Here is a 143,131-nt window from a genome sequence, read left to right as displayed (position 1 = left end):
GAGCACTTTCAAACAGCCATCGCTGCATACAAAGTGCTGTACATGGAGCGATTTAACATACACAATAAACAGTAAGACGAATCGGTAATAAAGGCGGTAGAAAGCACCAAGCAGTAAAATCAAGAACAAATCTAAGTCGTGCTGAGTCGAACGCCAAAGAATACAAGTGAGTTTTGAGGAGGGCTTTAAAGATGGGCAGCGAGGAGGCTTGCCGAATGTTCAGTGGGAGGTCATTCCAGAGAGAGGGACCAGCAACAGAAAAGGCTCGATCCCCTCTGAGCCTCAGTTTAGTTCTTGGTATTTGTAACAAAGACTGGTCCACAGACCTGAGGCGCCGGGCAGGTGTCTGGTCATATTTAGTCTATGCACCTTGTTTCAAGTCAATACAAATGCATTCAAAAAGGAAAAATCAGAGGATTGTGTCTGAAAACAAATTAGAATTAACAGGAAACAGGATGCTCTTATCGTATGTGTGAGGCATTGCTCCAGATCTGAGCACTAAATACAGTACAACAATATTGATTTGTCTGAGATGTAGCCAGCTGTCAGTCTGAAACAGGAGAGTGGAGAGTTATCAACCCCATGAATAACAACAAATAAGTAATACTTCAAAACAGCATCAAAGTCACTTTGCTGGTTTTAGCCATACGATAGTGGTTAGCAAAATCCATAACACACACACCATTTTCATACTTAGTGATGATCTCCTTCTTTAAGTCCACTATGCTTCGTACCACTTTATTTTTTTTGCCCCTGGTAGTACTGTTGTATTCTTTGGGCCATGGCTAAGAAAACTGTACTGAAAAAATAAAACGAATAATCTTAGTAAGCACTTGTAAATGTGATGGGATTGTTCACACTTGAACTGCCTGACTCGAAATGGGCAGTGGCTCGTCTCGGCTACTATCCCGTGTGTGTTTGGATTACTGTAGCTCGTTTTGACGCGGCTATGTGTTTAACATGCGTTCAACTTTGCTCAGGTATTTGGGCTCCGAGAATTAAGTCCAATTCTGAGGCCTTTTATTTTTATTTATGTATTTTTACAGGTTTGTTCCGCTCTCTTACGAGGCTCAGCCCAGCATCTGTCTGTCCTCAACGTTTCAAAGAGTGTCTTTCCTCACAGGTATGAAACCAACTGTAGTGTCATACACTTTCCAACCAAGTATATCCATGCGCAGTGCTGTTTGTTTGTTTGTTTTAAGGAGATTTTTTGCACTACCCCATCCACCAGCCATGACTTCAATATTTTCTGTGTGACACCTGCTGGTGACTGAGTGTCATGTCAAACAGACTTGAGGCGTACGTTAGCACTCGTCATGTGTGCAGCAGATGGGTTAGGGGTGGGGTTTTTGATACACTGTTATCTAATCCCACTGAGTCTCGGGGGAGTCGAGATCTTCATCAAGTGTTGAATAGAGCTGATGCTGAGGGGGCCCTGAGGGTGTTGATTATATTAAGGGAAGATGAACAGCGGTAGTGTAAGGAGAGAAAAAGAAGTGGATGTTATAAAGACTGAGAACCATGTGGATCGCGAAAAAGACATGAGCTGGTGAATGCTTATTTCAAATGTAAGTCACTGGTTTTATGGCCATTGCTTAAGCTATAAAACCCCTGACCGTATGCTGAGTTCGGTTGTAACACAATCCGATATGAATCGGAATATCAGTTTTGATTTAAATGATACGAGTCTATCGAATTGAACCGATGCACTTTAAAATATATCGAAATGCATATAACATCGTCATGTATTGGAGAGAGATATATCTTTGAAGGGAAGGCTAACAACTTCATTCATATGTACTGTATGTAAAATGACAACAAGAAACTCATTGCATCATAACCTCTCAAAATGAACCATGCCATATCGAATGGAATTATGATCTATTGAATCAAATCAAATCGTTCGACTTTAACATCAAAATGTCAACTTAAATTTTTTTTTTAATTTTAAAAAATTGTATCGCAGGTCATGTATTGAATTGTTTTGGTTTTTTGGGGGGGAGTGATGCCCACCCCTGTTGCAAATCTAAGAAAATGGAAAGCTTTGAGGTCATGCAAAAGCTGGTGTCATGTTTCATTTGTGATATTTTTCTGTAGGAAAGGCAAGGAGGTCCCGCCATCATTTAAGCACTTCTTCAGCAGCGCCATGTCTCTCAGCTCCATTAACGTGTCAGGAACAAAGCTGGCGCCAGATGTCCTCAAGTGAGTGAACCGCAACAACAAAATGTCTTTTAAATCCATCAATTTCTAAATATTTAATTTTTGTTTCCATTCAATTGAATGCTATAGGGCTCTCCTGCTAGGCCTGGCTAGTAACCCCAATGTGAAAGATGTATCGCTTGACCTAAGTTGCTGCGAGGTAAGATTTGCCCCCACCCATATACAAAGCTCCCTATTTTGCCACAGGGCATTACTGCCGTTTTAACTTTGCTAGTTTGTTGTTTTCTTGCAAGATTCAGGTTTCCTTACTATTAGTGAGCTGTTTTTCTGCAAGCCAGCCAGAGCATTTCACATTATTATGTAATGATATGTCGGTCACAATTCAAATGGTGTGTGTAAGCTCTGTCAACTAACTTATTTGTTGATAGCTTCCATTCTTTAAACACTTTTTTAGGGGAAAATCTGCGTGTAAAATAGTTAGGCAGTCATTTAATATACAGCCAACCTGATAATAATGGCACATCTTTGCAAATGGACTCTTTTAAAGCCTTTGTTCATGTGCCATTTTCAGCTTACCGTAATTTCGGTGAGTGCGGCATCTAATCTTTTGGAACTGATCCTTCTTTAGTGCAATCAGCCTTTTAGCAGCCACTCCAAAACCATTTGACAGACTGGTGACATGCCAATGGGTATTATTCAGAGGCTTTATAATGAAATACTGAGTAGACAGCAGGCAGGGTAAAGGATGATAATTGTTGGCCGGTGGTGGTTGTGGTGATGGTGGAGGGAGTAGTCTGTTTAGTCTCTTAATTTTACTCTTTTTTTCACTTTTTTTTTTTACCATGACCAGTGCGCTGCTAGAAGAAGAAAAAGAGCTTTCTGCAAATTAAGTGCGATCGGCAAAGAACACATGAATATAACTCACTCGTGAAATTCAATTCCAGATACCAGTCGAAATCGTCTCTCATTGAAGCTGTGGTAATTAAATGAAGCATTTCTGCCATTATTTGATGCCCTAATGAGCCCTTTGGTAAATGCAGTGCTGTAGGCTGTACACAAAAGATGGACTGTGCAAGATGCAAATGTGTATGTCAGCGTGTGAGTGCTTAATGCAACTCCAGTATATAGTCATTAAGCATATTGTGTGTGGTGTTGCAAATTTTTGGGCTGTGTCTGACACGCTGTTCTCTCCCCTTAATGCCTCTGTAAGCTTGGCCATTGTGTAAGTACAGATAGGTGTCCGCTTACGAATTAACTTCTCATTGTTCTTCAATTGTCTTTGCGCGTCTGGTGTTGGTTTCGTCTTTTTGATGGTTAAATGGTTAACTGTTCTTACTGCTCACCTTCCTCTTTTTGAAATACTTTTTTATCCACCATCTTGTTTGTCATGAACTACATCAGGTGTTCTTCACTATCCATGTCATCCTGATGAAGATGGCCCTTAAATACACTTAGACTGAGTAAACTTTGACATCTAATAACATCCAGTACAACGGTGTCTAAACAATTCTGCCTTCACAAAATTGTAATGCTCTGTATTAATGTAGCATGCGTTCATTAATGTTGTATTAGTTTTGTTTGGCTGTACAAGGAGAACTGCATTACAAACTACAGTGCACCCCAGAAAAGTGTTCAGATCACTCTACCTTTTCCACATTTTTCTATGTTAAAGCCTTCTTGCAAAGTGGATTATAACATTTCTTGAATCTGTGAATCCTTTTCTACTGAACATGCCAGTGGTAAATTCTTAAATGTCTTAAATATGCCACAGTTGACAGTGCATGTTGGCGCACAAGCCAAGCATTAAGTCAAAAGAAATGTCTCTAGACCTCCAAGACAGGATTGTCTTAATGCACATATCTAACGAAGGGTACGAAACATTTTCTGCTTTGAAGATGCCCGTGTGTGCAGTAGCCTCCATCATTCATAAGTGGGAGAAATTCAGAACCAACAGGACCAGGCCTCTTTCTCTGTAGGCATTAGTCAAAGAGGTGTTCAAGAGTCCAATGTTTTTCTGTCAGGCCTCCAGCGTTCCTTTGTGGATAATCCTTTGTGGATAAACAAGCACTTTCTCGAAGGCAATTCAATTCAGCAGCCATCCACCATACAGGCCTGTACGATTGAGTTATCCGATAGAAGTCAGTTCTCTGTAATGGTCTCATGGCAGCCTGCCTGGAGTTTGCCCAAAGGCACCTAACTGAAGGACTCTCAAACCATTAGAAATAAAAGTATGTGGAGAGACAAAGTTTGAATTCATTGGCATGAATGTTGGATTTCTTGTTTGGAGAATAGAGTAACCGCTCATCATTTGCCAAATACCATTCCCAAAGTGAGTCATGGGGGTGGCCTCCATAACCTCATTTGGCTGTTGTGGTTTTGACAACAGCAGGAACTGGAGAGATTTTCAGAACTTGAGCAGAGATAAAAACAGCAATGTAAAAAGCCATTCAGGATGAAAACTTGGTATAGGGCACTCTTGACGTATGTACGCTTGGAATTCTTGTGTACCGTGATTTATTTTTTTGTGAGAACGGGGGGGGGGGGCTTTTAAAAAGAAGTTTGTGTTATATGTTCAATTGTCAGGAGAAAAAATATTTAATTTTGGAATAAAGCTGTGGCGAAACAAAAAGAGAAGCCCATACAAATATTTAGATGAGAACTACATTGTATCCCAGAGGTAAAGGCAGTATGCTTGACACAGCATTTATTGGATGTCATTAGTGTATGTAATGTTGTGTCTGGTGAATTATGAACTCATACCTATTCATATACACATGAATCATTTTAGTACTTCATCTTAAGGCATTTTCCATCTACTGTGTCATTGCATGTTCACCCTGAGAATTTGCGTGTATGCATCTTGATGCTATGCTAGAAGCACTTTTGAGCGACTATTTTGCAGTCTAAACGGTTGAGTATCTGGGCGTTTTCAGAAACTGTTGAGTCATGTCCAGCGGTTTCATATTTCGTGATCAACTTGTGCATTATTTGTATCTGACTGGGTGCTCTTGTTCCAACAGTTGCGTTCTGGAGGGTCCCAGATACTTGAGGGATGCATTGCGGAGATTCCAAACATCTCCAGCCTGGACATCTCTGACAATAGTGAGCCACTGCCCTCTATGCTTTTCAGTGCTCTCCTATGAAAAACAGGATTTTTATTTTTCTGACATTTAAAAAATATTTGCAGGCCTGGACTCTGATCTCTCCACTCTGCTGATATGGTTAGCAAAAAACCGATCGATAAGACACTTGTCTCTGGGCAAGAACTTCACCAACATCAAGTCCAAGTAAGACTACAAGCTCAGGTTTTACAAAGATTGACATATGAAAAATCTGCTGCTGTCACAAAGGCCGATCCATCAATATGTTGTTAATAAAACATGTAAAATATAAGATTGCTTTTTGAACTCTGCTCTTGTCCTCTCAGAAACCTCGGTCCAGTCTTGGACAGTCTGGTTCACATGATCCAGGAGGAAGAGTCAGTGAGTTTTTCATTTCCTTCTTTGTCTGGGTCTGAAAACACCATAACCTTGACAGTTAAGAAGGCCTCCCCTCACAAGATTTTGGTTACATCAGAATCTGATGCGTGTAATGTTGACTAAGACTTATCACCTTTGATTATGTCAACAGAAGTCCCCTACATTGATCATCTGAATGTTTAAATCTTAATACTTGTATCTTACTAACTCACTCTCCCTTGACCCGTTGCACCTCCAATATCTCACTACACAATGCCCTTGCACTGCGTACTTGCATGCCCTCAATTGACTCCTACATGAGCCACATCAACGGTGAAGTGGTGAGTGGGGAATTGCTTGCGTGTGGGTGTGTCATCCGTTGAAGGAGACTGATGTGTGTAGTCTGGTGATCTGAGTGGGAAGGTTTACGCAGCAGGGTAACGACAGGGGGAAGAGAAATGAAGGTTGATTGAAGGCTACTGGTCAAATGCAGCATTCATGCCTCTCAATAAAGAAGTGACCGTTGTGATAACATGCAAGGGGACAGAAAAGTTTTGTTCTTGGTCAAACACAAGGCTGTGATTCTAGGGAAGTAGTAGATAGGCAAACAGACATTATTGTCTAACATGAGCTTCCTTTTCCTTTTATAAATATAATGTGGGGGGTTTTGTGTTGATTTGTATTCTTGTCAAATATTGCCAAGCAATGATCTTGTTAGTCTATATGATGAATATAAAACTGTATCTGAACACAAAGACTGCAGCATGTACTCCAAAAAAGCTAATAGATTTGTCCTGAGGAGAAACGTTTTCAAAAGAACGTGTATATTAGCAAAAAATGTTTTTCTTTATCATTTTTAAGGATGCATTCAAGAAAAAAACCACACAAACAACATTGATAACAAGGCATTTTGTGAGATCTCCTGATGAACATTTCAAACAATTTGTCTCACTTTGACTAGGGTACAAAGACAGTTTTCCCATCTGCAATCATACATTAGCAGATACAATTGTATAGCCCACAGCGGGAAGCTACTATTGCAGATTTTGAAGAAATGGTTACACGCTCTCTAATTTGGCTATTCATTATGTTTTATACATTTTCTCATTTCCCCAGTTTAATTAAACAAGGCAAGTGTGTTAACCCTGTGTAATGATTTCTTAATTTCTGTGATTAATGAGGGAATCTGAGAGCCAATTTCTCTATGTCCAAAGGGGAGAAATGGGCCTAATGACATCATTTTGTCAACACATGCCCATCTTGTGTTTGCAGTCCACATTTCCTTTGGAATTATCTATGACACCAGATGGGGTTGCTCCTGCGACTTTCCTTGTTACCATGTTTTCATTTTGCAAAGGAGGTGACAAAGCCCACTGCTTCTTAAGTGGGTCACACTCGATGCTTTGTTGTTACACAGCATGCGGCAGGCACTGAGTCAGGCAAGCCACCTTGCTTGGCTGCCCAGCAGCCATCTGTGTGTGTGACAGAGAGGCAACATTTTGAAACGCTTTAGACACAAGTACTATAAAACGCCATCATTTACAGCACAGGAAAGCTAAGACGACTTGTTGGCGGTTACATTTGCATGCATAATGTCTGCTGTGTGCAAACACAGGCTGTAAATAATTCCCTCTGCAACTTTCAAGTCGGCATGAAATAATAATATTCTGCCTTTGTTGTTATTGAATTGAGCAAGTATTCTCAACTGGTTAAACCTCTACATTCATATTAAGAAATGAACTTTGACAAGCTCACAAGCTTCATTAAAGATGTATTATTTATAATAGAGTCTGTGTGATGGTAAACGCATTTGAGAATGGTTTGACGGCCTTAAATGCATGGATGGCGACAAAATATGAATGTCCCATGTTTAAGACAAGATTTTAAAATTGGCAGCTTTCTTTCCTCCCAGCCCCTCACCTCTTTGTCTCTGGCCGACTCCCGACTGAAGAGCGATCTGACCATTGTTCTGAATGCGCTCGGCAGCAACACGTCACTCACCAGATTGGACATCAGCGGCAACGCGATGGGCGATATGGGTGCCAAGATGCTGGGAAAGGCGCTGCAGATAAACTCTAAACTCAGGTGATTACCACGGGATAGTAAATCTGCCTACATCGGCCTATTTGTGTAACACTATGCACTTGTCTTTACAGGACAGTGATCTGGGACAAAAACAATACTGGACCTCAAGGTCTCCAGGATGTAGCAACAGCTTTGGAAAAGTATGTCACAATGTACTTCTGGCTATCTACCATCGATGTATTGTTGTCTACAGAACACAAGTCACTCTTAATTGGAAACGTATCACATTTTATCCGTTAAGTTTTCAAGTGATGCTGAAATGAGGGCATTTTTGTCAAGTGTTCAAAGAGCAGATGAAACTGTAATTTCCCAGAAACAATATTTGCAACATCATTTGATTTATGTTTTCAAAAAAACTAATTAAAATGTAATTAGGGGATTCATTGTGGTTCACTGTAGCCATGAATTTCAAACCGTCCCGGTCCGACATATTAGACATATAAGTCAAATTAATAAATTATTGATGCCAAAACATGAGGACTTGATAGCTACTGTATGTCCATTTTCCGCTCTCTGTTCATGTCATTTCAATTTTGTCTTCTGGCTGGTTGACCAACAGGAACTTCACTATCCGTTTTATGCCCATCCCCATCATTGATGCCTCTCAGGCGCTAAAGGCCAGTCCGGAGAAGACAGAGGATGCCTTGCTCAAGGTATTACTTCCATCAGTCAGAATCTGTGTCATACTTGTTTTCGTGTGATGTTTCCACGAGCTGGAAAACAAGAAGGACTGACAAACATTATTAAATACAGTATGACCACCAATATATGCTTCATTGTGTGCTCGTTTCCCCCACAGATTGAAAACTTCCTGTACAGAAACCATGAAAGCAGGAAATATCAACAAGAGCAGGCGTATCGCCTTCAACAGGGCATCGTAACCACAACGACACAGCAGGTTTGTCAACAGATAATCTGTCACATAATCACTGACTATCTCTTATCTATTTTTTTCCTTATTGTACATTACATAAATGTAACAATGTGATCAGTGTTATCTTTCTGCAGCTAAGATGTACTCATCTTTCCATGCAGAGTTACTGATCTGGGCTTTAAACTGCTGGTTTCTGTTGTGTAGATGATGGACCGGATTTGTGTGAAGGTGCAGGACCATCTCAACTCTCTGAGGAACTCTGAGACTGACGCCATCCTCGAGGATGTCAGGTCTGCTGAAAGCCTCATTAAAGATGCAAGGAACTCTAAAACAGTAAGGAAACGAGACATGTTTGATGTACCGTTGAACAGTCTTATGATTTCCAAGCTTATCTGTGGGGCATTTCAAACAGTTTTCCCTTTTCGGATTTATTATACAAATAACCAGATAGATCTCATTGCAGTTTGGGTTGAATGTATAGTTAATTGTGCCTTTGTGTTTCTTTACAGCTCCTTCCTAACCTCTACCACCTGGGCTCTGCCTCTAGAGACGAGGTGCACCGTGCTTCAGTAGGCCCCATTCAGGAGAAATTGCAGTCTATGGCAGGCGAGGTGACTTCTGTCATGGATCAACAGTTGCAGGTATATGTGATGACATTAACGAGCAAGGTAAACCTTTTTAGATGTAATTTGAGGAAACAAATTCTCACTGTAGTTGAAGGACCTTTTAGGTACATTGACAGAAGAAAACCATGACCTTGGCGCCACCTACAGACAATACTAAAAAGAAAACCATGCAATTCTTTAGTTGTGCCTGTACATTTATGACACTATGTGTATTAGTCAGCCATATCAGACCACAATTATAGGTCAAAACGTTTGAATGCAATACAAGTTGTATCTGAGAAGCGAAACCTATACAAAGATTAAAATGCTCGTTTTTGATGACCACAAAAACTCCATCCATTTTCGATAGCACTTGTCCTACTCCTCATTCGCCTCATGGGTGAACTGTAGCCTTAGAGGCAGGGTACAACCTGAACTGTTCGCCAGCTCGCCCCACAAAGCATATTGTATTGACAAACAATCATTCACACTCACGTCCACAACGTCTTCAATTAACTTAACATGTATGTTTTTGAAATGTGGGATTAAAATGGATCAACGGACAAAACCCACACAAGTGTAGGGAAGGCACCCTAACTCCCCAATGGACATATTTAACCCCTGAACCCACAGAACTGTTAGGCAGACAAACTAACAACTAGTTCACCGTATTTTGAAATGTCAGGAAGAATGACTTGATGTAGCTGTTGCATTGAATCTCACTGTAGCTAAATATGTCACCATACACATCACTTTGAATTGAGGAGTTTACCATTTTCAAATCAAATCTTCCAGAGTCTGTTGGAGTCTATGATGGACGCAGCAGAGTCTCTGTGTCCTCATGTGATGAAAAGGAGTAATTTGCGCTCAGACCTCGTGAAGGCCAGCTCAGCCAAGATGGTCGTCCCCAAGAGTTTTGTCACCAAAACTCTCCTGGATCAGTCTGGTATTGACATCATCAATAAGATCAGGCGAGTCCCTTGACTATTTGAGTAACGTAATATTGAGATATAATATGAGGTCAGACCTTGAATGTAATTTTTATTTTTTTTATTTTGTCCATTAGTGAGGTGAAACTGAGTCTTGCCTCCTTCCTGTCTGATCGTATCGTTGATGAGATCTTAGAGGCTCTTTCCACTTCACAACAAACTTTGGTGCGTAAATCAATCACCAATTGTTGACTGGTTGTAATCCCCCTTTCAACATAACTTTTGCACTCATTCTTGAACCAATTCATTTCTGATGCTTTCATCCCTGCCCTCTCTTAGGCAGACCATCTAGTGCGGAGAGGGCGCCCCTTGGTGCAGCGAGAGTCGGTAGACATGGACGCTCCAGAGGAGAGGATTCCTAAACGGGCATCCACTGAGATTTTGGAGGGCGAGCGGGTGGATGAGCTCGAGTCATGCATGGTAAGAGAAAGGAAGGCAAAGGGCTATATTTTATTTTGTTTAGGTTGCTCATGTGACTGAATGAATGGTGAAAATAAGTTGTAGTCATCGTCAGGTAGCATTTACTTCTCATTTGTTTCTCCTGACCCTTCTTCCTTGGACATCTTGAACCTTTCCCTCAACCACTGTCATCTCTCTTGTCTTGTTTTTAAAGCCCTTTCGCTAAGTTCATTGCCATTATGGCTATTACCCTCAGTCCCCCCACCCTTCCCCCCAATTTGCCTTTTTAGGCTTTATTGTCATTTTCTTCAATTTCCTTTGTTCATCCTCTTCTTGCACCTTTGCTCCATGGAGACACTGTGCTGCACCAGTGTAAGTAATCGTTGACAGTCCTTGTCATCCCTCACTCACCTGCTTGCTCAATGTTTATCTGAAGTGGAAAAAGTGTTGATGCTTGTCTTTCACCATCGATACGGTATACTGTGTTGCTGGACTGGAACCTGGATGCCTTCATTTGTGTACCACACAAATGCTATGTTGATCCATTTGTATTCTAGTAGTGCATTGATCTGCCACATAAAACACATGAGCTTATATCTGAGGCTCTCGGACTGTTCTACTTTTGGGGTCCAAAGGAAATGACCTGCTTGTGAGCAATGTAATGTTGACTGTAGCTGAAGCAGGAAATACTGGTAATCTAAATCCTTTTTATTGCCATTTTTGATCAAAACCCTAATTAGAAATCTGTTTTCCAGTCAGCACCAAGACTTTCAGACAGACATCAAATGCTGTCACCACAGCACATTACTGACACAATTTGCTTGACTCAAAGGTTGCCATTCCTGACAAAGGCATTCCATTTGTCCAGGCTTCGGACCGGCATGGGGGAGCTCAGTGGTTAGGTGTTAGGGGGATTGGCTGAGAATTAATCCCATACCCTGCTGTGTCCCACTACACTGCGAGTGTCATAACCAGTACATGATCTTGTGTACATCAAGTCGCTTCAGTTGGTGACACATAAATTCACCCACAACCTTTTTTTTGGAGGGAGACCCCACATTTGGCAATTGCGCAAGGTGAATAGATATAGAGTACTTGTACTGGCCATTTTACAGAAGTTGCATTTCATCAGATCTCCATTCAGAGCTACTACGGTACTACAGTGAAATGAGTGTATAGTAATGCAGGACGGTGGATAAAAGTTAAGAAATATGTTTTCTGTAGAGGGACTTAATCACCGACACTCTTTATATATATATATATATATATATATATATATATATATATATATGTGTATGTGTGTATGCATGGAGGGTTCCATCCCAAATCCAGCACCCTGAGACTGTACGCAAGCCGAAAGGATGGAGGCCGGGGACTAGTGAGTGTGAGAGCCACTGTCCAGGATGAAACATCCAAGCTCCATGAATACATCAAGGAGAAGGCTCCAACGGATGACGTACTCAGAGAATGTCTCAGACAATGGGGAACAGAAGATGAGGCGCTGGAAGAGGGACCATCATGGGAGGACAAGCCCCTACACGGGATGTACCACCGGACCATAACTGAAGTGGCTGATCTCAAGAAGTCCTATCAGTGGCTAGAGAGGGCTGGCCTGAAGGACAGCACAGAGGCACTCATCCTGGCTGCTCAGGAGCAGGCCTTGAGCACCAGACCCATCGAGGCCCAGATATACCACACCAGACAAGACCCAAAGTGTAGGTTGTGCAAAGAGGCACCTGAGACGATCCAACACATAACTGCAGGGTGTAAGATGCTGGCAGGGAAAGCCTACATGGAACGCCATAACCAGGTGGCTGGCATAGTCTACCGAAACATCTGTGCGGAGTATGGACTGGAAACCCCAAGGTCAAAATGGGAAACACCTCCGAAGGTGGTGGAGAATGACAGAGCGAAGATCCTGTGGGACTTCCAGATCCAGACTGACAAGATGGTAATGGCGAACCAACCAGATATCGTGATCATAGATAAAGGGCAGAGGAAAGCCGTTGTAGTGGATGTAGCGGTCCCAAGTGATGGAAACATCAGGAAGAAGGAACATGAGAAACTCGAGAAATACCAAGGGCTCAGAGAGGAGCTGGAGAGAGCATGGAAGGTAAAGGTGACAGTCGTGCCTGTGGTGGTCGGAGCACTCGGGGCAGTGACCCCCAAACTAGATGAGTGGTTGCAACAGATCCCGGGAACAACATCGGACATCTCAGTCCAGAAATGTGCAGTGCTGGGAACAGCAAGGATACTGCGCAGAACCCTCAAGCTTCCTGGCGTCTGGTAGAGAACCCGAGCTGAATGAGGGACGGACACCACCCGAAGGGTGAGATGAGGATTTTTTTTAAAAAAAAAAAATATATATATATATATATATATATATATATATATATATATATATATATATGCGCGCTATTTAACTGTATGCTATGTGTCAGCACCGTGAAATGTGTGAATGATATTTTATTTGTTTGGACTGGGTGTTTTTGGATTGGATTCCTTAACACTACATTTTTGGTCTGTAATAAGTACAGTAATCCCAAATTCCACATTTCAATCACAGTTCATATAGGTAAACTGGGGAAAAACATTATTTGGTGTTTTATTTTTTATTGTGATTTTTTTTTTTAAATAATTACCCAAATAACTGTGTGCGTGCATGCTTCTCTTCCAGATGACTCCAAAGACAAAGAGAAAAAGCATCCATAGTCGAATGCTGAGACCTGTGTCTCGTGCCTTTGGTAAGATATATGCAATATGGCAGAATTAAACTCTAATGACTTTCGGGGGGGTGATTAATGGAAGTACAAAAGTGACCTTATATTTAACAACAACAAAAAAAGGTGCATTGCACAACATCACTGCACTACAATCACATTTATATGTTGCATAGGTATTGACAAATAATCCTGTCTGACATTGGAAACACACCAGTTCTGTCTTTGTAAAACAGATGCAGATGTGGATGTGTCTCAAGTTGTGGCTACTGTGTGTGAATTGCTCCTCCCCTTTCCCCAATGCTTTCAATAGAGATGGAATTTGACCTAGACAAGGCGCTGGAGGACGTACCAGTGCATGTGGAGGACCCACCGCTTCCGTCACACACTCCTCCGGTTCCCTCTCAGCCCTTATCGAAAGGGGAGCAGCGTGTGGCGGGAGGGATGTTGGAGCTTCCGTCCGAGGAGGAGAAGAAGCTGCAGCACTTCACCAAACTAAGACCCCGCAGAAACAAGAAGACACACTCCAGCAAAATACCAGTCAGTGTTTAATTAAAGACTATTAATAGATGGCATTGTGATAACCTAATGATTTTTTTTGTGTGTATGGTTGTTTTCAAAGCAAATGAGCAGTGCCCCATCTCAGGATGGAGAGCAAAATGGCCTCATGGGAAGGGTGGATGAGGGTGTGGATGAATTCTTCTCCAAAAAAGTCACCAAGATGGATTCAAAGTAAGACACGTGGATATGCCTCTCGCATAGATTTGGCTTCTGCTCAAATGTTGGATTGTTCTGCCCTCAGACGTTCCATGAAGAGCTCCGAATCTCACGATGGAGAGAAGAAGAAGAGCAAAGGAGGCTTCCTCAACCTGATCAAACGCTCGACCAAATCAGATAAATCAGACAAGTCGGAAAAATTTGAGAAAAATCAGGTGACCCCTTCATCCTCGGCTACATCTTCGACGTCTTTAGTGTCAGCTTCAAGCATTGCAGAGGAACCCTCCTCTCCAAAGTCGACAGTAAAGAGTCCTGCGCCCGAGCCAAAGTCCAGGTACCACCCAACTCAGTGTACATTTACGTAACACCTGTGTGACGACCAAAAAGGAAAAAAATCAAAATTACCCAAATAGTTTATCTTTGATAGTTTTTTTCCCCTTCATAAATTCTCATTCATTAGTCTTTTATTGGGATTTAGTTCATTTGTTGAACAACTCTTAGGATGCAATTGCAGAATGCCCGAGATGATGCGTTGCATTTCAAATTTTTCGACCTGTCCTTTTCATCCTGCAGAGATTCATCCACCCGTTCACAGCCAACAGACTACAGCAGCGGCTCGGAACGTTCAGAGGAGCTGAGGACCCCCGACTCAATAGACGAGCCGTGGGAGGGCTCTGACGGCCGAGGGAGTCCCCAGGGAGGCCGGCGGTACCCGGGCATGCAGATGATGGGCGGTGGGCTCCTGGCGGAAATGAAGGCCAAACAGGAGAGGAGAGCACATAAGGTAAGATGTGTCATTTCAAGAAAAAGAAATGTGCGCTATGCGCATGCCAAAGCTTCAAGCTCGGACTGCCACTGTTGTCCCGTTGACGCGTGCATGCACGCTCAGTTACCACCATACTTACTGTTTTGATTTAATTGTTTATATTTATGGCCCAGGCGTGTTTTTGATACAGATAGATAGATATTATATTTATGTTCTAGAAATGTTTACATTTGCTGTAGTTATAACTTTACTGCTGTGTTATTGTGGGTTATAAAATGACAGCACCTTCCAACTTAGTTACAGATTCCGGTTCATTTGCTGCCACAGGAATTACAAATGTATTTTTTTTAGATTGCGCACTCTCGACTATTGCAGAATCTAGTGGAAAACAAAGACCATCAATGTTAGGGGGGAAAAAGTCTTTAACAATCTCAATTTTGTGTGTGTTGCAGTCCTCCAGCCCTGACAGACCTGACAGCAATGCCACAGGTGATTAAGATGCTGACTTCTACTCGTAGAATGATGTACGGTACTCAAACAACTCCGGGGTGTTTGGAAAGTCCCTCAGCCCTTACATTTTTATAAATAGACAAGTTTCGAATTTGATGACATATTTCAGTACACAAACCCCAATTCTTATCAAGTTTGTGACATCGTGTAAAATGTAAAATTAAACGAGAATGCAATAATTTTCACGACCTTTTCAATTTATGTACATCTGGTAAGGCAAAACGAATTAACAATTTTTTTCTTATCTTGAATTTGATTCCTGCAACACATTCCCAAAAACTCTTGAACAGCATCCCCTCCCCCCCAAAAAAACATTAATTCTGATTCTCACTGTCATTAACGGTTCATTTCTTAAAGAGATACTACAATTCAAAATATTACATATATACTGTAGATAGTGTTTTCTGATTAAAAAATAAAAAATTAAATAATTTGCAGACTTCTACTAGGCTACTACATAAGTTGCGATTGGATGATCAAGTATGTGCAGTTGGAACGTCGGCCTACCTATGCAATGGATTTTGCCTTCCACTGCAAAGGGATACAACTACCTGTATATATTTTCCAGTAAGTGTTTGGCACCTTATAAGCAATGATGGTTATGCAACGCTGAGAAGTAGAGGAAAGATCCATCAGCTAGTCTACGCTAATACAGTTCATACAGTATATCGAAAATATTGTGTGCATTATAAATACGACAGTGAAGACCTTGGACCGTTGAGCAATATACTGTATGTGTGCATTGTGACTGGATGAGAGCAGTACGTGCAAATATTCTATTTCGTGTTGAACATCTAGTGTTTTTGCTGACCGAGCTCTACTCAGTTCTGCAGGTTTTCATCCCTGCGGCTATCTTTCCTCTCCCAGGTTCTCCAGAGAAGACCTCAACTCGTGTCGAAACAAAGCCTGATCCCTCTCCTCGTCCTCGGGCTCCGTCCTCCTCGGGCTCTCCTGGGGGTCCAGTGAGTCCTAAACCGGCAATGGCTCTGGGAACAAAGCCCGCCCTGTCCTCCCGACCATCCCTTCCTCAGAAGCCGAGGACCACCAGCACTCGAAGCACAGGTACTAACATGGACTCTATGTTTTGTATCAAATGCCATGGGAGTGTTCCTGTGTAATGCTTGGATCTCATCTGAAATGCGATTTAGATGAGAGCTCAGATGCACCCAATGGTGGGGGGCTGTCTCCTAAGGTGACAGTTCTCCTGTCCATGAAGAAGGTGTTACCGGATAAAGACAAGGTGGGCCACAACAGTCCGCAGCCGGGAGGTTCTGCTACGAAACACACTCAGGAGGGTCAGTAAAATCGGTGTGCGCCATCGCTCACATTCCAATGCAATTGTCTCTTGTGTTTTCCCAAATAAGTAATTTAGTTTTATATAAGTTTATAAGTTTATATATAAGTCTATATATAAGTTTTTGAATAAAATAATAACAGCAATATTATGACAGAGGACATAAATAACATCTGATGAATGCTTTTAAAAAAGGATTAGAAAATACCATGCTCGCAAATCAATACAGTAATTGGGCTGAATGTAAATTTGCCGGTCTGTGACTCACCAGCGGCTGAGCCGGGAGTCCGTCAGTGACGGATGGAGAAACTCTGTTTGGTACTGACCACGATTCTGGTGACGGACAAAAGCTCGCTTCAGTTTGTGCGTAGTCGATCAATTTTTAAAGTTAAAGTTTAAAGGGGGTCGCAACTAGATGAGATTACACAATTGTTCAGCCCTAACTGGTGCAAGTATGTGTATGAACAACTTGGATAAGAAATCAATTTTAAAATACATTTGAATGAAAATATAATCAATCAAAATAGTTCATTTCAATTGGGGGAAAAATTGACCTGGCTAAAAAATGTGATTTGTTTTCTTTATCATGTTTTTTGAGCAAGTTGATCATCCTCTGTGAAACAGAAAGTCATCTAATTTCCACTGACTTTTTCAATTCTTACTTACACCTGTCCTCATCTTTCTCATTCAGGGAGGAACGCGTCCGTGTCCGAGCCCATTCAACGCTCCAGCCATCAACGCAGCAACTCTGATGACCGCGGCGCCTTCAAGGGCAAGGAGATGTCACCAAATCCAGACAAGGACAAAACAGGCCAAAAAGCTTGCAATCCTGGCGAAGAAGCCGACAAAGAAATAATTCAAATTTAAGTTGATCACATTTAACTCCCAAACATTAACCCTTTTTGAAAATGACTCAAGGGGCAATATGAGGAATGCTTTATATTGATAAATTGTACACCAAGAGTACAAATGACAGAGTACCTGTTTACAGTTCAAACTGTAACGTGTTAATATGAATCACCAGACAAGAGGGGTGTTTTTCCAGAGTAACTTTTTCGCACTCTTTCTGATGTCACCTACAAAACCAAACTTTCACTAAGATCTTCCTTCTTCCTACAGAAACAAGCATTTATGCAGTATCCGGTCATTCAAAGTGCTCCCAAGTGTTCCGACAATTATAGTGTGAGCTGAACAAATTAAAAGCACAAAAAAAAAAACGCATGAACATGTTTTCAGCGGAAAGAGTACGTAAGTGTGGACTGAAAATGGAGGCTGTGAAATGATTTGGTAATGGTCTCATGTGCTATTTCTCGCAGGGACCACACTTAAAGGAATACCACTTATCACTCTACTGTACTTGAAGTCTAATATAATACTAGACCCGATGGCATTTTTGTTAGTTGCCAACAGTTTTTTGAAATGCTTAAATCCGTTTGTGCAAGTCTTTTTCTTTTTTTTTTTTCCCTGAATCCATTATGCAACTCATCTTTTTTACAGGACAATACAGGTTGAAGCTGAGCATCTCGGCACCCACAAATCACACTAATGTAGCTTACTTGTACTGAACAATCTCCACCCTGCTGGTCCCCACTGGTGATTAACCTTTGCACACTGTGCGGTACACGTTAGCTTTGAATCAACAAAGGCTTCAGCACTGTTAACGAACAAGCATTTGCATATTTTGGATGGAACAAATTGATCATCTTGTTACCCTTTAACTTGCTGGGGGTGTCTCTCTGTCTTTGTGTAGATAGGAAATGTAGTCACGTGACTTATCGTTTCATGACGTTTGAAGCTAGAATACGAAGCTGTTGTGTTGCATGCCACTTTTTGTCCCAGTGTCCTTCTGACTTTTGAGTTCAAAACACATAGTGACACATTCTATTGACACTCGTCTGTGTCCCTCAGAAACGCTGCACAGTCAGGGCTTTGAAACTGAAGTGATTTTTGTCCAAAAAGGATCTTGTGTCCGTTTGTGTGTTTGTTTACCTTGGAGCTCTTGCACTGCTTCTGGATGCTTACTTTGACAGCACAAAACATCTTGAAGAGCAACAAGCACGAGTTGTACGCGACTTAAACAGCCTGACCACCGCGACTTGTCAACGCATGCCCTGGAAAATTCAGTGGAAGGGAAACTTGAGATCCAGTTTGGATCGCTACAGCTCGCAGACTAAAGAGTGAGACTAAACCAACAGGGGTTGAAGCACAAGTGTCAAATGATGGCCAAAATCACATTTTTGTAGAATGGCTTCTTAACTCGAATCATGCAAATAACAGTTCCTGTTGTAAATAATTCCACCAGCCTGATCCCAATTTAATTTATTATTTTTCTCTGAAAAGATGTTAGTTAGGTCACAGGTGCACAAGTTTGCTGCAGCTGGCTGTGACTTTGACATAATAACCGTTGACTCGAATGAGTTACTTTATGTGTGTGTGAGTGCATGACAAGCATTGTACTGTATATAATGTATGTCCCTCCAAGCCTACAGGTGTGAATGTGTAATACACATAATGTGTGCACTGTGACTTTTTCTTTGGTTGGTTTTTGCACATGCAGGGTTTTTTTTCTTTTTCTTTTTTTTAGGTACGCTGCATGTAACCTTTAAAATAACGTCCACAACATTCTCTCTCACGTGTACATTTTGTTTATAAATCCACTTCATGTATGCGTTTGGTATGACATGTATTAAATCTTAACATATATGTCATGATTTAAACAAACAAAACAAAACAAAATAGTAATGCAGAATTGTCACATAAATACTGAAGACATTTGCACATCTTAGGTCTGATTTTGTTTGGGGATCCAGTCATTGTGTTGTTTTCATACCATCGTTCTGCTGGTGTCTATGTGAATATTAACATTGATTAAAAAAATTACAGGCTTTGGAATGTATTGTGTTTTTCACACATGAAGGGAATTTTCAGTTGAACCTCCAAAGAATAACTTTTTCTCCCATAGGAAATAATGTAAGGAATTCATTTGTTCCTACCTCAGACCTCAAACTCAACAGCACAGGCGAATGTAACAAAAAAAAAAAAAATCTGACATGATTAAATGTTTATTGTAGATGTATCTCATTCTACCTGACCTTCAAAAGTGGTGTTACAGTCTTGATACTCTCTAATCTCGATAATGCCTCGGTTGATCTGGTCTTGACTACAACACTTCTTCAACCAGTCAGTTATCTTTTCATTATGGTTATTTTGTTAGTATGGATGACAAAGAGTAATTCAAAGCTCAATTATTAGTGAATGTTTAGTTAGCAGTTGATTGTTTTAGTCCTCCGTAACATGATTATTGCATTTGAGAGCATCAACGTGGTAAATGGGACTGTCACATGTCACACGCCTCGCTTTTCTACCTCAGGTACTCGGAAGTGCTTGAAACTCACCTCATTCACCTAACTGGTACCGCAGTATTCAGTATCATGCTCAAGGACACTTCCGCATGTGGGGCGGGAATCAAACCACCAACCACTGTGTTGGGAAATGACCACTGAGCCATGTCGCCCCAAAAGCAATGTTGTGTCTACAGTAAGACGATTGGCTGTGTAAGCTAAAAAAAAATTAAAAAAACAGAAAACGTTTAATTTATATACAGTACATTTGGACATACTGTATCCCATAACATATCAAAAAAAAATATTTGTCTGGAAAAGCATGTCATGATACATTCAATTTGCAGATCTTTCTAAAATGGAAATCAGCCATAGCCAGTCAAATGTTCTGTGTCCCCCAAATAGTTTTTACCTCTTTGTCGTGTCTGTGGAGAATTTGGCACCGGTGAAGTGGAGGAGAAGAGAAGCATAGAAAAAGAGCGGCACAATGTAGGCTACGAAAGTATACGCCAAAGCATCCATAGCTCAGATTTGAAGGCTAGGTTCGAAGGTCACATCAACATTTTGGCAAGGCACATCAGCTCTACGTTCACAAATGCAAACATGAAGCATACCAAGAACGGAACACTGTCCCTATTGGAGTCTTTGTTACATTTTTGAGCTGCTTTGCTGTGCAGAGTCCAATGATCTTGCAACAGGATAATGACACCAAACAGACTGCTGAAACCACGCAAGAATGGCTAAGGGCAAACCTTTTGGGCGACTCACAAAGTGAGTTTTCCAGAAGATCTGCTCTACGTTCTATTGGATCTGTGGAAGGAACTAAAAACATGCCATCTGGAGAAAGCAGCCTTCAAATCTGAGAACACGGAAGCAGTTTGCTTATGAAGAGTGGTCCAAATCAACTGCTGAGACATCCAGAAGTCTCAGATGCAAAGATCCATTGGTTGCTTGAAAAAGGTTGTGCTACAATTCAAAAGCATTGTCTGCTTTTCATGAGATTATTATCTCTTTATTACCTTTGTCGGATTCAAGTTATTCCTAAAACCACAGTGACTTTTTTTTTTTTTTTAGCAGATTCACCGGTTTTGTCCACGTGCTGTTGTGCTTTTCAAATGCACAACCAGCAGATGGTGTTAACAACTCATCAGAAGCGTATTCGCCTCTGTTGTCTCGGGTTCCCACATGCAGAAGGGGTGTGGTTTCTGCGCAGGACATAGATCATTCAAGCAAGAGTTTAAAAGACAAGGTGCTCTTGCCGCAGTAGTCTTTCTGGCCAAAAAGTGTCACAATGGACAGTGCCTTTGACAAGCTGGACGCTGCTGGTTTCTTGGAAATCTGGCAGCACTTTGATGCAGATGGTAAGTGGAATGAATGAGTCACATATGTTCATCTCCAAACAGCTGTTCAAAAGTGATGGATTCTAATTATGTATTTTGTGAGGAAAAGTTCCACCGTATGATTTCAAATGTTCCATGTTTTGTGTGCGCAAAATATCCAGAAAGTAATGTTTGTTTGTTTTTTGTTTGAATTAGAACAGATGACAGGTTGTTATATTGTTATTCCATGATGTACAGTGAAGTCACTGATGCAAATAGGCTGGAAAAAGTACTAATACAGTGACTTCTTAATTTAAAATAAAACAGTAAAGTGCTAATGTGTGTGTTTTTGTCAGACAACGGCTACATTGAGGGCAAGGAGCTGGATGAGTTTTTCCGTCACATGATGAAGAGACTGGGACCAAAGGTTAGTCCACTTCGTATTCGGTATTTAACCTGTGAAGACAACACTTCACCTGATTACGCACAGCATTCATCATTTCGTCACTCATCTCATTGACCGATGAATGCGCATGATGCATGACTTCGCAATGAATTTGGAAATGCACTGCAGTTTCTGCAAATGGTTACGGTCATCTTATGTCGAGATTAATAATGTCACTTTAGCTTCATACTTGGTAAATTACTAGCTGCCAGTCAGAATGAATGTATCTGTAAAGTGCGAGCTCGTTTGACATGGTCACAAATGGAATTGTATTAAACAGACCGCATGTGTCTGAGTCGTGCTTGGTTGCTTCTGCCGTAAAAGCTTCAAGGATAAGTGCACTCTTTCGTTATGTGGCTTCTAATAAACACACAAAGCTCTTTTTATTTATTTATTTTGAGTCAGTATCATTTGCACCGTGAACCATTACCTTACAGTGGTGGAGGGGTTTGTGTGTCCCAATGATCCTAGGAGCAAAGTTGTATGGGGCTTTACGCCCCTGGCAGGGTCACCCGTGGCAAACTAGGTGAGGGACCAGAGAAAGCACGGCTCACAGACCCCTTATGATGGATGACAGAATTGGGGGTGGGGCTCGCTGGCGAGCGACTGGTAGGCTGACCAACAATGGGAGGGCCCAAAGGGGTCGGGTGCGAAGTGAGCTGGGCAGAGGCCAAAGGTGGATCTCCGGCTACAGAAGCTAGCTCTGAGATTCACCCTGAGTTCCTCAAGACTCTGAATGTTGTGGGGCTGTCCCGACTGAAGAGCCTCTGCAATGTCGCAAGGCGAACGCAGAGTGATATGGACTTGTCATGGTGAAGAAGGAGATAAGCCGAAAGGCTAAGCACTCGATTTACCGATCAATCTACGTTCTTGCCCTCACCTATGTTCACAAACTATGGGTCTTGACCGAAAAAAACGAGTTCCCGGATACAAGTGGCCAAAATGAGTTTCCTCCGCGTGGTGTCCAGGCTCTCCCTTTGGGATAAGGTGAGAAACTCGGTCATAGGGACTCAGAGTGAAGCCACTTCTCCTCCACATCGAGAGGAGCCAGACGAGGTGGTTCGGACATCTGATTAGGATGCCTCCTGGACGCCTCCCTGGTGATGTTTTCCGGGCCTGTCCCACTGGCAGGAGGCCCGGGGAAGACCCATTACATGCTGGAGAGCTGGAAGAAGTGGCTGGGGGAGCTAAAGCTGTTGCCCACGCAACTTGACCCCACGCTAAAGAATGAATGGATGCATCACAGACACACACTGGACGTTTCAATAGGTACGCCTGCATTATCGAAGTCAGCGATTCCTAACTAGCTTGCCATGAGAGCTCATCATGGGTGCCAGAGGAAAATTTTATAAAAATTGTAATTACATCGTAATTAATCTTTCCGTTGATACAACAGAATGAGTCGTTCTGTGAATCTACCAGCTTTGTGTTCAACTAAAAAAGGCCCAGTTTTCACAAATCAATTTCTGAGCAAACAGAGACAATATGCTCTCTGCACTCTCCTCTTTTGCCCCCTCCACAGATTTTCAATGGGGTTTATTTCGGGGGCCTGACATGGCCATGGGAGGGACTTGATTTTGTGTCTGGTGAACCATTCCTACAATTTTCAGTCTGAGAGTATACGCCTGAAATTATAATTTTATTTGTGCAGTCTTTAAACTCTTCTGAACCCGAGGTGTCAATATTTATGGAGGGTACTGCATATAGGCTATGGTATGCTGCTATTATTATTTTTACCACATGATCCAATTTGAGTGGTATATTAATAGTTGTGAAATTTGTGCGTAGGCATAATTTCTCGTACAGGTAGTGTATCATTATTGTACAGGTGTACATATTGTTATGGCCAGTAAGTATCCATCAAAATAATTTTCCAAGGTGACGGGCTTATTTTTATCAACAAAATTGAGACCTGCAAGCTTGAGACGCGCCCCGTCTCCCATGAAGGTCCATGTTCAGTCTGAGAGGTGGAAAATGTTTGCCTAGCAACAACAAATGGTTCCGGACACAAGAATGATGCTGAAGACAAACACTGGCCTTTCGCTAATGGATCTGGCGCGGGCATGCTCTTCTGCAGTCTGCGTGTTCCCCCCTTTGAAAGTCATGTTTCCAATCATACACTTCCATTGTTACTTGCTTTAATTGTTTAAACAAACGAAAATAAGCTTTGGATCTTGGTATTTTATTTTATCTGTGGTTCCAACTGTGGCCCTTCACTGAATAAAAATGGGTGATTGATTTTACTGAGTTTTATTTTGTCAAGTGGTCACACACAATAGAATCAGTTAGATTTAGATACATTTTTGAAGTAGACATATTGTCTACTTACAAATATATAGATGAATCCAGATGAATGTATTTTGTGCAACCACTTGAAAAAATAAAATTGTCAAAACTCAACACACCCTTTTCTTGTGGTCTCCATTAGGTACAAAATGTGTCATTCTTATGTTGTGAGTCAGCCACCAATGTCACGACCATTCCCCCCACCAATGTATGTGACAGGGCGACATTGAGAAGAAAATTACACCCTTGAGACTGCAGCACAAAAAAGTACTGGTACATGTTTGTACCTTCTTGTGGTAGAATTGCTTGTCGCCATCTGAAGTAATACATTCATACATTTTATTAGGGACCATCAAAATGTTATGGGAAGCATTTCAACTTTGGATATCTGAAAAGAACGAGGAAAAATGAAGACAGTGAATATTGAACAATACAGCAAAACAAAAACAGGAAATGATGTTTAACACATAGATGCAGATTTAGAAAATGTCACCCACCGATATTAGTATGAGGTGGCACGGGAGTCCACTGGTTAGCACGTCCGCCTCACAGTGGAGATGTTGTGGGTTCGATCCTGGCTGCGGCCTTCCTGTTTGGAGTTTGCATGTTCTCCTCGTGCCTATACTTCATATCAATCATATATTTGCTCTGCATGGTTGTATTTTATTGTACTTTATCTTCAATTTACTTATACAGTATATGTTTTTTTGATTTGGAATAAGGTGAACATACATCAATATTTATCCATATCGGCTCATATGGAGTACTTACATTGTGATATATTTTTCAGCTGTATGGCCAACGACTTTCCAACTTCATAGTATCATGCTTGACCCGGTACTATTCTACATTTTGATTTATTTTGAACAAAGACGACAACTCGGGGAGTTGTCCGTTTCATTTTGCGCTTTTGTTAAATTTTTACAAATGGGACCAAAATCAAAATGAGTTGTTTGTGTTTTATTTTGAACTTTAATTCTGTATTGCTGAGTCAGTGATCTGCCTTTCATCAGAAATAAATCTTTGTTTTGAAACATGATTGACGCAAACATCAAATATTACTATTATGGCTCGCTGATGTCCACGTCTTCTCACTTAAAACACACTAAACAACAAATGAAAACTTTGAATCACATCTTCCACTCTACGAAAGCATTTTTTTACGCAGGAAGTCACGCTAGTAGTCTTCAGCCTCACTGCTAAGGATGTTCGAATGAATACTCATGTGCGTACTTGCAGGAGCATGTGACTGAAGAGCGGGTCCAGAGGCTGAAGCAGCGGTTCATGTCCGCCTACGACGTCTCTGCTGATGGCAAACTACAGATCCAGGAGGTAGTACGCCACTTTTGTTTATTTGCACTGAGCTAACCAGACGAGCACTCAACATAGCGCAAGAACCAAACGTGGTCCACCAAATATGACGTTTTGGTTTGACTGCAGTTGTACAAATGCGACTAACTCCCACCAAAGAATGAGGAAGTAAATGGCAATGAATGGCCTTCATTGTGAAGTCCCACACAAGCGAAACATGAGAGAAAGCATCATGCAAGTCATCATAAACAAGACTAAAAATGAGGAAAAAAAGAAACATTTGGATTTTCATGATTGCTTGATGCCTGCCCTCTCCATAGAGTTTCAAGGAAAGTGGCATGGGTCTTTTATGTGGCGTGTGTGGACCTGTGCTTGGTGGAGGCAATAATTAATGTTCAATAATATGGATTGGGAGATTTTCTCTCGCCACAAGTTCATCTCTTACTTCTGTGGACGCTGCACATGACCAGAAAAGCAAACATTCAGCTGTTTTTGTTTTTGTTTTCTCTCTGACCAATTAAAAGCATTGATGGCATACTTTTGTCTGACAATAATCCGCTGTTGCTCTCCTCCTCCGCTGCTGCATTTAAACTTGTGTCTTTTATTTAATTCATGTTTCCGTGACAAAGACACAGCTTTAATTCTGTTAAGTCTGCTCCAGAGGCACCAATTCCCTGTCAAGTATCGAATCAATTCTCAAAGGGAGCCTTTTTCATGTACCCAGTAATCAAATTTCCCCTTTACTGACAACTGAGATTTAAAGTCACCATTTGAAGATGTCCGTATCTCCCAGGCTCCACTTAAAGCATAACCAGTTGAGCTTGGGTCTGTCCTTTGTCCTATTTGACGCATACACGCCCTGAAATATTCCAGTTTGACTTGATTTAGTCAAAGACAGTCAAGCCTTCCCTGCTGGTTTAAAGACCAACGGAAGCATTGACCTTCAGTTACAGCCTAAATTCTCATATTTGTCCCATTAAATTGTATGAATTTATTCCCAAGAGTCTATTCTTTTCATTTTGTCTCATTGATAGATTTCGATTTTTTTTCTTCTTTTTGGTCCAATCAGATTTCAGCTTTTATTTGCTGGCATGTAAATGTGCTGGCTGACAATTACACTGTAAAAAAATGAGTCATCTTTACGTTTTCCTTCCATCCAAATATAAAAACACGCAGTTGCAACATTTACTCTCCAAAGAAAGAAAAAATAAAATGTGAGCATAAAAAGTCATGAACCTAATGTATTGACCACCCTTGTTCTTCTTCTGTCGTGTTTTTATTTTTTATTTTTTGGCAGTAGTCAAACCATCTTAATTGCACATCACTGCCACCAACTGACATTGTCCTTCCCGCTGCAAAGAAACCAATTTGAATTGACGGTGGCTGGATGCTGCAAAGTATGTCGTCGCCCTCTCGCGGTGGGGTTCAAGACCATCCATATTCTCAAAGTTTGCTCGCATTTTAAGACATAAAAACAATGCAAATACCTCGAAAAAAATGTAAATCAACAGTTAATATGGTAAAGCACCATTGTACATTCAAGAATTGGCATTTCCGGTGAGTATGATGTGGTTTTTTTTTTTTTCATTTGCTCATCTTATTTTATCAAAATGTTGACTTCAAATTGCTCCTGATGATGTTAAGCAATTAAGATGTGGATTAAGTTGAGTCAGTCTCCCGAAAGACCAAGATCTCAAAATGGGTATTTTTCTCGGCTTCAAGTGGCTCTTTTTCCAGCGAGCGTTATTTGCAGTACAAATAGAATTAGGAAGGAAATGAGCAGCTCACTCAGGGAGCTACTGCATCCTCTCTGATAGGCTATGTGTTAAAGAGTGGAGGTTTGGCACGCACAATGGTGCATTGCGTTTGTTTCCGAGTCAACCTCTAGCTGCAGTGTGGGACACAATTTCAGTAAGATCGATGTCAGCAAGCATGGTTTAATCTGCTAATGGGCGTACGGTAATGTTATTAAAGGACTGACGGAAAGACTGAGAGGGCAGTGAGCTGGTCCAAACACGCATTTGTATTCCCTTGCTGGTGTCTACACTCTTATGAATTCAATAAGCGGAGAAGGATAGGAGCGGACTCTATTTTTCCATCTTCTAATAGTTCCTGCATTGGAACGCTCTATCCGCCAGATATCTTAGGAACGAAAATCAAAATTGAACAGTGACTTTGTTTGGTCACGTAAGAAGAATCACTATTCCTCACTGCCGGCCTTCGTTTTACAGTTGGCTCACATGATCCTCCCTGAGACGGAGAACTTCCTGTTGATCTTCCACAGGGAAGCTTCCCTTGACAACAGTGTCGACTTCATGCAGGTGAAATCACTCGCTGTTATTACGGTTGTAAATTGTTTTGTACATGGTTTAATTGCGTGTTTTATAAGGCGGTGACGGAAGCCCTTGAGCAAGCAAGGAATCATAATTGGTCAACGGAAGCGGTGTTCAGTGCCTTCTCATTTAGTAAATATTTTCGTTAAAGTTGCATAAAACAACCCACTTGAATGATCTTTTTTTTTAGTTATAGTGTATTATAACGGTTAAGCTTTTTCACTCTTCTCACAAATAAACCTTGCTCCATCACCGCTGCAGACCTGGAGGAAATACGACATGGACTGCAGCGGCTACATTTCAGCTCAGGAACTGAAGGTAACAAACAAAAGCTCAAACAAAAACCGAGGCCAAGCAGAAATGGATTTCTTTGGGAAGGGGGATGTAAAAGTGTCTGGCGTTATTTCCTCTCCTTCTCCTTTCACGTCGACGTGGTGGTCCTTTGTAACCATTTGCGAATGATTTTACGAATGAATGCTTGTGAGGACTTGAAAAGTTCATTTGAAATCTCACTTTTCTCTCCCTTATGGTGAGCCTCTGTACCTAATTGCAGACATTTGTGTGTGTGTGTGTGTGTGTGTGTGTGTGTGCGTGTGTGTGTGTGTGTGTGTGTGTGTTTAGGCTTTCCTGAAAGACCTGTTCCAACAGCATGGTCGGAAAGTGTCACCTGACAAGCTGGAGGAATACACGGACACAATGGTATAATTCACAGCTCCATCAAACACAATTATTCGAGCACAGACAGCAGCTGCTTATTACCACGTCACACAAAACCACCTTAAATTCCTTTTTGTGCGGCAGATGAAAATCTTTGACAAGAACAAGGATGGCCGCTTGGATCTGAACGACTTAGCCAGGTATTTCAACGAAAAAAAAAAACAAAACCCCGCATTGACTCATGCAGTGAAGTGTTCGCTGCCATGGTAACCCAACACACAATTTTTGAATTCACCATCTTATGCGATCCAATATTAGCGCTGCATCAAACATATGTGCATTTGCAAATGTCATTAGAAACAATTCACAATGTAATCTTTCCAAGTGCTCAGTCCCCAATCACAATTTTCAAGGGGACATATTCAAATCCATCAAGTGTGAAACGACTATACAAACTAGGAAATCTTTTATTACAGAATTGTAGAATTTGGTCTCCACAAAACATGATCCACCAAACTAAAGCGAGCATCACCTCTGGGGAGCCTCAGAGTCTCTCCAAGTCTTCCACAATACCACAAAAAGTTGTTAAATAAAGAAACAAAGAGAGGGTCAGTATAGCACAATAAAAGTTGGAAAGAGTAGCGGCCCAGTTCATTGCATGCCTGAGCTCCATCCTGGTTGTCATGGGGACAAAAGCTGTGAAAAAAAGTTATTGGAGTACAGTATTGTGTGACATGTAGGCTGGCTGTAATTCCTACTTCTCTTCTATTTTTCCTTTTGTCGGATGTCAGCTATTTTATTTTTTTTTTTGTAAATTAAGATACAGGACCTGTTAGTTTGTGGAAAAAAAGATAAACTAAAGGATACATGGGCTTGCAATGTATACACAAACAACAATCCCAGTTGAAAAATTTTTTTTTTCTTTACGCAGTTTTTTTTTCATCATTATAATTCCACATATCGATGGAGTGAAAATAAATAATTATGGCTTTATTTTTATATGCTTCTTCAAGATAGAGAATTTTGAAGCAATGTAACACATTACACACTATTACTAAACAAAACATTACAATAGATCTCAATATGACTTTGTTGCTTAAAGGCCAACGTACTTGATGAGATCAACAGTATTTTTTAAATGTACTTTTTTGTGCATTTAATGTGCCTTGTTTCAATAAATGTTGGGAACACCGCTCTAGCTAACTAGCATGTGTTTTTTGCCAGATGATTAAAATCTATCTATCTATCTATCTATCTATCTATCTATCTATCTATCTATCTATCTATCTATCTATCTATCTATCTATCTATCTATCTATCTATCTATCTATCTATCTATCTATCTATCTATCTATCTATCTATCTATCTATCTATCTATCTATCTATCTATCTATCTATCTATCTATCTATCTATCTATCTATCTATCTATCTATCTATCTATCTATCTATCTATCTATCTATCTATCTATCTATCTATCTATCTATCTATCTATCTATCTATCTATCTATCTATCTATCTATCTATCTATCTATCTATCTTTATTTCAAACACAATGACTGAACAGGATGACAGCGATATGTTATGACAATTTTTTCCTCAAATAGGATCTTGGCTTTAGAAGAGAATTTTCTGCTGCAGTTCCAGTTGGACGTATGTGTCACATTTTGCCTCGTAAAAAAAAAATAATAATAAATCACATTCATTTAATTCAATTCTGTTGTTACCATTTGAAGCATTCTAAGAAATTCTGTTCTAATCTCTAGGCCGGCAGCCAAGCGGAGAGGAAGCGAGATTTTGAGAAGATTTTTGATCATTATGACATAGTAAGTATGATTAGGTTTCAATAGTGGGTGTCAATAACATTTCAAATAGGTCATAAAAAGCTTCTGATGCCTTGGCTCCATTGCTGCTTGACCACAAGAAGCGTTTCCATCGATCTTGTCACAGTACTCTTTATTGATGCAGCACCCTCCTCTTTAATTATTCATGTGTTCCATTTTTAAATATAAAACGCTATGCATGGTGCGATGCTGCTTATTAGAGGGCTGAGTCTCCTACCCAAAGCTCATTAATTAAATAAAATACCCATTAGGTTGACAGATAACGTTTTGGTATAACAAGGTAATTACCAGGACTGATACAACTTCTTCTACTGTATTCCCCTGCACAAAGATGAGAATTTAGATGTATGTATGTGTCAATGAATGGCTATTGGGGACGTTTTTAAAGACTTATCTGAGGGATGGAAGTAGCTATAAAGCTTCCAAAGTAATAACCACTAAGTCTTAATCATTGATTTCATGGCTTACTTTACAGTGCGCTTAAACTCTAAAGTTTTGACAAACTCTGTCATGCATGACATCAGCATATTGCACAAGATCTTAGTTCAGTGAATGTCATTGGATTCATTATTGGCATTAGAAGGGATTTTTTTTTGTGTGCGTGTGACTTTTTGTTAGAATACAAGGGTGTTAACTATTAATTGGATGATGTCCCACATGATATCACCTTAGCTCGCTGAAGCTCAAGGCTAGGTACTTTTTCTTGCCTTCTTATGTCTTTACCCGGACCTAAGAAGCAGGAGAAAATACACTGTAAGTTACGTCTCGTAACCAAAGTCCCATTCCAAAAAACAGTAAGCAAATCTCTCCTGATCGGGCTTAAGTTGAAGCGCCGATCACAAACAACATGGTCATCGGATGAGCTCTGCGAGTTATAGAAACATTTATGCACCATGTACGCTGTGTGTTGCTCAGCAACCTGGTCAACTGTCAATTTGTCTCCTAAGCATTCCATTTTGAGCACATTGTACTGATTAAATTACTTGTATTGGATTTATTAAAAAGTGAATGCAAAATAAGCCATGTTCCTTCAAAGTACCCGAATGGTAAGCTGCGCAAACATCGCGGGTGATTAAGTTCACAAAATGCGTTATATTATCAAAAAGGATCCGTATGGAATTCGCACCTCATGAAAACGCCATAATCCAGAAATTCGAGCCACCCTTAGACTTTGCATCACGCCTCGTTGGTAGTCATCTGCAGGTTACGCATGGTGGATGTGTCAGAACAATGCACTGGAGAATCGTGGCATTTCAGAAGCGCGCAAGAAATAAAAAACATGTAAGCAATTGACTGAAGTGCAAACAGGAGAATATGCCCATGAATAGTAAATATCGGCACATAACAGTCTTCAAGATGCCATTTCCTTGCTTGAGTTGGATATGCTTTCGCATTGGAATTACAAACATGTTACTCGACGGGATATTCAAATCAATTGAATTGATTCGAATGAATGGACCAACTTGAGAGTCAAAATGTCTGCGATATCCTGTGAAGAATAATACAGAGGCGAATATTTGTTTTTCATTAACCCTCCCCCTTCCCCCACACTCCAATTTTAGAGCAAGACTGGAGCATTGGAGGGCGCTGAGGTGGATGGCTTTGTTAAAGATATGATGGAACTGGTCAGGGTAAGAATGCATCAAATCACGTCAGAGCAGCACCATTTAATCTTATATCATCTTTTTGCAGTAGTAAAAAAATCAGTGTAGAGCGATTAATAAGAATTTTATATCTATATTAGAAGTCAAAACCAATGGGATTTTACAGAATGATGTCTCAGGAGTCACTTTTGTATGTATTTAAAGGACGGGTCATGATGTTTGCCCTGCTACTTTCATTCTAACCTGAATTGCGTGGCCCTCAGCCCAACCTCACAGGTCCCGAGCTAAACAAGCTGCGAGCCATTTTGTTGCGTCACTGTGATGTCAACAAGGATGGGAAGATTCAGAAAAACGAGCTCTCGCTGTGCCTGGGGCTGAAGCACTCGCCTTAGCTGCAACGCTGGAGCTTTGTGTTGTCATGTTAGATTTTCAAAGCATGAATTTCATCTGTGTGAAGCAGAAAATTATCATGTGGTTCATGTGGAACATTGAAGGGTCTCTTTTACATAATAATGATAAACACACACACACATATTGTGATATTGTGTAATTTAAAAAAATTGTGTATTGTGCATGTTAAAAGACAAATTACATTAGGCTTTGGAATTTATTGTCACCACAATGTCTGTTTCTCATTCTTGGTAAAAAATAAAATTAAAAAAATTAAACTGAGGCACATATTGCTTAAAATGAAAACAAAGAATCAATACCTGTATTTTGGTCGACCACATGCACGTGGTTAGCAGCTTTTATTTGTTTTATGTTCATGATCGCCGTGTCCATGAGTTAATGCATAAAATAAAGGCAAAAAATGAATACACAGAATTGATACCATTGTTCATTTATTTCACAAATAAGTTGTAGGCTCACTGGCTTCTAAAAATGGAAGCTAACGATGGAATTGATAGGGTTGATACAAAAAGGTAGAAACAAAACAAAACATACTGAGGAAGACAGTCACACATTGTTTTAAAGTGCTCTATGAATACAGTTGAGTTGACTTGAGTTGAGAAACGACAACCAGTCACACCTCGAGACAATATACCGGTAACGTGTTCAATTAACCTGCCATGCATGTTGTTGGAATATGGGAGGAAACTGGAATATCCGGAGAAAACCCACACAGGCACGGGGGGGCATGCAAACTCCACACAGTGAGGCCCGGTCCCAGGATTGAACCCATGATCTCTGCACTGTGATGTGAAAGTGCTAACCAGGCAAGTCTGAACATTCCAAATATCCATATTTTGTCTTTACTGTAGATGATCATTATTGTAACAACTTGTATGTTCCTTGTCTAATATTGTGCAGTGTGTGGCGGCCCAAAAGAGGAAAGTCTGGATTGATTGGATGAGGAGGCTGGGTCTCATTCACCTGGAATGGACTCATATATTATCTCGCAGTCTGAGAAGATTTGCGCATTGGACAATTTCTTCTGAGTGATCATACATCATGAGTCCAACTGGCTGGTTTGTTTGTCCAGAGCTCCTACTGTCACTAAAAGGAGGTAATGGGGTGGATGTAAAAGCTTGAGTGCCCTGTTTTGCCCCAGAGAATTGCACCTGTGTGCGTGCGTGCGTGCGTGCGTGTTTGGTTGAGAATACTTTTCATGAGATGTCCTGTAGGGTCCATTTTTCTTATCGATCGCATGGAGCTAATTTGTAGATGATTGCAGGGCCAGAGAGAACTGAGTGTAGTTATCAAAAACAGACATTGCATATTATGAGTTTGTGTACATATAATGTCATATTGTCAATGTGTGTGTGTACAGTGAATATGTGTATGTGTGTATTTGAGAGGGCCAAGTAGCTGCCGAACAGCTGCTCCAGAACAAACACGTTCCCATTTAGAGAGCTTCGGTTTTTATTGGACCGTAATCCTCATGTCCACCCGCTGTTCAACACGTCTAATGGAACACAAAGAAATCCCAGAGGAAGCCGGTTGGATGCTAAGCCTCGGTCTGTCATTACTTGTAGAGATGATGCTTGTTATGATCTTCCAAAAAAAAAAAAGATTCCATCTTGCCACTCTATCCCATGGACCAGCGATTTTTGTCACATAATGAACATAGTAAAGATCCATCCATGCTATGAATACTCTCATCTCATCAATTTTAGAGGGACGGTCAGTACTTGATAAAGTCACTGTTGTGCCATATGTTCCCCACTTGATGATGGCTGTGCTTCTTGTGTTCCATTGTATATTTGATAAACTTTATACCCTTTTTCTGTCAAGTACCTCTGAACAATGAGATCCCTGTGAGCCCCTGGTTTGTGCTTTAAGATGGGACTGGAAAAAAAGAGGTGGGGTAAAGCCTACTAGAACACCAGAACTCTATTTGGGGTTGTTAATCAGAGGCATTTTAAAAGGGGGCAGTCATGTGCTGAGTGATTTTGAAAGAAACACGACCACATCCCCAGTTATAAGAGGCTTTGCACACTTGTGCAACATACTCCTCAATCTTTCTTTTCCTCTTGAAAATTGTACGTTTTCATCAAGAAACAACTTTTGCAATTATTTTATATATTGAATGACAAAAAACTGGGATTTGAACTGAGGTGTCTATACTTCTCTACTGTACACAACAATCATTGGGTACTATTCAGTACATGTAATATAATGATGGAATGAGTATATATTTATTTGGTGTTCATGGTCATTCCAATGTTCTGAATGAAACCGTAAGTAAAAATGAGTTTGACGGCCCTTGATATAAAGGATTAATTCCACAACATTTGTTCTTTTTCAATAGCTTTTTTATATGGTGATTGTGTGATTGAAATGTGGGATGATTGCCTTAGAATTGGAAATGGACATGTTTTTTCTGCACAGCAGCTAACTTCCTTTTACACTTTCATCCTAGTAAATTATATTAATTGAAACATTGACTGTACATGTAACAAAAAGCCTTCCAATGTTTTCTTAAGTAACAACAATAATAATAATAATAGGCTGGTTTGCGTGTTGACCTCACAGTGCAGAGGTGCAGGGTTCGATCCCGGCTCCAGACTTCCTGTGTGGAGTTTGCATGTTCCCCCCGTCCCTGCGTGGGTTTTCTCCGGGTACTCCAGTTTCCTCCCACATTCCAAAAACACACATGGCAGGTTGATGGCACACTCTCAATTGCCCCTAGGTGTGGTTGTGAGCATGAATGGTTGTTTGTCTATATGTGCCCTGCAATTGTCTGGCAACCGGTTCAGGGTGTACCCTGGCTAATGCCCGAACACTGCTGGGATAGGCTCCAGCACGCATGCCTCGCAGCCATTGTGAGGATAAGCTGATCAGAAAATGGATGGATGAATGGACAATAATAATACTAATTATAATAATGGAGGCAGGTTGACTGGGTCCCCCAGTCCCACTATAATAGGGGGAAGATAAACGGCAGGTTTCAATGCTATCCAAAGTTTATCCTGCTCTTTATAAAGGCCAACGTTAGTCGAACCAGCTTTGCTCAGCAAGCTGAACAAATAATTAGAGTAAGTGGAGCTCAATGTCAAAAGATTGAATGAATGAACCAGTTGAGAACATTTATTTTCAAATGGCCCGCAACAAAGCAACAGAACCGCTTGTTGCTTTTGAAATAAACATCTCAAGATTTGAAGGGCGGGGCTTTACATAACCTTACAAAGTGCTGCTTTCTAGTGGTGAAACACAAATAATGCAGTCCTTTTGCAGTCAATGGCCTTTCAGAAAATCCTGAGTATGGCCAATATGTGTCAGAAACTAAAGTCTTCAATGCCATTCTGTTGTCAAGGCAACAATATACATTTATGATCTCAGCTACAGACTAGTAAACTAATGAGTAAGTAAGAGTAACATAACTTGTGCAATGCAAGAAAAGTGTATATAATCTGAAAAGGAATGTCTTATGTCTCAAGGTTTACTGAAGCCATACACTGGGAAGTCCCATATTTTTTAGAATCGTATTACCTGTTTACTGATGCTGTGTTACAAATGAAACGCGCACACTCAGACAATTATGTGGGAAGTTTGAGCTCAAACGGCGTGCATGATTAAACCAAGATGATGGTTGTCGGTCAAGCCTTGCTCGGCATCGGTTCCTACTCAACTCATTCGGTACCAGCCAATTCTGGACCAAGTCTGTAAAGACGTTTAAAAACGTCTTTGGGAGTGAATGAGTTAAGTACACTTCTCCCAGCCTTGATAAATGTATTATTTCCGAAAGCAATTCAGCAAAAAAAATCTCTGTGTCGTATTTGATTCACCGCTCTCTTTTCAAATTCTTCCAACTAACATTGTTACATACATTCAGTGCATCCTGGTCTTCCTGGGAGGGGGATTCTCCCATCTGCAGCCCCTTCTCAAGGTTTCTAATTTTTCCCCAAATTGATTTTTTTGGGAGTTGTTCCTTGCCCACCTGGGAGTTAAGGTCAGGGGATGTCATTAACTTTTATCAGCGGTGGAAATGGAAAGCCCTTTGAAACTGTTTGTGATTAAGGGCTAAGTTTGTATGTAAATAAATGTGACTTAATATATTTAAACTTTACATTTTGAACTCAACTCCAATATTGAAGTAAATAAACCTTTCAACATTTATTGAAATGCACCTGGATATTCTCACTCCAGGACACTATAAGATAATAAAGACCACGGTGCCAAGGCTCTTCTTATAGACACACATCTCCCTTGAATTCCTTTCTTGTATGTTTTTCCTCTTTGATTTACTTTTTTTGTCTTTTCCTCCAAAGGTTGCTGGCTGAGTAAACAACAAATAAGACAGATGCAGTAAATTGTAACCCTTAAAGTCTCGCTGTGACGCAGCTTGGGCCTGCGTTTCTGTGCCTCTCCTAGGTGAAACCCAACACAAGTGCTCTCGAAAATGTCAGAGGGCGACATGCCGTTTGGGGGAACCTATGGGCGTCGTCGTCTCGATAAATGACAATGTATGGATCTGCCAGGTTGCACATTACCATGGTGACACCCGAGCACTGCTATGATGAGCACGCAACAGGTCAAGTAAAGGGGAAATAGTTGCGACTTGAAGCTACAATTCGTCACATGCGTTTTTTTCTGCTCTCATGCTCCTTTCTGTAACTTGTAAAACTCATTTTTTCTTTCTTTCTTTCTTCTTTTTTTTAATATAAGGCTTGGAGGTTGAATGCCTTGTTACAAATGTCCATAACCACAATACACACTTTGCAACCCTAGATAGCTCTCCAAATAACAACTTTATTGAATTATGTAAACTTTTAAGACACTTATGTCATACGGGACACAAACTGGGGAAATATATGCAAAAAGAAAAATGCAATAACTATCCTTAATGTTTGCAATTATCAATTCATTTTGTACCTCTTATTCGGGGTTGGGTCGCAGGGACAATAGCTTTAGCAGGGAAGCCCAGACTCCCCAGCCACTTGTTCCAGCTCTTCCTGGGGGAACCCAAGGCATTCACGCAGAGACAGTCTCGCCAGCATGTCCTGGTTCGTCCCCATGGCCTTCTGCCGGTGGGACATGCCCAAAACACCTCACCGGAGAGGTGTCTCAGAGGCATACTAATCAGATGCCCAAGCCACCTCATCTGAAGGCAAAACCGCTCGACTCTGAGGCTCTTCCGGATGACCCAGCGAGAGCCCAGACACCTTGTGGAGAAAACTCATTTCGGAATTGTATCTGGAATCTCGTTGTTTCGGTCACGACCCAGATTTCGTGACCATAGGTGAGGACAGCAACGGAGATCGACTGGTAAAGTCAAAGCTTCACCTTTTGGCTCAGCTCTTTCTTCACCATGACAGACTGATATAAAGTCCGCATCTCTCCCCAATAACTATGTGATGTTGCAGAGGACAACATCCAGAGCTTTGAGGAACTCTGGGCGGATCTCATCCGCCCCCGGGGCTTTGCCACCAAGGAGCTTTTTAACCACTTCGGTGACTTTAAGCCCAGAGATAAGTGAGCCCACCTCATAGTGCCCAGACTCTGCTTCCTACAAGGAAGTCGAGGAGGTTTTCTGAGTATTCTGCCACCGACTCACAATGTCGCGAGTCGAGGTCAGCAGCGCCCCATCCCCACTATATACAGTGTTAATGGTGCACTGCTTCCTCCTCCTGAGCGGTGGGCCAGAATTTCCTCGAAGACCTCCGGAAGTTGGCTTCCGTGGCCTCCCGAACTCTTCACACACCAGTTTTTGGGTCTGAGCCAGCGAGGCCCGCCTCCACACCTGGCTCCAGAGGGGGGCCCCGGAGACCCACATCCGGGTAAGGGAAAACGCTGTCCAATGTTTTCGTTTATCATAAGAGTCGATGAGCCATGCTTTGTCTGGTCCCTCGTCTAGGATCTGTAACCGCACAATTTATTTCACGTACACACATAAATACCTAGTGGAGTGTCTGTCATGTGACCCAATCCAAGATTAAATATCGGCTTTCATGGTTCTGAAAGGAGCTGCTTATAGTTCTCTTTCTGTGTGCTGTTCTAAAAATACTGTCTTTTTAAAGTGTGGCCAAAAATTGCAATACTTTAGATTTATTTTTATATGTAATGCCCCCACATGGTAACCACATGTTGGGCAGGTCCTTCATCCGAGGAAGTGAACACAAACACCTTCATGGCGGAGAAGCCGTCCAAGCATGGCTACTGCCGGACGCACTGTACGCCCCTCAACAGGGTGTCCTGTCACAGCAAGAGAGGAAAAACATGACAGATTGTTGGCTCACGAGAGATTAACGACCTGCAAATTTTTCAAAGAGGGCGCTTAAGCTTAAAACCTCATGGCTGACCCTGTAAATAATCATAGAAGTACTATATTAAGTCCAGTTATATTAATTGTATATTTTGGAGTCCAATTAAAATCATTTACTTGGACGTTGAAAAGTGAAAAGCGAATCAAAGCTTGCCATTTTGTTGATGAATCCTCTGTGCGTTAAATTTGTATTGATGTTTTAAAGATTTCTGTCCATGTTTATTTTATAGGTATGCAATGTGCATTACCTGTCCATCCACATCAACAATTCTGGTTGATGATGACAAATTGCTTTATGGACCACTGGCCGGCATTGCACTTGGGTGTTTACTGACCCGAAATCGCTTGATCCACACAGTGACAACATGATCGTAGATCACGTCCTAGATCGTCAAAACTATTGTGACCCAGACTATTGTGCTTTGTTTGAGTTGCACTTAAGTTTCTTTTGCTTGTCTTCCGAGTTTGATTGACTCCTTCTGCCTTTAGATCACCTACTCACTTCCATCACCAGTGTCTTGCGATTACAACTATGATCTTAGTGACATCATATGATTGAAGTATTTTATATCTAACAATCCCTCAACGGGGTGAACGCATTCACATGAAGGTAGATCTCTTGTTGACGTGGACCTTTTGTTGAGGAGGAAGACTCTTCATCCGTTGTGTTGAACAGACTTTAAATCAAACTCTACACTGTAGCCATCCCTCAGTTCACAAGGCAAGACATTTCTTCATGGTTGTGTCACCTTTTTTGCAGACTGATATTATGAGAAACACTTTGTGGTCATTAAGTCAAATTAAGTCAAAATGAATGCAGTGTCAAAGATCAATGTGTGCCACACACCTGTTTTATTCGTGCGAGGAATCGGAATACATTTCCCTTTTCCATTTCATTCTTTCCACGTATTCCTACCTCTTTGACATTTTCTGATTGTTGTCTGCATAAACGTGTGTGTTTTTTTGGAATAGGTGCCTCCACACAGCTCACCATGTGTTGATAGAAACTATAAAAAGCTATGAAGCAGCTCGACAGGCACGCATGGATTCATTGGGGTCCTTTCACAGACAAGAAGTTACTGCATGGAAGATATCATTTCACAACAGTCGCGTCCATGAAGCTGAAGGTGCATTTAAATTAGAACTGTTTGGAATCACAACGTTATGCCGTATGATGGTCGTCAAATTTTAGGTCCGCAAGCAGTTTGTACACACAGCAAAGATCTTCAACGAGTCGGTGAATGCATGTGCCTATTTGCATGTTTCATTGCAAATATGCACCCCACCCCCATTACAGTAAATAATATTTATCACAATTTGTTGGAAATAAGATCTGAAGAATACTTTTAAACACTCAGAATGTGAACAAAATTCATGTATGGCATATGACCGCAGTGCATCATCCTAAGAGACGTTTTCAATCTTTCACCTGTACCAAATGTTGTTACATGAGAGGGTCACAAAGTTAGAAACACCAGTTGGTGTAGTTTTGTGCCTTGTGAATGTGATAACCAACATTAAAAAAAATAACAATAATAACCTATAGATGCCTGTCCCACACAGTCATGCTAATGATGTCCAACTTCGACCTCTCCCGGGCAGTATTTTCTTGTGTGGGCCAACCGCATGAGAAAGTGCGTGAAGCCTTACGACAGGTTGCAGGCAGTAAAGGTTATGATCGTGGTGGATGTCTTTGTTTGGAAAAGTTAAACCCCATTTCAAAGTGTCAGTTAAACATTTCCTAGGACTGAACAAAGTGCATTTTGTCCAAACGTGATCATAACATCTGGTGCGAGGTAAATCCTCAGTGGTCCAGATGGCGTGACTGTCGTCACTGGGGCAGTATTTCCTCTCACCTTCCTCGAAATATGACATCTCCATCTCTCCATCTCCTTCATGTCTTCGCTCCAGCTATTTCACAGATAGCATGAATGTGCGTATGCAGACTTCCCACCTCATTCTGATATCACACGTACTGTGCCAGGCCATTCCACTGTAAATAAGCTTCAATTTGTTCAGTTTTTGCACAAATACTTGCATATTGACTTTTGGAGAATAGTGTCACACACACTGTATATTCACAGGTAAAAGATCCTAAATCAGTTAAGATATTCACAAGCTATCATTTCCATGGAAACCTTGGCTCATTTACGTGAATGGCGCATCAGCCAGGACATGTTTTTGCTAGCTGGCTTTTCTAACCCAGAAAAGAAGTGGAAGTACGGAATTTCATCATATTGTCTTCTGACCAACATTTAATCAACATTGACCTTTTTTTTTTACCCACATCAAACAATACACATTTAATTTTACATTTTCTGATCTTTTGTAAGCAAAAATATCAAAGAGCTATAAAGATAATCTTGAGGTGCTTTGCATCATATACAACACTTGAATTGAGCAATTTTAAAAGTGAAGTCAAGGGAGCAATGCTGCACTGCTGGCAGCGCTCGTTTGTGTCATTTTGAGCTTGAGCTTGAAGAATACCAATGGAAGAGGCATGAGGCGGCACTGTCTGCAAACACAACCACACAGTGAAGTTCAACTATTGAAGTAGAAAGCTCTCGTCCACTAACTGCCAGAATATACTGTGTACCCTACAGGCTATACTGTCCACACAAAGAAAGGGCCTTGAGCGGATGATCGAATGAAATGTTATCTACAAAAAGCTTGTTTGTTATCTTCCAAGGTCCCCTACTGAAAATGATTTCGCTTGGGAAGGCCACACCACTCACACACAGGACACAAGCCAATGCTGAAACAAGCCATGCGTTTTACATTAAAAAAATCTCACTGCACACGTCCAAATAACAATATTACAAAAAAATAATTATCTCTTCTGGATTTTTAGTGGCTGTCATTCTGTTATATAGCAACAGGTCAACTTTACCCCAGCCATCTTGTTGAAGGATATTAAATGTTCCACTTAAGTACATGTAAGATACATATTATTTTTCTATCCGATTAAGTAAGTATTTTATTGAAACTGAATGACACTTTTTAATTTAGTGGGTGAGACATCAAGTACGGCGGCACGGTGATTGACTCGTTAGCATGTCCGCTTCACAGTACAAAGTTCATAAGTTCAATTGCTGGCCTTTCTGTGGGGAGTTTGCATGTTCTACTCGTGCCTGTATGGGTTTTCTCCGGGTACTCCAGTTTCCTTCCACATTCCAAAAATATGCACGTTGAGTTAATGGAACACTCTAAATTGGGCCTAGGTGTGAGTGTGAGCACGAATGGTCGTAGTGTGCCCTGCAATTCGCTGGCAACCAGTTCAGGGTGTCCCCTGCCTACTGCCCGTAGTTAGTTGGGATTAGGCTCCAGCACGGCCGTGGCCCTCGTGAGGATAAACAGATTAGAAAATGGATGGATGGATGGATGGACATCAAGTTAAAGGCAGACTTCAATTACCTAAAAGGACAATCAAATGACAGCAAAGCCACCAAATATGGAGGAGCTTCATCCTTGAGAGCTCTGTCAGTGACAAAACGGTGAAATATTGTATTGAATCGTAAAATGAAAGTGTGAAGAAAGTGAATATATCCCACGGCACACTTGATGATCTCTCACGGTGTTGGGAATCGGTGGTACAGATTGATGACAGGTTCTGTCACCGAAAATTGCTCACGTGTAAATACCCTTGTGTCTCAACGGGGGGCAAACCATAACACAACTTCTTAGCAGATGTGATGACCTCCGTGCCAGGCTCCCACCGATCCAAGCTGATGACCATCCAAAACTTTCCGGACATCTCCATTTCTGGAAACAGTCAAGATCCCTTTGGATGTTGCGGGCTTTTCCATGTGTGCCCTCCCACGAAGCACCCAAAGAAATGGGTCAAAGGTTCATCATGCCTAATGGTAGATGGACCAAAGAGAATCCCCACATGATGACACAAACATCCTGAACTAGGAATTGGAATCTTCCAATCATGTAGCCCAAAGGGGAAACGTAACCATCCTTTCATTCCTCTATAGATTTTTCTTGACTATTAATATACTGTATGTCTGCACAACAGCTAGTCTATTGTGAGGGGCAAACCGCACAAAATGAATGGATTTTTTTCTCCGCCGCTTTAAATCATTATCTTTGTCTACATTCTGTCTATCTGTATTTTGAGCCAACATGTCTTGATGGTATTACAGTGTTCAGGCATTCATTTAATGCAATACAGTTCAACAGTATTACTGCTCTTGTTTGGATTTTAGGGTATAAATTGTCCCATGTGGAATCCCCTTTTGGCAGAAGGTCCTCCTCAAACACATTGGGCGTCACATTCCTCGCTATTGGTCGTCATGGTGACCACGGGACAGCTCCTCTATATAAGGTCCTCCCCTCCTCAGTCCTGAGGCACAACGACAAAGTGAGTACAACCTTCTGAATTTCACGCAAGTTAGAGACAGAGAGAGGAGGGAAACGTCAACCCTCAATCCTAGAATTCAAGCGAGCTTCAGTCTAGACACTTTCTACACCGAATATTTTTTTTTCCCCCAGCACTGCATGCTGGAACTATGACTTCTTTGTGTGATAGAGCTCTTTTCCTCATATGCTTGACTGCACAGGTAGGAATCCCATTTTTCAGAAAATCTTGGAAATGTGTGTTTGTTTGTTTTTAAACTGTGAGCAGCCCTGAAAATGTGATTTAAATATCACGATTACACATATAATTAATTCACATTTTGACCTGGTAAATTGTTACCAGCCTTTTTAAAATACTGCATACAATTTAAATAAATATGACACTCATGAACTTGTCATTCTAATCAGCATCGCAGCTGATTGGCAAAGAGAAATGGCAAGGATCATGGAGTCCATTTCAACTTAAGTTACTCGCCTTGGTTCCTTTTCTTCACAGTTTGCTTAATTGTTCACAGCAATTAAAGGTGTTTACTTTGCCAGCTTTACATCGCTGACAAAATATTATACATTCCACCTTTGCGCATTTATTCCTTACGTTTTGAAAATGTACACACATTGGAGAAAAACATTGTTTTTATGTTTACTCCAATCAGGTGTTTACATTAGCCCGGTCCCAAGTGTGTCCACAAAGATGCCAGTGCCCGGAGGAGCCCCCGATCTGTCTCCCCGGGGTGCCCCTTATCCTGGACGACTGCGCCTGCTGCCTTGTGTGCGCTCGCCAGAAAGGTCAGGCTTGTTCCGAAACAAATCCCTGTGACTCACGAAAAGGCCTGCAGTGCGACTTCACCTCGGGAGAAGACAAAAAGACGGGCGTATGCGTTGGTGAGTCAGACTGCGCAGTATCCAGATATTGAGATATTGGATAGCATTGTAAATAAATACAACATGGTTCCTGGTTGTGCGACGGTCTTTGTCTTCCAGCCCATGAAGGAGACGTCTGTCTTCTGGATGGTGTGGTCTACCAGAACGGCCAGACCTTCTTCCCCAGCTGCAAACACCAGTGCATGTGTCGCGAGGGGCAGATCGGCTGCATACCGCTCTGCAATGTTGACGTCATGCTGCCGGGGCCCGACTGCCCTGTGCCACGCCGAGTCCACGTCCCTGGCGAGTGCTGCGAGAAATGGGTGTGCGATTCCCCGGCTGAAGCCAGTGCACTGGGAGGATTTGCTATGGCAGGTAGGCGGGCATTTTTTCGGTGCAATCTGGTAACATCCATCCAGTTACAAGAGTTGCACCAACGGTCTGTCTTTACCCAGATAATAATCCTGCTATCTGATTGAGATAGTTCAGGGTTCATAAACATTTTTTGAAATTGAGTGCTACTTCTTCGGCACTGATTAATGCAAAGGACGCCCACTTTGCTACACAATGCTGAAATCATACAGTATATATTTTAAACACACTGGACAAATATTTTTAAAAATTGAAGCAGAGAACTTTTCTGAATGTTTTTTTTTTTGCTCTGATTCCAAATTTGCCCGAAATTTTTTTTTCTTGCACATAATAATAATATAATATGTAAGACAGTTACCATATTTTCCACACTATAAGGTGCTTCGGAGTACAGTACCTGCAATGAATGGTGCATGGAACAGAAGCTACAATAGTGGCTGCGGTTGCGGTATGCATCCACTAGATGGAGTTACGCTAATGGGAATACAATACAATATAATACAGCTTTATTTATGTAGAGCGTTCACAACCGCTGCAGCTCTAACAAAATGCTTTACAGAACACTTAAAATACTACATCCAAGAAATCAGATATCAGAATATTGACCCGTATAAAAAGCACATCAGGTTATAAAGTGCACTGTCGACCTTTGAGAAAATTGAATGCTTTTAAATGTGCCTTATAGTGCGGAAAATACCGTACGGCAATTGGCTGCCAAACAGTTCAGGGTGTGGCCCTCAAAATGCAATAACGCAGACATATATATACAATAAGATATTTGTCTTGGATTTCATTTGATGAATGTGCCACATGCAGACACACAGTCTTCCTCAGACTTGGAACACACACGCCTGGCGTCGCACTAGTGAGAGACACTCAGAGTTGAAAGGTTATTTACTTAGCTCTGACCTGTCAGAAGAAAAGGCCAGGATGATGCACAACACAGAGGAAAGAGAGTGTTATCACCTCCACCACAAATGTGAAGCATTGATGTGATTCTATGATTTTTGTCCTTTTTTTTCTTTTTTTCTTTTTTTAAGGTGAAAGGCTAATTTGAATGTTTTTAACCTGCCTCACCTACATGTACTCCTGCAGCTTTTCGTCAAGAGGAAACGGTGAGCTTTGACTCCTGGGACCCCAGATTGAACTGCATCGAGCAGACCACAGAGTGGGGAGCCTGCTCTCGCACGTGCGGCATGGGGGTGTCCACCAGGGTCACAAACAAGAATCGCCGTTGTGAGCTGGTGAAGCAGAGCCGGTGGTGCATGATCAGACCCTGTCATGACCAGCAGGACCAGACAGCGCTCTCTCAGCCAAGGGTATCCTTGAAGTTGCGCTTATTTTGGGATGGGTGCCAAACAGAAACAAGTAGCACAAAGTATACGATTAAAGATTACGCCACCATTAATCAAGGTCAGACAGGATAATAATCCTTTTTGAATTATCTGTCGTTCATTAATTGATGAAGACGTTTGATTAAGATATTACATTGGCGTAGGGAGAACATACTATGCATGTGTGCTAAAATGTGCCTTTCACATTGTGTCCCCAGAGAAGCAGTAAATGCCAAAGAATGGTGAGAAGCGATGCAGCCGTCCACCTCACCTACAAGAACTGCACCAGCGTCCAGGCCTACAAACCTCGCTACTGCGGCTCCTGCACAGACGGCCGTTGCTGCACCCCACACAGAACCAAGACCGCCCTGGTGGAGTTCGCGTGCGCCGGCGGTAAAACCAGCAAGAGGCCGGTCATGGTGATCCTCACCTGCGTCTGCCACAGAAACTGCCAGTGGGACAATGCAGTGTGGCAGCCTTCGGAGCTGGGCTACAGTGGGATGACGGTATAGGTCTGACTTTTGTCATTACAGGCAATGACTGAATTCATGATTTGGAATTCCTTTGTGTTGGACAAGTTCTTGTGCACAATCTTGAACATGAGTTGTATCAACTCTTCTTTAGTCCCAAATATGCAAACTTGTGACGATGTGGACTCTTCTGTGCACAAATGAAAGTCAGCTTTGATTTAGAGTGAAAGCACTTAGCACATATGACGTAATGAGTCTCTCCTCTTTTGGAGATCAAATTTAGAGAATGAACTACAATGGATATTCATCAGAGATTCGCAAGGTATCCTGAGAGCATTTATGGGACGACACAGGACAGAGTCTATCTACACTGTGTGAGTGTTGGTCGGCTTCAGTTAGCCCTGTGGATGTGTTCGTGTAAAATAAAAACTGAAATCAATATGGAACCCCTTTTCTGAGAGTCAAAAGCGTCATGTAAAAATGTTAACATAAGTTCCAATACGTTATGATTACTGTAGAGGTGTGTAGTTTCCAAGTATGGGATTCCTTGTTAAAATAACTGGACCGTGCTCTATGACCTGGCCCTAAGAAAGGGCTCAACCTTTGATCAGAGGTCATTATTGGGACTTTGTGTCATTTCTAACATCTGCCTGATGTCCTCCCTTGTTGTGTCTGGCTATTAACACAATAATAGCTGCATATTTAAGTCCTAATATGAATGACAAAGGTTCTTGTTAAAACTTGCTGTAACAGTTTTATTTTCTTTGTGTGTGTATGTGTGTGTGTGTGTATGTGTGTGCGTGTGCGCGCCTGTGCTTCATATTCTTCACTCATAATAACTGTTTTGTTTTTGATAACTTTTGTCTAACCCCTCTCTGCCTAGGGGCCCGTAAAGTCCTTTAAAAATAAATGTATTTTTGTATCAAAGAGCTTTTCGGTTGTTGCCCACAACTACAGAGTTGATATATTATTTATCTTACATTAGGGGATTCCAGACTAGTTCTCAGATGTTATTTGCAGCCCACTGTCTGTTTTTAGTGACAGTGACCAAAATTAACAATTGACATTACCTGTGTCATTTTCCTACATTATAATGAGGCGGCCCCGGTTCTTAAAAGTTACGCTTTTGTCTTGTCAGTCCACGGAATATTTCTTCCAACGTTTTTGTGATCATTAAGAACAAATGTTATTTTTATTTTTTCGAGGGGGGAGAGGGGAGTACTGGTTTTCACTTTGGACGTCTCCTGTGACTGACATTTTTAACTTATGACAGTGAGGCCTGTAGTTTTTTGGATGTTGTTCTGAGCTCTTTTATAGCCTCCTGGATGAGTCTTTGCACTTACGGAGTCGTTTTACTTAACTGATACTTCTGGGAACTAATATGAATATTCATTCATCTTCCGAACCGCTTGATCCTCACTAGGGTCGCGGGGGGTGCTGGAGCCTATCCCAGCTGTCTCCGGGCAGTAGGCGGGGGACACCCTGAATCGGTTGCCAGCCAATCGCAGGGCACACATAGACGAACAACCATCCACGCTCACACTCACACCTAGGGACAATTTAGAGTGTTCAATCAGCCTGCCATGCATGATTTTGGAATGTGGGAAGAAACCGGAGCACCCGGAGAAAACCCACGCAGGCCCGGGGAGAACATGCAAACTCCACACAGGGAGGCCGGAGCTGGAATCGAACCCGGTACCTCTGCACTGTGAAGCCGACGTGCTAACCACTGGACTACCGGGCCGCCTAATATGAATATCCGAACTAATATTAATTTATTTGTGTCTTGTTTGTTATCAACCTGATTTGTATTGTGGAATAATTGCTGGGGTGGGTGTAGGGAGGGTAGATCTATTGGTCTCTTTCATTTTGTCTCATCGATACTGTTTAAATGAATTTTGCATTCAACGAATTTGGTGGTAATCACGTGTGGGTGCGACCACTGGCCAGTAAAACCTATAACTCAGTTGTCCAAAAAAATGTGGTTCACCACAGTTAACTCATAATTTAACAAGAGGGGTAAACAATTACTTCTTCAAATAGGGGCGAGTGATAACAACGGCAGTTTTTTTGACTGGACTGACTCTAGTCTAGAGGCTGTTCATTCAAAAGATTCACCCCACAAGACTCACAGGCTTGAGTTCTTCAGTGTTCTCTCATTAAGTCCACAAATCAGCCATAAGGTTCATATTCCCACTCACACATATTTATCAAATCATAGGCATTCCCAGAGTAATAATGTCTAAATCAGGGGTGCTCAAACTTTTTGGATCGAAGATCTACTTTTCGATCAACTAACCTCCCGGGATCTACCCATACCGGCACGCACCTGCGCGCGCACGCACACACGCCCTGATGAGAAACAGCCTGAAACTGAGGCATGCGATGCACTTTTGCAGCCTGTTAACTATCGTAGCTCACACGTACCGTTTTAAATTGCTTCCTTGGGCCCTCCTAGATTCCTATTCTTTGCTCGTGCCCTCGGTGAATTGTACACGAAGCAAACTCTGACTGAGAATAATGACAATAAAAGATAGAGCGCAACAGTTCTGATCACAAGCTGCAATTGCAGACTGCTGAGAGCTAACAACCTCCGGTGACGTAATCACGCGCCACCGTAAATTCAAGATTTACCTGCTTTATTTTATTTTAAAATATTTTTTGGGTGAAAATTAGACTGATAAGATGATTATGGTGCAGTGCACATTAACACAAAAATATATATTATTAACATATACAAAGACACACAAATGGATGGTTGTTTTTTTTCTCCTCGAAACTCCTCGGATCTACTTGAGACCTGTCTTAGATCTACCGGTAGATCAGGATCTACCTAATGGGCACCGCTGGTCTAAATACTCTATAATAACAAGGATCAAACTGGAGTACCTTTCATTTCTGCTTGCATTTTCTTCTCTTTCCAGCAGTGGACGCTAATGTTTCATTAAACACGGTATGCCTTCCACTGCTACGCGGATGACTTGTCACATCTATGTCCCGCTGAGCAAAAAAATGGAGTCCACTTTTATCCTGTCTGGAGAAAATCAAGAAAAATGTCTTGAATTTCAATGAAAAGAAGACAGAAGGGATGGTGTTTGGTCCCAGTCCATTGTACATCCCATTCTGCAGAATTGGGCCCCCTGCCTCATAATCTTAAACTGGTTTAAATTGCTGCCGTTATTAAATCTAGCTTTTTTTCATCTTCGGCAGCTGGTTAAAGTAAAGCTTCTCCTTTCTCGAGAGCACTTTGAAACAGTAATTCATGCCTTCATCACATCCCAGTTGGATTACTGTAACGCACTTTACTTTGGAGTTAGCCAATCCTCCAGTAAGCGTCTCCAGTTGGTCCAGAATGCTGCTCACCTATTGACTGCAACTCGTAAGAAGGAGCACATAACTCCTACTCTGGCATCCCTTCACTGGCTCCCTATGCATTTTAGTGATCTTGTCAATATCCTATTATTTGTTTTCAAATCTTTAAAAAGCCTACCTCTCACCCTACCTACCGCTTTGAGCTCCTCCACCCTGACGCACCTGCCGGTGCCTCAGATCCAGACGCTATTAGAGGTACCAAGAACTAAGCGGAGACTCATTGGCTATCGAGCCTTTTCCGTTGCTGGTCCATCTCTTTGGATGGACCCACTGAACCTTCGGCAAGCTCCCTGACTGCCCATCTTCAAAGCTCATCTTAAAACTCATTTTTATTCTTTGGCTTTTGACTCCGCATGACTCAGACTTGATTTTTAGTTTGACTGTTTTTGTGGTTCCTACTGTCTTTATTCATTTATTGTTTTATTGTTTGTTATATGAATTATTTTTGCTCCATGTCCAGCACTTTGCGTACAGCGGTGGTTGTTTTAAAGTGCTCTATAAATACAGTTGAGTAGAGTAAACCAGTTCCTGCAGTAGTTCCCAGATTCAAATAGCAATTCATTATCAACCACTACATAATGTTGTTAAGACCACCTTTTTTCTCCTTGTTATTTTTTTATGTTTTGAAGGTCATTACCACAACAAAGAATGATCATTTCCATATAAAAGTTTTTTTAAAGCTGAGCTGCTACACTACACCTCATTAACGCAAATATCCTGTGAAAATTTCTCTCTTTCTTCAATTCAACCACATCCCATCTTTGCTTGTTTCACTTCTAATGAAGGACTTTTATTTGGGGGGGGGGGGGGGGGGGGGAGAAACTGCCCCCCAGACTTGTCTGTGCAGTTTTGTGCAGTAATTGACTACAGTTTGACTGTTCATCGGATTCAACCAACCAAATCCCGGCTTTGTTTGAATTGAAAACTTTAAAGTCCCCCACGTCCACACCTTTTTTTCTTCCAGAAAACACGAAAAACACAACCAAATTGTGATTTCTTTGTGATATTTATGAACAATTTCAGAGGATAACAGAATGATCCCTTCAACAAAATATGCAGCGGATTTGAGCAGAGGTGGCCAGCATCATGAGATATTTAAGGCATTATAAAAAGAAAGTGACGATATATCCTACAGCACACGCTTAATGTCGTAAAAGTAAGTGTTCCATCACACCAGTAGGTGTCAGAGCAACATCACTCATCTAACAGTTTTTTTGGGGGGGGAAGTTTCTCCACACATGCTATTGTGCTGTTGAACAGCATGTGTGCATCCAGTGCAAATAATCTTATTTTCATTATTATTATGATTACGATGATGATGATTAAAAAAGATCTTTCTTCCTTTCTGTCTTTCTTTCTTTGTTTCGAAATGTCAAAAAACCGGAACAATCGCATTCCTGGAGGCGCGCAACCGACCCCACGCCTCCATCCGTGCACGCACACGCACACAACGTACAGCCAGCAAAGGATTGTGGATTTCGATTCCTCTTATTGCCGTTTAACACCAAATACTATCAACAATTTGACATGATCAAATCACGGTTGATTGAAAACGCCAAATCTAGTGTACGACTTTAGATAATGCCGTGATATGCTATGTGCCGCCACAATTACAATTTTGGACGGCGCAAATGAGGAAGTGCACATTTGGGGGTTCTTCATTCTCGCGTAGCTTCATGCGAGTGTCCAAATGTTGGCAACGTCGTGCACGCGGTGGTTCCGCAGGTATGATCGCTCGATAGCCGGGAGCAAACTCCACCCAAAACACGCACACGCGCACACAACCTGTGGCCGAGTGCGGCGCTAAAATACGTGCTGCTCGCACAGAGTCGCGTGGAGAAAAGTTGTGTGGGTCAAAGTCCGGCAGCTCGGGAGCAAGCGGGACGTGCGCCGAAGACATGCTTCAAACATGGCCGTAGTTGCAGCGAGCGTGCAGGAAAGTGGATTTGTGGAGGTTTTGGTGCGGGCTCGCTGGCACAAAGTTTGGGTGCACTTAAACGAGGAGGCGCTCACGTTGAGCTGCGAGGACGACGCCGTCAACTCCAACGGAGTCGTCACCAATGGATCCTACCTCGACAACAACAACTCGAACAACGGTCCGAGGCTGCCGGACCAGCTCAAACCCGTGCCGGAGACCATCGCCAACAAGAAGCGGTGCGTTAAGGTGACCAAGCAGGACGTCGGCGGACTGGGGATCAGCATTAAAGGCGGCAGGGAGAATAAGATGCCCATCCTGATCAGCAAGATCTTCAAGGGGTTGGCTGCGGACGAGACGCAGGCTCTGTACGTTGGGGACGCCATCCTGTCCGTGAACGGGGTTAACCTGAGGGACGCGAGCCACGACGAGGCGGTGCAGGCGCTCAAACGGGCAGGCAAGGATGTGACCCTGGAAGGTAAGCGGCAGCATCGTCGTGGTGATGGGCGCACCCAACGTGGCGAATTTCGACCACAATAATCACAGTTGTCGAAGACGGAAGATATTACTGGCATGGTAGTCCCTGTGGGCGCATTCTACTTGCATTTGTAGGCAGTGGTGTGCTGTCAGGACCACCAAACAATACCCTGCCTACTTTTCTACCTAAATTCCATTTATGACCCATGAATTTGATCCTTTTATTCAGAATATTATATTCTTTACATTTTGAAGCATTTCTCTTGGCTCTGCCGTTTTCACTAGCAACATGCAGACTGTAGTTTGTTTGTTTGGTTTTTTTTGTCCTATCAGATTTCAGCACTCCATACTACAATGCCATTCTAATCTGCCTCGGCCTCCAGAATCAGTAGTGTTGGTTGATGTAATTTCAATTTAACTGTTTCTTGAACCAATCAGATTTCAAATACGCCCCCCTGGCACCCTTGTTGACTTTATCATTTTTCCATGATGAGTTAGCTAGAGGAAAAACATTTTCAACAGCCAATTTCGACAACCGACAAACATTTATTATGATTATAACATAGATTTTATTTTTTGTTTTTGCCATGCTGAACTTGTTCGCTAAATATTGATAATGTATTAGCACAGTTGGTGTTTCATTGCATCCTATATAGTATTGCTAATTTCTATTGCTGCAACGTGTCAGAGATGCTCACTCGGACAGTTGAACACAGACTGGACCCAGGAACAGATTGTCTTTGACTGCCAGGCAGCAGGTACGGTTTTGAGAAGTGAGCACGAGTTAGTGCACAATGTGTTAGTGGTAGTAATAAAAAGTGGATGAAGTCGGGTAAATATCAAATGGGGTTCATGTACCAAATGTGTGGTTCGCCACTGGCTTTAGAGAACAGGTGACAAGTCACAACCACATCACTTTATTTGGTCCGCAAAGGTGTGCCGCAATTTTTTAAAAACAAGCTCTGTAAATGATAAACACAGTCATGTGGTTGGGAGATTATTACATTTACCACACATAAGAAGAATGAAAAGAATTGCATAGAAATGTGCTATAGCCACGTGTCAAATCTGTAAACAAACTCGATGCAGTTGAGGTTCTGGCTATGAGATGTCATCCATTCATCCATTTTTCAATCCGCTTATCCTCACTAGGGTCACGGGCCGTGCTGGACCCTATCCCAGCCGTCTTCGGGCAGTAGGCGGGGTCCACCCCGAACACACCCAATCGCAGGGCACACATAGACGACCAACCGCATTAATCAATCAGATGGCTGATTTGATCATGTTTAAAACTTTATTTCAAGTTTGTTTTGAAAGAGGACTTTAGTTTTAGGAATTAAAAATTAAAATAGCAATACTATATAAGGATGCAATGAAACACCAACTGTGCTAATACATTATCAATATTTAGCGAACAAGTTCAGCATGGCAAAAACAAAAAATAAAATCTATGTTATAATCATAATAAATGTTTGTCGGTTGTCGAAATTGGCTGTTGAAAATGTTTTTCCTCTGGCTAACTCATCATGGGAATATCACACACACACACACACACACACACACACACACACACACACACACACACACACACACACACACACACACACACACACACACACACACACAAGTTTACCAACATAAACAGTTGCATTTAGAAGATGAAAATTGGGCTGATAGAAGATTACTCTGAAAACTGAACAGCATTTTGCACACATACACACACATACACACACACAGAGGAAAATGTATCATGTAAGTGCCCACTTCTGAGTTTATTCCTGTTCCCATGAGGACTCTTGAATGACGAGTTTCTCCCTCACTCACTCAGTAGCGCACGTCCAATATACACACGGTGATGATCCTTCCTAGGGGAACAAGGGGAACACACTGCAGAGGGGAAATGCAGAATTGATGAGAAAAATAGGCAGAGGGAACCGAGCAGGGGAAGCGTGGAGTAGAATTGCGATTTTAATGGAGAAATGTGGCGAGGGAGAGAAAAGCTGCAGGACAGCTAATAAGGGAGGCGAAGAGAGTGAAGCAAAGACGCGGAGGTAAACTTTAGGGTACACGAGTGCCGGGAGGTTATAGTGCACTCATTTGGGAAAAGCAGTGGATGTACAGTCAGTAATGGATCTCTGTGAACCTGGAAGGCATCCACCCATCTACCCAAGCGTGTATGTTTCATTCCCAGTGAAACATGTGATCTGTGATATTCCCAGAGTTCCCTTTAGTCCTTACTGTAAGTCGCTTTCTGAAACTGGAGAGAAGCGGTTAGGACGAGAGAGACAGAGAGAGAGAGAGAGAGAGAGAGATCAAGAAGAAATTAATTGGAGAGGTGAGACGTGTCTTCTCTGCATTTACTTAATGAGTCAGAAGCAGTCAGTGCTAAATATACGCAGGTGAACGCTTCCGCGGAGATGCTTGTGTACATAAATGAAATGTAAATCGAAGCAAAAGTTAGCTCAAAGAGACATTTTTTGTCTGTGTATTGTGCTCAAGAAGATTGTGTCAGCAAACTTTTCCGTAGGAAATATGATGCACACCATAAGGACAAATGTTTGCGGACACACCTCATGGTTTAGCTTCAGCAAAAAATGTTTTTGAAAAGGTCCTTCTACCTATGCCCTATGCGTTAAGGTCTATAACGGCAAGTTTGGATGACTGGCCTCTAGAGCTCAGGTGTCAAAGTCAAAGCCTGGGGGCCAGATCTGGCCCGCCACATCATTTTATGTGACCCGCGAAAGCAATTCAAGTTCCATGATGCTTGCTAAAGTCTGAACCAAAATTTCAAATTATCATATGTAATCCACAATAACAGTCATTATTCTTGACTTCTGATTTTAACACTAGTTGTCCATCAATTTGTTGTGCGCTGTGTGTGTAATATGTGGAGGTGATTAAACATTTATATGGTTTGCCAAAATTCATAACGGCCCTCCAAGTGAAACCGTAACTACAATGTGCCCCGCGACAAAAATGAGTATGACACCCCTGCCCGAGGGGATCATCGTAATCTCACCTCCATCAAACACTTTGGGGATGACAGGAGGCATTTTCATTTCTTGAAGGTGAAATGTTGCGAATTTATAAAGCAGAGGTCTCAAAGTCATTTTCAAAGCAGGGTGCCCTCAGAGAGCTGTTATGGCTGTAAAAAATCATATGAATCTGAAAATTTCATATCGTTGCTGTCAAGTGGAATTCTTGGTTCTCGAAAGAAAAACCTCAAAACATCATCTGGCTTGGGATGCTCAAGTGTGCTGCTTATTCATACTGCTATTATATACCTTATTTTGCTATCCTGACAGCACAAAAAGGCTCCTTCACAAAAAGCATACGACTCGCATTATCTTCCCAATTTCATTTTCAGACTTCTCGGATTAGTGTTACAAGACGTCAAACAATGAGCTCCGAAAACAGTGTATGTTATTAAGTGGAATTTTTTTTTTCCTCTTTGACTGACGCTCTCTCTTCTGCACCTAAGCATTACAGCTATCCAGTTTTTCACAAAACAGGCACGAAAAATATATACAACCTTAATTATTTTCACACGGCATTGTCTAAAAGACATCGAGAATTTCAATCCTGAAGCGATGTAATGCTGCACGTTCCCCGATAAGTGAGGAAGAGACAGTTTTATGATCCGTCCCAGTTCAAATTTCAAGGCCGTTAATAGATTTATTCTCCAGCTTTTTACAACTACAGTATTTAAATTGGTTAACAATGTGTAAAAATAACAGATGACATGGTTACAGACCAACAGTATTGATTAAGTGAAAAAATCTGAAATTTACCACATTTGGACATAGCGGTATCTGGCCAACAGCGTACATAATTACCCGAGCAATTCATTGCTAATAAGATAAGATAAGACAACCTTTATTAGTCTCACAATGGAGAAATTCCCAATTCACAGCAGCAAAGTTATGAAAGTAAGAAGTAGAACAACAAAATATAGGAGCTGCTGGAAAGGCAGCCACTCTCGCGGCGCCATTTTGAAGTCAAAATAACAAAAATAACACAACACAACACATAGGACAGATAGTCGTGCAATCTTCACCACTTTTCTGCATCCACTTTGTTGTCTGAAGCAGTTCTAGATGAAAGAGGAGAGGATCAAAGTGTCCTTTCTCCAGGGGATCAGAGACGTCATGCTGAAAATGTGCACACGTCTGCTACAAGCTAAGTTTTGAAAGCAAACACAAAGCTGTAGCATCCATTGACGAAAAGAGATTAGTTCACTTCTCCTGTCCCACGTAATCCGCTTCAAACTCCAAGCCGCGACTCCCAGCTCCAAATCCGCATCGGCACTCCGCGCCAACGCTCCTTTCTTCTCATCGTCGGCTCCTCAAGACCTCCATCCATCCAGCCGCAGACCGTTCAACAGCACCGATCTCTCCGCTGAACAAAGGAACAACAAAAGGAATTTGAAATCGGGGGTGATCATGTTAAGAAGGGGATTTGGAATGTTTCTTAAAATTGAAGACAAATTCCAAATGGGTTTCAGATTTTCTTCCAAAATCTATTAACACATAGCTGGAAACACTAGGAAGACAAAGTATAATTTAGGGGGCCACATAAAGCGACGGAAAGGGCATTAGACTGCTTGGGTACATACAGACAACCATTCACACATCAAAGGAATTTTGGTGTATCCACTGAACCTAACATGTATGTTTTTGGAATGCATGCAAGCACGAAGAGAACATGTAAACTTCACACCGGAAAGAAGCAACCGATATTTCAACCCAGATTCTGACAACGGTATGGCAGACAGGCTAACCACCATGCTGCGCCTCACGCATCATTTTAACCCTTAATTTTCTTTTGATTGTACAAAAGATCAATAAAACACCACATTTATTTTTGGTCTTCTCTTGTCACGATCTTTTCACAACCCTCATTTGATGCAGGGCCACTTTGGACCTATAATAAGTGTTGACGCATAGTTTGAGAAAAGCACTTAGTCATTCTTTTGATGCTCCATTCCCTGAAATCTTGTCAGGTAGACTGCTTATAGAAAGCTCTTTGAGTAATTATTCTCTTTCCTTTGATACCCCATCTTCAGGTCCTTTAGCAGTATGTCCACCTCACTAGTAATACAACTAGGGTGCACTAGTAGAACATCTGTCTTGCCAGTAACATTTTCCTTCTACTTAGTCTGTATATGGAAGCTACTGAAAAAACATTCCCTAGTCCGCTATTAGCATGTAGTTACAGACTGTTAGTGGACGGCAACAGGCAACTCGTTGGACATTTCTTCACACTACAGTGAAACTCCTCTACAATAAAACCTACATGGGCGAAAATACCCCTTAGTGTGATAAGATCTTCATGCATTAACACTCTCCTGCCCCCCATACAACGAAAAATCCCCTTGTTGCATTATACGAAATCATTTTCTCTGCTCTTGCCTCGCGACGAGATTCACGACAACGAAGTCTAATCCAACAGCGACCTCAACTGCTTTGTTCGGAAACAGCAACAGCAAACACCACACTGGTTTACACATGCGCAGTAGTACAATAAGTGTTTGTTATTGTTAGTTCCAGACGCAGCAAGAACGTTGCATTGCTAAAATGGCTACAAAAGGACCTTTGGATGTCAAGCAGTTAAGACAAGAGCACTGACGCTGGAAGAGAGGGTAAAAGTGATCAAAATGAAAGCTGGAGGAAGCAAAATAAAAGACATACAAGAAATTGATGTCAGTGAAAGTGAATGCTGATCGTAAATTTTGCAATTTCTTGCCCTTTTTTTCTTTCTTCATTGACTATATGAAGTGTCAAATAAGTGTATGCTCATACTTATGCACTCTTGGAATAAAAATAAAGAGCGCACATACTGTACGTTTGTGTGTGCGTATACACATTTGTGTGTGTGTGTGTGTGTGTGTGTGTGTGTGTGTGTGTGTGTGTGTGTGTGTGTGTGTGAGAGTGTTTGCTTCTGAGATCAAATTTGCCACAGTGAAAAACCACCTGTTGTGAAAAAAATTCTTGCTGCAAACACGATTTCACTGTAGAAGAGTTTCACTGTATTAAAACAACTTCAGCATGCTAGTTGGACAACAACAGCAAAAATTCTGAGTCAGACACAGTCGTTCCATGAGTTGGTCCGGAGCTGTTCCAATACGTGCATATTCTTACGTGTTCTTCAGTCAGAAAAGATGCGCTGCTGCTGCTGTTGTTGTTGAGCAATCTTCCATCTGGGTTTGTTGAGGTTAATTACCGATACTTTGCTGCAGCTTTCTTGTACCATCTCTCCCAAACTTTGTACACTAGTTTGGGTTCTCTCGCAATTTGCTCCAGCGTCGTCAGGTTTACTCGTGCTGTTGGTTGTATGTCAGAACAATCCGGCAATATATTTTCTGCTGTCTCTAACCCCCAGTCAACACATTCGGCAGATGGAGTCTTCCACTTGGCCAATTGTGTGCTGCCATTTCCGCAGATCGGGAAGGTGACCACTCTGCAGTCTGCTCATACTGCTGCTGCGTTCACCTGGTCCATATATGATACACTCACCGACTGCCCAACGGCTGTTTATAGCATGCGTCCCTACTACGTTACTATAGTCTCATAGTGGCTTTTTTTTTCACCTGTGGGGAGCATTTTCACATGCTGGGCTCAGACTTGAAGCGTCGATCACATACAACAGTCAACGTAAGAATGAGCCGTGATCTTTTCAGATTTTTTTGTGTTCCATTGTGTGTGAGGCATTCAAGCATTTTGTTGCCTGGCAACATGATCAACTCTCATTCTCTTTGCACTGCTTCCATGTGTTCCGTCATGGGCATGGTTTTCTTAAATTACTTGTACTTGATGTACAAGAAATGTGAATGCAAAAAAATACATGCCCATTCAAAGTCGCCTCTTCCAGATCCCCAACGTAGGCCCCATTTTCATCGAGAGGCCCCTGTGCCGCATAGTGTAAAATGAAGTGCGGCTTCATTTTCATGCCAGGGCAAGTCTAGTTTACCATGTTCGGGAGCATGTTGCGCCTCGCTGAGCACTCCAGTGGGTGTCGCTGGTGCGCTCAGGGCACACCCCGTGCACAACCGGACAATTTGGTGACAAAAAGTACACTGCACTTGGTGTAAAATCTGGCACATCTTCATTTTCATGCCTGGGCAAGTCTAGTTTAGCAAGTTTATGATTGTGGTCGACCACGCTAGGTGTTGCAGCGTATTTGATTGCACACTCCTGGAATATCTGGCAATTTGGTGACCACAAATAGACTACATTTTAGACCTAAAACCAGGTCTTAGGTGTGGCATATGATGTTATGCGCTTTTGGTGTATTTAAACAAGGCACAGTCAAATTCTGGGCATCATGGACATGTGTGGTTGAAGTCATCATTTATAAGTATGACGACAGAAGGCATCGAACCCTCTGAACTGCTGTAGAAATCAAGTAATTGAACGAATTATTGTCATTTTCATCTTACGCTGTCTTCCAACTGTACAGGTCTAGGACAATACGACCAGGACAACTCTACCCATGCACATAGAGTGCACTTTGCACTAGACTCTTCTGGGTATAAAAATAGGGCCCCACAAGTTAATGTCACATTTAAAGTGTGACACATTTTCCAAACAGCTCTCTATGGAATTCAACGCGTCTCATGAAAACCCCACAATCGGAAATTTGGACCTCCTTGAGACTTCATTGAATCATGTGTCTTTGGTGGTTGCGCACGAATTTCAGGTTCATGCGGCGGTTGATGTCTCAGAAGTCTGGATGGAAGTGTCACTACAACTTAAAAGTATGCGAGCCAGGCTCATACGAAAATGACTTTAGCGGCAATAGGAGAATATGTGCGGCACTGAATTCCCTTACCTGTGGAAACAAAGACTTTAAAACAAATGCTCAAAATGCTTCCATTTTGTTGGTGACTCACAAGATGTTGAACATCGATGTTTCGAACTCGAGAGGTTTTTTTTTTTTTTTTTTTTGCGATTTTAAAGCTGTATGTTTCCCATAATGTTGCACACGTCACCGTCTGCGCATGAACGCAGACTAAAAAAAGGACTGCAATCAAACTCTCTGCCCTGCTTGAGCTGGAAGAATATGAGTCAGTGGCCTCCAAGCTGTTTTATTTCGCCACCCAGCAATCCAAGCCTGTCATTACCTGACAACTGCGATGAGGCAGTGTTAGTGTGTGTGCCCATCGTTGTATTCAGTCATGGCCACTGTAGTCTAGACCAGGGGTGGGCAAACTACGGCCCGCGGGCCAAATCCGACCCCTTGGTCTTTTTAATCCGGCCCGCCGAAGGTTGGTACACAATTATGGTTCGATGTCAACGACTGCATTCATTTCATTTGGACTTGTAATGACAGGCATTTCAACGCCAGGTGGCACAGTTAGTTGAAGTTGCAGAGCATAGGGAGGAAGGGGGAGACGATACGGAAGCCCGCAGTAGCGCCAAGTCAAGCAAATCCCGTTCGACACGACAGAATAATGTACTCTTAAAGTCTGAAAAACGTGCCAAAATATACTGCTTTTTAAATAAAGAAATCCAATTAATATTATGTCGAATTTAGTTCACCCTTTTGATCCGGCCCTCCATAATATTTTCTGGTTCTCATGTGGCCCTATGCAAAAAAATAATTGCCCACCCCTGGTCTAGACCGACGTTCCAGTCAGAGAGTACGTGTGTGTGTATGTACGTGGGTGCGTGTGCTGGCTCGTGAGAGCCAGTGACAAAGCCATCATCTGTTCATCATCACACGCTGACTTAGAATGGATGATATCGCTATTAATGACAACAGTGTTGTTGTGCTGAAGATACGCAATGCAATTTTTCATTCTACTGCTTTGTATACAGGACACTTACACAAAACAAAACAAAAGCAGAGATGCTTCCTCCAAGCTTTGTGAGAGGAATAGGAAAAACATCTGTCGCCTCCAGGTGTAATTATTGTTCCTCCGTCTTTTGCGAGTTGACCCAATTTTCTTTTAATGATCGTTACAAAACTGGAGGATTCATTCTTATCCAAAGGCCTACATACTTCAGCGGAATAAATACTTGAAGGGGGAAAAAGTGAAGCCAAATCCAGTGGACTGCTCATAACGTCGCTGACACATCAAGCCCACTGGCATCTTTGTGTTGTTGTTGTGATGTGTTGATGTTCACTGGTCAGCAGCTCACTGAGAGAATCAGCGCTGCGATTGTGGTTCGGGGGAAATGTACGGTGAGTTAGGTTGTTGCCGATGGAAATACAACCATTGTATTCCTCTTGCTTATTCCTCAGGCCTTCGCACAGCGGTTCAATGAACTTACGACGCAGGACAGTTTTCCGCAGTGCTTGTGCAAGCTAAACATACGCGGATTTCAGGGAGGATATGAGATGACTTCTTTTGGTCTTTGTCTGAGCTGAGGGATCTTTTCACATGACACCCTCTTTGTTGGTCTGTTTATGTTGTTTGAATGACTTGAGAGGTTCAGTGACAGCTGTTCAAGTCGGCCTCCTTGGGGAGATCCACTTGGAAGCGCTTGGATTCTGTGTGTAATCCTTTGGAGGCAACACACTGCCAAACACTTCAGACTCAGTTAAAATAAGTGTAGCTGAGTGTCTGGAAGGACTAGGCTGGACACAAAATAATTTTTATGAGGGCTTTATTCCCGACTGAACAATGAGAAATTGTACAGCTTTAAGATGAAAGTCTGAGATGTAAACTGAATTTTAAACGAGTTTGAAAAGGGATCTAAGAGATCAAAGAAAATCATTCAACAGATTAAAGACAATTACGCCACAATAGACAACAGCAGTGGCTTGCTTAATAGGGAAACAGAAATAAAAATACATTATTTCCAAGCCACAATACTTCTTAGTGCAGAACAAATAATCATTACAACCCAATGTTTTGAGATGCAGCCACACTTACTCGATATGTTCCGGTGTGTTGGGTGTGTACAAAGCACGTGGACAAACACAAATGATCTCCCCTCTAAAGAACAGATAACACAGTTCATATAATTTCACAGTAAAAAAAAAAACATATTTACATCTTATAACATTGCGAACACCTACGCTGTACAGCTGTTCACACGACTCACTAGTGGTAGATTTCAAACTCCAAACCAAACCACTCCAGATATTGTGCTCTACAAAAACTAATTCAACTAATTAATCATCTGTCCAAAATTAACACCTAACATGCATAATGGTAAACTAGTTACCAATTACCTAAATATCGCCAGGGTTACGATGACGATCATGGGTGTATCAAGTTGGGACAAGCAGTGGGCACAGTTCAGCGACGACCCTCCTTCACGTGCACGTCACCCTTACTGGTCTGATTCGCACACGCTGCATATGTTCCCGCGTGTTTTGATCTAGTGTTGCTCTTTAAGTGACAGTGCTACATTTGTTAAACAAGGAAACCTTCACTACAGGCATCTAAGTAAGGTTCACTTGGTTACATAAGCATGGTCTTTTTCTCTCATGATAATAACGATTTTTATTTTGGCTCATTTTTAACCAATAGAAGGAACTACCAATGTGGCATACGTTGGTAGATTCTTCGGTCACCAAATCTGATTGGAGTTTGTCTTCTCCATCTTTTTTCCAACTTCAGTTTATTTTATTTTATTTATTTATCGGCATCAGAGACTTTATAGTCATGGTAGTCATTGTCGCTGCCAATATAGTGGTTCTTAAGTCCTTAAGCTCCTTTAGTTCCTCCTTCCTGCACTCCAAGATGCATTTCCTTCATAGAAATAGCACGTCATTATTCATTCCCTCTTGGTTTGTGTGCTTGTGTGTGTGCGTGTGTGTTGTTCAAGTCAAGAGGCACAATGCAGTCGCCAGCTTTCATTCTGTTTTTGTTAAAGGTGAAGGTGAAGTTGCATCTCGTTCAGAATCAGACGTAACATTCCTTGAATTTGGGCGAGTATCCTAAAAAGGTTGCCGTGAGAGTCTCGTGAAGGTGTTGTACTGCTCTAAATATATCCAGCTCATCAGGGCCTACAAGGAAGCTTTCATTCTGCAATCACAGGAGCCTTTTACTTACTTTTCTGACTCAAGTCTGTTCTCCTTTCAACTCCTACCTTACTCGTCACAGGCCTAATGAGAAGAAGTTTCTCGTACTTTATCCGCTACATTTACTCACCAATTAAGAGTCCCATTCAGAGCATATGGAAAGCGCCCCCCCCCCTCAACCTCGGGTGAGCATAGCAAAAAAAAAAAAAAAATCAAGTGGCAAGAAAACAATTTAATGAGACTCTAGTCATTGCACAACCGGCGATACTGTCAACACAGCTCCTGAGGAAATCAACTGTCGTATTTACAAATGTGTAATCGGATGGGGTTGAGGAGAGTTTAACAAGCGAAGTGTTTTTTTTGACGAGCGAATGGGGTTTTTAATGGGGGGGCCGTGCAGCTGGTCGCCGGTGGTAGGTTGTCATTCATCAGGAGAATTGTAACAGTGACCTCGAAATGAGATGCATAGTAGTTACAAGAGAAACAATTTGGCAGAGTCTATTTGCGCAGACGCAGGTGGAAAGCTGGTCAAAATTGGAGCAAGAACATCATTTTATGGAAAAACCTGCTGGAAATGTCATACAAATGTTGAACCTCTATTTACATCTTATCAACCTGGCACAATACGTGATGACCTCACGAGACTTTATTTAAGGCAGCATAAAAGCATCAACTGTGTGTGTTTGTTTGGTGGCATTGTCTGAAATCAGGACAGTACTTAAGAGAAGAAAAGGAACGGGACGATAAAAAAAAAAACACCTCCTGGTTTCCAATCACTCTTCCAAGTGTTTCAAGGTCAAGAGTTGACAATGAATGCCGCTCGTCAGTTGGATGACAGAGCGGAAATGTTGTTTCTAAAAGCATGTTTTAATGTTTTTACTGCACGTTGTGTACATAAGGGTTTATTTGAAGTGAATGTTAAAAATGAAAATAAGATAAGAGTCTTTAAAAGTGTGCGTCACTGCTTTTCAGTGTGTCTCCATGACAAATCATTGAAATTCGAGGACATGTTCCAAGCACAATAGATAGCGTGGGCAAAAACCTTTGCAATGGGGTGTTGCCCAACCCAAGTTCATTGGGGCAATCTGCTTCCTTTGTAGTCAATGTGCAAGCCCTGGAATTTGCACACGGCCGACTTCCTGTCACATTTCGGGTATGGGTCCTTCAGTCTTTTCAATGCATTGTCTTATGATGACCAGGCCACACAGCATTGTTGATGTCGATGCCAAATTGTTCTCAAAATTCCCAGTTGAAATCATCAATGACCTTTTAGGCATTATGTTAGTACTCCTAAAATTCTTCAATAACTTTTGACCTAGATACATTTGCATCCCCCCAAAAGGTTTTTGGCCACTTTGAAGCCCACCAAAAGGCAATTAATTTGCGGGAAGATGAATAATATTAAAGCAGAAATTCCAAGAGGGCCTTTCCATGACCTAATTAGAAGAGTCAACATCTTTCATTTGACTTGCTGTTATTGTTAAAATGTTACTTTAAACATTGCCTGTACAGTTTATGACGGACATACTGTATGATGGCTATAGTTTTACCAATATATACCTGATCGTAATTGGTTGATTAGTTTTGAAATCTAAACGTTATACTAAACTTGCTTTAATCACCCAAGGTTGTAAGGTTGCGCTGTATTTCCTTCTCGCTGCTCGCCATTTATAGGGTCTTACGCATAGTTGGTGCTCTTACAGAAACGGGACCCGTGGGAGTATGCACACACACACACACATGCACTTTGTAACCATCGTTCCCAATGAAGCTCTTTTTGTGTCTATGAGATTATGTCAGATCCATCTGTAGATTAAAAAAAAAAAGATATTTTTGTCATATTTGGGACCGCAGCAAACTGGGCTGGATTCGCACTGTACATTTTGGACTCAGCACAGAGAATTATCCTTTTTTTTTTCTTAGCCGAACATTGTTGATCATGAATAAAGACACAGGCGAGACACGGTTGTCACGTCCCGGCTGGAGCAGATTACCGGAGGTCGTTATCATGTATCGTCTTTGCATGTTCTTTGTCACCATGCGGTAGAACAAATCGTCAGCCCTTATTTGGCTCTTTAATCTGACATCGCCGATGTGACTCAGTGGGTTATTCTCGTTTTGCAAACACGGTCTTCGGAGGGCCGTTGAGGACAGTCGCTTAAAGCCCCAGTTCCATTCGTCAAAGCTTGTCTGTTCTTGTTCACAGGTTGGCGGGTAGGCTCGTCACCGTTTCACCATGCCTCTCTTGAGAATACTTTGTACGCTGAATCCCAAATGCCACCGGCCATCTGCCAATTATACACAGTGCGTACAGTGGAATATTCTGTTCAACATAACAAGCGTAGCATACCAAGGACTCAAAACGTGTTTTATCGACAGATTGAGCCCGTACTTGAGATTTGCATGTCTGTGTCGCTTTCTCCATGTGTGATCTGTCGTTTGCTCTTCCATATAGCTCTGTGATAGTGTCAATTGAGAGTGAGCATAGATTTCTTTGCAGAACCTTGTACTGCAGTATACTGTACGACTTGCCATTATATGGAATGGCCCACTGTTCTCATTTAAAAACTTATAACAAGCCTCTTTTTTTCATTTTTAAATTATTTCAACACTCCTATGGAATGTTTGAGACAGTTCTTTGATTGACAGTATGTTTCTCTTTTGCTCCCACCTACCTGCATGTTAGAACTGAGTTGAGCCTTTACTGCCATTGGCTTAATTTTTATTGACAGATGTACTCATTGGGAAATTTGCATCTTGGTCATGAGAGCAGCATCATTGCGATAATTATTATTCCTTGTTGAGGCTCCTGAATGAGCTGGAGCATTCCTCTACAGACTTTGGATGAAAGGTGGAATATGCCAACTTTACCTTCTTCAGTCAACCAAACTTGCATGTTTTTGGATTGTGGAAGGAAACTGGACAACCTGTAAACTCTACACTTTATAAAAATATGATACAGAGAGATGCAGTGATGATGGAATATCAATAGGATAGCCAATTGTAAAAAAAATATTTGAGCGTGACAGTTCTAGTTATTAATAATGAATGATATTCATTCATGTGAAAACATTGTTCATGTTAACAATTTCTCACAATAATAGGGAAACATAATTAGCAATATACACCGCTCTATTTCGATAAATCTCTCCCATTGTTTACATTTTCAAATGATCACTTACACGACATTCCAAGAAAGTCACAATGCCCCATCACTGGTTAACTATTGTTGGAGCAGGCCTGCTGGCTACTCTTGTGGTCTTTGCGGGCAACGTGGTGCCCACGGACACCATGTTGGTGACCCCTGCCCTAAATCGTCCATAACTGTTGATGTAAGTGTGACTGATTGTTTGTCTGTATCTGCTCTGCGACCGGTTGATGACCAATCCATGTGTAACTTGCCTCTTGTCCCAAGTCAGCTGCGATGGTCCTGATAAGGGCAACCACAAGAAAATGGATGGATGGCTGGATGGCAGTATGGTTGGTTGGAATGCATGGTGAACCCCTGCTATTAACAGGGGATGAGGAACGAACCCAAATGTGATGAGCAAACATTTGTGAATTCATTCATTCATTCATTTCAAGCCATTCATTAGGTATCCATCCATCCATCCATTTTCTGAACCGCTTAATCCTCACCAGGGTCGCGGGGGTGCTGGAGCCTATCTCAGCCGTCTTTGGGCAGTAGGCGGGGGACACCCTGAACCGGTTGCCAGCCAATCGCAGGGCACACAGAGACGAACAACCACCCACGCTCACATTCACACCTAGGGACAATTTAGAGCGTCCAATCAGCCTGCCATGCATGTTTTTGGAATGTGGGAGGAAACCGGAGCACCCGGAGAAAACCCACGCAGGCCCGGGGAGAACATGCAAACTCCACACAGGGAGGCCGGAGCATGGAATCGAACCCGGTACCTCTGCACTGTGAAGCCGACGTGCTAACCACTGGACTAATTCATTAGGTAATGGCTTGAAATAATCTTTTCATTTTTGGCATTTCCCAGACAGCTTTTCCAAACGTTGAGGAGAAAATATTAGAAATAATGACATGATGTTCGTTCATCAATAAAGCTGACGTTTTGTTTCAAAATATAAAAACTTTCACGATCAGTAACTACTCTATATACACCATATAAGGGAGCTACTCAAAGTTCACATGCTGTATATTTACCAAATTGTAAAACAATAGCGCGGCTATTGTCTTGGAAACCTGTAAGGAACCACAAACTGTGTCATGAACAAATTAACCGCTTTAGTCACATGTTTTCAGTTGAACGCTGACATTCTCACTGTTTCTTCCCTTTCCAGTCAAGTACATGCGAGAGGCTACCCCGTACGTCAAAAAGGGCTCACCTGTGTCAGAGATCGGATGGGAAACCCCCCCGCCTGAGTCGCCGCGTTTCGGCGGCACTCCTGTCATCACCTCCTCTTCCTCCACGGAGACTCGAAGCCCTCCTCCTCGAAGCCCTCCTCCTCTTCAGCCCTCCCTGTCCCTGCAGGGCAACAGAAGATGCATTCCACTTAAAATGTGTTACGTAACCCGAGCCATGACCACAGCCGATCCAGACAACAGGTAGTTGACTCATCTATCCTTTTTGCTCTTTGTAGAATTTCTTGCCTCGTGTGCCGAATGTCATTTTCCCCCCAGTTATGAACTCTTCCTCTAGGTCGGTCATCTGACTCTTATCATACCAGGAAGAAAATGCAATATTTGGTGTCTTAGCCCGAAATGTCCTTCTTTCTTAATAGAGGCCAGAACATTCTATGAGTTTTTACAGTTGCAAATGTTCCACAAGCATTGTCTGGAATTTATTAGCATAAATAAGAATGAGAATGAATCAAGCATTGACCAAATTGAAGGTTGGCTCTTCGTAGGGAACCTAAGTATACTGCTGTGCGTTTTAGCATAATTTAGATTGATTTATTTGATTAATTTATTTTATTTTTTTGTTACGAGCCAACAATTGAGGTACAAGCAAGTTTTGCATCCACTGCTGCTCGAGTAAGTTAAAGAATAAATAAAAATACCAATGTGGAGAAAGCGAGCAATCTATTTACAATGATCTATGTGTAGCACACAAAAAAAATCTTTTATCCCTCAATATCATAGCTCTTCTGTCTCGTTAGTGCAATTCTGAAGTCATTTGAAAATGTTCTAAATTACCTTCAAAGCACTTCATGGCATGACACCAAAATATACTGGATGTATATGTGATTTCATTTGTTTGCTGAATTGCTTGAAAGGTGCGATATAAATCAAATTATTATTATCAATCTTATTCAATTACCCTCAATCCCCAGTTAATGGTGATAAATTCCTACAATTTTGATGGAAAGTTTCCACATTGGAATAATTAAAAAATTCCTCTCCCCTAACTTCCCATGGAAATTTACCGGGCATTGAAGACACCTTTGCAATCCGTCCCATTAAGGACCGTGATATGTCAGATGCATATACTGTACATAGCTATTCTCATGTTAGTATTTCGTAGCAGGAACTGTGACATCAGATTGTGGTGCGTGTAACATTCAGTATTGCTGCAAAATGCTGCACGAAGGAGACTTGTGGTTTAAAACAAGAGGAATCTAAATGTGACACACCGCTTTTCAATCAGTCATTTAATTGTTGGTCAGCTGTTGTTTTGGAGTCTCTTTAATGTCTTCACTTGCTTCTTAACAAATTACCTCATCTGTATTCATGTTCTTCATAAATACATGAAAAAGATGTGAAACGTTTGCACCAGATGTCACGACGAAGTCTTGATGACACTCTCAGCTGTACTTGAGCAATGCTCACATTTGGCTTACACCATCTGAGAGCATAATAGTGGTTGAACATTCACTGGGTTGGCACGATTCTCCACTTCACCGCTCTCTATCTTATACAAGAATTCGGGGTCAATATCCCAACTCGTAATCTCGTGCGCCAACGTGACTACGGTATTTGTCCAGTAACAGAGCTGTTGCTTTTGCAGTTTGATGAAACAAGGACACATTGACAGACAAAGTCTATTATAACAGCAGGACACAAATTCATTGTGACTGTCACAGGAGTGACTGCAATCTGTTAGGCACAGATGGGCTAAAGAAAATAGATATGTCAACACACAATTAAAAAAAAAATGACACACTGTATGTTTTCAACATCCACTTATTCGTATTATGATATGGTAGTGGTGTGATTATTTACTGTACAGTCAGGGATTGCGCAGATTTTATAAAATAGGAAACTGATCTTTTTCATTAAATTACACTTGTGTGTCAAGGGTGTATTCATGAGTTCTTACTTTGGGGGGGGGGCAGTTGCGTGTCACGGCTTGGTGATAGAAATCTTATTTTTAGCCTTGTGGATCTAAGATTTAATGTCTTTTCTTGAGTGTCATTTTCAGTAGTTGCAGGTGCAAAAGTTAAGTATTAAAAAAATACATCTCTTTTCTCCCCTTCCCCCATTATTTATTTCTATTAACTAGGACAGCAACCCATTGTGCTCTTGTAGGTCCCATTTCACATGACGTTAAATAGCCATTACAGTGAGCCCTCGTGAATTTTGGAAGGTATATCTGAGAGCATTAAATTCAGTGTAACAAAGATCACTTTCAAACCCGAAGTTTCGCTCAGGTCTGAATTATTTATATATCTATCTATTTTTAACCTCAAGTAACAACACCTGGAGTGGATATACAGTACAGTGCATGTGGTGTCCGACTTGCAGATGCATTACATTCACTCGGGATTTTCCAGGTGTCCTGTGTCAGGTGTGTGTGTGGTGGAGGGGGGGGGGGGGGGGGTTGGAAGAAAGAAAGCCTGTTTGTGCAAACCACAAGCGAGTAGTTTCACTCCACCACCCACGGGAGCACCTCGACAGATCTCTATTGAGTTTGGAAATAGTTGGTGGTAAACACCCGAGAAAAGGAATGCGGTTGTACTCATCCTGGGCAGTGTTGAGGATGAAACTAAATATTTCCTCCCAGTTTGCTTCCAGCTCGTCATTGTTGCTGTAAGCACAATATCTTCATAATGTTTCGTTTTGATTTGTTTCCTTTCACGGCAGGGTGTTTAGTGCTTGACATACGTGTTGGACTGGCATAGCTGGGGGGTGTGACGTAATCAGGTTTTCTCACTTTAACTCAACAATCCCACATTTTTATGCTTCATACATATATGAAGCTGTGTATTATGGTTGCATTAATCACCACTTGTATATTGGGAAATACCTTTGACCTCCTACGCTTCTTGAGATAATTCGTCAACAGGATTTAACGGGCATGATGTTAACAATCCGCGACAGAACCCCATTTTAAAATGCACATTCACTCAGCACACGATCAAAGAGCTGCTCGCTGAGGCCCAGGAGCATTCTATAGATACGCGTCTATGGAGGACAGAAATACTCCCTTATGGTAAAAGGAGATTAGTTCAGGAAATTTTGAGAGAAATGCCTATTTGTTTGAAATGGCCCGCAGAGGTTTTTCAAGTATGGCAACTTCACTGCCTTTTAACCAGGATCAGAGAAGTTAAGACTGAAACTTAAAACAAGATTTTTTTTTGGCCTGTGGCTTTCAGCTAGAAAGAAAAAAAAGGGGGCGGGAGAAAGAATCAGAGACTGTCTGTAATTTGACTTCCTTACCTCTTTTGCTAAAATTATTTTGTCCAGACAAGTGGAGTTGCACTCCCCCGATGCCAGGCACACCGTGGTACTGCGGTGTCCAGACCAATCATCAGCCCTCACTTGGTTCTCTGCGATGCATACCGTCACATCCACACTGACACAGGTCTGTCGCACAGTTGCACCACAGCTACAGCATACTCCTCATGATAACATGCTGTACCTATACATACAACATTTGAATGTAGACGTACTGAATGATCACGTCATCTCTTGACAGCAAGCACTAGCTGAGGTGATTCATCACACAACCAGGTCAGGGGTTGCTGGCAGCAAGGAGATTCGACACCTGGGATGGCTGGCAGGCAAGGTGAGGAGCAAATGTGTATCCTGATCACGGAAGGAATAAAAATCATACGTGTCACTGCATTTGATGACCCAAATGCCTCACTTTGCACTCTCTTAGGGTTGAGGTGGAGAGTTTAGATAGTTAAGATTCATGTTACAAACCTAAAAGCGGGAACATGAAGATGTGCAAGCGCCAAGTGTTTTAAGTGGTGTTTGGTTGCCCTCCCCACCCCACACACACACTGACAGAATCATTATGAATATCCTCGTGTGTACAGCAAGCTTCCAGTTACGTGAAACTCTCCTTAATGACTGCATCTGTTGAATTATATCCCAACATTTACAATATTTTCTGATCAAATTCCAACCATTATTTTTAATTAGCGACAAATTGTCATCATGTGACCCTTGATCCTGTAAAATCCTCCCATGTGGCTCAGACAGATCTTCAAAAGGCAGCTTAGGATTCCCTAGCTGGGTTGCAGATCAAGTCTTTCTATGGGAATAGTTATGAATGTGAAATGCCAAGCTGCATATGGTATGGATATGGGCGCTTTGAATGTAAAGGATTAACTCTGTGGCTTGTGAAGGAAAATCAAGTGGGGTTTCTTTGAGAGGTGGGGGTTGTGCGGGAAAAGCAAATGTCTCAATCATGTACCTATGCACCAGCACCAGAAATAAATTTGCATTTCAATCACACCTCCCGGATGGACAACATTTCTCTGGCATTCCGATTCGGTGATTGACTTGCGAAAGAAGGGAAAAACAAAACACGTTAGGTCTGCATATAAACACAGTTATACAGATTTATGTATTCCATACACATTACTTCTCTGTTTGTTTGAGTTTGTGCTTGAGCAACTTTGGGAAGAAAACATTTTCAGTACTTTGCGCATTCACTGACATTTTTAAAATGCACGTTAGCTTTAGTGGATGGCTGCACAGATAAAGACAATTTTCCAGTGCTTAAAAATGATGGAATAAGCTCTTTTCATTTTATTTTATTGTTTGTTTGTTTTTTGTTTTTTTACGTCAGATAACCAAAGAGTTGTCATGAATTAAATGACAGTATGCCATCATCCATCCAACTTGGGTACAAAACACTTTTCCCGTATAGGGTCACGGTGAGCTAGAGTCCATCAACGCTGACCTTGCGCAAAAAGTAAACTACACACTGGTCTTGTCGCCAGTCAGATATGGGCACATTGGGAGAGTCACCTTTTCACACTCACATTTACATCTTCACTGGTTGGGAACTGAACCACTAGACTCTCTGTGACCTGTATGTAACGCCACAGTTGTGGAATTATCGGAATAACAAATCAAGTGAGATCTTGTCCCGGAACATCCTTGCACGTATTGCAAAGCTCCTATCATAAAAGTTAAGGGAAGGTGGGGGAATTTACATGGCTGTCCATAAGCTATCATTCCGAAGTCTGGCATATATTACCAAAAAAAAAAAAGATTGAATGGACAGTTTACTCAAGAATGGGGCATGAGTTCGCCAATAATGCATTCACTTTAATCTCTTGACATACCGTATTTTTCGCAATATCAGGCACTTCGGAGTATAAGGCGCACCATCAATGTATAGCCTATTTTAAAACTGTTTTATAATGCGCATAGAATAGAAGCTATAACAGTGGCTGTGTTTGCGGCATGCATGCAATAGATGGTGCTATGCTAAAGGGAATACAATACAATACAGCCTTATTTATATAGCGCTTTCACAACCGCTGCGGCTGTAATAAAGCGCTTTACAGAACATTTAAAATACTACATCAAAGAAATCAGAATGTTGATCCATGTACAAGGCGCATCAGATTATAAGGCACATTGTCGGCTTTTAAGAAAATGGAATGCTTTTAGGTGTGCCTTATAGTGCGGAAAATACGGTAACTCAAGCCTATGCAAAAGTTGATATTGAAGAACACACGCAATTTGCTGTTGATTCCAATTAGGATTGTTCAGACTGTTGGAGGTCAACACTCTCAACCGAGTTGCGTTTCATGTGTTGCATAGCAAAGCGAAAGCGAGAAGCAGTGCTGGAAGCCTTTGCTGGTGGTGGTGACGGAGAAAGACCTTCTGCTCTATGACAGCCTGCCTCGGAGCAAGGAGGCCTGGCACAGTCCCGCACACACATATCCTCTTCTTGCAACACGGTGGGTCCATCCTTACAGCAACACAATTGAAACATGTTTCGTGAGATTCCACTGTATAAAAGCAGTTGTAGGTCAAAGATCTATACTATACAAGATTGAACACTCGAAAGGTGCTTGGGTTTTTGAAAAGTTCTGTGTACAGTATTATTAAAAATTCTGGTCCTCTCTTTTGTGTCAAACAGCATAGTTTTACTATTTAGTATGCAGCATCTATTTGGGTGGAAAATATGAGCTTTGGGAGTCGCACATCTTTGCTGGGCCTAGCATTCTGTACACTTTGTTCAGAAAAGCGTTTTCAGGCTCATAACATTTAACCGTCTTGAATGTGTGACGTATAACTCGATGATAATGTCACCTGTTTATAAAGCTTTTACTTTTAGACTCATTTTTATCCATTGTCATATAAAAACAGCTCAGGAAGACTCCATCAATGTCATGTTCACGAAATGTAAGAACATACATCGCCAACTGTATCTCTTGTTTGTTAAAAAAGAAAATAAAGATTCACTCACTCAGTTAAGGAGCGTTCCTATGTAAGCAGAAACACAGCCTGCCAATCTTTGATGACTAAGATCATTTGAGCCTGGAACAAATTGAGTCACTTGACATTATTTCTAGTGAGAAATCTGATTGAAATGAGAACAACTTGGAAGTCAGATAATGTCTTTGCAGATTATTCTACCGTGTATTCAAATGTGAGTTTTTGTGTTCCTCCAGTCTGGTGCACTCTGGGCCTGACATGAGTTCTCCTTACTCGGGCACAGAGCTCTTTTTCGCCACTCGAACCGGCACTCGCCTTGGAATCGAGACTCATCTTTTCCGGGCTGAAACAAGCAAGGATTTATCCCTGTGGACTCGACAAATAGTCAATGGCTGCCACGCATCCGCCGAGATGATCAAAGAAGTCAGTACTAGTGAGTACGGCTACATCACACTGACACTGACATAAATGTTGATAAACAGTGGTACCTTGACTTGACTTGAAGCTTAATTCATTCCATGACTAATTGCGTACCGAGCGCAATTTAGCTGTATATCAAGTCCATTTTCCAGATTGGGAATAATTCAAATGGCAGGAATCAAAATGATGAAACATTACAAAATGTCTATAATAAAAACAAATGCATTGTGCTGTAAAATAGAACTGATGGTTTATCCATTTTCTGAACCGCTTAGCCTCACCAAAAAAAAAAAAATGTTAGGAAATTGGGGCACTTGTAAGTCAAGGTACATCTGTATATTAAAAACAAAAGCTTCCCTAAAATCAATGTCACATGAAACGTACTGTATCCTCTGTGAACCAAGAGAAAAATGCATGAGGCTGGCGTACGTAGAAGTACGAGGATGGAATAAATCATGCTGCCCAGGTCTCTGCGCTAGATCTTGCGACGCTTCTTCGGTGTACAGTGCCTGAAGCGCTGCGAGATTAAAATAACATCTTAAACCAAGCTCATGAAGCAGAATGTCAACACAAATTCTCACAGAAGGTAGAAGGGAGCCATATGGGAGACGTTTGCAAACTATTTATAGACGCGAGCGGTATTTTTCTGTGTTTTTGTAATTGTGTATTCACTGTCAAGGGAATTCCAAGCGAACCCCCTCCCCTCTCCTTTTTCCTCCCTGTACAAAATGTCCTGGGAACTGCACGTCTCCCGTGGGTGACCATGACCACCCCCACTACTCCCCCTCACCGGCCCTAACTCATCACACAGTGCCAACTTTCACTTTTCCCTCTTGTATCCAGCAGCGAAGTCTGCCTGACGCCAGCTTCACATCCCGTCAATGTCATCATTTGTCACAGCCAAGCTTTTCGACATTGTCTTTGAGTCACTTGTACAACACAGTGTTCAGTCGGGTGTGCAGTTGGCACATTTAGAGGCCTAAAGGGGTAGTATCGTAAATCATATTGTGTGTCGATTGTAAATCAGATTGTGTGTCATGCTTAGTTGTGGGAAAATTTGACTTATTCATCCTTTTTTAGCACCATGACCAAATGTTGTCTAGACAGAAGGACATAACCTTTGTAGCAGTCTTACAACCGACAGGCGATTTATTTTTCTGTATATTTTTCTTAACCTGCTTTTATTGAGTTTTGTTGGATCACACAAGGACACTAGGGGCAAAGGTCACCCAAAATCGCAGATAATTTTTGTATGCGGGAAATAAAGGCAGAACAAACATCTGCATATTCAAGCTTTTTCAAATGGTCAGATTTTTTTCAAAGCTGTATGGCTAATAGTGCATTTTTTTAAAAATGCCATTTTCTCAGAATGGAAGTTAAGAATTACCATAATTTACCTGCGGTGACACCTTAGAGTGCAGAACAGCGTGGTTCGAAAATCATTAGTGCGGAACGGACAGCTAATGTCATTTTCAAGATTAAACAGCAGAAAAAATAGGTGTATCTATGCATTACATTAAATCCTCTACTTATCTCAAAAGTCACTTCACTCTTCACTTTGACCGTTTTTCTCATTCTTTTAGCCACCAACAACAAGTGTAGCAAAGGTCTCTGGTCGATGGATAGAGTTTCTCTTTGAACCTGCAACCACAATATAATGATGATGTTGTCATGCTTTTCATCTTCTTTCGTAGTGACATTACATTGTTTTGTAGTTCAACACTGAAAAAAAATAAAATAAAACATCCATTATCTGAAACTTTTTATCCTGTGAGAGTCGCAGGTTTGCTGGAGCCTGTCCCAGCTGTCTTCGAGCAGTAGATGGGGGACACCCTGAACTGGTTGCCAGCCAATCACAGGGCACACAGACAAACCATCATCTGTGCTCACACTCGCACTTAAAGACAATTGAGAGTGTGCCATTAACCTGCCATTCATGTTTTTGGAATGCGGGACAAAGCTAGAGGCCCAGGATAAAACCCATGCAGATCCGGGGAGAACATGCAAACTCCACCCTCCGGAAGGCCGGGAATTAAGTCCATGGCCTCTGCACTGCTCACCAGTGGTGTACCGTGCTGCCTGGGAGGGAAAAAAACAGCCCTTTAAATTGACTTAAATAGAACAGAAATAGGTTCCTCATTTCAATCATGTGAAACAAATGTATATGCTCAAAATAATTACATTCTAAGGGTTTTTATTTATTTATTTTTATAATGTAGTAGAGAAGGAAAAACATTCATATTCCAAAGTGCGCCTGGCACATGCCACCCATATTCTATATTACAGTATATGTCGTGTTCCAAACACTGCACTTTATAAATTATACAGAAACATTTTACAATTTATTTAATGGTTCTTCTTCAAGCTTTTCAAGGCATATTGCTTGACCTTCTTATCATATAAATGCGTGTGCTTTTGTTTTGCACTACTTTGATGGATTTGATGCAAAGATCCAATTGTGTGCACGGATCTGCATTAGAAATACTAACTTTGTCAGTCATTTTCGCGAAACATGGTAACCTTTCATAAGTATTTTAAGAGGAATAGTTGTCGGAATTTATATTCCCTACTGGGGTAAGAAGGCGAATAAATAAATCAGGGGAAGCGCATTGTAACAATACGTGCTCAGGCGGCACAGGATAGCACACTAGGTTATGGCCCCATCAAATAAAATTGGAATATATTATCCTGTTGATTATTGAAATGAGTAAGCGAGAAATCGAGCACCGCCCAACCCTCCCGTTTTTTCTTTTTTTTTTCTTTTTTTTAAACAGGGGAAAATGTCCATTCGATAGGAACACTTCTGCACACACCACATTGCGTTGATCAAACCTGATGTTTGAACATGATACCAACTTCTAAATAAAGGACATTCAAATATTGCTTTTCAACGGTCTGGTGTTGTTCACATCCACAAGTGCCTTTTTTTGCCATTCATAGCTGCTCCAGCGTACATGAAAAAAAAAGGTCCATCGGTGACTTTCATGCTCGCCTGGTCCTTATTTATTTTTCTTACGCATTTCCCACAATAATTAGATCACAGTTAGCTATGCAAAGCTAAGCTCCTTGTTACTTCTTCTAATATGCGTTGTCAAGGGATGACTATTATGTTTTCAATTTACTCAGCCTTATTTTTCTGACATTCACTTATTTTATACTTGCATGGCAGTTAAGAAATGCTCAAATGTGACTTAAGACATTGCCTGTCAAGTTTAAGGTTCTATGTTGGGTTGACCAGATCATTTCTTGTAAGCCTGTCATCAATGGGGAGAACTGGAGCCTAAATCAGCTGACTTTGGCCGAGAAACGGGGTACACTTTTGACTGGTCGCCAGTCCATCACAGAGCACATCTAGACAGGCAACCATGAACTTTTATGACATGTCCATCCATCCATTTTCCGAACTGCTTTATCCTCACTTGGGTCGCAGGAAGAGGCATGCTGGAGCCTATCCCAGCAGTCTCCAGGCAGCAGGTGGGGAACAGGTTGCCAGCCAATCGCAGGGCACACATAGACAAGCAACCATTCGCGCTCACACTCACACCACGGGACAATTTAGAGTGTTCAATCAGCCTGCAATTGATGTTTTTGGAATGTGTGAGGAAACCAGAGTACCCAGAAAAAAAAAAAAACACAGGCACGGGGGAGAATATGCAAACTCTACACAGGTGGGCTGGAGCCAGGATTGAACCCATGACCCCTGCACTGTGAGATCGACACGCTAACCATTTGACCACCAGGCCACCACTTGATCCTTGTGCTTCCACTATTTCAATTTACATTGTTTCCAACGCGGAAGAGTAAGCATGATGTTTTCCAAGCGTCCAGAATTGATTGTGCTGAACTTTGGAGGCTCGACTGTACACTGTGTTTTTATTATTGTTTTTTTTTTTTACTTATTTTCCTAGTCCAGAAGATAAACTAGCGGTAATTTCAACAAAACAATTGCAAATCGAGGACCTAATGTGTACATTAGTAGAAATCCATTAGTAGAATATCATCCAGTTGCACTTTGATTAGTAATTTAATTGTTTCGGTATCCACTCCACCTCTGCACTCAGTACCAGACTATACTGCAACTATAATTTGACCATTTGTCATTCTATACTGCATTTACCAGAGCTGTAGAACCACGAAAGCAGATTTTCTAAACAAAGCGAACTGCTGAGTTTTAAACAAATGATGGAAGCGTTTGCCATCAAGCGGGGCAGAGTTGGTGCAGCAAATCTGTTAGATGGAATCCAATCAACTGATGAATTAGCCACTCATGCTTTTGACATAAAAGATTTTAGGCAGCGGTAGTCAGAATCAATTGCAGGGTGCTGCTCATGAGTGGGCTCTCTGTTTCTCTCATAATGACATGCAAGTTGCCATCGCTGAATAAATGGGTATGATTAGCTGTGACATGAAGTTAAAATATGTTAAGTAGTGACTGCAATTGTGAGCCAATTTGTTTTGGTGTGTTTTTTAAAGTGCCTTTAGTTTAAAAAAAAAAAAGAACAACTTAAAAAAAACGATGTTTTTATTCATGCTGTTACATTTTTAAGAGGATTTGCCAAAGCAACGACGTTTTTTTTTCTCCAGAATTATTCATTGTAAATTATTGTACAGTGTAAGTCAACCATCTGCTACTCTGTACAGGTTAAAGAAGTTCCAAATTCATCCAAATCATAATGTGATGCACATTATCGGTGAGCAACTGAGAAGCTTCGTGCTTCACTACATGAGGTTTGATTGTCAACAAAAACCATTCTCGTCGGACAAAAGATGCTTAGGCAGGCTCCATACTTGAATGAGCACACGCTGCCGTGCAAATATGATCCCCCTGTACACACGCGCACGTGCGAGCACACAGTGAGTGTATACACATTATTTTCAAGCTATCAGTAAACAATGGCAAGATAATAAATAGCCTCTGGCTCTCTTTCCCTTCTTTGCCCAAACATGAAGAGGAAATGATATCAAGATAGAGGAGGTTATGCTGTTCATTAAAAAAATAAATAAATAAATAAAAACGGCCTTGCTGTGTGTGTTGGGGGGGATGAAGCCAATGTAATATAAAAGAACAGCGTTGTTACGTATGAACTAAGAAGCAAGTTTAATGCTGTTAAAGATACAAAAAAAGAGAAATGGCACTGCAAAAGAGATAAATGATGCTGAATGGTGCATACAGCGAGCAAATAATCAATCACTGTTAAAGTAACATATACAAATAAGCACGGAGCATACAGTATGGAGATGAGCCCGTATGATATATTACATGAATACATGATAAATTTCTCAAGTCGCTATTAGCGACTGTTGCATAGCCTGAAGTGGTTGCCGGCCAATAGCAGACTAGTATTTGTTCAAAACCTTCAGGTTTTGTCTCAGAATTTCACATTTGAGCTTTTAATAGGTGCTATCAGTTGGAAGTACCGGTACTTTACTGGATTCACAGAAATGGCTCTGGCCAATAAGACCTTTTCACATTGCATCGTTTGCGATTCGCTGGCACCCGACGATAATGCACTGTCCTCGGGTGCAAGCTTGCCCGTATTTGGACATGGGTGATATGTGACCTACCAGGAAGTAGCATGGATGCTTTTCCTGCTGATTGGTCTATTGCTGTTAAGACTTTGAAACGACTCTGCCAGCCCCTCTCTTATTGCATAAGCCATCTTGCAGGGCGTTCCATTGTCGCATCCTCACAGTACAGAAACAATAAATAGCAATGGCGTGCTGCTCACGACTAAGTCAAGTATGCAAAGGCTTTTCCATTAGATTTTTTTTTAGAGAACACCAATTGTTGTTATTGTCAATTGGTTGCGTAAGGGCACAGCTTTCCATAAAGGACCAGCAAATGCCACTTGCAATATATTGAACTGCCTCAACTGTGAAACGTGTATCCCAAAAATATAGATGGATTTTTCATTGTTTGCATTTCTGTGCATTGAAATTTCCTGTGTTGCTTTTACTTTTCCACTCATTCGGTTCATTGTGTTTCATAGAAATAATTATTGTATGGGTGAAATATATCATTTGCAAAGAGTATTTTTTTTCTTTTATGTTATAGGTTTTAATATTAACTGTCATGAACAAACTTTTACGCTTGTATGACCATTGATAAGGTTACTTCAAAAGCTATCTGCACAGTCAAACGGATCACTTCCCCCCACGTTCTGTGTTGTACTTATCTTAGAACAAGCTCCATATTCATTTCATGGGGATTTTTTTTTCATCCAAGCCCCTTAAGGTTTCCATGGTCCAATGTTATTAGCACGTTTGATGATAGCCAAAGTTTCGTAACCAAATTACTTCAGTATGAAAGGATTATTTCCCTTGGTTAGAGTTAAAATCCAATTTATTTTTGAAGGATTTCTGACACAAATTGGCTGAGGTTGTTGTGGTAAATAGTTGAGTGGTCAGCTTGGTCCGTCTTCAAAGCCTCGCGTATTTTTGTCTTTGTCAAATTCTATCTCAAAGCTACATTTTTAAAAGAGCCTTGCACATCTAAAAGGCTTGAGGTGTCTAAGATATTTTTTTTCCATCTATGATGATATTTTTTTTTCCATCAGGTCTTGGTTTTGGTATACATTTTAATCTTGATAGGCGTGCCTGGAAGAAAGAACAATTCCATATGGTATTTTCAAAATGCATCACATTTTTGTGCCATACTCCTTCAAGATGGGCTAAGCTCCTAAACTCAATGTATTCAATTATGAACTGATCGTGCTTTCTATTTAATCAACCACAAATTAGATAGAAGACACACAAAAAAATCTCCTGAAGAACTAATGAATGCTATGCAATGAATCTTTCAGGTTGTCTTTACCTGGGTCAGGAGTGCCGACTGGTGATCCACTACGAGCAGGGCTTCTCCGTGTTGGCTGAACCCAAACCCCGTGACAGTGAGAATGGAGACGAGGGCCGACCCCTTACGCCAACCAAAAAACGAGTGCTCCTATCCTACCCTTACGAAAAGCTGAGGATGTCATCGGACGATGGCGTTCGGATGCTATTCCTGGACTTTGGAGGAAAAGAGGGGGAGATTGTGAGTGCTTTCCTTTATTTTAAGCAAGCAAATTACACATGTACATGTGGAAGTGGGCAGATCAATTTGGATACAAGTGATAATGTACAGGCCTGACTTGTGTGTGTGACCGGCATATGACGTGATTTTGATGTTTTTATTGCGTCCTAAAGTTTCATAGAATCATCTTATTCAAATCAGTGGTGCAGGTTAGGTGACTGAAGTGAGTGAAGAAAGGCGGTCAAACAGAAGATACGGGTTAGGTCGGCCCTAATATATATTTTATTGGCCTAACCTTTAAGCGGCGATGCAGTGGAAGATTCCCGCACACCATCACAGAAAAACTCCTGAAATATAATCAACCACAGCCTGAGGTCTCTCCCATCCTGTTCGACTTTTAATCAGGTCCAATCACCGCGTAACTGGTTGAGGTTGCTCTTTTTACGCAGCAGTCAGAACCGATTACAGTCAAACTTAACAAATCAACAGCACATGTTCCTCTACCTTATGAAACGTTGGCATTTTCATTTGGGAAAATGTCACTTTTTTTTCTATATCCTGAAGAACTTATGATGATGCTATGAATATTAATATGTGTTACAGTTGCAAGACAAACAGTTTTTAGGAAGACAGCAGTCAAAACGCTAAAAGGCACTCAATTAATCACCCTCTTGGCTAATGGGAATGAAGTAATGTAAATGGAGATGTTCTGTTTGTGTAAAGATGTCTCACTCGACATTTGCAGCTCAGTATAAATGAAAATTCTCTGTTTGCTATGAAGAGGGATTTTATTGTCAACACGGCTTCATAAAAATCCCAAGGCACTCGAGGATTTGGCTGATGGCTCATTAGCTCAACTTTTGAAAGACAAATCCGCTGGCCCTTTTCTCTTCATCATGTTGACTGTACTGTCATTATTTGGCACAGACACGCTGTGTTTCTAAATTTGTCTCCGCACTTGACTGTTTACCTTTCCCGTAGAGACAGTTGGACTGAACCAAACTAAAATAGGCATCTGAAAATTAGATTGCAGTTCTGCATATGCTTGAGCTACATTTAAAGGCTGCACTAAAGAGAGAACAAGGTTATTTTGTGCGTCATGCATTCATCAGCATGCGAAAACTATTATCACTAACTTGTACATACCGAGCACGAGTACAATGCCGTCGGTGGAGAGATGTTCGGTCACCATCCGAAGATTCGGCTGGGTGAAATAAAAATGAAAAGAATGGAAATCGGGCCCAAATATTTTTGACAGCACTATAGAAACACTGTCGGGCTTCTTCAAGTCCTCCAAAATGAAGAATAAATCACTGTGGTGTAAAAGGTTACTTATCAAGACTTTTTTCAGGATCAATAAAAAAGCGGTTTCATGGTACCATGTTCCATAAAAACACGGCACTAAACAATTGTTATTAGACAGCGGTAGCACTATGAACATAAATCTAGCCTTTAACAGACATCGAAGTATAATGACTGTTTTGAAATGTTTACAAGCAGTCTGAATTGTCTGTCTCCAAATAGAAATATACTTTGGCCCAAAATTATTTACACACCTAAACGGCCTTAAACACTTTAAGATGTTTTTTTTTGTTGTTTTTGTTTTTGGTTTGGGGTTTTTTAGGGGGTGTGCAAAAAAAATCTAAAGGTCCAAAACTCTTATATTCTCAATAGAAAAAAACACTAATCTAAATTTAAGTTTATTTGACTCATCTAGATCAGGGATGGGCTACTTAAATGTCATAAGGGACTTAAATTTTTCATTAGACCAACTGGGGGCGGGCGGGGGAGGGGGCACCTCGGACCGCGCGCTTCCTCACTAGATATATGACCAAAAAAGCTGTGTTAAATATGGGTTACATATTGTGTAATGAAATGTGTGTACATGGGCAAAATACATCTTGATATATTTAATTTTGAATAGTATAATTTTCCATGTATAAAAGATTCATTTTCCTTCCTCAACAAAAAATGGGGGTTGAAGGAAACAACAAAATAACCACACCCTGTAAAGGGCTCCCTTTTATAAGAACGACCATTCAAGGACGCCACAAAACTGTTGACCAAGAAACCAACATTAAATGCAAGAACTCAAATTTTTAATGTTAGGATATTCTGCCTCCAGTATTTTAGGACAGCAACAACAAGAAAAAAGTTCCTTCAGTCACACATGCCCCCCTCCCCCCAATTTTAAACGGTCTGATATAGACAGCCTACAATTAATGCGATGCGGTTTACTGGAGAAAAGCAGTCATCATCCAAGTTTTATTGGAGGAAGCAAACAGTGGTTTAAGAGGGAATTTATAGGTTGAAGCTTCCTTACAAGCCTCAGGAAAGAAAGTGAGTCATAGAGCCATGAAATTGCTCATTGTAAAATGAGGAAGAAAAAAAGGGGCTTGTTCTTTTACATGTCGACTAATTGCAATCGACGTTGCAATGGGAAATGTTGACCTTTTCATGGTATTTTTACACTTCGTTAGGATATTTATTTTCCTTCCTTCGTGTTTCATGTTACATGTGCAGAATGTCACTGTATCCATTGTTCTCCTTCTAGCAACTGGATCTCCACTCATGTCCCAAGCCAATCGTCTTTATCGTCCACTCCTTCCTCTCCGCTAAGATGTCCAGGCTGGGCTTAGTGGCCTGATCGTGACCCCCGAATGGATTTCTGTTATTGTGTGTCCACATCTCTGCAACCCACATGCAGAATACGACATTGAGTCCAAGATGGAGCCTCTCTTTGGTCAAAGTAACAATGAAAAAACACTTTGAGGGTTCCTGGTCATTTGTTGAAGAGCTGTGAAGACTGAAAAGTGGCGTCAGAGAGCAAAACCTCGAGAGGAGTCGAAGCAGAATGATGGATGTGACAAATGTGAAGAACGATAGGGCATTACTGACATATTCACGACTTTTGTTTTGGTTAATATTGTCGTAAATTGACTTCATTTACTAGTTTTATTTAATTTATTGATGATCTCTGTGCAAACTTTCAGAATTTCACTCTGTTTTCTGTTTATCGTTTTAGCAATGTTAGCATTTCTCATCAACCATATAATGCACACAAAATGTTATTCGGCTTTTGGGTGAAACTTAAAGATAAACTGAAAATGCGCTTTAACTTTTACAGGTGAAGTTCATTGGAGCTTCAGTAGACTTGAATGCACTTGTGCAGCTATTCAGTAGACTTTTGCACAACTTGCTGCTCTCTATTTCGAAGGAGCTAAATGGCACACTTCCCAAACGCAGCACTGTTGCAACATGCCGATGGCGCCCTGTGACACTTAAAGCTCAGTGTTGATCAGTTGCGAGGTGTCATGATGTACAAATGTCAGCAACATCTTTAAATAGCAAATTCTCTCCGGCGCAAATAATTTATTTGTGCATCCATGGATCAAAAACTTCTTGCCTGTCCAACTCGTTGTTCGGGAACAGTAAGTTGTGCAAAGAGCACTGAAAAATTGGACAGTTAAGCGTTTGCATTCAAAATTTTACTCAAGGTCAAATTGAGTCAACTTAAATTTTTTATAAATAGTACACTGGCGATTCATCCTGGAATTTTCATCCAAAAGCCAAATATACTTAACATTTTGTGAGAAATGTTACGTGTATTTCGCTACGATGAAGTCTTATCTTCCCAGAACAGAAAACTCAGTTAAGTGTAATTACGTGACGGTATTGCTTTAAAATGTTGTCATTCAAAAGCCAGCTGTGCTTTATATTACAGTGTTGTGACTCAAATTATATTTTTGGAGCTCCAGTGTCTCACCGATTAATGTAGCTATACCACTGGCACAAATCCGGCTGTCTGTTCCTTACAACTACCGGTAATCATGCATGCATATACACTGTTCATCTTGAAATGAGGGCGTGATTGTTTTTTGCCAGCAAAGTACAAGCACAAATATTGATGTGATTGTATTTGAGGCCCCATGAAAAAAGCAACGACATGAAAGCTAAGGACTATGTAGGGTATGACCACTTTACTGTCATCGCTCTACTGGTCAAAGATTTCAACTGTTCTTAAAAGGATTTTTTTCTGCCTGGAGCAATAAAAACAATCCCATTAATTACATCCTGTAGATCTATTTTATTCTGATCCAAAGGTCATCATGGTCGTTTTGTCTTTGTCGGCCTTCTCACGATTTCTTGTAGTGACAGCAGGTAGCTAACATTCCATTTAATTATGTATTGTATGGTGGCCTGGATCTTATTCTTTTTTATTTGTAACACACTGTACTGTACATGTAACTGAGGGTGTTAATGTGACAAAATTCACCTTCTTACACCACATTATCTTAGAGCGGAAGCTCCAAAGTCAAACATACAATTCGAAGTAAAATCTCCTCGCTGGCCCCTCCCAAAAATGAAGATTCAGTACTTTGCAAACACCTTCCTATTCCCTCTCCATTATGTTACAGAGAAATGACTTTGTTTTGTTTTTAGTGTTTTTATACAGTTGAAAATATCTGCCTGTAGAACAGTGGTACCTTTACTTACGAACATCTGTCTCTTCATATGAAATTTTCAAGTTACGAAACATCTCAACAGAAAAGTATTGCCTCTTGTTACGAAAGAAATGTCAAGATACGAAAGATTAATATACAGTATGGCCTGCAACTCACAGCTCCGAGTTTTCTGAACGCAACATATTCATAGCTGCTCTGTCATTGGCTATGACCGAGCATCATCCTGGTATCCCATTGGCTATGCAGCGTCCTCATCATTCGCCCCTCGGACCATGAGGCGTTCCGATAGTTTTACGGAAATGAATCACCCAGAAAAAGTGTTCACCAATCGGGCGATCGCTCACTATGCTGATATTTGCCTAGGACATTATCGAAGGATTGTTAAAAGCAGACAAAAGCAAACATCCTTGGATCAGTTCTTTACAATACTCCAGCCAAAAACCACTTCTTAGAGAGAAGATGAACTAGAGAGGGCAAAAAACAATGAGGATGCAGTTAAAAGTTCAATGACCATAATTTTTATTCTTTATTTTTTACATGATGCACAGCTGTCATTTATTGTGCGTTAATCTAATTGTATCATGTATTTGATGCACTTTTATGTTTTCTGAAACATTTATGTCTGAATTTGGGTGGGCTTGGAACGGATTAGGGCATTTGCATGGAAATCCCATCTCTAATTACAAGATTTTATCGTTAAGAAATTTCTTCCAGAACCAATTCATTTCGTAAGTAGAGGTACCACTGTATTATCATGGTCACAGTTTGAAACTGAGCTATAGTCATTCAATGACAGTGGCTGGTTTTACACGGCATGATTCACTGGATACAATTCCCATTCATGTTTTTGTCTTCGGAAAATGAACGTGTTACTTGTCATGTGCATGGAAATAGTAAATTATGTTGGGGAATTTTGAAATTGAAACAAAAAGAGTCACTTCGCAAGGCTTTGTTGGACTTTGGAGGTACAACTATATATATAAAAAAACTAACTTGAAAAAAAAATCTATGTATTTGTGGGGGGTCATGGTCTTGTTGAACTGCCTTCATTTCACGCTGGCCACCCAGACAAGATCAAAATGATGATCTTTGCGCAAACCTCAATTACATTCTGCTATTCATACAACTACTGCCAGCAGGGGGGTGGGCGGGGGCGAACATCTTTAATTCACCAAAATAATACTAATCAAAGACGGGATACTATAATTAAGTATAGTTTGTAGGACTTTCACAGTGAGGCAATCAAGCATTAACGCAAACACTGCAACCACGTCATTCTTGTGCCTTGGAAACGGATCGTTTTGGGAGGAATACCTCATAGGATGAAAGCGGAGTAACATTGTGTCTCTAATTTGTCACATTGGCAGCAATCATTTGATGTTTTGAGTTTTCACAGCTTTGTTCTCTTTTGTTATGCACTGTAATGATGATTTGACAACATGTTTTGCGTCTTGCTCACTTGATCGTTACACATCATAAAGGCACTGCAACAATTGTATAACAGCAACGAATGCCACAATCACAAAGTGGGCAGTGAGAGGTTTTAAGCTGCTTTGGAATAATGCCTTCATCTGTCATGCTGAATAACAAATCGATGTTTTTAAGTCAATGGATGCACATAAATGACATATTTAAAATGGATTACGTTTGTTTTCATTGGCCTGCTTGTCTCATTTGGGATTAATGCTCATCTGTCAGCACAATTCACCCATTAGAGGTAAAGCAAATATATTTGGGCACACAAAACAAATGTACTGTAGAAGGTTTATAATAATTAAAACACATTTTTATCCTTCCATCCATCCATTATCTGAAACCCCTTTATCCTCACGAGGCTCATGCACTGTCTTCAGGTAGTAGGCAGGGGACACCCTGAACTGGTTGCCAGCCAGCCACCCACAGGCAAATGAAGACGAACAACAATTCACGTTCACAATCATAACTACGGACTATTTTGAGTGTTCCATTAACCTATCATGCATGTCTTTGGAATGTGGGAGGAAACTAGAGTACCTTGAGAAAACCCACGCAAGTGCGGGCAGATCATGCAAACTCCACACGGGAAAGCTAAAAAGGGCAGCTAAAAATGGTCTCTTTTTTTCGTGTTAAAATTACTTCCTATATATGGTCGTTTTTTGGGGCTAAAAACGCCTTACTATATATGGTCCTTTTTTTGGGCTAAAAACGCCTTACTATTCATGGTCCTTTTTTTCTGCTAAAAACGGCTGACTATACGTGGTCGGGTTTTTTTCGGCTAAAAACGCCTTACGATACATGGTCCTATTTTTCGGCTAAAAACTCCTTACTATTCATGGTTGTTTTTAGAAAAGATCAAGTGTCTTGAACTGGAGAAGAGGCCAGGGAATAACAACGCCGCACGAAGTACTTTGTGCACAATTGGAACCCTGACATTGTTTAGTTGCAATTAAAGAGCCAGCATCCACGCTCCCAGGCATTCATGAAAACATTTGCGTGGTTCAAGAAAAACTCAACAGACTTAGATTGTTGACCACAGGATTTATGATAATGTTTTCAACCCGATGAATTAGGCCCGCTTACCTCTATGGATCATAGACCATAATACCAACAAATTTTCTGTGGGGTAGTGTTGTGTGAGGACGGATACACAAAGAAATTGTTGAATGCCCAAACATGCACGGTCACTGAGCTTTTCCATTTACTCAGAGAAGAATGGCCTCGGTGACACACTGACGCCTCTTTACAAGATACACGGTCCTTTTTTTCAGCTAAAAACTGGCTGCAAAAGTTTGAAACGGTTAAAGACAAAAACAAATTAAAACCTGTCCTTTTGTTTGTTCCAAAGTAAAATATAGGGTGTCCGAAAAAAATTGTATACACATTTTAGCAGCTGACAACTCAATTATTTATTCTTTCTTGATAGACTGAACCCATTGAACCGAGTGATAGCAGCCAGACTTGACTTTGAAGAAAGGAAATTCATTCTAAAATGCTACTGGAAGTATGGAAACGCAGTCGAAGTGCAAAGAAAATTTAGGAGGGAGTTTAACAAAGAACCACCAACAACACAAATTCCAGATAAGTTTGAAGCTGATGGAACTGTTCAGGATAATAATAATAATAATACATTTTATTTGTGGGCGCCTTTCTAGAAACTCAAGGACACCTTACAACAAGCAGTTAAAATCACGAGTACAATGTTAAAAAAAAATGTTAAAAAAGGATGTCCATAAGAAGCGTTCTGGAAGACCACGTACATCGACAAGCCCCACAAAATAAGAAAGATTACTGGAAACGTTTCAACGAAGTCCAAGAAAGTCTATGTGGCAGCTGAGGCAGGTGAGGTAGCCATTCCATTGCTTCGCGTTCGTCAGCAGTGTCTGGAGCACAACAGACATCAGTTTGAGAACATGCGATAACAAGACAGTAGAATGATATTTGTAAATTCTTTTACATGTTAATAATTATTCGAATTATAAAAAAAAAACAAATTTACAATTATTTAAGGTGTGTATACATTTTGTGGGACACCCTTTATTAGGAGAAGATAAAATGTTAATACTGAACATATTTCGCTCGCAACTATTAATCTTAAATTCAGTTGCCACATAGCTCGCCATTCCAATCTGATCACCAGTTAACGTCTCAGCAGCAACAATGGAAATCAAGCTTTTTCTATCATGCCAATGAGCTTTCACTTTTCTATGGAAAAATGCTGGGCAGAATTCCAAAAAGTTCAACTTTCGTTTTGTTAGTCCATGGAACATTACCCCAAAAGATGTGTTTGGTAAAAGTACGACAAGACTTGTTGCTCCTTTTGGTCGGCAGTGGTTTTCACCTTGGAACTCTGACGTGGATGTTGTTTTTGCCCAGTCTCTTCCTCACTGTTGAGTCATGAACACTGACCTTGACTGAGGTGAGGGAGGGAGGCCTGCGGTTTTTTGGACACTGTCCCGGATGAGTTGTCGCTGTTGTCCTTTCCGTAGGCTGGCCTCTCCTGAGGAGATTCACCACCGTTCCAAGTGTTCTCAATTTGTGAATAATGAGTCTCACCGTTATTCGCTGGAGTCCTAAAGCCTTAGGAATGACTTTTTAACCCTTTCCAGTCTGATGGATGTCAATTACTTCATTTCGTACCTGTTCTTGAGTTAATTTGGATCATGGCATTTTTGCGATCTTTTGGCCACCTTCATTTGTTCAGACAAGTTGTTTTTTTTTGTTTTTTTTAGTGAACAGATCTGGCTTGGGTGTGGTTAGTGAAAAATGAACTGAAAAGGCAGATTTCGTTACATCCAAATGACTATTTAGTAATTGTATTTTAGATTGACTTAGGTTATCTTTGTATGCTCTTTACATTTGTTTGATGACAGGGTTCCCACAGATGCTTAAAGTTAATAAAAAATCCATAAAAAGAAAGGTTAGAAAATGATGTTATTAATTGTCCTTAATTTTCAGGGAAATCTTGTAAAATCAATAAAAATCCTTAAAAATGAACCTGTGGTGTTCATTCCATTTCTGTATGTCATTTTCCCCACCCTTCCAATGAATAGTTTTGTCGTAAAATGCTCCTGGCGCCCTTCCCCGCCAAACCTCGCTGTCGGGATACATGCCTTCCTGGTTCCCGCTCTGCTTTTCCCGCAGTCTCCGATCAGTTCCAATGATGATCACGTGATCACTTCGGCTCATTTCGGGCCAATTTGACATACAGTATGTCAAATAAAGGGTTAGCTGATTGCTCCTAAAAATAAAGATGTGCCCTTCCTTTGGCAGCAATGATTTGAACACCAGCTCAGTGATATGTGGCTTTCTGTTCATTAAGTCCACTGTGAATCCCCTGCTGGATGGGAGAAAAAGTCATTTAAAAATGGTAAATTAGCCCTCAAAAGGTCCATCAATAAAAAGCAAGTGGAACCCTGGATTACCTTAAAAACTCGTTCACTTCCAAAGACATATTTATGTCTTTTCAGACTCAACATACTCAATCCCTGGTATAATCTTTCAAAGGAGTAAGGCATTTAGGCGGCATTTTAAGGTGTTACAGAAAGTGCAATTAGGTCCATTTTCTCAGTGAATAGAAAAAAAGAAAAAAATCACAAGTAGGTGAGTTTGAAATGATGAATTATAAAATAGCTATAGCTATAGTAACTGCAGTTTCCTTTATGTGTGTGTTTTCGCATCTTGGCAGGCAGACCCACAGAAATCTTAACTTAAATGTTTTTAGGATTTACATTAATTACTCAAACAAGATATAATTGCAAACAAGGTGTTTGCTTTCAAAGTCTTCACTTTGTTAAATCTGCCCCCACCACCTTCTGCCTTCATGTGTATGGATAAGTAAAGAAAAAAAAGAATAACAGTTAGAAGCAAATGGGACTGAGCATTGCTTCTGGCTAGCAAACATCATTGCTCCCGAAATGCTTTTAGCTTAGCGTCACACTTTTTAACTAATTTGAAACAGCATCAACGTCAAGCGTCCTTGTGTGTTCTACATACTTGGCCAATAAAGATGATTCTGATTCTGATTCTGATTCTGCGTCAAACTCAAGGCTCGGGGGCCAAATCCGGCCCGCCACATCATTTTATGTGACACCCCCCCCACCCACCCGAAAGAAAATCATCAATGTGCTTGTTAAAAAAAATGTACCAACATGTCAAATTGTCATGTGTGATAAATGATGTTGAGATTTTGCAATAATTTAGTTTCCCATAAAAGTAATAGTGCGATTAAACATTTTGTGTTTCACTGTCGTCACGGCTCTCTGTCGGAAGACGTGACTCAAAATGGCCCACAGCAAAAATAAATTTGACACCACTGATGTAAAACCGTCTTTCCCAGGCTCTTCAAATGAATATGTCAAATGCCATAATTAGGTTTTGTTTTTGTTTTTTTTAGCATGCATATATAACATGCAGTTTTCAAAAATGTGGCAATTGTGTGAATTGTTGATTTATGCTGCACTTTCTGGAATAGTACAGATGACGTTTTCATCAGGTAACTGACTGTGCCTCTGCACGTCATTTAAGTCAGTTACATTAAAAGGAAGTTTTAAAAAAAGCCCACAATGTGCAAAAATAAATAAATACATAAACAAACAAACCAAAAAACAAAGTGGTTACATGAAGATCCTAACCTCCAAGTAAAATAAAGCTGCATTTAAGACAGAGGAGTAGTTGAGTAGAGGGCACATCTTGCTGCTTGTGCAATATTCCAGCTGTCGAGTGACACAATTAGTCTCTCATTTAAGTAAAAAGGCATGGAAAGAACATGATCATCCCCTCCGTGTGTCCCTGTTACCATCTGTTGATGGAAAAGATGATGATGGATGACCGTTCCGCACACTGTGCTTCAAACAATAACGCCATCTTCAGTTCAACACCAGACAGCGTCATGTTTGTTGTTGCAGGACTCTTGCTATCTGAGTGCAAAACACTCACACAGACACACACATTTGAAACATAACGTTTGTTCATGTGTTTCCATTGGTTGCCCTCACCATGGCCTCTCGGTGTGCAGAAGCACTGTGACGGTTCCTGTTTTTATACTTCCACTCACTGGGAACTGCATGATAAAAGAGATGTAAACTGTGCAGTGTGTGTGTGTGTGTGTGTGTGTGTGGAATATTCTGGACATCATTGCCAAGTCCCTGTAGCAACCCTGAATGCCTCTATCTCGCTTTTGCGTCTACATGTTCTTTACCGTTTCATGATCCACGATGAATAAGTAATAAACCCAAGTGCGTGCAATGCATTATGGGCAAAGTGCATAAATGCATAGGCAAGACAAGCTGTCAAAAATCAGACAGTACTGATGGCAATTTTGAAGCAGAGACAGACAGCGTGAATCTGTATGGAAACCAAAGATGGACATGACTTGAGTTTTTGATGAGCTGTGAAGGAGTTCAACAATGTGCCGGGGGCAGGGGAAGGGAGATACCATTCTACTAACGAACAAAAATCAGGCAGCTACTTCCCACAAGCCTTGCAGGGGCAACATTTGAACCAAGCAACAAGTTTCAAGAGTGAGAAATGTGAAAACGTCAGTGACCAAATGGTCAGTGACAATCACGGATGACAGTAAGTGGTTCATAACTTCAACTAATAATCTAAACTTTATATGGTCCACAGTCATTGTCTTTAGCCTTGCAATTGGCTGCCGACCAGTTTAACCCACCTCCTCTCCAAAGACAGTTGGGATCGGCACCATCTTACAAGCAACCCGAATGACAAGCAGTGTACAGTGCACCGTTGATGGATGGATGACCCAGTACTGCGCCCTACTAGATTTTACAGTAATTACATCCATTTTCTAATCCGCGGGTTGCGCGCGTGTCGGAGTCTATCCCAGTTGTCTTCATTATATTTTTAACTATGCCATTAAATGGATGAATACAGGCAGACAAGAGGAAAGGAAAATGTAAAATTTTATTGTCCTTCAAATGGTAAAAAAAATAAAACAGTATATATATATACTGTATATATATAGTTAAAACAGAAGGGACTTTTTTAAAGTAATTAAAATTGACTCATTAATATATATAAAATAACAGGTACACAATAATACAAAAACATGTCAAAGTAAAACATGGAAATTTGAAAGTAGGACTCAATATGTGTTTGTCAAAATCATCTTCAGCTCTTCAAGGTCTTATCCAGCACCCAGTCAATGACCTATGATAACACAACATATGAGTTGAAGAGGATTTGAATGCGTTAACGTGTAGAAGAGAACATTGATGCACGTTGATGGTAACCTGTTTAGCATTGCTGCAAGCTGCCTTCTTCATCTCCTCATGCAGACCGCGAGATGTCTTCAGGTCCTGAGAACAAACATTTCCACTCTTATTGTTTTTGTCGAGCTCTGTGAAGATTTGAAGTCAATGCTCAAAAGTTTAAAAGAACGTCTTCTAAAATGTACAAAAACAAATACACTTGAAAAAGACAACAAAGATGTTTTTTAGCTATTATTTTAAAATCAATATAACTTATACCCAACAGCGTTTTGCCTAGGTCAATAAATCAGAGGAACATTATAACGTTAGAAACTAATGGTCGCACTGTTGGCACACTAATCTGTGCTGACACTGCAACTCGGATTGCCTCTCTTGTTGAAAAGAGCTTCCGTCAACACGTGAAAGTGGTTCTTTTGTTCTGAATCTTTGACTGGCCAAAGTGTCAAGTCACTGGCTGAAAAACTTGGTATGGGATGGTTATTATTTTAACTAGTCTTTAATTGCCGTAACATTTGGGGCAGAGGTACAGAACATCTTGTTCAGAGAATTTTTTTTTCAAAACTAGGCAGATACCCACTTATTTACTTAATTGTTGAATTTAACACTTACCGGTAATAAGTGTCCAGGCACCCCGGCGATCAAATTACTTGTACATAAACATTGAAAGTCCACTTTCCTTTATGCGTCCCCTTTACAATTGGAGCTCAAGTCAAGTCAAGTCAACAGTATTTATAGCGCACTTTCAAACTGCCCTCGCTGCATACAAAGTGCTGTACATGGAGAAATTTAACATGCACAATAAACAGTAAGACAAATCGGTAATAAAGGCGGTAGAAAGCACCAAACATTAAAACCAAGAACAAATCTAAGTCATGCTGAGTCGAATGCCAAAGAATACAAGTGAGTTTTGAGGAGGGCTTTGAAGATGGGCAGCGAGGAGGCTTGCCGAATGTTCAGTGGGAGGTCATTCCAGAGAGAGGGACCAGCAACAGAAAAGGCTTGATCCCCCTCTGAGCCTCAGTTTAGTTATTGGTACTTCTAATAATGTCTGGTCCACAGACCTGACACAGACCAGGTGTGTAGGGACGGATGAGCTCAGAGAGGTAATCATCTTGAAACCTGACTGGAAGACCTCCAAGATGTTATGTTCATCCAAGAAAAGTTTCAACTGCATGTGCACCACTTTTTCCAGAATTTTGGAAATGAAAGGCAGTTTGGAAATGGGCCTGAAATTTGACAACACATCTGGATCAAGACCAGGTTTCTTGATCAAGGGTTGGACCACAGCATGTTTAAACTGTTGGGGAACTACACCAGAAGAGAGGCTGCTGTTGATGATATCCAAGACCGATGCGCCAACACTCGGGAGAACCTTCTGAAAGAAGTGCGGGGGAACAGACTCGCAAGGGGAGCCAGATGGAATCAGGATGGATCAAAATAAATAAAGAATACATACTGGGAAGAAAAGCAAGGGAAGTTCAGTCAAACCGTTCCCATTGAGGTTTATTTGTCGCGCAAATTTGTAACCAAAAAACAACATATGGTGGACATTGCAATCCTGGCGGGAGGGTGCCAACTGACAAAGAGAGTTTGGAGTGGACAGCGCTGAGAGTGTGTGGGCACCAACCTTGAGAAAGAATTTGGAGATATCAAACAGTCTCTTGCTGCAAGCCTCAAAGCATTCATGCTCGGCACTGATCCCGTGTTGTTTGAGGGTTTTAACGACCACCTCCTGCAGCATCTGAGGGCAACAGAGGACACCCACGTTCTCATGGACACAATACTGAAACCTTAAATCTACTCGTGTTAATTCCCTTATCGCCAAACGTCATCCCGCTTCACAGAAACTAATTTTAGCAAGGCTGCTTTCTTCAAGAATGGATTTCGAAACGTCATGACTTTGAAGAAGGATGGCCTTACTATCTCTAAAACGATTGTGTGAGCTCTCAGGTAAAAGGCACACCGTTTTAGTCACAGAGTTGACAGCGCACGCTCGGGAATAAAAGGAGCCACCTTCACTCTTTCGACAGTAGCCGATCCGAATAAATGTACTAAATTACACAGAGATCATTTCAGGTCCACAAAAGAGACTGTTTTTTAATTTCTGTCCTAAATTAACTGCTGTCGTTATTCCTGAATTGCGGCAACTGTTTTTGTACACGTGCAGACGCCTGCACATTAGTATTGCTGACCACTCACACGTCTCGTTAGCATAATGTTCACAGATCAAAACACATCAAGGTCGGGATTCAGCCCGTGTCGTGTGCGCAGGTAATTGAGTGAGTGTGTCGTCATGCGGTAAGCACAGCAAGCGATAACATCCAAAACATACATCATGTATATTTGCTAAACCAATTATACGACAGTCATTTGTTGGGAGGACTGTGGTTGAATTTGTTGTCGGCCTCTAGAGTGTAAGTCGGTGTGTGTGGTAAGTTGCAGACTTGATTTAAGGCTTTTTCATCATGAAAGATTTCAGGGGGTCTGCATAATGAAAAAACATTTCTTTGAATTTTCCTGCACACAAGTTTTGTTCCAAGTATCTGTAAAATTGTTGATAATGTTTCTTTTTCTTATACAGATGTAAAAAGCAACTGTTTCAAAAGAAAAGAGACACAAATTGTTTGGTAAAATAATAATGTCATGAGTAATGATCGTAAATTGTAGTTCTTTTTTCGTCGGCACACAAAAAAAAACTCACCCTATTGTGCTTCTGGGAACGTGATTCCTTGGCATTGTTACTGTCTGTCAGCCTGTGATCAGTCCTCTGCTCCTGCGTTTTATGCTTGTCGGCTGAAGACTGATTCAACAAACCTGGGAAGAAACCAAAGCTAACCATAAGGCAATGTAACTGCGACGACAGAGAAAGATACAATAATATTCTGTGTAAAAAAATACCTTGACTTAAGAGTGACCTAACTTGCAAATTTTTCAAACGACGAGCCGTCGCTCAAGTGAAAGGGAAAAACAAAAATCGCTACTCTGACACCTTTGCATGTGGGCAAGGAGGTTTATTAAATGGGACAAACGGCCAAACACACAAACACAAAATGAGAACACTCGCTAGCAGAGGTGGGCATTGCGTCAGACTGACGTAAGGTCTGTCAGTCTGTCACTGATTCCGTCAGCTGTTTCAGGCGGACCCATGTGAGAACATAATTTCCATATCGCCGACACATAGCCAAATAAAGAAAAAAATTAATAAAAACAAGAGACATACACACGCACAGCGTGGTGATTGGTCAAATAACACCAATACAGGACACGTTGCTGAGGTCCGTGGAACTGCGAGGTTTACAGTACAACACAGTTTTAGTTTTTAGATTTTCCTGTATTTGGTTGTGTGTCAAGTGCGCGCCACCTACGTGTGACCACCAGTACATTCGTGCGACGCCATTTAGCTGCCGACGCCGACTTATCGGACTGGAACGACCTGAAATACTGACGGCAACACTGATGGACTCACCGGACTGACTATGCCCACCTTTGCTCACAAGCACTCTAGCTGACTCCAGGCCCTGACGTCACTCACAAAGCCACTACGTACCTTAAAACGCACACCGTCACAACACACCACATTCAACACACAAATACAGTAACACTGTCAAAGGACATACAATACAGTAATGTTAATACCAGTAATGCATTTGTTTTTTCTTCACTGTGTTTTTATACAATAACAAATAATTATGCTCGCTTTATGGGGGCTCGAATTGAATCAAATTCACTTCATTTTAATAGGGAAAACTGACTGGATACACAAGAAAATTGAGTTATGACCTTGGAGATTTTTGGCCGAATGAAACTGATAAGTCATGGTACCACGGTATTGATAAAACCTTACTTCAGTTCAGCTTTGACAATGCTCACTTGGTCATTGCGTTGCTACGTTTCTCCAAAATTGTGAACAGGAAGAAAATGAGTACAAAAGATGAAGTTGTTTGGTTAAAGTTGGGTTGATTTGACTTTACCAGATGATGTTCTTGGAGCAGAAGAGGAAGAGGGTGTGGAAGAGGAGACCGACTGGGATCTGGGTGTTTGTCGTTGTGAGTTGATGTTAATGTGTGTCCCATTACCACCACTGCTTTGAGAACACAAGGAGTCGCTGCTCTCTGACTTGGCTTGCCTATATCATTCATTTCAATTGTTTCACAGTTAAAGACTGAAATGGTTCCACCGACTCATTAAGCCACCCCTCCACTACCTCTTGCGGGGATAGCCTCCAACATCTGTGTCCCAGGACCTGCGTTTGAGTCGGGCTACGTCAGTGTTCTGCAGAGTCTCCCCATCAGGAACGCTTCCTGGTTCCGACATCACTGCGGGAGAAGGGGCGGGGCTCGTCGCAAACGGTAGGACACATGGTTCCCTGGAACAGGTGGTTTGCGTCTCGTAGCGAATGAGACGGGACTGGAGGCGTACAAAAGCCTGGTCTCGGTCTAAGGAGCACTGGTTATCCAGGCAGAAGCTATATAAACCCAAAGATAGGAAGCCATCAGACTGTTAAATAAAATAAAAATTTAAAATGTGCAGTGAAAAGAATCCAATCACCAACTCACAAAGGAATTTGAGGTGGAAGATACTTACTCGATTCCGTGGTAATGGGATGATGTGGCCTTTTTAAAGGACATCTTACTGACACTCCCGGGACACAAGTCCGATGACAACTGGAACGCATTATGACTGAAGCAAAACAGCACAGATAATAGAGTAGAATGAGATGGTCTGTCAGCCCAAATTAATCATGTTTCCTTCCAAATGGTGTTCCAAAAAAGGTCACACAGGTATTACAGAGGCAGACTAATGATCAAAATAAAATTCTCACCTTGACCGAGCTTCTTCTTAGCAATGAACTGCATAATACAGTCATTTTGTGTTAGCCTTTTTTTCTGTCTGCCAATAAAACTGTAGTCGTGTTTTTTTGTTTTTTTTTAACCCCAATCATGTTTTCAAGTTGTCTCGTGACTCTAATGCTTTTCTATACTTTCAGAAAAAGGTATAAACAGTGCTCATTCAAACGACCCATCTTACCCTCTAATAAGGGGCAGAGGTTGTAGCTCACTGGTTGGCTTGCCATCGAGTGTGAAGTGTTTTAAAAGTTCTTTAGCATCCAGTAAGGTAGTGGAACCCTTAGCACATTCTTTTGGACCCAGAAGGTTGTCACTGGAGCCAGAACCCAACAAGCCAAGTCTAATGGACAATATAGAATATTAATAAGTGCGATATACTTCATATTGAATGCTCATACAGTATGTTGAATAATACACAACGCTGTGAACAGATAATTTAGATGCCACAGAGTAAACTTTACCTTCCCCTCTGTCGTCTTTTCTGTAGGTTCTCAATGTTGTGGAGTACACTCCTCTCAGGCCAAACAGATTGAGTGTGGGACATTGTTTCTAATGCTATTAGAAAAGAAAGAAGTTGGACTTGGTGGAGCAAGTTGACAAATCAAATCACATTGTCTTTCAGCTTTATAATAGATTTTAAGTTGCTGTTATGTTGTTGAGCCATACCTTGACCTTTAGATGAGGTGAAGAACAAGATGAAGGTTGGAAAAACACGTGTGAGAGCTGTACATCTCACTTAATTTACTAGCCAAAGAAAGCATTTTGTAAGGGCAACAAAAGACCTGTGGTGCAATCATAAACAAACCTACAAGGCTCCCTCCATGCGCATACCGTACACGGTAAGCTGCACAGTATGATTGATTGCTGCTGTTATCCTAACTTTTAGCTCGAGGACAGTTCAAGATGCTTAACCCATGGCAGATGGAACTGAAATCTCACTGCCCAAAATGTGAGTAATACGGTACATTGATGTATGACCACTGCATTTTTTGTGCTCAGACGGTCAGACTGTTTGGGTGACCCAGAGTGCAGAAAAGGTCAAAAAAAGATGGGGGTCAGCAAATTGCGGCTCAAAAGCTGCATGCAACTCTTTCATCCATCTGTGACTTTGGAAAATAATAAATATTGAGTAATTCATTTCAACTAGTTTTTATTTTAATTTGTGCATTTTTCAAATGAAATAATTAATTTCACCAAAATGCAAAACAATGCTTTTTTAATGTATTTATTTATTTTTTTGTCACTCAAAATGATGCGTCACAACCGCTAATGTGCGACAACTGGTGCCTGGTGATTCATTGAGCTATTCCCCTGCCGGTAGGTAAGCCATGGATAAGTACAAGAAAAGTTGCTTTAAAAAATTTGAATGTTTAATAATACAGTACTACAGCCTGCAGGAACTATATTTACAAACATCGCTTGGGAGCATTCAAACAAGGCAGGTGGGCATTCATCCACCCTGTTGACAATTGGTTTCCCGTGGGTAAAAGTCTGCCTGCAACTGCACGTTGGCATTGGGCATCAACACACCTTTGCACGCCACAGAGCATACACAATGAAATGGTGATGGAACACGGACGCAGATGGCATTTTTGGTTCACTGTGGCTGGATCGTTTTAGTTTGACTTTCATGAATATAAGGACAACTCCAATAGACATTGACTACTTAATTTGAAAGTACAAAGTGTATTTTCTTCATAATTCAAAAGGATTTTGTTAAAAACTTTATTCAAATTGCATATTCTGTAGAGACTCAATGAGTTTGTAAATGAAACTCACATACCCCTTACCTACCGGTTTCAAGTAGTAGCTGATTCATGCCCAAAGATGACCTCTGGTTGTAAGTGATTACGACAGTTCCTACAAAGCTAATTAAACCGTGAACATGAACTCATGTAAAAATGGGTTTAAGTCATTGCACAGGCTATTTCAAGGTGCAAATGAATTTTTTTTTTAAATCCCACCAACCAGATCGACACCAAAACGCAATGGCTCCTGCTTTGCCATACCCCACTCCTGTGCAATTTTACACGGATGACAACTGAGTAGGTTTGAAATTATTTTTGCGAAGTATAAATAAATAAATAAATACTTATCAAATGGTCAGCATTTGTTTAGTTCCATACATTTTTAACTCTAGTGTTTCGGATATGTGAAGTGCTTGAGATGCATATTTGCACTGAGGATTGAGAGAAAGAAATTTCACCTCTGCTGCATGTCACATGTAAGCAGACAGGATTCAACCTTAAAGGCAGAATCGTCTTTCTTGTTTTCATTTCCAGCTCGAAGTGCACAGCATTATTCGTAATAAATGCATTGCTGACTTGAGCGAACAGATATCTATCGGCAAGTCAGAATATTTGCTGTGGGAAACTGCAAGAGTGACAACGAAATCTTTATCTGTTTCTGTTATATGGATTGTCAATGCGTCCTGCACTGCTCACAATTTCTGATTAGTTTTGAATTGATTTAATCATGAAAGACTTCTCAAAGGTCAAGTACAGCAAGAAGTTCAATCATAACATTTTAGTTAGAGATTTACAAGCAAAACAAGTGTACTCTTCATTCAAACGGGTATTGCATAAATCCGTCCAAACAGTTTGGGACTACTGTGTGCACGCATCGACTTGTATCACTCTAATCGTACCTGGGTTCTTCGTGGCCATGCTGTCGGTCAGGGAAGAAGCGCGGGGAAGCATGGAGTCAGACTTCCTCAAGTATTGCTCCCTAGCCATGTTCAGAATAGCCTTCAAGTCACTGAGTGGTACCAAAGAGGATTTTTTGTTCTGTCCTGGAAACACAAACAGAGTAGCCTAGTGACACTTTGGTAGACAAGTTCTCATTAGTACACAGAAAAAAATGGTATGTTGAATTTACTCGATTTTTATTTCATCAAGTGGTTGCACAAACAAAAAAGCATCAAAACCCAATTACATTTTTACATTTTTGTGGAGTAGTAGTAGATGATCTTATTTTGTGCAACCACTTGATGAAATGCTTATTCAGGGTAGTCACATATGGCACACGAAGGTAATGACTTCCACACCTCAACCAAGAGTCATATCAGTCATATATCATATCATATCAGTCATAAGAGTCAATAAATTCAGAAATACTGCAACTGCCCCCTTTTTTTTTTGCTTAATCATCAGACAGTAACTAAACTTTCTGTTCCATTTCAAATTTTCTTCTTAACTTTTGTAACTAGACAGGCGGCCTCCTCATTTTAATGTGAAATAATTGTATATATAGCAATTTTCAATTAGCCCTGTGGTATGTCAGCTCTCCTCGCAGTCTTGTCAAAGCGCAGTCTGAGTTTGTTTCCTCAAGGTTGAAGAACTTCATTTTCTTTTATCTCACTGTACTCCGCTATAGCTTCACTTGCGCTGTCTGCTCTGTGTCTGTAAATTAATGATATTGCGAATCATCCTATGCACCAGCAAGTGCCTAAAGCAATAACGAGGAAGTTGAGCGAGGCCACTGATGGGATGGTGTTAGATCTCCTTCTCTGTAGCTACGAGAAAAACAAACAAAAAAACAATGTCTTTGTTTATTGAGACTGAACATCAAACAGCATAATGTATACCGACATTCGTTTGTTGCAAATTGACATCTTAGGTAAATTGTTTAGCCATCTCTGTGTGTCAAACTACGAGAAAATAATCTCAATATGACAATTTTTCTACTGCAAATTACAACCCCAATAACAAGCAAATTAATCAATGCAACACACATGAAAAGACAATATTTTGACTCATATCTGTTCTCCTCTGCCAATGAGTATCATTCTATGAAATTTAGTCTTTGATTTTCATTTGCAGCTATCGGTTTGATGTCTTCCTGTGGGATTGAACGCGCGCACGCACGCACACAAACACACGCACACATACACACACACACACTAAAAACAAGTCCAGTGAGGTATCAACCAACCAAAAAGTAGTAGTTTGGAATAAATTGTATTTGTTTTTCTTCTGCTCTCTGTTTTTACTTCAGAGTGAGTAGCGTGACGTTTGGTCATACCACATCACTTGAAAATAATACCCAAAATGGCTGATACGGGAGAAGGGATGACTCACAGATTTTGGGCTTCCAACTTTTACTATAATCAAATCATGTCTATTGTGCAAGAGGAAATGAAAGAGTTTATAGTAGACCAATGACGCGAGAAAAAAAATAATAATATACCCGTTTAAATTCTTCATTAATGTCAACTCCTTAGTAGTTTTTTTCTTGTCTGCAGCCCCTTCAACAGCGATCAGGCAGAAGGGAGGAAGCGAGCGGGTATTGTGTGAGTGAGTGAGAAGTTTTTCAGGACAGTCCAGTTTTAATTAACTTTTAGTACAGCGCAATACGTTTAACTCAAAATGCATTTGATAAAATGCTTGGTTGAAAAAAAATCAAGAAGAAAACCCCAACCCCGATATTCTGCGTAGAGGCCATAGTATGAATACTGTACTTCGATTTATACCGCAATTACAAGCACAGAAGAAGACGTCGTGAGCACAATAGTGTGTTTTGTACAAAGAAGAAGCCAATTGAACCCAAGGAGAGCAAACATGAATGTGTGTGCGTGTGGTGTACACACGCCAAACAAAAATGGGGCTTAACACTATTTGAAATGAAAGACTGCCTCAGTTCTGCTCTTGTAATAAGACTATTGTGCAAACGAAGGCGGCCCAGTGGTCGACAGGTTAGTGTGTCGGTCACACAAAGCGGTGGTACAGGGTTCGATTCCAGAGCCTGCGTGGGTTTTCTCCGGGTATTCCAGTTTTCTACCACATTCCAAAAACATGCCCAACAGGTTGACACACTAAATTGTCCTTAGGTGTGAGTGTGAGCGCAGATGGTTGTTCTTCTACGTGAAGTGTGCCTTGCGATTGGAGGGCCAACGGTTCAGGGTGTCCCCCGCCCACTGTCCAAAGACAGCTGGGATCAGCTCCAGCACACCCCGTGACCCTTATGACGATAAGCGGATCAGAAAATGGGTGGATGGAAAGATGTGCAAACGAACCCAATTAAACACCTCCTGATGGTTTCACAGTGTAGAAGTGAAGGACTTCTTTGACGTGTTAGCTCGAATGCATCACCATGAATTTATTTTTTGTTTTGTTTGTTTGTTTATTGAACATAAAAGATATACAGTAATAAATCATAATCAGGTCCTGTCTTTGTCCTTTCTTTATTCATTCATATTATTCACTCTGATGAGAAAGGATACCAGCAAATAGGGGGGGCGATTTATGCACAAATAATGATGTTTGCTTTTTACGGGTGGTTTTTGGGGAGAAGCATATTAAATAACGTGGCATATTAATTCATGGCAAATCATGCTATTTTTTTATACTTGATGTAAATAAATGTTGATGATTTTTGTTATTTTGACTTCAAAATGGCGCAGTGAGAGTGGCTGCCTTTCCAGCAGCTCCTTTATTTTGTTGTTCTACTTCTTACTTTCATAACTTTGCTGTTGTGAATTGGGAATTTCTCCATTGTGAGACTAATAAAGGTTTTTCTTATCTTATCTTATCTTATCTTAAAAGGTTTCAGTGAACACTGCTTCAGAGTACGTAAAAGACAAAGGTTGGTTTTGGAGCCTCAAGTGCAACCAGTTCATTATTTTTTCACTGAAAATTGGCATCACAGTAACCTTTGTGTGAGTAGGAGCCTAATGAAAAACAAATATTTATCCATGAATTTTGTTGTTTATTCATCGATTAAAATCCAAAACATTGTTTCGTGTGCCAAGTGTTTTTATTTGATAAAAAATAAGCCCCATATAAATTAGATTTTGATTGAGACACTCCACTATGAAATACAACACTGTTGTCTCAAGTTAGTACATTTCTTGGGGTCGTGTAGGTTAGTGTAGTAGTACTGAGAATCGTAATGATTACTCGTGATGATTACAATATAACATTTCCATATTCTTTACTCGATACTTCCTGGTTATATTATTGTTATTATTACAGTATTAACAAAATGAATTCAGTGATTTTTTTGCATGCCACAATACACACTGTTGTCACTGTTGGTCACTTTCAACAATGTAATTTGCTCTGGATGTACCACATTCCGTACCCCTCTGAATCTGGTCACATTATTTTTTCATGTCACCAGCTTTATCGAACAAGTACTTACTGAAGTATTCTTTAATTACCAGTGCCTGGACCTGGGCCACCTTCCGCTCTCTCCTCAGCAGACCGTCTCCTTGGAGACAAGGCAAAGATAGGATGTCGCTTCTTGTACCTCCTGGATGGAGAAAAAGCGGAGAATGAAAAAGGCCAGATGAATGTGCATTACCAGCCCAGCTGAGAATGGTCCGTGCAAAGCTTCATTCTGAATTGGGGCAAGGTCTCATGGGATATGTGACACTGCCTTAAGCTACACCTCAAAGCAATATCAAGCACAGTAAACACCAAAATTTCAGCAGACAAAAATAAACACAAATGGCAGTAGAAGACGTGTCTAAAAATTGCAAGACATTGTTTTCTACACTTGAGTGTTGGGGGGAAAGATTAGTGATCGTGAAAACTCTGCTGACTCATGGCAGCGCAGTTGGGGCATATTTGACAGTATTTTAAAGATGTCTTCTGAAGGTTGCATAAAATGTTAACAATGGTAGGAACTGTCTTGAATATCATTTGTAGTCAAAGAGCAGACAAGGACACCTTTTAAAACAATAGGGTGATGCTTGCCGAGAATGGACCAACGCACACACATTAGGGCCTGCCGGGGATGAATGATTTTGAAAAAAAATCTAATGGTGGCTTTTTACTGTTTTCCTTTCAATTAAAAATTTAATTATTTTTCAAGGTCCGTTTTCTATGTATTTTTTTAATAAACAAGTAAAACATTATTCTGTATTGTGCATTACATTAAACAATATCAGATTAATCAGGACTTTTGCAGTCTGCAGCATTCACTATACCTTCACAAAACACTAACAAAGAAGTGTGGCGTGAACATCAGTAAAAGACAGCAAATCATAAATCTGATGACAAGAATAATGCAAACAAATCAGTGGCTACCGAACAACCAAAATATACCATAGCATTTTTAGCGGCGATTTGAAAATTGCATTCTACTATAATGCCATGTCAATTGCTCAGTCCTAGTGCCTGCATGACAAAATTAATTATTAAAATCTTTTTTTTTTTCTTTAAAAGGTGAGCGTAAATTTCTTACAACTTCTGAATGTGTGATTCCATCCAATACATTTTTATTTGGAGCTCCTCTTGTGGATTACAAATACAAACACCAAGTTGAAACCTTTACTTCCCACGGCAATAACTTCCTTTTTCAATTACTCAATTATTGATTTATATATTTATTTTTTTGCTTGGAGTCTAATGCATTATTTTTTTTTCCCACTTAATACATTTTCTTTTCTCTCATCTCTCAACTAATGATTTATGTTTGCACACAACCCTGCCATCTTGTCCTTTCACTGTGTATAGGATAGGTGAATGGAACTGCTGGCATTGATTACACGCTATAAGTCCCAAATATTGATGTGAATAACTCTTTTCTTGTGAGTACTCTTCATGGCTTTAACATGCTTACTCAATCATAAATCAAAGGAAAACTAAATCAAGTAGGTACATGTTGGTGTGTAGGACCTCGCAAAAATAAACATACCGTACATCCAGCATTATAATACACTGTACCTGATGATGACAGCAGCTTCTGTCCCAAGAATGATGCCATGGCTGGCACGCCATTAATTTGACAGTCAGAGTGCAACACCCTGACTGTGCAGACTCCATCTTCAGTATTGTCTGAACCCTGGACCAACAAGAAGTAGTGAGCACTCTCTCCCTTGACCTCGACATCAGGTGCTGCAAGATGAAATATTAGTGTCAGTCAAGACAGATATATTCTTCTGGCTGAAGCTATTACAGTAAGACTTGCTACTGCACTACAATATGAAACCAATGAGGGATGCCACGTGACGTTAGCATTAGCTGGCGCTGATTTAGTCTGGTGCATCATGCCATGCGTGCCTTTTTACTTCATTTAATGTGCCTTCGATCTGTTTGGCACTAACATAGGAGTTTTCAACCCATCCCCACCTCTGAGGTGTATCATCAAATTTATGGCCAAAAAAAAAAAAATGCTATGTTTATTTTGAGAGTTACAAAAAGCAACTTGCATTAAATCAGTGGATTGGCCCATCTATATATATATTGCGCGTCGTCCCGCACGCGGTCTGTCCTTCCGTCCCTTTTCAAAACGTACCTACTTCACCGCGCCGCTGCGCACCGCCGCTGCGCACCGCCACTGCGCACCGCCACTGCGCCGCTCAGGCAGTGGCTCACTACGATCGCGCGGGCATCTTAGCGAAAAAATGTCTACCCACAAGCATTGCAATAAAATTGTTAGTTATTTAGTAGAGCTAAACATCTCTTTATTTTCGCGATAAGCAATGAAGATGAACAAAAAGTTGAACCAAGCAACAACACTTTTGTGGGCCGAAGGGCCACCTTACCAGCCTTCCACAGGAACTAGCTGATGAGCCGCCCGGAGGGCGGCGAACCACCACCTTACCAGCCTTCCGCAGGAACTAGCTGATGAGCCGCCCGGAGGGCGGCGAACCAGCTAGTATAATATAAATGTGTCTATACTTTGTTTGTATTAACATTTAACATATACAAGTGTATATACATTTATGTACCATTTATATGTCTGTATGTACATTTCTACATTAATTTGAGATCATTTGTATGCACACTTTTTTATTAAATTGCCTCAGTATCAGCAGATACTTAGAAGCAAAGGCTCGGGTGCCAAAAAATTGTGATCAGCACGTCCCTAAAACCCACTATATTAAGATCATATTTCAATCATATTTTTTTCTATCATTATTTTTCTGCAGTGCAATTTCCACAGGAATACAATCAAGTTGTATCAGTTATATCTTTAATATAGCTTTGGTATTTTTCTAACAGTGTTTTTGACTTGCGAGTCTGCCTCATGCAAAGAAAGCTTTGTCATCTGTAACAATGTGACCAGTTTATTTCCGATACGCAAGATTTGCGTCATTTAATGAGGTAATGAAAGAACTGACTGAGTAAGGACTTGGGTCTCCTGACTAGAGATTCTCTCCAGCGCTGGGAGCTGATTTGGGCTGCTGACGGCTGGGCCATGGAGGTGACCATGCAGGAAAGGCTGAACAAAGCTCCTACCTGAGCACATACATATATATTTGATTGCTCCTAGCAGACAGCCTCTCATTGAACAAAATGCATTTGAGTATGGCAGGTTAAAAGTTATGTCAGAGAAAAAAAGTAAAGTAGTCAGACTAATACCTTTCCACGAAGTGACTTGAGCTGTTCCAAAAGAAGTTTAGATTTCACTGACTTGCCAGACAGCACTCTTGAGTTGTTTTTCTCTTGTTAAGGTGCATAAAATAGAGCAAGACAAGTAAAAGGGTGCTGCAGAAGAAGTTGAAATTATATATTTTAAAAATGCAGGCTTCAAAACAAGTGATTCCATATTTTATGCCTCATGCCCAAAATGTATCTTGGAAATATAACTGATAAATGGGATAATATTTGGTCAATTCCAAAGCAAACACAATCTTAAAAGTTTTATGTTTGATATTTATGATGAGGATGAGCAGGTGGTGGTAGCACGGCAGTGTTTTGCGAAGTTCAATCATTCCAAGTCTAATCAAAGCATTTTTTTAGCCTGCAGGTGCTGGTGTGCAGGTTATTTAATGTTTTCCTGTGTTTAAAGGCTTCCTCCTTTTGCATACATACAGTACATATCTCTACGCTTCGCATCTAAAACTAAGTGTAACTTCTTACAGGTCCTAGAAATTGAAATTGGGACAGCACTATTATGAGCACTAACGGGGGACTCTGAGTCTGACTCATTGCATGGAAACACAGACTTCAGATGTGAGGATACAGTTCAAAGTGTGTGCTGGACATCAGAAAGCTTGGCAGGTCTGACAGGGTAACCAGATGAAGCAGGTCTAAAACTGGGGCGTAGTACTGGAAGACCTGCAAACGTGAAGAAGAACAGGAATGAAACATGTCTCAAACACACTTGCAAACAAGGAATATTAAATAATTATTTGTCCAGACAGCTGACTATATTAACACGACTGTGTCAGCCATCTAGATTTTTTTCCAATGACGATCGTCATGTCAATTGCACAACTAGATGAATTATCCTATCCATCCATTTTCTGATGCGCTTGTCCTCACAAGGGTCGCGTGGCATGTTGGAGCGAGCATATCCCAGCTGTCGTCAGGAGCAGGCAGGGGACACCCTGAACCGGTTGCCAGCCAATCGCAGGGCACACATAGACGAACAACCTTAGACTGTTCCATTTACGGTACCTGCCACGCATGTTTTTTGAAATGTGGAAGGAAATTGGAGTACCCAGAGAAAACCCACACAGGCACAAGGAGAGCATGCAAACTCCACACAGGAAAGCCCGAATTGAACCCTGCACTTGTGCACTGTGAGGCCGACACACTAACCAGTCGACCACCGGGCCGCTCCAATTACCCTTAAATGTTCGAGTAAATACCACTTTGTTTCACCTGTTACAAATGAACAATAAAAAAAATCCTTCTTTACATTTGTGTACCAGTGTAATAAATGACTCACATCTTGATTCTAATGGCAGATGATTATAATTACAAACATACAGTAATTTTATTTCTTGGGGGGTTTTGAGTGGGGTGCATTTAAGCTACGTAATCATTGTTCCTGATTTTTATTTCCTGTAAAACGAGGGTCTTCATTTCAATCAGATCAAACTGAATGAAGCGATAAAACACAATTCAGTCATAAACACCTCCAATGCAAATATCGGAGAAGAATTCAAGCCCACATCACCAAGCAGTGTTTATTTTCAGTCACGTAACGTCGTGAGTGTTCTTTCTAAAAAGTCACTCAGACTGCTGCCAAAGGTCAAGTTTGCAATTTGGCTTCACACTGATGTGCCAAAGCAATTATTTAAATGTTCCACTGAAAATCTTAAGATCAAAATACATTTGTGACAGCTGCCTTCTCAATAAAAAACAAAACCAAAAAAAAACCCAGAATGTATTTACCGGTATTCATGTTTGCCCACTAAGCTGTGGCAAACATGCATGTTTCTTCCCTTTGAACCTTGACCATTGTATTCAACTCATTTGTAACTGCCATACTTTTTGACTAAACATTTTCACTTTACACACCACATAGTACCATTGAAATTGCTGCTATGGATAAATGCAGCACCAGTAAAATTCTGCCTCGTCATGATAATTTATTGGTTGATGGTAAGTATAAGACCGTGACGTGATCCCTCATTTCTGCTGCTCAAATTGTGATCATTAAAGCGTTCGCATGTGGATAGCAAAAGAAGGGTTAGAAAATATTCATATTTCTAATAAATGCCTCACTGGATAAACTTGTCTGGCTTTTCCATAGCTCATCGGAGTGTGACCACCATGTCTCCTGTGGTCAAACGCATTGGGGGAGTGAAGAGTCACGATTACGATGGAGTCATTGCAAGCATATAGTTTGTACAACATCACCGCGACAGTTTTGCTGTCCTTCAGTATTTTTACTTATTTTTTATTGTGTGCCAAGACGATCCCGACCATCTGCCTCTCTGAGCTTTCATTTGATCCTTCTCTCACTCTCACTCTAATGCACACACACCCGCTCGCGCACACTTTTGTGTGTGTGATGGACCCCATACCAACCATAACTTTGTATGCACAGTGCAGACCTCTTGGTTTTTATTGTTATGGCTATTAATCTACATCAAAAAGCTCATTATAATGCAGCTCTCTACCAAATGTTATTAAAGACCTTGTCTCACATCGAGTGTTCTCTCTAAATCAATTCACAGCTTTCACACTGTGCACTACACACCTTTTAAACAAACACCGGGGAGCTGCGCCACAAATTCACACAGGACTATTATTACTTGCTTGAACAGTAGGCCGTGGGCTTTAATACTTAGAGGGCACAAAGCGGCAGTGATGTCATCTGTTTTAACAATCTGGTTAACAGGTTTCCACCACACTAGCAACTCATGAAAGAGGGGAATGCGAAATTATTTTAACCGCTCTTGAAGGTAAAATGGTTTTGTGTTTTCAGAATATTAGTTGACATTTTTTGGAGGTGCTTTTGACTTGACAGTTTCCCATGCAATCAACAACAAGAGTGAATGAAGCTTGAAAAGAAAGTTATTTTGAAAGAAATTACCTCAGTCTCTAGTTTGGGGTCAGCAGTAAAGTGTGGCTCTTTCATGTGACCGGATTTAAAATCAGGAGTGCGCAGAGAAAAGCCATCGAAACGAAGGTAAAATGGTTTTGTGTTAAGACAAACAAAATAATTTTCCATTGGAAATACCGGTAATGACTCAAACCATCATGCTTGGGAAAATCACTGGCTCTTTGAAGACGTTTGACAGGTTTATGTTTATATTCACTTTAATCATTTGTTTTGCTTGCCTGTACACACTATTTATGTTCGGATTTTCTTCTGAATACAACTGGTATTTAAACAATAAGTTACAATTCTGGGTCTATGGCTTATGTTATTTACACGTTGACAATTAAACATTCAGACACTCACTGTCTTGTCCTGACAAATGTGCATGAAATCATGCACAATGATGATGAAAACTCTCCAAAATTTCTCCAAAACAAAGGCTTTGAGGAATATTTTCAGAATTTTAGTTGACATTTTTTGGAGGTGCTTTTGACTTGACAGTTTCCCGTGCAATCAACAACAAGAGTGAATGAAGCTTGAAAAGAAAGTTATGTTGAAAGAAATTACCTCAGTCTCTAGTTTGGGGTCAGCAGTAAAGTGTGGCTCTTCCATGTGACCGGATTTATAATCAGGAGTGCGCAGAGAAAAGCCATCGAAACGAAGCTCGGACACATGCTGAATTAAACAAACAATAAAATATCAGAATTTGCCAGATGTAGTTGCAGCGGCAGCAGTTTATCAACTCAAACATGGTTTCTCGGGATGAATTAGGTATGGACAGTATGTACCGATAAGTCAAACTGTGTTGATGGAATGGAGGCAATTTTGCATGGTTCTTCTGAGAAGCAAACTGTAGCACTGATTCAGATTCAGGCCATATAAATGGCTGTCATGGGAATGGAAAAAAAATGAAAGACAAAAAATTTGATATGAAACAAAAAAAATCCTTGATATCGCTGGTGTTGGACAGAATCAGGGTACCTCCAAAAAAGCAAGAGCAACCTATTTAAACATTTAGATTGGTCAATAATTACTAAAAATATAACGCCTAGGCATGTGGATTGACTCATTGTATAAATTTGTGAAAAAATTTGAAATTTACCAATTCGGGACATAGGGAGTTTCGGCCTGGTGCCAGCGTTATGCTTAAACAGGTGAAAAGTGAACAATGTGCTGCTCATGACTTGAGTGTGGTGATGGCTACATGAGATCCGTGGACATATACTTTTTAAGTCGGTAGCGGTTCTCACCGGCTCATTTAATGAGGGTAACCTTACGTTGTCTGTTGCCACACCGACTAAGCACAGCGACAATATTCTGGTCAGGAAAGGGATCACTGTGTCCTTTTCTGAACAGAGATGTCTCCATGCGTGATGTGAGTGCACCACATTTAAATTTAATTGAGTGGTGGTGAATGGTGTCAGTTGTGTTCACGGCAACAACCTTGCCCCTCCCCTTTTTTTTCCCTAATACATCAATTACCAACGCCTGGTCTAACACACTTCCGTGCAGATTTATGTAGCTCACGGCGTCAGACTTGAGCTAGTCACGGAAAGAAAGTCCTTAGTGTTGCAGATTGATATGAAGTGTATATGTTGACTATCTAGAATCTAGATAGATCAATGTTGACAATTATTGTAAAAAAATGCATTAACATGATCAACCTCATTACATAGATCATTTCCATCATTTATTAATGATAAAATCTTAAAGGTACTTATAAAGTGTGTCTCAAAACTGGTGGCACTATGCATTAATCAGTACTCAAGAAGTAGCTCTCAGTTTCAACAAGGTTGTAGACCCCTGAGGTAGATGTTATGCTATTAGAAATTCATACTGGTCAAGCTCCCACAATTTCATATAAAAATAAAATAACTGCAGACAGACAATGTACAGTACATGTTAACAGCACAATATTGGAGCTTGCAGACATGGGGGACGATCTTGGCTCATGTTAGTGTTTGATCAGCAATTGGTGGACCTTCACGAGCAATATGCTTCAGTTAGCAAGCTGGCTGTACTGTTAAAAACTATATTCAGGTACACATGAAAAAATGATGGTAATGAAAAATGGGATATACAAGGTGTTCCAAAAGTCTTCGGCATATTTGAAGTTCCCATATCTCCTTAACTATGAATGGTAGTAAGATAAAGGTCGTGCCATTTTAAAGCCAATTACATTAAGTTTTTTGTAAGGGTATTGATTTTTTAAATTTCTTTTCAGGCCCATTAATGGCGTTCACTCAACCAGAAAAGGCATTTTGTGGTTTGCAAAAACTGAATCATGGACTGTTGTTCAACGTGCATTTCGCAGAAAATTCGGAAAGGAGCCACCAGAGAGGAACATGCACATTTACACACACACGCCTATAGTGCAAATACACACACAACACAGTACGAGGATCTGTTTGCTGGTTTTCGCTCCTCCGGGAATTCCTTCATCCTGTGCTCTCCCGCTGAGCAGCCTTCTCCAACTGCCAGCCTAAGCCTGCTCACATCTCCTCGCAGCAGTTTATTGGAAAAGGTCAACGAGAAGCTGTGTGCTTGCTACGTTCATATGTGATTTAAATTAAGGTGTAAAATTAAAAATGTTATGAGAATCCGAGATCAAGAATCCGACTTTTGCAAACTCCACACAGAAAGACCGGAGCCGGAATCGAACCCTGCACCTCTCCACTGCGAGACGGACGTGCTAACCAGTCGACATCATGGCGCCCCTTCTGCAGTACTCCAGGATAAATTAATTATTTTCAAGTTATGTCATTATTATACTCTATTGTTTTTTGTTTGTTTGGGGTTTTTTGTGAGCTTTTCACTTGACTAAATCACCCTAGATGCCATTAAACTTATGTCAGCTTGTTGAGTTGTGCTGTCCAGTGTTCATAGAAGTGAGACAACAAAGTACTTACTAGTCGGGCCAGTGATTTTCAAAAGATGCAACTCTCATGCCCTCCAGTGATTATTCATACATGATCACACACTGCATGCAAACACACCTGATAACAACAGGATGATTTCTCACATCTTACATTATTTGCTATGCAGCACTGTCTGTGTGATTACTTAAGAGCAATACTCTAGTAATGTCCAGAGAGAAAAAAATGATTTCCAGTCTCCGAGGCCAAATAATGGTGAGGGTAAAAAAATACATATGGGCAAAAAGAATTGAAAACTGCATGTAATTTAAAAAAATAATTAACCATAACACACACACACTTCCAGCATTACCTTCTTCTCTCTGATGGCCAAGCCCCCTCTCCAAAGTTCACTAGCATTGATACAGCTGGTTAACTCAGTACACTCCAACAGACCAGCACTCAGGTATGATGCAGTTTTTTGCCACCTGAGACAAAGATCGTGAGTTAACTTTAAGCTGTAAAATCCAAGATTTTAGTCCATATAATCATAGATTCAAGTTCAAGAGCAGATAATGTACCATGTGCAACTGAGTACGCCTCTAATGCCCCCCAGCGGTACAAAGATAGAAACACATATTCATACCCTGTCGTATGCTGAGTGATGACAGTGATCTTGGCAGAGTGCCAGGAGCTCATGTGTCGAAGGGCTCCCAACAGTGGTAAGAGGATTTTTAATGCAGGACACCCCTCAACACAGCCAAACACCAGCACATCTAACAATGCTTTGCCTAGGAACAGGGATCGGGCAGAAAAAAATAGATGGATTTACATATTTGACAGTGTAAAAGGACCTATAAAAGCACATTTAAAAAATCGAATCAATTATTTAATATGGACTGGTTAACTCTACCTGGAGGTGGAAGTTTGTCTGACAATGCATGCACTCCTTCTGCGGCCTCCTCGAGCAATCTATTAAAGAACCAACGGGACAATTTTTTTTCATGATGATTTTCTTTCTCATAACGCCACATATTGGGTAATAGCTGTGTGAAGTGAATGATGAGAGCATTTGTACTAATGTTATTTTGCAAAATAAAATGCAAAACAGGTTTGCAGCATTTACAGCTTTGATATTTCATCTCAAAGGCCCTCAAAGGTATATTTGAATGGAATCTGAATAGTGCCACCAAATATACACTACTAACAAAAAGTGAGGGCTATTCAGCTTTTGGGTGAAATTTCAGGATGAACCTAAATGCAATATAAACTTTATAGATCAACACCATTTCACCTTCTCTAAATGTATGAATGCTCAACTGTTCAGTGTTTCTCACAAGAAGGTGAAATGCAAAAATCGCAGAGGGTTTTTGATCCATTCCATCAGTACTTCTTCAAAGGCATTCACTTTTATGCCTTTCTACGATTCTTTCAATCAGTTTGCATCCATGTTCCAACCTGCCGATGACACCCAGTGATACTCAAAGATGAGTGGGCACCGTCCTCTGAAAATATATTTTTTGAAGCCTTGCAAGATCAGATGTGTCCTGGTCTCATGATGTCAAAAATGTGAACAGCAGGCTGAAGAGAGCAATTTAAATGCAAATTCTAATTGAACCAGGAAATGTATTGGTCCATTCATGGATTACATTTTTCCCCCTCTATGGAACCTATTCCCATCAATTTACTGAAAAACATATTTGTAGTTTTTGTGCTGTTCCTGAAACATGCCACAATATGCCATCAAGCCCCTGTCTGGATAAGCAATGTTTAAAAAAATGTGTGTGCAAATTGTTGTCAAGGAGGTATATTTCATTGATTCAAGCTTTGTATGTTGGACAGGAACTAAATTTAGCCAGGGTTGTTAATATTCGCTGGATCTGCATGTACACACAAACTAATCAAATTATCTGTAATGTAAGCCTTTTTTAGGTTAAATTGCATTAATCTATTTTGACATCTATTAATACAGGCAATCATATGCATTTTCAGACATCAATCACTCTCAACTATTTACTGACAATCTGTGCTGTATAGTGCATTTAAATATCAGAAGGCTTTACTTATTCCAGCTTCACATCAAACTTTGCAAATATCTCTGATCAAGGAGAACATTGTGTAGACTCCTTTACTTGACTGTTCGGGATTTTACTGAAGATTTGACTTCTCTAAAGACTTTCATGACAGTTTGGAATGTTAAATCTTACTTAAAATATTGCCCCTGCAGTTAATAAAGGTTTTGTCACGGTGACAGTTTTGTGCCATGATCAAATTAATTCATTGAAACATTGGCCCTCATTTACAACCCATTTAGCAATTTGTGCACAAAATGCACATTTGTGTGATTCATCAATATCTTCATACTTGAATATGTATGTATTCTGGAAACAATTTCAGGACAGCCTCACACCATGCGTATAGAAAAATAATGAACGATCAGGTATAGAACTGCAGAGAAAATCAAAACTCACTCAGTTAGAGTTGCTTCGTCACACTTTTGAACCGATCCTTCCTGAAGACTCAGGGAAGCAACACAAAGCTCCAAAGCAGTTTGGTTCTCCTCTTCATTGTCCACTCTCTGGTGGACTGCACCCACATCTTCCCAGTGTGAGCTGCAAAACTACAACACATATATTAAGATTAAGAAAACCTTTATTAGTCTCGCAATGGAGAAATTCCAGATCCATAGCGAGACTAATAAAGGTTTTCTTAATCTTAATATATGCACATATTGTCACCTTTCATTCAATAAAGAGTTACCTCAATTGTTTTTCAGTTCATTACATTATTTTGATTTCATTTATGAATTTTGGGCATTTTGTATTTTTACCAGTATCTTGTGACTCTGTTGTGTTGGATGAAGCAATTACCGGTAGATTAATTTTTCTTCTGTGCATAGTCTATGGCATTTCTTGAATCACAAAATAAAGCAAGCACAAACAGCAACTGTGTGTTTTGGGGCATTTCAACTTCAAAATTCTACCTGCATTTCGCCATGGCAAGCCTGAACAGCAAAGTACCACCTCTGAAATGAAGGGCTTCCACTGAGAGAACACGCTGCAAAGAGAAGGAAGTCAATTTTACAGTAACTTTTACAGTAACAACATGGTTTTGTATGGTTTTGTCAGTTAGTCAGTCAGTCAGTCAGACAGATATAGATATAGATATAGATATAGTTATAGTTATAGATATAGATATAGATATAGATATAGATATAGATACTGTATATAGATATAGATATAGATATAGATATAGATAGACAGACAGATAGATACATAGACAGATAGATGTAAAAACGCACGTGGGAGCACAGAGATTCCTCTGGCTGTTTCCTGAGAGGAAAATGCCACAATTTGTTCATAAATCTGCTTCGATTGGTCCAGACCTGTGCAAGACAACATTAGATGTAAACTGACAATCACGATAACCAGTCACAACATTCGGTACACATGCGAAATCTAAGACCAAACATCCCAGGGGCGTGTTTGAAAATGCACTTTACAAAAGCTAAATAATCAAAATGTAACACTTAGTCCAGTACCACCACAAAATAAATCCAGTGATTAAAACGTTAATAAATGAATATATATATATATATAACTCTGTGACGTGCCAGTCAGAGCTGAGCGCTGTTGTCTTGAATATGAACTGTACTCTTGGCATTACTGTACATCAAATTGTCTAATGATTGGGACAGTTTGTGTATTGTCATCGAAACTCTTGAACGTTAGCTGTAACATCCGAAACAACAAAAAAATAAAATAAAATGAAACCATGCAAATTGTTTTAAGTGAGTGAGCAAAACAATGCAAACTTCCAGTTAGCTTGGAAATGGTTCCCACGTAATCGGCTTGCTTGTACCGTCTTTAAGTGACTCTAGTAAGGTATTGTCAAATGTAAATCTTCCTTTCGTCTTTAAAAGACACGTTCATTACCTAACAAAAAAACACCACGATCGAAAGGTTAGTTAGTAAACGCGCGATAATTCACACAAGGAAGTCAAAACTTACATTCGCACTCCTTAGTTTCTTCGTTATCTGCCTGACAGACGGATAAAACAAGCACATATCTGTCCATGTCGTATTATCGTGCGAATAATAACATAAAAGCCCGCTTGTTTAAAACTGCTGACAACAAATTTTGCCCATCTGTCAAATTTCCCACCACTAGGTCTTCTTCTCTTTCATATGTTTGCAAGTCTAGGCAGGAAAATACACAACTGCCACCCACTGGACAGAAATACAATTGAGGATTATTTTTTTTCTTTTTACTTTACTTTTTAACCTTGCTTCACTTTTCACTTGCTCGTTACGGATTACATTTTATGCCTTTCCTATCCCAGTATTTTCCCATAGTTAAGTTGATTTGAACATTTTCTATTGAAATTGTAGAACTGCAGGATGCTTGCCCAACCTAAATTCATATTATTTAATTTTCTAAGGATGCCACTAATCTGTGTACCAAATGCAGCATACTGCTGCATTTCAATAAATACTATTGTGGGAAAATGTCATTTGATTGAGTAGTTCAATTTTAAAAAAGTGAATAATTATGTACATCAGGGTTCACAAACACGGTGCCCGCAGGTACCAGGTAGCCCCAAGGACCATGAGTATCTTGCGAGCCTGTTTAAAAATAGCTCACTGGTGAGGGAACATTGTGATTTACTGGGAATGTTGACACTGGCTTAGATTTCTAGTATATTGATATTTATCTGTTCATTAATTCTTGAGATTATGATAAGTGTCTGCACATGAATGAATACCATTAATTATCAAGAATAACATTACAAGGGACAGTTTGTAAAGTAGTACATACACTACTGGCTTTTTGTCTTTGCTAAATACGCCATTTATTCACTGAATAGCAATTCTGTTTCACTTGGTAAATAAAACCACTTAACACGCCAACAAGTACAAACCAGTTTTTTTTTAATGCGCTGTGTAAGTAAAAAATGACGTATTAAGGTTTTGCACATGTAATGATAACTTATTAACCTGTGGAACAATTCATACTGTACTGCTTATTGGTATTTTGTATATGTACTGTATAATATCCCAATATGTGTGGCTATGGATAACTCAAAGATATTGACAACTTATTTTGAGATATAACCATTATTAGTTGAATTCCACAGTCTGTTCCTCGACATAGACAATAAAGTGGTGAGTGTTGTCATCTTGAGTGAGGACTGTCAGGGCCTCCAGTTCATGTCCCTCCTCCACCACCATCACCTGCTCGCCAGAAAGATCCCCATCTGCGTTCACAACCATCAGCTGATGGTTGCCGGCCTCCTCCTCATCCGCCACCTGCAAATGCCACCATGACTCTAAATCAGCATCAAATTTTTCAAAGCTGCGACGCCCTGAGTCCCACAGAATGGTGTTTACGTGTTCAAGCACAGCAACAGTGCCGGGAGCCATGGCGACCATAGATGTGATGGCGTCGTGGGTTTCTGAGCTTAACTCAACAATTTGCTGGAGAATACGATCAGTCCCTGTACACACGTAATCATAAACAACAACTGTTATATGCCACTGATTTGTTATTTTGCTTGCAGAGTACTTTCATCACCGTTGTCTTGTAGTGCAGCTACATGTTCTTCTGTCAATGCTTCTTCTTGCACCAAAGGGACACATTGGCTCTCTACAGTCTCTTCCACCTGAATATGGATTTACACAGAGAACATACATAGCACCAACTGAATAAATAAACCCTGAGATGTATTCAAATAATGTGGTTATGATTGTGGTTGACATTGTTGAAAGTTGTTTAAAATATGCCGGTTACTATTTTCGTTATACGACAGGGTTTAACCGGTTTAAAGACTTCTCAGTATGGTTACGTGCAGTACTCCGCTTTATGACACAGCCTCAATAATAAACATAGGGTTAAATTTTTACCTCTCGTGCTGTAACAATATGAGCATTATCATGTCTGAGTGTGTACCTCCCAGGTGCATTCCATCTCTTTTGAAGCGTGCTTCTTCATGTGTCGATTCAGCTCCCATTTGGTGCCATAAACAAAATTACATTCAGGGCATTTGAGGGCTGAATATGGACAGAGACAAAATCCATACATTCAATCTCAGAACACTTCTTGTGTTGTGTGAAAAAAAATGATAGGAAAAGCATGGACACAATTTGAGAATTATAGGAGTCATCATATTTTAAGCATGTATGCTTCAAAAGAGCAATCGGCAACTTAGAGAATGCCAGGTCATCACAAGGTACATTTTTGCTGAAAGTCCATGAATAAAGAAATGTCTGTCACTGAACGGAAAGCAAGAAACTTAAGTTCAAACCTTGCTCTGTAGAATACTCTGCCTCTGAGAGACCTTCTCTGACATTTTGATATTCCTGGTCTGGGTGTTTGGTCTTGTAGTGTCGTTTCAGCGGACCGGTTGTGTTGCAGGAGTAGAGGCAGTGAGCACATTGAAATGGCTACAAAGAAGTAAAGGATGTTAGGCAGACAAGACTGTACATGAAATGTGTGTCAGGCAAGAATTGACAAGCCACGGTAGTCTTGCAAAGGGGACAACAAACAATTCTGACCTTAAATTTGGCATGCTGCTCCATGTGTCTGACCAAAGGAGCCTTGAAAACTGAACTGAAGTCGCACTCTGAGCACTTGAACTGCTTTCCTTGAGTTAAATAAAAAGAGGAGGGGGTCAATATGCGAGGGCCTTATTCATCAAAAAGTCTTGAGAAAACATATTGACCAATGCCAAAAATATAAATAATATAAAGTATAAGCAAATAAAGAAAACAATGCTAAGTCAAGCCAAGGATCCGCACCGCTAAAGAGGATGTACCTTGGTCAGTGTGGCTCAGTCTGTGGTTCTTCAACGACACTTTAGATTTAAATGTTTTACCGCACAGGTCACAGATATGACATCTTTCCTTGTTATGTCGGTTCATGTGATTTTTCAAGTTATTCTTGCTGCGGCTCGCATAGTCACAAATATTGCAGACAAATGGTTTCACACCTGCAAATGAAAAGAAATGAAATTCACAACTGTAACAACTGAAACTCAAACAAAGCAAGTCAGTTGGATTGTTGGAACAATCGTTGGATTGTTCTATGCCGCTCCAAATTACAACCACAATAAAATGTACACAGAGGCAGAATTCTTGTATTTGACCACGGAAAAGTGTGTTTTGAGGAGAATACGGTGATATTTTGTCTGTTTCATCGATATTAGTTTCCCTTAACTTGTAATTTCATGAGTCAATCAGTATAATTGTCAAGGGTAGGGAGACATCTTACCTTGGTGGGCCCAGATGTGCTGCTGAAATTCACTGCTGTTCTTGAGATAGTAAGAGTCGCAATATGGGCACTTCTCTGCTCGCTTCACCATCTGCCCTTTAACTGGCAATGTATCTGTTCAACACACAATTAAGCACACATCAAGTCCCGTATTTAGGATACAGCTTTGGCCAGTCGACAGATGTTACAGCATAGTACCAAAGTCACAGCCTAAATGAATTCTAATGACATTTTACTTCTATCATTATTTCTTTTAACTTGAATCCGTATATCGGCCTCAGTATGTTGCTATATTTATGTGTCTTTTACCAGGGTGGGATATTCGGATGTGTCGTTGAATTCTGTGCTCTGGAAAGCTTTGATGGCAGATGGGACACGGTGCACTCTTCCTCTGCAATCAACGCAATAACAGTGCATTTAATTTTAAAAAATAAAATAAAAAGACACCGGGAAATTCAATATTAAACATTATAAATGACAAACGAGGCTTTATTTGGGTTTCAATAGCTCAATAAAAGTTACATTCTATTCAGTTGTCCGCTTTTTTTAACACACCCTAAATATCCCAAATTTGCAGAATCGACTGCACAAAAACAAACAAAAAAACATTTGATCAAAGTCGTACATGTAAATGCGTCCACCAATATCAGGCAGTCTTGGGATCTGGGATCTATAGGCAAGATTTAAGTAGATCTAGATTGTTATAGATTTGTTACCTCTTGTTGATGACTCCTCTGATGGGCTTGTAGTTTGTATTTGTCAGGTGTGGTGTATTTGCATCCCGGACTCGAACATGAAAGCAGTAAGCCGCTGTGCTTCTGAATCAGGTGCCTCTTCAAAGAGTTTTTGGTGATGGATGAGTAGTTACACTTTGAGCAGTAGTGCAGGTGCTCCTTGGTGTGTGTGCGTACATGGGCGTTATAGTGGACTTTGTACCAGAACAGTTTTCCTATGGGGAACACAAAAGCAATTTGGAGCATTAGAACAATGTACTTAGATAAATTACAAGAGCTGCATCATACAGTAATTCCTAAATTCACATAGACAACTAGAAATGTATGGTTGTAGATGACGATGTACGCCATCGGACATCAAGGTTCCTTCCATATGTCAATATGCATGTGGGGGAATCAACCTTTCAATACTCTGATTTGGAAAAAAAGTGACCCAAAGTTGGACATATTGACGGATTTACATACATAAGAAAATAAGCAAGCTAAATTGGCTAGCGCGCTCCCGAAGCAATAAAATACTGCATCGCTTTCTTGTCGCACTCTGTGCTTCTTTTTCGGACTTTGCGGCACACTGTTGTTGTGAAACACAATCAGAAGCATTTAAATTTAACAATGGGCCAGGAACTGACAATTCTTTCAATAACACTGGTTAACAAAGTTTTGCATTTTTTTTAATCAGAGGTGCAAGTAAAAAGTAAACTTTTCAGATGACTTCTTTTTTGGGGCCGATTCCAAATCTGCCCTTATTTTTTTTTTCTCTCGCACATTCACAATAAGAATATTGCTAATATATGACTACTACTCATCGTCACCATAATATGTAGGACAATAATATATCTGGTAATGTTTATCAATTCGTGTTTAGTTCGGCAATAAGTGCAATTTTCTCAAACGTCATAGCTATGAATTACAATGCATGGTAAAATCCGCAAGCTTTCACTGGTCAAAGTTGGTCAAAAATCTCTGCCTCATCTCACCGCAGTATTCACACTCCAGGTCTCCATACATTTTCCTGAGCCGCTGGAAAGTCTCCATATCAAGAAGAGTCTTCGGAAGTGATGACAACACCTGCTGGAATGCACTTAATTGGAAGTCCTGGTAAGATATAAGCAATGTGGACAAATGTTATTCGATGAAATTTAAGTAATGTAGAAAATAGTGTCTTCACAAGTAATAGAAATGTACCGTCTCTGATTGTGTTGTTTGGATGTTTTCCTCTGATGGTGCTGAAGGCAAATGAGTGTATGGGCTGAGATTGGTCACTTGAGTGTTAATGGCGCATTCGTTGTCATCAGCCGACTGAACGTCCGGATTCATGGCCGCGTCTTCCGAGGAAGACGTGTGTCCTTGCTTATTGGTGTCGACAGAGTTGCCTGTTGTCGAGGACTCAACACACACATCCTTCTGTGCCTCAGGAATGGTTTTGCTTTCCAGACTTTGAGTACATATTTCACTTGTCCACCTCGCTTCCACATTTTCATCCTGAGATTTGGTGTCCTCCTTTTCTTGCTCTGCATCTTCCGGTGCTGCCGCTTTCTGCGACTCACCTTTGCCATCCCGCCACTCAACATCTTCGCCAGCTCTGATCACCTCTTCAATGCGCTCATCTCCTGCCTCTGTGCTTGCCTCTATGTTAAAATTTCCCTCTTTGCCCTCTCTTTCTTCATTGACCGACAACACTTCCCCCGCATTCATCAGGCAGAAGCTGTTTTTAATACACTCCGCGAATGCCTGCTCTTGCTCTAGCTCAGGGTGATCCTCTGTGAGGTGATTCTTGAGTCTCTGACTGCTGACAAACTTCTTCTCACACACACAGCACACGTACAAAAAGGGATGCTTCTTGACATGAGCGGCGAGGGTGGCAAGGCTGGTTCTGGCATGGTCACAGAGCAAGCAGGCGAAGGGACGCTGAGGCCCGTGGACCAGTAAGTGGCGCTCGCGCTCCGTCTGGTTCTTAAAGCAGCGGCTGCAGGTGGGACAGTGGTAGAGGAGTTGTCTGAGACCCTGACGAGTCTTCAGCCTGGACAAAACCATTAATCAGGTTAGCTGTGGATATAATGAGTGTCAAATATTAACATGGAGTATATAAAAACCTCAGTTGTTGGTAACTCTTGTAGATGAGCGGGTCGCTCAGATTATGACTCTTTTCTATATGTTTGATCAAGTTCTTCACATCAGAGTACTTCTTTTGACAGAAGCTGCAATGCTGCTTCACCTTCAAATGAACTCGTTCAATGTGGACCTAAAGGACATACAAACAAAAGAGGCACGCTTGTATGCGCATATATCGCGATGTGGTGCTTAGAAAAACATCGGAAACAAAATTTCCAAATCTGCTGCCGCTGATGCACAACAGAACAGTGCTTTATGGGGACTAAATCTATACAGTATATGAATCCATGTTGTACGACAGTGGTCCCCAATCACTGGGCTGCGGGCCAAGAGTGCCGGACAAATAAAAGAAAGAAAAAAAAATTATAATCCTTCAGTTTATTTGTTATCCAAAGCTGAAAAGTATTCTATTTTGAAAAATCACAGGATGCGCTCCATTACATACCGTCTTTGACTGACTGTTGAAGCAGGTGAACATACTAATTGTCTCGGTCGCATCGCGCTAATATTAAACCCAAAAGTTATCCAAGTGAATTACGAAAAAAAAAGACATTTATAAAATTTCTTTGAAATGGGGAAAAGAGCCAGAGATGATTGATTCAACACAAGAGACTATGCCCAAGAAGAACGAGAAAGGTGAATTCACAGAGAATACCAGGAGAAATACTTGAGATCTGATTTATGGATTTATCGCAACAAGTTATTCCCACGCAGCAAACCTGCTCTGTACAATATGTAAGTGGCTTGAGAGCAAGATACTTGGGGGGCTAACCACATTGCTAAAGGTAAAATGTCATTCAACAATGTTGAGGAGAAAAAAAAAAATCAAGTGCATTTGCATTTAATGTCATAGGCATTGCATTAGACACAAGAGGTTCTGGGCTGCGATTTTTAATCCGCGAACTCTCAACTGTGAGGCTAATATGCTAAACACTATTGCTTGTGAAAAATGAACTCAGTCAAACGAACACAAATATTAAATCAGACCTTGAGGTGTCCTGGGTTGAGGCATTTGAAGGAACACTGTTGGCAACTGAATTTCTCTCCTGTGTGTTTCCTCAGGTGAACATTCAGGTTGGCTTCAGACAAAAATAAAACAAAACAAAGAATAGGAATTGATTACCTCTCCGTGAGCCGTCACCTTACCGTGGTGGAGGGGTTTGTGTGTCCCAATGATCCTAGGAGCTAAGTTGTCTGGGGCTTTATGCCCCTGGCAGGGTCACCCATGGCAAACAGGTCCTAGGTGAGGGACCGGACAAAGCACGGCTCACAAAGCCCCTTATGGAAAACAAAATCAATGGTACTCAGTTTCCCTTGCCCGGACGCGGGTCACCGGGGCCCCCCTCTGGAGCCAGGCCTGGAGGTGGGGCTCGTTGGCGAGCGCCTGGTGGCCGGGCCTACACCCATGGGGCCCGGCCGGGCTCAGCCCGAAGAGGCAACGTGGGTCCCCCTTCTCATGGTCTCACCACCCGTGGGAGGGGTCAAAGGGGTCGGGTGCAATGCGAGCTGGGCGGCAGCCAAAGGCGGGGACCCTGGCGGTCTGATCCTCGGCTGCAGAAGCTAGCTCTTGGGACATGGAATGTCACCTCTCTGGCAGGGAAGGAGCCCGAACTGGTGTGTGAGGCAGAGAAGTTCCGACTGGATATAGTCGGACTTGCCTCCACACACAGCCTGGGTTCTGGTACCAGTCCTTTCGAGAGGGGTTGGACTCTCTTTCACTCTGGAGTTGCTCACGGTGAGAGGCGCAGAGCAGGTGTGGGCATACTTATTGCCCCCCGGCTCAGTGCCTGTACATTGGGGTTCACACCGGTGGACGAGAGGGTTGCATCCCTCCGCCTGCGGGTGGGGGGACGGGTCCTGACTGTTGTTTGTGCATATGCACCAAACAGCAGCTCAGCACCCCCCCTTTTTGGAGTCCTTGGAGGGGGTGCTGGAGAGTACTCCTGCTGGGGACTCCCTTGTTCTACTGGGGGACTTCAATGCTCACGTGGGCAATGACAGTGAGACCTGGAGGGGCGTGATTGGGAGGAATGGCCCCCCCGATCAGAACTCGAGTGGTGTTTTGTTATTGGACTTCTGTGCTCGTCACGGATTGTCCATAACGAACACCTTGTTCAAACATAAGGGTGTCCACATGTGCACTTGGCACCAGGACACCCTAGGCCGTAGTTCGATGATCGACCTTGTGGTCGTGTCATCGGATTTGCGGCCGCATGTTCTGGACACTCGGGTGAAGAGAGGGGCGAAGCTGTCAACTGATCACCACCTGGTGGTGAGTAGGCCCCGATGGTGGGGGAAGATGCCGGTCCGTCCTGGCAGACCCAAACGTATTGTGAGGGTTTGTTGGGAGCGTCTGGCGGAATCCCCTGTCAGAAGGAGTTTCAACTCCCACCTCCGACAGAGCTTTTCCCATGTTCCGGGGGAGACAGGGGACATTGAGTCCGAGTGGACCATGTTCCGTGCCTCTATTGTTGAGGCGGCCAATCTGAGTTGTGGCCGTAAGGTGGTTGGTGCCTGTCGTGGCGGCAACCCTCGTACTCGCTGGTGGACACCAGCAGTAAGGGATGCCGTCAAGCTGAAGAAGGAGTCCTATCGAGCCTTTATGGCCTGTGGGACCCCAGAGGCAGCTGACGGGTATCGACTGGCCAAGCGGACCGCGGCTTCGGTGGTCGCCGAGGCAAAAACCCGAGCGTGGGAAGAGTTCGGTGAGGCCATGGAAGCTGACTTCCGGACGGCTTCGAGGAAGTTCTGGTCCACCATCCGACGTCTCAGGAGGGGGAAGCAGTGCACCACTAACACTGTGTACAGTGGGGATGGGGCGCTGCTGACTTCGACTCGGGACGTTGTGAACCGGTGGGCAGAGTACTTCGAAGACCTCCTCAACTCCACCAACACGCCTTCCTTGGAGGAAGCAGAGCCCGGGGACTCTGAGGTGGGCTCTCCTATCTCTGTGGTTGAAGTCACCGATGTGGTTAAAAAGCTCCTCGGTGGCAAGGCCTATAAGGTCTATTCAAGGGTGCTGGAGAGGAGGGTCCGTCAGGAAGTCGAGCCTCAGATTGAGGAGGAGCAGTGTGGTTTTCGTCCCGGCCGTGGAACAGTGGACCAGCTCTACACCCTTAGCAGGGTTCTCGAGGGTATGTGGGAATTCGCCCAACCAGTCTACATGTGTTTTGTGGACTTGGAGAAGGCGTTTGACCGTGTCCCTCGGGGAGTTGTGTGGGGGGTGCTTCGTGGGTATGGGGTACCGAACCCCCTGATACGGGCTGTTCGGTCACTATACCACCGATGTCAGAGTTTGGTTCGCATTGCCGGCAGTAAGTCGGAATCGTTCCCAGTGAGGGTAGGACTCCGCCAAGGCTGCCCTTTGTCACCGATTCTGTTCATAACCTTCATGGACAGAATCTCTAGGCGCAGCCGAAGCGTTGAGGGGGTCCGTTTTGGTGGCCTCAGTATTGCATCCCTGCTTTTTGCAGATGATGTGGTGCTGTTGGCTCCTTCAAACAGGGCTCTCCAACTCTCACTGGAGCGTTTCGCAGCCGAGTGTGAAGCGGTTGGGATGAAAATCAGCACCTCCAAATCTGAAACCATGGTCCTCAGTCGGAAAAGGGTGGAGTGCCCCCTCCGGGTCGGGGGGGAGATCTTGCCCCAAGTGGAGGAGTTTAAGTATCTTGGGGTCTTGTTCACGAGTGAGGGCAGGAGGGAGCGAGAGATCGACAGGCGGATCGGTGCAGCGTCTGCTGTGATGCGGACGTTGTATCGGTCTGTCGTGGTGAAGAAGGAGCTGAGCCAAAGGGCGAAGCTCTCAATTTACCGGTCGATCTACGTTCCAACCCTCATCTATGGTCACGAGCTATGGGTCGTGACCGAAAGAACGAGATCCCGGATACAAGCGGCCGAAATGAGTTTTCTCCGCAGGGTGTCCGGGCACTCCCTTAGAGATAAGGTGAGAAGCTCGGTCATCCGGGAGGGGCTCGGAGTCGAGCCGCTTCTCCTCCACATCGAGAGGAGCCAGATGAGGTGGCTTGGGCATCTGATTCGGATGCCTCCTGAACGCCTCCCTGGTGAGGTGTTCCGGGCATGTCCCACCGGGAGGAGACCCAGAGGAAGACCCAGGACACGCTGGAGAGACCATGTCACCCAGCTGGCCTGGGAACGCCTCGGGATCCCCCGGGGAGAGCTGGAAGAAGTAGCTAGGGAGAGGGAAGTCTGGGCTTCCCTGCTAAAGCTGTTGCCCCCGCGACCCGGCCCCGGATAAGCGGTAGAAGATGGATGGATGGATGGATGGAATTGATTAGTTGAATGTTTTTTCGAATTGAAATTGGGAGTTCAAGACATCGATTGCATTTTCTGCATGGAACCTACGTACCATGGTTGGGACACTTTTGTAAAAAGAAAGGTTTGTTTACCCTTGATGGCAGATGCATAGTCACAGTGTGGACACTTGAACGGTTTCTCTTGGGTGTGCGTCCTGAGGTGGGACATCAGCGAGTGTCGAAACTTAAAGATTTTATTACAGATCTCGCAGCCAAAGACCTTCAGTTGGCTTGGAAGTAAACTGATGACAGAGAAAAATATAATGTTGACCAACTATATCATCACTGAAATTGATTTCTGTACTCCCATGTCTCTATTTTAATCTCTTTTATGATTAGCACTGTAAACCTACAGTAGTAGTATAGTAACAGAGACTAAGATTTACATGGACAAAAGTATTGGGACACCCGCACACCAATCATGAGTTGATCTCAGTCAATGACCAAACCCATATTCATGTGAAATTAAATCCCACCCCATGATTGATACATTAAGTCATTAATTTAAGAGTTATTAAACATCGTGTCTCGAAACATTTCCATGAATCATAGGAGCAGTCAGGTACATCTCCAAATTAAGTAATGGATGTTGAAGTATAATAACACATGCAAATAAATAGAAATGTTCACAGTACTTGGGAAGATCTTGCTTGATGGAATATTCCTGGAAGCCTTTTCCAGGTGTCGGTTCTATATTGTCAGAACTGCAGTTAGAATAGATGAGAAAATGTCTAATGTTGCATGTTACAGTTTCATGCGTAGAATAAAAAGAAACACCACCTAACTGTGTATCCTACTTAAAGACATTTCTCGTATGCTGGCAGATGTAGTGTGTGATTCAGTACCTTGGGTCCTGTTCTGCTTTGGGGTCTTCAACATTGGCTGCAGACGGACTTGCAATGTCTGCTGGCTCATCCTGAGAGACTGCTGTGACCTGGATACCCACAAAATAATGAATGTGCATATTTAGATGAGGTGTAACCATTAAATTAAATATGCTACTATATATTATTTTTCTTGTAGTCGGAGTAGGAGTAGTTGTTGTTGTATAAGATTTATTAATACAAATATATATCCATTACGACACACTGTAGGTTTAGGTTTTTCTCATTTGGGATTTGAATCACCAAATAGGTACGGTTAGGTTATTTGACTGATGGAATAAAAGCTGCAAAAAAAAATACAGCTTCACTTGTCAGGAGTTATATAGCCGTATGGCTTGTGGAAGGACACATTTCCCCATGTAGTGGTGGGAGGTCAGTAACTTACGTTCAGTACACAAACAGACTCACCTGAGACTCACCCTGAATGTTGACACGCTCTGAACCTGAAAAGACGTTCTCTACTGGAATCATTTTAATAACACCTATATAAAGTATAAAGAGTTTAGAAAATTTAAAGTGTACTCTCACCCATCTTGCTAGAAATAAAAGAGAATTTGACAACACAAAAACGGACCTGGGAGTGACTTGTCTTCAGTGAGAAGAACATCGATGACACTTTTTTTGCTTCCTGATGCAAGTCCATCTTCTTTGGAGGTGAGACTTTCCCCATCAGAAAGCATTTGATTTTTCGTGTTGCGTTGAAAATTTGTCATTCCTACATGCAGAAAACATGACTAGGCCATGAATTACATGACTACAGTATAATCTGGAAAATACTATTCCTGAAGGAGTGTTTACCTTTTCTTCTCTTCATCCATAATCTTTTAGGGGTTTGTTGTTTTTGTTTTTTATCTGGTCCAAGAGGGTCCAAATTTTCAGAATCCTCAGGTCCTCTGCAAATGCTGTCTGAAAGGCATGCAAATTATATGTGTGCCTTGAGTACGTTAGTTATGAATTAGTTCTCAGTCTGATTGCCTTGGCCACCCATTATTGAACGCCGCTCGGACATGTGACATTTTAGGTTTTTACGTTATGCTGTTGTACGTCACCCCCCCCCCCCCCCCCCCCCGCCACCCATTACCTGTGTCATCGTCCTCAGTGCTTTCCTGTGCTTTCAGGCAGATATGTTTGACGATCTGCCGTCTGTTGCTGAACAAACGATGGCAGTCCTTGCATTTCAGCCCCGATACCCTGCTGTCGTCCCCTAGTAGAGAGATGAAAACACTGGCAAGTGGCATACATATTGAAGAGCAGATTACTTTCGATGCCATCTATCATTTAGTGCTTTACCTATTTTGTCTACTTCCTCTTTCTGCCCTTCTTGTCTTTGGACTTCTGGAGACTGCGTGGAGTCTTCGCTGTCATCCCTCCGACCTGTGAGTGCTTTGTTTGTGGAGCCTTTCGGTCGTCCTCGTTTTCGCTTTACTGAACCCTCTGTGCGGAACACACAAAATGAAGGGCAAAATTATGGTCAAGGTTAATTTTGTTTTATTTTTTTGGTCAATAAGTATCTTAGCTAGAACTCACACAAAGAAGTTGCAAAAGACTGTAGGGTAGAAATAAAAAGCATTTATTTTTCTTATTATTATTATTATTATTCATCAATGGTCGTCATCGTTGTAGGAGCAGTATTTTGTTTCCTTGTCCATAGTCTGTAATACAGGGCAGGCATATGGTATCAAATGTTCTAAATTATGGATTTGAATGTTCTAGATTTTGCTATAATTTATCATGATCACTTTAAGACAGGAATGTCCAAAGTCCGGCCCGCAGGCCAAATCCGGCCCGCGGTCGAATTTCATCCGGCCCTCGGCCCCTGTCATAAAATCAGTGCCGTCTGGGCCGCAGGTTGGGCGCAATGGAACACGTGTTGCATTGACTGAGGTCTCGTAGACTGGTGAGTGATGTTTTATAGAGTACTGCTTCCCTCTAGTGGCTAAATGAGTAATAGCATTCACTAAATGAGTAATAGCATTTAGACACTAGAGAGCATCACTCACGAGTTAACAAGACATCACTCCGTGTTTATATTGACTGATATGTCATATTTCAAATGATCCTTGCAGTTGTGGATATGTGTATTGCTTGTTCATTTCCCTGTTGTTCGAGTCAAAGGTTTTGTGACTATTGAAAAGTCATGGTGATACATTTTGTTTCAAATCAATCAATTTGCACTCAGGAGACATGTGAAGACTTTTCATGAAAATCCCCAACACAACCTCTTAAAGTCATTTACGCCATTCTTTTAGCTCTAGCCATAATTGAAATCTAAATTGCATTTATGCCCAAGAACGTGTACCACACAAGCAAATTTGCCTTGATGCCTTCCTTGCCTTGGCAGATTTATTGGGTTTGGCAGGGGTGTAAACATTTTTTATATTATGACTCACTGTTAAACCTGGTTTGATCTTTTGACTTTAATAAATGATACCCTGCAGATAAAGCAAATAAAACACGCCTAATATCAAGTAAAAACATTGTGCAAATATGGGGACCAAAATATAAATATTTTGTCATACATTTCATTTGCTCTTTTCATCATTGTTTTCAGAGTCAAATTAAAAGGGAATTTAGCTGGAATAATGTTTGTTTAGTATTTGTTATTCCGGAAAATGTCAATGCTTAATGATTGTGAATGAGCAAGTCCAGATAATCTTGATCTGACCTGCGAAGGTCTCCAAGGGCACTCCTGCAAGAGGCTTTAGTGCAACAATGATGTCTTCATAAGGCTCCTGAAGCGGGTGCAGTTGGGTGCAATGGTCCAGTAGCAGTGAGTGATTGGGAGAGAACTGGTTGCAGAGCCGACACATGAACACAGAACCAGCTGGGAAGACAAAAAGAACAGGATTATGAGATACATTCTGGATTGACTTTCCATCCATTCCATCTAAACTACTGGTCCTTATTTGGGTTGCCTGTACTGTTGAAATCTGTCTCGGCTGACTCTGGGAAAAAGGAGGAAGAATAGGAGACTTCAATTAACCTAACATGCATGGTCTTGGAATGTGGGAGAAAATCCAGAGGGCATGGGGAAAAATTCCCCACAAACACAGGGAAAATGTGCCAGCTTCACACAAAAGCCAGAGTCGATATTTGAACCCCAAACTGCGTAAATTACTGATTTTGAATTGTGACTGTTATTTGGTGGAAGTTCCAGACCACACAACTCATGGCACTCTAGCAATCTCATGGAAATTGTTTTATTGGTATAAAAAAAATGAATCCGTGGACCGACCAACCAATCAACAAATAATGCATGGGCAGGATATTAAATAGAGTATCCATGATTTCATTTTACATTTGAATTATTGAAACTTCATTAAGCCTAAATGAAGAAATGTGTTTCACGTGAATTTGTGTCTCATTCTTCCTGAAAATTGGTAAAATATAACAGGTGTAGTGGGAGTTGTTTCATGTGTTTTTTGTTTGTTGAAGACACATGTTTTATTTTAAGACTTTCAGTTCAGCAGCTATCACCACTCCAGTCATGCCTTTAAATTACATTCAGTGTTTGTGTTTATATAGCATGACTTCCATCTTTTATCCAAAAGGACATTTTCTCTTTTGCTCAGGGCATGTTGCTCCCATTCAAATTTCATGGACATCGTTTAAATGTTTTGCTGACAGTTTTCGTGCTTTTGAAAGCCAAGTGGTGTTCCTCCATTCATTGTGTAAGTTGAGGGGGTTGTTGTCAACTTACAATTGTGTGGGATAATCATTAGCAGACAGCGTGCACAAATCAGCGGTATCTTCGGGCAATTAACTACTGTCCACCATGAAAATTAATTAGACGTCACTTCGTTCAACTTTCTTGTAATTTTGCAAAACTCAAAATGATAGTCAGACTCGTGTTAGTACAAGGCGGGCACTCCTCTGCCATCAAGTCATACTGTAATCAATTATAATGGCTACAACGGACGCCATACGACGACGGTCACGCTGTCTCAAAACTTGCAAACTATATGAGCTACTCGCGTTATCAAACTTGTATGAGAGGAGGGGGGAATTGGCAAGTCGTCCGAAATATTCGTGTGTACCGAAAAAGCGACTATTGACACATTTGTTTATGTCGACTCGGCCTAAAAGTCAGCACCGACTAACATATTCGACGTAAAGCTAACGTAAAATCATACCTGTTTGTTGCCCGTCCATTTTCTTTCACGTCTTCAAAGAAAATATGTAGCAATTTATTAATAAGTATAACTTAGAAACAAAGTGGGTATTATTCCAAAAATGTAATTTTGGGTCTGATTATTACTTCGAATGTAATACATTTCTGACGAATGTGTGAAACATGTCCTCCTATCCAGCGGAAGGGGATTGGGTTTGTGGCTCCTACAACCGATAGCGCCTCCTCCTTAGAGGAGGACGACACTGCAGTTTGGGTCAACTGTGTTCTACCTGTTTATTCAGCTTCGCTCACGCTTTCATAAGAAATCGCAACATTCAAAATGTTACGTGTTGCATACAATAATAAATATGAGAATGAAAAAGTGTTTTTTTAATGTTTTTTGTGTCTTTTCCACGTCATGAGTGGTAAAGTCTTGAATTACAATATTTTAATACACAGTACTGTAAATCCATCAATCCATTCTATATCGCGAAACCTCACTCGGGTCGCGGATGTACATAATAAAATCGCAGATAATTGGAAAAAAATTAGGGACGAAGGACTGACCTCTGTTTGTGTATTATGCTCACAGCTGCTGTCTGACAGTTCCAATGCCCTCGATGTGATTTGCTTATTTCTGACGAGTAATCGGTTTAGACAATGGCATACACATAACGGCAGACAATTGTCACTTTAGAACTGAATACAGCTTCAAACTGCTCACCGAAAAATACAATCTTTGACCCGCATTTCAGCCTTTCAGCTATTGTAATAGGCCCGACCTAAAACTTGCTTGATGTTCGCAAGAATACTGTAATCATCCCATGACTCACCCTATGATAAGCAATAAAACTAGGTCGGTGTGCACAGTTATGACAGTTGTTACACTTTTGCATCTTGTGAAGCTGTTGTAGTTTCAAAGGGGGCCGCATTGGTAACACTGAAACCATTCAGCATGAAGAGGTTCAGTTCATGCTATACAGTAAATCACCTTCATAAATTTGAAATGAAAAGGCCATCCGTTTTTCTTCGTGGAGAAAGCAAATGTGACCTCTACTGCTGAGATGTACTGTTAACTAGGTTCAAACTGTGAGGCTCAATTTGACCATAATGTATTAACAGTTAAAAGAGCACTCAAAAAAACAAAACTATACAGTGAAAATGTGTCTCAATTGTCTGCTTGTCATGTGTATTTCTATTACAGAACTTAACAAAACGATTAGATTGTTCAATCAAACAAATGTTTTGGGTCATGGCAGCTGTTTGTGCACTATTTTTTCACCAAGATTTTATTCTGGAGCTGGTGCATCTTTAAGAAGAAAAAAATGACAAGACATTGACTCAAGCATATATACTTTTATATTTACATTTAGTCCACACCTTACAGGCATTTTTTGATCATGTACACACGGGAGCAAAATTGTTATCCATCCATCTGTTAATGAAAGAAAACTACTACGACTAATCATAATAATAATAATATAATAATAATAATAAATAAATGAAAAAAACTATGAAAATTAACTAATGAGAATCAGATGTTCAATTTATAGTTTAATAGAATCACTGTGTTTGAAAAAAAACTAATTGACAGAACTGAAAATAAATGATAAGACCCCTCGAAAAGAATTTGACAAGAGGGAAATGTTCAACTAATAAGTGTCCACTAATTACAATTTTAGGCTTATATTAAGGGTGACAAGTAGTCCCTGTGCTGTTTGGTGACATGGTTTGTAAACACACTAAACAAGGACCAAATGAAGCGAAGGTAAACAGAAACAAAATTATAGACAAACACATTAATTGTACAAGATCACCCCCAAGCAGCTTGGTGTTCCTGAAGCTGCACGTGTTATTCAGAAATTTAAGGTCCACGGGACTGTAGCCAAACTCCCTGGAACCGGCTCCAGAAGAAAAATCAATGACATATTGAAGAGAATACAAATTGTGAAATAAGAGCCCAGAACAAACCCCAAAGAAATTACAGTAAAAGTAAACTCTAGGTTCAAGGTAAGTCAGCGTCAGAGTACACCCTCCGTCGTTTCTGAGCCAAAGTGAACTTTGTGGGAGATGACCAAGGAGGAAAAAGCTGTTGAAAATGAATCACCAAAACAACAACAACAACAACAACTGTAGGTTGACAATCCCCAAAGCTTCTGGGACAATGTCCATTGGACAGATGGGACAAAACTAGAACTTTTTGGCAAGGCACTTCAGCTGTGTGTTCAGTGTTCACAGACTCACAAATGAGACATGCCAAGAAAAAAACAGTGTGCCTGTTATGAAACATGCAGAACACTCTGTTCTAGTTCTGGGGCTGATCTGCCACATCTGCACTGGGTGTCTTGAATCTGTACAGTGTGCAATGAAATCTCAAGGTGTCAGTAATCGTAGTCTCCATCGCAGGTCACAAGTGTTGCAAGAGGACAAAGACCCAAAACATAGCTTCAAAAACAATCTAGAGCAAAACATTGGACTATTCTTATTTGGTTTCTATGTGTCTTGATCGAAATTCAATGGAACAGCTGTGACAGGAGCTGAAACATGCCGCTGGAGACAGCACGTTTCAAACCTGGGACAACTGGAGCAGTTTGCTTATGAAGAGTGTGCCAAAATACCTTGTGAGAGCGGCATAAATCTCTTTGAAAGTTAGAAAAATTGTTTGATTGCAGTAACTGCCTCAAATGTTTATGTAATAAAATAAGTTAAAGTGTACCATCATTTTTGTCCAGGCCTGGTTCACAAGTCGGTTGTTGTTTTACAATAATTCCGCCGAACCACAAAGGTAGGTGTTTTGTCAGTACTGACGGAAGGTCCGTCAGTCCATCCATGACGGATGCCCTTTTTGCTGACTGTTGACGAATTGAAGGAAAATACAAAAAACAAAATAAAAATGTAATGACGGACTAAGCACTGAAGGAAACCGGTTAAAATAACATGACGGTCCGGTCGACTGACGATTATAATTTTTTTCGGCTTGAAAAAATGATGGATGATGCAAGACGCACTGGCAAAATTTTGTAAAATGGCCACCTCTGTCAAAAGATTTGTCTGACTTTCACTGGTTAATTTTCATTTATTATTACTGTTATTGTTTTCTCTTGTATTCTATTTTTTCTGTCATTAACACATGTGTACATGTACGGTTATTGGTGACATATTGTTCATTCCAAAACCTCTATAAAACCAACCAGTTGCAGATGGATAAAAAAATGCACACTCTGAAATGTAAACACTCAAACATAGGCTGTGAAAACCAGAGAGAAGGCTTGATGCGCACCAACATGCTTACAGCATTAAGATTTTCATGTGAAAAACATCTCGGACAAGATGAGCCTTTCCGGTCTTCTTTTTTTCTCCGAATTGTTTCAAGTTAGACAACTTTGGGGCATCTAAGAATAAAAAATTAGATGTCAATAAATTATACGGAATATTTGTACAACAACTACAACCTAAATGTCCCAATAAATTTGGAATCACAAGCTGCAAGATTAACCTGCCCTTTCCTCAATTAACTGTCTTATCTGTTACCAAGCAACCTCACCAAGCCTCAACAATCAGAATTGCCCACTTTTTCCATTCCCTCATCGCTGCTCGAGCTACTGAAGCAAACATCAAAAATGTAATACTCTTTTTAAAGACCCAACGTTATTGCAAACCGGGAAAACGGTGGATTACAGTGAAAGGGGGGTAACAAAAAGCATTACTTCCTAGGCAAGGCCTCTATAGGGTATAGCAATCTTCTTTTGCCCCAACGCGTGACTGACTTTGTGTTTGTGTGTCTTCACATAGTGCAACACTTCTTGTTCTTGTTGGTGTGAGAGTCTTTAAAGCGGAGTCGTTGCTTGGATCGATACTTCTCCAGGTAAGTTAGTTGTTTACTGTTGATGGCTCCACGCCGATTTCTTTAACATAGAAAAAGTTGAGACGGGAATTCAGTGATTTCAATTAAATTATAACTCCAGATGTATACATCCCTTTGAAAGTTTAACGTATTTAGTGAGTAAAATAGGAAAATTATACTTGGGTGTTTTGCCAAACAAAAAAGGTTGCTCATTAGTACTAACATCCCCAAAGAGCATGAGGACCAAGTGGCCTCCATATTCTGACTGGAGATTTGAGGTTATACACAAGTTGTCGTGATCCCCATCACAATTATTTCTTGCAACTATTTAGTTCATTTAAAATAAAGTTGGAATATACTAACTGTCGGATCAGTTGAATAGCATCTTCATACTTCATTCCACTCTCTATCAAAGCCAGTGCAACTAGCACTGGAGCCCTGTTTGGACATATAGACACAAACACAATTACTGTACGCCTGTATGATAAATAAGCATTCTTTGTCAATGTCTAAGAATGGCGGCTATTTGTACTCACAGCCCATACCCACATTTACAGTAGTTTAAATAAATCTGTACCAACGTCTAGGAATGTCTGACAATAACGTAATCATGCGTGTGCATTCTGTACTGTATGAACTCTGAACCTCATTTGAGGTGTAGCTAACCTTCCGAGGCCTGCCACACAGTGAACAGCCACACAGCATCCAGGTTCCTCCTGAAACTTCTTCTTCAGTAAACTCACCCAATCATCAACTAGTGTACTGGGGGGTGGGGCACCATCATCAAATGGCCAGTCCTAAATGAGAAGCAGTGAGAAACCTTCATATACTTGTACCGGTATGCGTGTCCATCCCGACACTTAAAACCTGGTTGTGATGACTTGTTTTTGTGTGGACATTTATGCTGGCACAGACTGAGAGAGGGAGCGCTGCCAACAATGTGTGAAAGTGAATCAGTGAGAGACGTACACTACTCGGCAAGCTTGGGAGATGAAAATGTCAGATGACCTAAAATGTTGTTACTAGTGTATGTGTGTACACAGGTGCGTCCTCACCACCACAGTAATGCCTTCTTTCTCCAGTGGCGTTTTGTCATATGTTATGTCACAGACTCGAACCACTGTTGTGACTCCGAATCGCTTCAGGTCCTGGAACACAATAGTAGATCAGCTTAGTCCTGCAAGTTTACTTCCTCAGTAACATATTTTAAAAAAACAACAACAACAACAAAAAACCCTTTAGATTTGCTTAATTCATTTACGTTTGTTGCGCATGATTATTATGGGTTAAACCAACATATATCGTTTGATTGTTTTTGAGGAAAAGAGGGGGACATTCTGCCAGTTTACCACATTTGAACCATGTGCAACTGAAAATTCCTTGCGGTTTTTGTTCAGTGTGACATTGTTTGACACAAAGACACTTACCGCCGTGAAGGAGCCCAGGGTGCTGTCTGTTGGGTTATGTGTAATAAGAAATCGCATGTGGTTGTGGCACAGTTCCACAGGAGCTGGACGGTTCATGATGACCTGTTTGACTTTTGGCCCACAATTGTCCAGGGAAGAGTTCTAACCTATACATTTTTGAAGGAAGATATCAGAAATTGAAGTCTTTCAGTGTCAGAAAGATTCCAGGACTGCTGTCACAAAAGATATTTAAAGTCCAAACAACACGCTATTATTCTAGCGCAAGAATCATCCGAACTTGTGTGTGTTTGTGTGTGTTGAGATTTGGTTTTGCTGGCAAATAATCCCTATTTGAATCCTGTGACAAAGTCCACTATAACAAAAAAAAAACCCAAAACGTTCACCCAACCTGGAGAAAATTCCACTGTTGAGCCAATAATGTGATATGTGCAGACGTCAGCTATCATAGAATGCTGTTTGGGGGGCAGGAGGAGGGGGTTACTGATTATTTCCAATAACTTCATTACAGTTATGCCATAAAGCACAATGAAATGTCCACCTGAATTCCAAACATGCATAATGTCAAAGAAAAACGTGACATGTAACAATACCAACTGAATGTTACCTTGTACGGTGTCATACTGTCTAATCACGTTCCTGTATGCAAATGAGGGACATGAGGTAACAGGAACGTGTTAACAGTTTGGAATGCAATTTAAAATGCCGTAATCACAGATGCCTTGCATGCCCCAACGTGTTTGCAGCAACTATTTTTGTTAGAGTGCTGATAAATAGACGGATAACATCGAAAGTTACACTGATCAACAAACAATTTACATCATTTCCAACTAGTGAAATCAAAAATACAGCACAGTGCATAGTTATGGTTCAAAATGCGGTCACCACATTGATGAAACTTCTTACCTTTATTTCCAGCTGTATAGCTGCTGAGACTTCAATGGATGCCTGAATCGTTGGGTGGATGTAAATGTTGAAATTTAAAAAAGATGATTTCAAAATGGAGGAAAATATTTTACCCCATCGGTTTTGCGTAGCCCAGGAGGCAACAATGTGTCAGCTCCGTGTTTTAATATCACAAAACTGATATCAGTTCTTTCCAGTCCTTTATGCTCTGCAAGTGAAGGTCTTCCAGTCCTTCTCCACTTAAATTTGGAGGCCCCACTTGTTACCCCATCAGATGGCTTGTTTGGCCAGGCACAATTTGTTTTGTTTCAGACTTCAGGGTACCACAACTGCATGGTACAAGTACATCATTGGTTGGGTCTACATGTGTTGGGCGTGGCAGTAGTCACCACTTTGTCGCACAAACGCCATCAACCAGTGCTTCTGTGAAGGCAAAAATAAACAAACCATAACTTGCCAATAGCACTCCCACATACAAATCTTTCATCACAAAGACTAGTTATGGGAGACAAATTAATTTAGTAAGTACACTACATTCTTGATAAATGTGTGGCAATGTGATTGAATGTGAATCCCTTCTCTGATTCACGTGTGCAAAGGCTCAACCAAACACCCAGGGAAAGTCGAAAGGGTAATCTGAGTAATCTGTGATCACCTTTTCACCTCTGGCAACACACACACACACACACACACAAGTAGGCACAAGCACTCTGTCACATGGCAAATTACTCACCAATTACTCAATAGACGACACTGACTGTTCCACAACAGTGTCGTCTATTCTAGGTTGTTGACCATCTATATTTAGTTATCATCCCGTGGTGGGTTGCAGATTATTTCCTATCATAGTAGTTTACACTCACAGGCCATGAGGAACTACTCATGGGAAACACATTTGCAATAATAACAAATTAAGATGTGTATCAATAATTCTAACTTTTGATCGCCACTTTCAGAGAGAGATGAATTGAACATGTGAATAACAAATGTACTTCTTATGATCATTAAACAGTTCTGATAAAGGTTTCTAAAATTACTTTTTAATGTTTTGTGTACTGTTCATATAAGGGTGAAGCAGCTTTAAATTTAATGCAGTGAAATTACAATAACCAACATGTTATTCAATTCATCCGTAAATCACTTAATGTGTAAAAACTTAAAATTATTATATTTTTAACTGTTTAGCTGAATAAACACACACACACACACACACACACACACACACACACACTACACACACACAAAACGTAACTTTCTATAGAACTGCACAACTGACTGCAGTGAGTTTACTATGGGTTGAGGGTATAGAACCCAGCGAGGCAGTCTGGCAAAAATGGATCATTCCTGTTACAGTGTTGTACTGCCATAAAAATTACACCCAGTTAACACCTAAAAGGGGCGGAGCATTGCTTACCACCTGTCCTCGGTCACGCTGGGGGGGACGTGCTCAACCTGACACATGTAGTTGTGCATCGTTTGTGTGCACAGGTGGCAAGTAATGGAGTACAAATACTTTGTTACTGTACTTCAGTTGATTTTTCAGGTATCTGTACTCGAGTATTTTTCTGATGATGTTTTCACTGAAGTCCCTACATTTTAAAACAGGTTTATGTACTCTACCCGTACTTTCTACTTATTACTTTGTCAAAACTTTCTCAACCTCTGTAAATGATGCACCACAAAAAAGACATAAATGGAGAGAGGTGAAGTCAACCTCCGTTGAGATATTGATTGATTAACTGATTGAGATCTTTGAGACCTTTCAGATGCAACATGAACCAGGGAGCCTGAAAAGCAATGATGTTGTAACAAACTCATAGAAGCAAGACATTCCCCATCCATGGTACTATTCAGGGGGGACCTATTTGATGTTGACAGCTTAAATTATTCTAATTTAGCAAATTGGTTTACATAGTTAAAAAAGCTACAGTATGTTATTTTAAAAACATAAGTATGAGCCAATGCTCAGTACTTAAAAAAAAGAGGGAAAGTATTTTGAGCCCAGCTGTTTCTTGTTTAGTTTTTTTTGTTTTGTTTTTCATTGTGACAAACTATCAATTCAGGCACAGTATATGAAATGGCAAAAGTACTTACACTCTATACTTAAGTAAAAGTACAGATATTTGTGTTAAATAAATGAAAAATACTACTAGAATTAAACATACTGATTAAACGCGTGTATTTATATAAAGATCATGGATTAAAAAATATACTTAAATAATAGATTTTAAATGATTTTTTTACTGGCAGTTTTATAGCTAGCTAGTGCCAGTTTGACTTTTCTGGTCATATAAAATGTTTCCATTCAACTTTGCTCTAATTGTCAATTGAGTTTAAAAAAAAAAAAAAAGAAAGAAAAATTGGCAAAGAAACCTGAAAAAAATGCACCCAACTTGTATGTGCCGAAAATATCACAGTTCTCTTAAACAATTCCATGGATTGGTAATATCTTGCTTCTCTCAATGCGATGCAATGTTTTTAATTGTTCTTTGGTTCCGTTCCTCAATGTTGCTCTTGCTTGGGTTTTTTTGTTTGTTTTGATTTTGTTTTTACACCTTGAAGACTCCAAAATCTCAACCATTATCTTAACTGCAATTCACTTTATCTTTCTGTATTTACGTCTTTTTCCTGTCATCATTACCACAGGTTGAAAACGGGAACAAGTCTGATGTGGCAAAATAAGGCGTAGAAACTCCAGGTATAGTGTCTAAATCAGGGGTCTCCAACGTGGTGCCCGCGAGCACCAGGTAGCCCGTGAGGACCACACCAGTAGCCCGCCAGTGCTAGGATTGTGATTTGCTCGTAGAAATTATGATTTAAAAATGCAAACATGGGCAGTATTATAGATTCTATAGCTACCTATTTAGCTATCTAACTAGCTAGCTACAGTATACGTCTAGCTAGCTAATGTTCTAATATTATTAAATTTAATTTGTACAAATGTTATTTCAGACGCGTATCAATTTGGTAGCCCTTCACACAATCAGGACACATGAAGTAGCTCTCACTCTCAAAAAGTTTGGTGACCCCTGGTCTAAATGTAGAGAGTAAAAGTAAACGCCGTTATAGAAACAGTCAAGTACAGATACAGTCACATGTAAAATCGACTTCAATTAATTAATCAATCAAAACTTTTTTTATATAACGATTTTTATCGATATTTCGGCTCAAAGTGCTTTGCAGGTTCAAATCATTCCCCCAAACAATTGACCTTCCAGGTTAAACACAGTTATTAAGTCCCAGCCCTGTACTAATTTGACAGGAAGATTTTTATTTGTAATCTTCTTTTCTCTTTTGTACTGCAGTCAAGGAGACGAATCGGTAATCTATGTTTACCAAAGTATTATTGATTTCTGTACTTCTACCAAAGTAGAATGAGAGTACTTTCGCCACCTCAGTATTTATTCTATGAGCCTGCTCCGCACGTCTCTTGCTTGGAACGTTCAGAGGAATGGGAAGCTCCACAAATTGACGAGCCGCGGTTACGCTACGATATTGCAGAGGCTGCAGCTTGTCTGTTCGTAAACCCCTTTTGACATACTTTTGTTGACAGACTTGACTCCAGAATACACACGGGAGTACAGTATTTATATCCACATGCACTAGCTTCTAGATGGCAGCAACCAGCAAAGTTAGCGCGCATCTCGGGAGTTCAGCGACAACAAAGACAATCTGGTGAGAATTGCCCTTACCGCTTTAAGTCATCTCTCGAGAGAGAGACGTAACACGCGCGGTTCTCTCTACGACGTACAGCAGAAAACTGTAGTCTTGACGCTTTTGTGCAACCACCTGTAGCTCCTTCCTGGATGACGCCGAGCTGCCTCTGCCTCCCCGAGAAAAGAACCGAAATGCGCCGCACAACTAGAACGTGCTAGCTTGGCAGTATGTCGTATCGTAGACGAGGATATATGGTGAGCCGGTGTAATCAGGCTGAGCAGCCATCTGACCCTGACAGTCCTGTCACCGCCAGAACACTCGACAGTTAATGCTCTTAGAGGAAGAAGAGCCTCACTCCTCCCCCCGTCGCCGCCTCCTCTACATCCACCTCACCCCTTTCTTCCCTACCTTCCCTTCCCTTTCCGTTTCTTCCCTTCCCTTCTCTTCTCTTCCACCTTGCAGGTATTTGGGTAGCACTTGTGACAATTATAGCGTGGTTCCCTACTCCAAACAACACTGTTGGTTATAAGGTGCTAAGTAATCATTCTTCAGCAGTTGGAAGTCATCTGCGAAAAAATAAAATAAAAATGAATCTTGGTCTCCTGGGTTTTGCCTTCTCAGGTTTTCTCCTTCTTATTCCCCCTTCTAAAAATAGACAGCCCTTCAAGCTACCAGACAGGTTGGACAAGTCAAACCTTTGACTTTTCACTCCTTGGCATGAACTATCACCAGGGTTGCTTGTTTGTTTTGTTTTTACTGCAACCTCACTATTGTTTGAAGCTGTTTCTCACTGACACAAGCAGCTGAGAACAGTTTCCGTGGATATTTTTATGAAGATTTCAAAAATCTGTTTTGGGAGGCAGTTTGTCAAGACTGGATGGATTTTGTCACTTTTTCTTCCGTGAAATGTGGGTGTATTTTAATGAGTGCCAGCCGTGCATTTGGTACTTGGGCCTTCAGTAGGAACTTGTGCAACTTAATTCACTCATTCAGTGTCAGCCATTTTCAGACCCGCCTTTACCCTAACACGTGAAAAAAAAAAAACAATAATATGTACCTGAAAATGAATGTCTGGATTCTTTAAAGACATAACAGTATGTCCCCGGGATTGATTAATAACGTCAGTGGTAGTTTCTGGAATGTGCATTGTGAGATATGTAACAGCTGAACATGA

General features: G+C 41.0%; 7 protein-coding genes and 1 long non-coding RNA gene across 24 annotated transcripts in view; 4 read left to right on the top strand and 4 right to left on the bottom strand.

The window, feature by feature from the left end:
* The window catches only part of LOC127600853 (F-actin-uncapping protein LRRC16A-like), a 692,893-nt gene extending 673,420 nt beyond the window's left edge, over positions 1-19,473 (top strand). For 2 of the 7 annotated variants that reach the window (XM_052065699.1, XM_052065698.1), the window contains 26 exons: positions 1,047-1,123; positions 2,098-2,202; positions 2,290-2,359; positions 3,371-3,382; positions 5,181-5,262; positions 5,348-5,447; positions 5,588-5,642; positions 7,531-7,703; positions 7,775-7,843; positions 8,263-8,356; positions 8,503-8,601; positions 8,782-8,910; positions 9,087-9,218; positions 9,978-10,153; positions 10,249-10,336; positions 10,451-10,591; positions 10,925-10,942; positions 13,248-13,314; positions 13,604-13,830; positions 13,913-14,022; positions 14,093-14,341; positions 14,581-14,791; positions 15,226-15,262; positions 16,151-16,345; positions 16,432-16,578; positions 17,269-19,473. In XM_052065699.1, coding sequence (XP_051921659.1) covers positions 1,047-1,123; positions 2,098-2,202; positions 2,290-2,359; positions 3,371-3,382; positions 5,181-5,262; positions 5,348-5,447; positions 5,588-5,642; positions 7,531-7,703; positions 7,775-7,843; positions 8,263-8,356; positions 8,503-8,601; positions 8,782-8,910; positions 9,087-9,218; positions 9,978-10,153; positions 10,249-10,336; positions 10,451-10,591; positions 10,925-10,942; positions 13,248-13,314; positions 13,604-13,830; positions 13,913-14,022; positions 14,093-14,341; positions 14,581-14,791; positions 15,226-15,262; positions 16,151-16,345; positions 16,432-16,578; positions 17,269-17,444 — 3,039 coding nt within the window. In that variant the 3' untranslated portion in view covers positions 17,445-19,473. Of the gene's footprint in view, positions 1-1,046; positions 1,124-2,097; positions 2,203-2,289; positions 2,360-3,370; positions 3,383-5,180; positions 5,263-5,347; positions 5,448-5,587; positions 5,643-7,530; positions 7,704-7,774; positions 7,844-8,262; positions 8,357-8,502; positions 8,602-8,781; positions 8,911-9,086; positions 9,219-9,977; positions 10,158-10,248; positions 10,337-10,450; positions 10,592-10,924; positions 10,943-13,247; positions 13,315-13,603; positions 13,831-13,912; positions 14,023-14,092; positions 14,342-14,580; positions 14,792-15,225; positions 15,263-16,150; positions 16,346-16,431; positions 16,655-16,698; positions 16,867-17,268 lie in introns of those variants that run through there. The other 5 variants (XR_007962432.1, XM_052065700.1, XM_052065701.1 and 2 more) reach the window with 5 other exon arrangements.
* A 1,729-nt stretch (positions 19,474-21,202) lies between these two features.
* scgn (secretagogin, EF-hand calcium binding protein) lies at positions 21,203-32,542 on the top strand. Its single transcript, XM_052065781.1, has 11 exons — positions 21,203-21,279; positions 21,594-21,664; positions 25,208-25,300; positions 27,511-27,600; positions 27,874-27,930; positions 28,234-28,311; positions 28,414-28,469; positions 29,877-29,922; positions 30,036-30,095; positions 31,676-31,744; positions 31,981-32,542. The coding sequence occupies exons 1-11, from the start codon at positions 21,210-21,212 to the stop codon at positions 32,107-32,109; spliced, it is 819 nt and encodes a 272-aa protein (XP_051921741.1). The 5' UTR covers positions 21,203-21,209; the 3' UTR covers positions 32,110-32,542.
* An 8,903-nt stretch (positions 32,543-41,445) lies between these two features.
* On the top strand, positions 41,446-45,897 carry LOC127600888 (CCN family member 3-like). The gene is made up of 5 exons (XM_052065775.1): positions 41,446-42,988; positions 43,439-43,667; positions 43,767-44,021; positions 45,114-45,337; positions 45,571-45,897. Exons 1-5 carry the CDS (start codon positions 42,938-42,940, stop codon positions 45,862-45,864), a joined length of 1,053 nt encoding a protein of 350 aa, XP_051921735.1. The 5' UTR covers positions 41,446-42,937; the 3' UTR covers positions 45,865-45,897.
* A 4,719-nt stretch (positions 45,898-50,616) lies between these two features.
* Positions 50,617-86,702, top strand: sntb1 (syntrophin, basic 1). Of its 2 annotated transcripts, XM_052065755.1 has the most exons (8): positions 50,618-51,587; positions 66,875-67,139; positions 70,221-70,338; positions 70,453-70,542; positions 72,543-72,682; positions 73,400-73,596; positions 80,387-80,616; positions 83,150-86,702. In XM_052065755.1, the coding sequence occupies exons 1-8, from the start codon at positions 51,104-51,106 to the stop codon at positions 83,240-83,242; spliced, it is 1,617 nt and encodes a 538-aa protein (XP_051921715.1). In that variant the 5' UTR covers positions 50,618-51,103; the 3' UTR covers positions 83,243-86,702. The 2 variants fall into 2 exon arrangements, with proteins under 2 accessions (XP_051921716.1, XP_051921715.1); XM_052065756.1 differs by lacking the exon at positions 83,150-86,702 and having other exon boundaries at positions 50,617-51,587; positions 73,400-73,586; positions 80,387-80,570.
* LOC127600901 (uncharacterized) lies at positions 61,181-62,000 on the bottom strand. 2 transcript variants are annotated; one of them, XR_007962435.1, is made up of 3 exons: positions 61,769-61,959; positions 61,613-61,686; positions 61,181-61,529 (listed from the first exon to the last, which is right to left on the bottom strand). It is a non-coding gene; the product is annotated as an uncharacterized LOC127600901 (long non-coding RNA). The 2 variants fall into 2 exon arrangements; XR_007962434.1 differs by having other exon boundaries at positions 61,181-61,686; positions 61,769-62,000.
* Positions 86,703-92,504: 5,802 nt separating the features above from the next.
* Positions 92,505-117,031, bottom strand: mtbp (MDM2 binding protein). 2 transcript variants are annotated; one of them, XM_052065737.1, is made up of 23 exons: positions 116,714-117,031; positions 116,005-116,088; positions 115,687-115,760; positions 115,175-115,323; positions 113,617-113,675; positions 113,350-113,494; positions 113,077-113,191; positions 110,416-110,523; positions 107,533-107,627; positions 106,929-106,995; positions 106,688-106,805; positions 105,288-105,458; positions 103,759-103,866; positions 100,265-100,408; positions 98,079-98,172; positions 97,799-97,957; positions 97,355-97,450; positions 96,975-97,235; positions 96,742-96,896; positions 95,472-95,584; positions 94,398-94,511; positions 92,792-92,857; positions 92,505-92,708 (listed from the first exon to the last, which is right to left on the bottom strand). In XM_052065737.1, the coding sequence occupies exons 1-23, from the start codon at positions 116,778-116,780 to the stop codon at positions 92,670-92,672; spliced, it is 2,601 nt and encodes an 866-aa protein (XP_051921697.1). In that variant the 5' UTR covers positions 116,781-117,031; the 3' UTR covers positions 92,505-92,669. The 2 variants fall into 2 exon arrangements, with proteins under 2 accessions (XP_051921697.1, XP_051921696.1); XM_052065736.1 differs by having other exon boundaries at positions 92,506-92,708; positions 103,759-103,869; positions 116,714-117,028.
* Positions 117,032-117,617: 586 nt separating this feature from the next.
* LOC127600857 (zinc finger protein ZFAT-like) lies at positions 117,618-132,350 on the bottom strand. Of its 8 annotated transcripts, none has more exons than XM_052065713.1 (24): positions 132,149-132,350; positions 130,681-130,839; positions 129,306-129,449; positions 129,097-129,219; positions 128,814-128,921; positions 128,590-128,730; positions 128,424-128,497; positions 127,977-128,065; positions 127,767-127,835; positions 127,225-127,373; positions 123,806-123,897; positions 122,800-122,948; positions 121,892-122,726; positions 121,684-121,801; positions 120,689-120,921; positions 120,282-120,363; positions 119,973-120,086; positions 119,518-119,691; positions 119,258-119,346; positions 119,008-119,146; positions 118,653-118,753; positions 118,278-118,365; positions 118,094-118,200; positions 117,618-118,012 (listed from the first exon to the last, which is right to left on the bottom strand). In XM_052065713.1, exons 1-24 carry the CDS (start codon positions 132,165-132,167, stop codon positions 117,824-117,826), a joined length of 3,585 nt encoding a protein of 1,194 aa, XP_051921673.1. In that variant the 5' UTR covers positions 132,168-132,350; the 3' UTR covers positions 117,618-117,823. The 8 variants fall into 8 exon arrangements, 7 of the variants coding, with proteins under 7 accessions (XP_051921673.1, XP_051921674.1, XP_051921671.1 ...); XM_052065714.1 differs by having other exon boundaries at positions 118,094-118,201; positions 118,300-118,365; XM_052065711.1 differs by having other exon boundaries at positions 117,618-118,200.
* A 1,117-nt stretch (positions 132,351-133,467) lies between these two features.
* LOC127600898 (protein tyrosine phosphatase type IVA 3-like) lies at positions 133,468-142,601 on the bottom strand. Its single transcript, XM_052065787.1, has 7 exons — positions 141,993-142,601; positions 138,301-138,723; positions 137,398-137,543; positions 137,026-137,118; positions 136,637-136,767; positions 136,334-136,408; positions 133,468-136,031 (listed from the first exon to the last, which is right to left on the bottom strand). Exons 3-7 carry the CDS (start codon positions 137,491-137,493, stop codon positions 135,911-135,913), a joined length of 516 nt encoding a protein of 171 aa, XP_051921747.1. The 5' UTR covers positions 137,494-137,543; positions 138,301-138,723; positions 141,993-142,601; the 3' UTR covers positions 133,468-135,910.
* Positions 142,602-143,131: the final 530 nt, after the last annotated feature.

This window comes from Hippocampus zosterae, chromosome 5, assembly GCF_025434085.1.
Source record: "Hippocampus zosterae strain Florida chromosome 5, ASM2543408v3, whole genome shotgun sequence".
NCBI lineage: Eukaryota > Metazoa > Chordata > Actinopteri > Syngnathiformes > Syngnathidae > Hippocampus > Hippocampus zosterae.
Note: the sequence above shows the minus strand (reverse complement) of the source record. Positions and strands in the feature narration are given on the sequence as shown.

Excerpts from the sequence above, each read along its gene's own strand:
- scgn (XM_052065781.1), top strand. The coding sequence starts at position 21,210 with ATGGACAGTGCCTTTGACAAGCTGGACGCTGCTGGTTTCTTGGAAATC. Across the intron at positions 21,280-21,593 it reads GCAGCACTTTGATGCAGATG|ACAACGGCTACATTGAGGGC; the intron begins GTAAGTGGAATG and ends TGTTTTTGTCAG. Across the intron at positions 25,301-27,510 it reads GCAAACTACAGATCCAGGAG|TTGGCTCACATGATCCTCCC; the intron begins GTAGTACGCCAC and ends TTCGTTTTACAG.
- LOC127600888 (XM_052065775.1), top strand. The coding sequence starts at position 42,938 with ATGACTTCTTTGTGTGATAGAGCTCTTTTCCTCATATGCTTGACTGCA. Across the intron at positions 42,989-43,438 it reads TCATATGCTTGACTGCACAG|GTGTTTACATTAGCCCGGTC; the intron begins GTAGGAATCCCA and ends TACTCCAATCAG. Across the intron at positions 43,668-43,766 it reads AAAGACGGGCGTATGCGTTG|CCCATGAAGGAGACGTCTGT; the intron begins GTGAGTCAGACT and ends TTTGTCTTCCAG.
- sntb1 (XM_052065755.1), top strand. The coding sequence starts at position 51,104 with ATGGCCGTAGTTGCAGCGAGCGTGCAGGAAAGTGGATTTGTGGAGGTT. Across the intron at positions 70,543-72,542 it reads TGGGATGGCTGGCAGGCAAG|CAAAGCGAAAGCGAGAAGCA; the intron begins GTGAGGAGCAAA and ends TGTGTTGCATAG. Across the intron at positions 80,617-83,149 it reads GAGGAAAAGAGGGGGAGATT|CAACTGGATCTCCACTCATG; the intron begins GTGAGTGCTTTC and ends TTCTCCTTCTAG.
- mtbp (XM_052065736.1), bottom strand. The coding sequence starts at position 116,780 with ATGGACAGATATGTGCTTGTTTTATCCGTCTGTCAGGCAGATAACGAA. Across the intron at positions 97,958-98,078 it reads AAAAGACGACAGAGGGGAAG|ACTTGGCTTGTTGGGTTCTG; the intron begins GTAAAGTTTACT and ends ATTGTCCATTAG. Across the intron at positions 97,451-97,798 it reads CCTCTGCCCCTTATTAGAGG|TCATAATGCGTTCCAGTTGT; the intron begins GTAAGATGGGTC and ends GTTTTGCTTCAG.
- LOC127600857 (XM_052065711.1), bottom strand. Across the intron at positions 123,898-127,224 it reads CTATGCATCTGCCATCAAGG|CCAACCTGAATGTTCACCTG; the intron begins GTAAACAAACCT and ends TTTTGTCTGAAG. Across the intron at positions 119,692-119,972 it reads GCACATCTGGGCCCACCAAG|GTGTGAAACCATTTGTCTGC; the intron begins GTAAGATGTCTC and ends TTTCATTTGCAG.
- LOC127600898 (XM_052065787.1), bottom strand. The coding sequence starts at position 137,493 with ATGAACCGTCCAGCTCCTGTGGAACTGTGCCACAACCACATGCGATTT. Across the intron at positions 137,119-137,397 it reads CCCTGGGCTCCTTCACGGCG|GACCTGAAGCGATTCGGAGT; the intron begins GTAAGTGTCTTT and ends ATTGTGTTCCAG. Across the intron at positions 136,032-136,333 it reads GCTATTCAACTGATCCGACA|AAATCGGCGTGGAGCCATCA; the intron begins GTTAGTATATTC and ends TCTATGTTAAAG.